Source organism: Lissotriton vulgaris, chromosome 1_1 (genome assembly GCF_964263255.1).
Source record: "Lissotriton vulgaris chromosome 1_1, aLisVul1.2, whole genome shotgun sequence".
Classification (NCBI taxonomy): Eukaryota; Metazoa; Chordata; class Amphibia; order Caudata; family Salamandridae; genus Lissotriton; species Lissotriton vulgaris.
The window spans coordinates 1795865274-1796009452 of NC_141685.1; the positions used below are offsets into that span (position 1 = coordinate 1795865274).

The following is a 144179-nucleotide window of genomic DNA, read 5'->3' on the forward strand; positions in this document are numbered from 1 at the left end:
GCGTTGACTTGTCTGGTCATCAAGAGGTAGGAGTCCAGGATGAAGCCCAAGTTGATGCCCAAGTTGCGTGCGTGGTCTGTTGGTATGGGTGAGGGGGATGAGCCTAAGATTAGGACTTCCGTTTTGTCCGAGTTCAGTTTTAAACGGCTGTTCTTCATCCACTCGGCTACATCTTTCATTCCTTCGTGTATGTTGGTTTTGGCGGTGTTTGGGTCTTTGGTGAGGGAGAGGATCAGCTGGGTGTCGTCTGCGTAGGAGATGATGTTGAGGTTGTGTTGGCGCGCGATGGATGCGAGGGGCTTCATGTATATGTTGAAGAGGGTGGGACTGAGTGAAGATCCTTGTGGTATGCTCCCATCCCATGAATGGAATGTCCATAATTGTTTGTGTTTGCCGGATTTTCATGGCTAGTGTTTTCATCACTAGGGTAATTAGAAAGGGGGAGATTAGACACTACTATCTCATATCCGAAGCTAATTTAATTGGAGCAGTACATTGTCCATTAATCCTTATCACCACAGTAGGAGTGGCATAAGTAGCGATAAGTTTGTCCAGCATTAGGGAGACGAGCTGTATGTTACTTATTACTTTCTCGAGGAAGCGCTGCTCAACCAGCTGAATGCTTTTTCAGCAACTAAAGAGAGAGCTGTATGTTACTTATTACTCCCTCGAGGAAGCGCTGCTCAACCAGCTGAATGCTTTGTCAGCAACTAAAGAGACAAGTAGCTCTAAAATATTGCTTTTTGTGCACTTTTCAACCAGGTGAGTGAGGCGTTTAATCTTGTCAGCTCCTGTCTATTGTGAATAAACTCTACCTGATCAGCATCTATCAACCCAGGGAGGGCAGTCTCCAGTTGCATCACTAATATTATGGTGTACAGGCTAACGTCTGTATTTAGGAGGGTGACCAGGCACGAGGAAACCCAATTCAAGGGGCTTTCTATCTTTCCCGAGTTTGGGAATGAGCGTAATCACTACTTCACATATCATGGGCATATGGCTATTATTCTTAGAAGAATAACTGAGTAGAGAGAGTATACAGATTTGCAAAGTATAGAGAAAAAGCTTATAGAATTTAGATGTGAGGCCATCGGGCCTGAAGATTTCCCAGTAGGCATTAGTTTGAGTGCTTGTCAGAGTTCTGAGATGTCAATAGCTGCAGCAAAGTGCCCCTTTTTGGCAGGGTCACCCCACTTTTTGCCTGGTATCTGCTGCAATTTTAGCAGAAGTGCACTGAGTTCCTGCTATCAAGGTCCCCAGTGGCAAATCTCTTTCCATCAAACTGTACAATTGTTATCCCAATTGGCAATACATTTATTACCCCTTGTAAGTCCCTAGTAAATTGTACCCCTGGAAACTAGGGCAAGGAGGCTAAAGAGGGTCTCTAAAGGGCTACATCATGTATTGTGCCATCCTAAGAGCCCTCTCAACCCCAACAGGCAGACTGCCATTGCAGACTGCATGCCACAGTGCAAGTGAAGACATGACATGGCACACATCCTGTGTGCCACGCCTACAGATACTCCATGCAGTATAGGTAAGCCAAACCTACAGCAGGCCTTACATCCCTAAGGCAAGGTGCACTATACTACATATGTAGCCATATCTTCAAGTGCAAGTAAGCCCCTGTGATGTCCATGTTGATTCTTAGATATAGCAACTGGACAGGCAAGCCATTTGGAATGCATATGCTGCACGCTGGTGTTCACCTGTCCCCAGCTACATGCTGACTTCCCTGAAACTAGAGATATTTGGTATCAAACATCTTGTATTAATAAACCCACACTGATTCCATTGATGGATTTATTAATACAAGTACCCAGAGGGCACCTTAGAAAACCTACTGACTACCTGTGTACTGGTTGACTGGTGCAGATCAGCCTGCAACCTTTCTGAACCCCTGCAGGTTAAAGCCTGCACTATCTGACGGAAGAAATAATATCACCTCCGACAAGCAAGATGGCTAAGTAATCAGCATATCAAGGCAGGAGGCTTCAAAGGCCTCTGTCACCTTTTATATGTGACCCAAGGCTTCCCAAGACAGGAGAAATGCCACCCCTTTGCCCCAACCCCATTTGGCACCAAAACAAGTTGGACAATGAGTTAGTCATAGAGCATGTACTCCTCTCAGGCTAGTACCACCCCTAAGCTGGGCTGCCTGAAGTGAACATGACTTTAACCCCTTCGATGCTGGTGACGGAACCATTCCGTCATCAGTCACAGTTGGGCTGTGCTGATGACGGAATGGTTCCGTCACGACCACACCCATTATCATAGGGGCCCAGCACAGGAGGAAAATATCATCCGCAGCGATCAGGTTAAGAATTCCAACATCTTACTTTGTGGCGGAATTAGGCTCTCTGGGTCAGGGTTATGCCCACTTCACACAGGAAGTGGTCATACAGAGGGTGTGGACACTCTAAAGGTAAGTAGCACATTGGCTCCTATCTGTCACTCCCCGTATTGCCCCTAAACTGAGTATTTATGTGACACCCCTGACACCAGGAACTTCGATTTGACGGATCAAGAAGAGAGGACAAAGAAGAGCCATGAGAAAAGTGAGAACTGAAGGCTGCTGTTGACCCTTGGTGCCAAACTTTGCCTGCCTGCACCAAGTCTCGACAGTGGTGATCAGTGACCAGCTTCCAAGAACTCCGGGAGACTGCCACCCTTTGCAAATTGCCAAGCAATCTCCCTAGGAGTAGAGGAGCTGCTACACTGCAGTCTGCAGGCACTAAAATGCAAAGTCCGGTCGACTGAGTTGTCACTCCTCAGCCAGCCCACCAGGAAGATGACCCTGTGCTCCTGGAGGTCAGATTTGTTCCCCACCAAGTGAGAGGACATCAGGACCAACCATAGCTGCACAGGACCAATACCCAGGGTTCTAGACCCCGCCGTATCCCCAATCATTCTCTTCTCAACTCTAACTTTTTCTTTTCCACCTTCCTCTCAAACCTTTATTTTTCTACTGGACTCAAATTTTCTTTTTCTCCCCCTTTATCATTGTCCCTTCTCTCTTCACCCTTCTCTATTGATCGTTTTTTTTCTCTCTTCCCTTGGGCAAGATTCCCCTTTCTTACATTTGCTGTAATTCTCTTATTCTCACTCTATGCTAACATACTCAGTGACAGTGGAGTCACAAGGAAACAGTATGTAGTGGGCCCCTTCTCCACTTGTAGAATAAATTAATTATTTTCACGTTTTTTAACTTTGTGATCGAGGTCGGTACGATTTTTTTAGCTTGCAACATAGCTGGCAGCCAAGCATGGGCTTCGGGAAATTCCTGAAGTGAAGTTTCTGAATTTTCTTTAAATTTATCATTATGCAGAGTTGAATGACTTTTTAAGCGAGTGCCCACACGGCTAATGTTTTGTGAGATACCAGAGAAATGGTGACTGATATTGGTTTTGCCAAAGCTTGTTAAAGGGGTCTCCTTGATCCTGAGAGCCACCGAGGTGCAGAATGTGCAGCCAATCAAAGAACATGGATTATTCTTACGGCCTCCGGGAGTAATATGAATAGCAAAATATGAGGTGCCTCATACATAATGGCAGTTCTGTTCATAATTGATGCACAGATTTTGACTGCACCACAGGATTGTGGGTTCAGCACTATTTCAACCTATTGGATTCATGCTGTAGGGAGCTAACATTGTCCTCGATATAGGTAGGCATGGGGAATATGACTGCGTTATGGACGGTTTTTGCTTGTAAACTCACTGGTGTAAGAAACACCCTCACATTCTTCAAAGGGATCCTTGTGTTCTTCTAACCCTCCCTTAGACTGCAAAAATAACACACTGCCTTTATCACGATGGACCGCGGGCCAGATACAGGGACCCACTTGGGCTCACTGAACCAAAGTAACTTGATCTGGGATGCGCCATCGTCGACACAGATGCGAGGTGCAGCTGAGGTGATGCATTGGTGTTGAGCCACACAGTGGAAAAGATGTGTTGATTTTCTCCCCGCAACTGTGGTGATGCGTCAGTTCTGAATGCGAGGCGCTCGTTCCGGATGAGATGCGCGGCTGCTGCTCCTGCAGTAGGCAATGTGTCAATTCCAAAAGCTATACACTGGTTCCGAGGATGATGCACCGGGTTGGCTCCAAGCAACAACAAGGATGTGCTGGTTCTAAGGGTGAAGTTCCGATCCGCTCCACACAACAATGATGATGCACTGGTTCTGACTCACGCAAAGGAGAAGATGCGCTGGTTCTCATGAGGATGCATGGGTTCTGGAAGATGAAGCACATTAGGCCTCACATCCAAAGGTCCAGGACAGGGGTGGCACCACTTGGCAGGGCACACTCACAGCTTGCAGAGTCCAGGTGCAGATGCAGATAGTTGAAGTCTTTGATACTCCTGGAACTTTGAACAGGAGGCAAGCTAGCAAGCCCTTGGAGTCACTCTGGGTTCAAATGATGCATGTCAAGTCCTTCCTGCCGATGTAGGAGAACACCAGGCAGAAGGGCAGCTCAGCAAGGCAGGAGCACAGTAAGGCAGAGTTATCCAGCAGAGCAGTAGCCCTGCACAGTGGCCGTCTTTTCAGCATCACACCAAGTGTACTCATTTGGTAGTGTCAGAGGTACAGTACTCTTACCTTTTGGTGATTTTGAAGTGGGGGAGAATTCAAAGAAAGCGTTGAAGTACACAGAGGTTCTCCCTTCCTGTCCTGGCTCTGGACTCACTACAGGGGGTAATCAACACTTTGTGTTGCAACAGAATACAGCCCTTTCAGTTGTGTCAGCCTCTCCTTCCCATCCTGCTCAGGGTGTCCCATCTGCATGCAGATGTTCACTCAGGCACACCTACCCTTCCTTTGTGTGTGACTGTCTAGAGGGAATGCAGGAAACCAGCTGTCCTTCAACCCAGATGTGTATTCAAGAGACAGGCAGAGGGAACCAACAGTGTAAACTAAGTAAATGCCAAGTTTCTAAAAGTGACATTTGCTAAACTGGAATTTAAAATCCAACTTCACTATAAGTTGTGATTTTAAATTGTGATTCCAGTGACACCAAATTTGAAAAGGCTATATCTTCACAATTGGAAATGACACTTAAAAGATGTAATAATGTGATTCTAATGTTATCATATGGGAGAGATTGGCCTTGCAGTAGTGACTACCAGGACATGAAAGGCTCTGTGGATAGACTGGCCCACTTCAGAAGTGTCTTACATGAAGAACAAGCATTTACAATGCAATGGTCTCGTCTTTGTTAAAGTTAGAGCTATTGGCATTGCTCATGACATTATTTTTGTTTTTAAAACATATAAATAAATGGCATTATCATTTACAATGCCAATAGCTTAATCTCTCACAAATGCGAGACCTATTGTATTTGCACCCACACACACACACAGAGCCACACACAGAGCCACACGCACCCACAAACACACAGAGCCACACACACCCACCCACACACAGAGCCACAGCCACACACACACAGAGTCACAGCCACACACACACACACAGAGCCCAACACACACACACAGAGACACACACACACAGAGCCACACACACGCACACAGAGAGCCACACACACATACACACAGACAGAGCCACACAGAGAGAGAGAGCAACACACACACACACAGAGCCACACACACAGAGCCACACACACACACAGAGCCACACGCACACACAGAGCCACACACACACACAGAGCCACACCCAGAGCCCAACACACACACACACAGAGCCCAACACACACACACAGAGCCCAACACACACACAGAGCGCAACACACACACACACAGCCCAACACACACACACACAGAGACACACACACAGAGCGCCACACACACACACACACAGAGCCACACACACACACACACACACACAGGCACACAGAGCCACATACACACACATGGAGCCACACACACACACACACACACACACAGAGCCACACACTCACACACAGAGCCACACACACACAGAGCCACACACACACACAGAGCCACACACACACACAGAGCCACACACACACACAGAGCCACACACACAGAGCCACACACACACACACAGAGTGAAGTGAAGTGAAAGTGAAAAGATACTTATATAGCGCGCTACCACTCCAGGGAGTATCTTGGCGCTTAGATTCCTGAAAAGACAGAAGAGGTGTTATAAGGTGGATGAAAGATACACCTGGCTACGTAGCATATCCTAAAAGCCTCATACATTCAGGGTTGGCCAATGAGTAAATCCAAGTCTTTAGCAGCTTTCTGAACTTGGGTTCAGTAGTGGCTTGACGTAGACAGGGAGGTGCCTTATTCCAGGCTTTCGCTCTAATGACCGCCATGGATTTGCCTCCTCTTGTTGCCATTTTGAACCTGGGAACATGCAGCAGATTCGCGTTGGAGGACCTAAGTGCTCGGAGAGGTTGATAATGTCTAAAGTATTTACGCAAATAAAGTGGGCCATGATGGTAAAAGGCTCTGTGAGTAATGGCGAGCACTTTAAACAGTATGCGCTTGTGTATAGGAAGCCAGTGTAGTGTGTTCAAAGCTGCGGAGGCTGAGGATTTCCTAGGTAGTCTGAGGACCAGTCTAGCAGCTGCGTGTTGGACCATTTGAAGCTTATGCAGGGCAGATTTATTGAGTCCTGCATAGAGGCTGTTGCAATAGTCCAACCTGGAATTTATGAGGGCTACAGCTACCGTGCGTCTGGCACTCAGGGGAAGGAAATCAAAGAACTTTCTCAGGCTTCTGATGATACCGAAACATGTACCTGCTACTTCCTTAGCCTGCTGATTGAAAGTAAGGGCACTGTTAAATTTTATTCCAAGATTTCGTGCAGCAATGATAGTATTGGGGGGGGTTCTGCATTTTGGGGCCACCAATCTTGGGGTGTAAAGAAGTTGTTTGGGCCGAAAGGGATGATCTCAGTCTTGGAAGAATTGCATTTTAAGTGGTTAAGAGACATCCACTTGAAGGTTGCTGACAGGCAGTCTTTAAGTACTTGCTCTGCGTTAGTGTGATTTTTATCGAGAGTCAGAACAAGTTGAGTGTCGTCAGCATAAGTGACAGTACTGATGTTAAAGGATGTTATTAGTTTAAGTAAGGGGACCATATACAGGTTAAACAGGGTAGGGCTTAGACTAGAGCCCTGAGGAACTCCTGTTTTTATCAGTTTTTCTTCTGAGGAGTGGTCGCCCAGCCTGACAATCTGACGCCTATTTGCAAGGTCGTTTTTAAACCATTCGAACACAGTTCCTGCTATGCCAGCATTGGTAAGGCGATGTAAAAGGAAAGCATGGGATACCACAGAGAGCCACACACACACACACACACCCACAGAGCCACACACACAGAGCCAGCCACACACACAGAGAGCCAGCCACACACACACAGAGCTAGCCACACACACACAGAGCCACACACACACAGAGGCACACAGAGCCACAGAGAGACACACACACAGAACCCAACACACACACACAGAGCCACACACACACACAGAGCCACACACACACACAGAGCCACACACACACACACAGACACACACACACAGAGCCACACAGAGCCACACACACAGAGCCACACACACAGAGCCACACACAAAGCCTTAGAGACACACACACACCCTCACCCAGGGGAGTCTGCCCAGTAACGCCCCAGGGAACAGAGGCAAGAAAAAAATCAAGTTCTAACTTTCAGTGGCTCGGCAACCTTCAAAGTGGATCACGTAATATCAGTGCTTTATATAGGGAAGTACTATCTAGTACACAGCACATGCACTACTTTAATTTGAAAGGAAGTATAGCTTATCAGCTCGAAGAAATACTTTTAATGGGGGAGTACCAGCACTTCTCAGAGGCAAGCAGGTACTCTTTAGTAATAAGTACCCGCACTTTTCAATCTCCATTTAAAGCACTGCTAATATGACAGCAGTGTGTACTTCTGAATAGTACATGGCACAGGGACCTCACTTGACTGGGGTTCTGCCACAAGGGTAGGTTTCTCCACCGAAGTAGGGACAGGTTCTAGTGTCTGAGCATTTTCTTGAGTGGGCTCTCTGGCGAGCAGCAATACCTCAGTGTGCCATTTTTGCTAAAGATGAACTCCTAATTCTCAACCTGTGCTGACTCTGTACCACTGAGATGTGTTGACGTGACGGTACCTGTCCAGGGCGCAGGAAGCGCGGTGTCAGCATCAGGGCAGCAGCTCTGAGGATCTTCATGTCGGTGTTGGTTCAAGTGCCGGTGGTGAGAGGCAGGTGGGATACACGGGGGCAGCAGGCTGTGAATGTCATGCTCTGGCTTCTATGACTTCCTGTAACAGAGGTACGGGCGAATGTTCCACACTACGTGATGACGACATAAATCTCACACATGCTTACAGTGTGTTGTATGCAGCTTGCTCTCAAAGAGAACTAAAGCTCTGACTCTGATACAACAACGTGCAACATTAGGCACCACGCTTTTCAGCAAAACACATGCAAAGTCCTTTGTAGTTTGGTTAATGCAATATTTTTTTCTCTTGTAAGGAAGCATATTGGGTTATTACTGAGAAAATATGTGCTGGTCAAAGTGGCTCAGCTGGGTTGACGCGAAAAATATTTGTTATGCTTTTACCAATTCACGATACGTATTTTAATTAGGTCTATAAAACAATTGAAACTCTGAAGTTCTTTTCAGCTTCTTTTACATAGTAAACACAAACAGACGGCAACAATCTTTCTAGGTTAACGAACCTGTCTGGCCAGACTACCAGGTCCTAGGAGAACAAGCATTGGGTAGGCTCAAGCAGGAGTCTGTAAGCCCCGTCCTTTTCAGACTGGGGGGCGTGTTTTTTGTTGAGTGACTGAAGACGTCACGGAGAGAAAGGACAGCAAAAAAGGCCCCTCAATCCGAAACGGACGGGGCTTAGAGTGACAGGCAAAGCTCTTCTCCAATGGCTGGCTGCCTTTTAGGAAGCCAGCCAATGGAGAAGAGCTGGCTCGTTTACCTCCGTACGGGAAGACATAAAATCTCGCCAGCGAGACTGCGCAAGTGCAGCCTACGCTAGCCGAGACATGAAAAGGGAAAGTGTGCGCCTGGCAAGGTGTTTACCATGCCAGCAGAAGTGGCAGTTTAGAAACGGCACATACAGGCTCTGCAATGGCAGGCCGAGCTATGGTTAGAGGGCTATTTAAGGGGGTGGAACAAGAAATGCTTCAGGTCCACTAGTCACATTTAATTTATCAGGCCCTAGGCACATGTAGTGCACTTCATTAAGGACTTATAATTAAATTAAATATGCCAATTGGGACTAAGCCAATGTTACCATGTTTAGGAGAGATAGTAAAATCACTGGTCAGCACTGGTAACATGTGCACAGGTCTAACACCAGCAAAAATAAGTTCAGAAAAATGGAGGGAGACAGGCAAAAAGTTGGGGGATGACCACTTTAAGGCTGTCAAGTCTGAGAGTTCCCTAAATTACACTTCCAGAAAGACTAAGTCCTTAAGGGTTTGGGGGACAGGATATTCAGTCAAAATGTGGCAAATGTCCAATCCATCGTAATGTGCAGTGCAGTGACTGTAATTTGCTAGTGATATGGCGGGCGGTACATCTGTCATGTTTTGGCTCGAGGATGAAAGTAACACGCAGGACAAAAATACAGCCTTTGTGAATAGCGATGGGTGAAGTTGCATGTGGGGCACTCCTGACTTAAGCACCTTCAATCTACATACATTACATCCTTATGAAAATGAGCCAAGGCAAAATGGGGACTACCTCTTCAAATCTAGGTCTCAAATGGTCTCCTGATTAAAACCGTGCAGTTGCCAAGTGAACCTTTACTAATTTCCTCCCCGTGACAGCCTGCGTAAATCCTGCAAGACTTGTCTTTTGTTTGCTGTTAGAGCACTCACTTTAAACTTCTGTGTAGCAATTCTTCCAATCATAGAGTAAGAAGAGCGAAGTGTTTTTTTTCCTTTTATTGAGCCAAGTATGTGCCTTATTTATCTGACTTTTGTGGTACACTCTCACTTTCAGCTTATATCACAAACACTGCATTAACATTTCTACAAGCACCTCTGCATTCTACTTAGCACATAGTATTTGAGAGACAAAGTTTTAGATAGCTAACAGATATAGCATCTCTTTGGACGAAGGCTGCCCATGCTGGAACTCAAATGTTGCCCAATAGCTCTGAGGCAGGTTTAAATACTGAGACAGATTCTAAGGGAGAGTTTCATGGATCAGAAACTGGAAGAGATATTTCAGTCTGTGGAGTTCTTTCTGAGATCTTGTAATCAAGTGATTCTGGGCAGCCATGATGTCCGTTTGGTAGCACACCTTATACCGCTCACATACAGTGGCAATAGAGCCCACACTGGAGTGCAGGCAGGTACCACATCGATACCGCATTGAGCACAGGGAGAGTGCTCACTTACCTGCCCCCAATACAATTTCCTCTTTTATGCAATTGCTGGATACAAAGTCAATTCTGCATCATTTTTGCCTATTAACTACTTACATCATTTTCTGGATGGCTTTATATACAATTCTAAGTCACTGCAAAAGATTGCCCCAGGAGCTTCTTTGGCCAAAAGGCTAGAGTAGTGTGTTGCATTGTAATGAACTGCTTGCTGGGAAATACTTAGAAACTTAGGAAGTACATGTGGTCACTACAATTATCGATGAGAGAACTTCTCTATTCACAGTTTGGGGTCAGTTTGCGTAAGACCAGAATCCCAACTATATACCTGATTGCAGGTAGCTGAGCACAGTGGTTAAAAATGACCAGTTATTTCAACCATACAATGTTAATTGTGAAACTTGTACAAGGAATAACAAGTTAGCTGCCCACCTGGTACAGTTGGCAAAATGCAATGCACATATCTTTTTCGGCTCTGACTGTCATGGGAAGACGTATGTCCTTCCATGACATTCAGTTGGCTGTTATTGAAAGTCTTTCTGCTGTAGAAGTAGTAACCTCTGCTACATCTGTGGTGGAGGACATTGCAATGCTGCAGAACTGGCGCTTCGCTGACCTCATTCCTTCAAGATAGAAAACAATGAATGAAAAATGTGTGCTTCACAACTTAAGATGCAAGAGAGTTCGTATTACTGTTCCAAGTGCCCATCTCAGTCAGTGTAAGGAACTGGCTCTATATATACTACACCAAAATGAGGTATAGTGTGTATATAGTCCAGGTGACTGCAGAGGTAGGTAGAGGTTAAAGTTAGATAGAATCTTACTCTCTATTTGTGGTAGATGGGTCGAGCAGTAAGGCAGAATCATAGAACTGTTAAGCATTTGATGTACACACTCAGTCAGCAACTTAATTCACACACTTAAGGACTGAATTCTACATCAATTGTGTTTGTATAAAAAATATACTGTTGTTTTATTTTTAGAACCAAGCAAGCCTGGCACAGGTAAGCATTAATATTTTACAGTAATAAGTTGCTGATTGTAGAAAAGTTTGACAATGCAATAGGAATTGTACTTTGTTTGATTTACAGGGGATGCAGTAGGTTGCAACACTTAGCAAATACAGTACATTAAAATGAATAGGCTTTTTCAGTAAATTACAGCTAAGTTACTTTTTACTTTACTTTTCTAACTCAGTGCTGGCTACCTAGATTTAGCACTGGGACATTTCCTGCAAACAGGTCAGTAAATATATTTTGGTTATTTGTGAGATATTTAAAGAATATTTTTAGATTTCAAAACTCCACACTTAGAAACTTTTGGGAAGAAAATTGTCAATGTTATCCTATGGAGGAAAAACAGGTTATTGGTTCACAGGTAAGTTATCGACTGTGGGAGTTAAGGTTCTGGGGTTAGAATCAGGGGTCCCCCAGGGTCAGTGATGCACTTTTGTTCCACCCTCAGCGGCACTAGAGTGGCCGGGTGCAGAGTGTTGAGGCCCAATGTTATCCAATGTGGGATAGGGGGCCTCCGGTTGGTGGTTGCTGGCAAGCAGGCCACTCGGTTGTGGGAGCAAAGCTCCTAGGGTTTAGGTCAGGGCAAATGGGGAAACAAAGTAGCAAAAAAGGTGCACCCCCAGCGGCACTGGGGCGGCTGGGTGCAGAGTGCTGTTTCGACGTTGGGCACCCTGTTGTTTTCAATTGAGAGCCTTCGGTTTGCAAAAGCACTGCAGGCAGGGAGACAAAGGACTTCTGGGTGCGAACACTACTTCGAGAGGTAAGTTGGGAAGTTAAGGCACTGTTGGTTTGGGCACTCAAGGCCTGGGGCGTTGAGTGCAGGGGTGCCTTTTGCGGTCGGATCTTCTTACCAGCTTCTGGTCGTGGTTAGCGGAGCCTTCTGAATTTAGACTGCAGGCGTCAGCTGGAGGCTTGAGGCAGGACAGGGGTCGCCGGATCTCTGGTCAGGTTCACCGGGATAACCTCCTCGTGGTGCTTTTCCATTCGAGCATGGGCCGGGTTCGGCGAGTGCAGAGTGGGATGGATTTGCGGTTTCGGCTGCTGCCAGAGGTTGCAGTTGAACAAATCCGATGTTCACGGGAGAAGAAGCCTTTGGAAGTGAAGGCAGGCAGGTCCTCCGTGGTTTTTGAGGTTGCTGGCTGCAGGACACGCCAGGATTTTGCAGGAGCAGGTTTGAGGGGAGACAGACCTGTAGGGCTGGGACCAAATTATTGGGCATCTTCCTCTTGTTAGCTGGCTGCATGGCTGTTCGGTCCTTCTTCTTCTTTTCTTCTTGTCGTTTCTGGATCTGAGAAAGCAAGGTTTAGGGTGTCCCCTAAATACTAGATTTAGGGGTGTTACAGGTAGGTAAAGAGCAGGGACCAATGGGTCACTTCCCTGGGGCGGGTACACCCCCTATCGTGCCACCCTCCAGTGGAAGGGGGGCAGGAGCCTGTCCCTGGTTGGTTGAGTCCCCCATCCTCAAGATGGTGGAGACTCAGAGCTGTGCTTCACCTCACCTCCCCCACCTGAGGGGTGGAGTTGGCAGAGTTGAGCACACCTCTTTCCCCCACTTGTTTTTCCCACTGGCTCTCCCACCCTAAGTGAGGGGTAGAACTAGTGGGGACCAGTTGCTTAAAGCAGCAAATGGTCTGGGAAGTCTCACAAATGCGGCATGTCTTTTGAGGCTTCCCCTTCGTGAACCCTGCCCATCCTGGGCGAGGAGGCTTAGCACCTCGTACCAGGATGTGCATTGTTTCAGGCCCCCGAGAGCAGCAAGCTCTTGACCCAGGGGTCCAGAAACATGTCTGTTGTTGGCAGCCTAAGTAGTCACTCAGTCAGGTCACTAGATGTTGGTCGAGTTTCAGGGGGCAACTCTAAAATGCTCTCTGTTGTGCATTTTACATTAAATCCCACACTGGCATCGGTGTGGGTTTAATGTGCTGAGAAGTTTGATACCAAACTTCCCAGTTTTCAGTGTAGCCATTACGGTGCTGTGGAGTTCGTAATGACAAACTCCCTGCACCTTATACTCTTAATGGCATCACTGCACTTACAGTGCCAAATAATGGACGTGGGCACTGTAGGGGTACAGGGCTCATGCACTTGTACCCTCACCAATGGCATAGGGCACCCGGTAGAGGAGTGACTGATCAATGTCAGGGCAGTGGTTCATGGGCATGGCACACAGGGATGTGTGCCATAGCGACTCTTCACTTTGTTCTGCACCAAGACACGCAGCCTTCAAAGGCAGTGTGGGAGTGTCATGGTACAGGAACTCTAAGGGTGGCACAAGAAGTGCTGCAGACCTTAGAGGCCTTCTCTGGTCACAGTGCCCTGTGTACCTGTGGTACCATTTACCAGGGGCTGACATGTGGTCAGAGATGCCAATTGGGTTTAGGCTGCAATGCAATTTTAGGGAAGGAACATAGGCCCTGGGTACCTTATTAGCAGGAGCCGAGGTCACACTCAGTCAAAGAACATCAGCAATTCAGCAAAACGTGGGGGCATACCATGCAGAAAGAGGGCACTTTCTCACAGTCAGGCCTGTGTTTTCCAATGTAGTTCACTTTGTACCACACAAAGGCAAAATTATGGGAAACTAAATGAAGTAGAGGAGTCACAATAATTGTTAATGTGTGACTTTAAATGGCTGTGCAAGGATACAAACCTTCCCTGACCCAATTCTGGACTAGCTAAGCAGTTTTCAAATGTGTCTAATTAAAAAAAAAATTCTATTAGTTAGTAGCTAAAGACGTACCATAATCCAAAATGCTATTTTTCTAAGTTAGATTTGACCCACTGTGTATTTAGTGACTCCACTAAATAGGTATACTGTAGGTACACCTGGGTTTGAGGAACCCAGAACTCCTCCCCTGGTGTGTACTCGCCTATCGTCCTGCTTTTTGGGATTACAGTTGGTGCCTTACCACTCTGCTAAGTCTTGCACTGTTTGGTATCTTTCTCTCTGTAAATCCTGGATATGAAGGTTCATTCTCCATGAGGACTTTTTATAGTCTTTGCTCCTCCTCTTGGCATTGTCATTTCTTATCTGATATGACAATACTCTGGGAAGATTATTGAAAATTATAAATGGGTTATTCCTCTGTGGTCGTTTAAACACTCTTGGGAACAATGCCACAGAAATGATAGTTGTGGTGAGTGATTAGGATAGAGGGCATAATAGGAAAAGTAGATGGGGTTATCCTGGAAATGTATGAAATGGACGTCAGATTTCTCTCATACGTATAAAAATTTGAGGATAGAAATATAAATTGTGATATTTTAGTTATACCAGTTAGGTAGTGATTCATGGAGTCCTATGTGGACATTCATTAAAGTATGTGTGGGTGAATGAATGAATAATTGAATGGATGCACAAAAAAAGATAGAAAGATAACTCATACACTATTGAATGATGGCTAAAAAGTGGTTAAGCAAATAATGCATCATTGACTCAATGAAGGGCTTTTAAAGCACAAAAGAGCAAATAACTCAAATTTTGGGATTTCCATTCACATGTGTGTTATTGCAACTGCCAACTTATACACCATATTAAAAGAAGCTGAGAGTTTGGTTTCAACCATTCTTCATGTGATAGCATGTACACTTTTTAACATGAGCATTGTTTACTTGTGGATTGGAAATAACACATTAATTAATTATTTATATAATGAAAAGTGTCTAGAATGTTTTTGTGGGGATGTTTGAAATGTATGTGTTCAATTGTATCAAAATAACACACATCTCCCTCCCGATAAGGGTTACGCCTTGTCGATAAAGAGTTTAGACGTGTGTCGAGGAAAATGTTTGGTCACTTTAGGAGTTTGCGAAGAATAAAGGTGTGGTATCCCCATTTGGCAACCCAATAATGTCCACATTGAGGAAGAATACTGGATTAGAAGAATGGTGGTTGATTCAAACATCCAATTAATGGTGTATAAAAGAAAAATAGGGTAAATTAAAATGTTTGCTGGATCACATAATGCAGCTACATTAACAACCCCGTTTTGAGTGCTACAATAGCTTTAAATTGGAACGCATCTGACTTAAAACCACGGGTTCCCCTTGCATTGCGATTTTGCACACGATTGTTGATGTGCAAATACTTCTAGGTATTATCTGAAGGAGTTTTATACACAAAGTGTGCACAATTGGGATAAAGCTGTGGTAATACCAGTCGCAAAGACCATTTACCTCACTTAGGGGAAAACTCTAAACCTTGCGTAAAAGGCACAATCCAATACTGTTTGCTAAGTATATTTCCCTCAGGTGGTTTTTGTGCCAAATTATTTTCTCGCCACATGTAATAAGGATGTCAAACAAAGCTGGGCAGAATATGGACATCAAATGTATACTTATACTTCTCTGCTGTTACTCAACTTCTACCCATATGTTTCCTGCACCCAGGCTGGAAGTTACAAAATGTAGGAATGGGTGGTGAAGCTGGTGATACTCCTTGTCAAGCTGGTCCTGTAGGGCTGTTTTGAGTCCGGTTGTTGGCGGGTGCATAAAGAATGGAACAAGACACTTTGTGGCTTTGCGCTTGCCTGCCTTCTGACCTACTGGCCTTTTATAGTCATTTTGCGATATTGCCCTCGCCCATACCATCTGACCCTGATTATTCAGGTTGGTTTTCCCTACCACAGAGTAGTCTTGGCTTCCTCTTACCCAATATTACAGTCCTCCTCAACTGTAAATAAAATAAATGGAACATAATGACATAACATGACATATCAATGGAACATGTGTTCCTGTGAGTCAGCAGTATTGACTGCAGGTTCTCCTACTCCAGTAAAAACGTTTGATATTGCTGGAAGGGTATGGGGTTGGATCTCAGATGGTACCTTGATGCACCTCCCTGTTGGGTAAGCAATGAGGGATTCGATTGACGGTCCAGGGACCTGGTTTGAACAGCAGCCAAAATATACCAACAGGATGGCTGGCTTTTACTAGCACTTGGTCATCCACTAGTAACCCCCTGTGTCTGACGTGTCTTTATCTGCTGGCAGGGGCATTTTAGCGAGTCCACCTGTCGAGAGAGTGATTAGTTGGAAATGGAACTTCGGCCCATTTTGGGTAATGTGAGATTGTTTTGCCCACTGCCCAGCCAACACAGAGTTGACTCTGGGCTAGCTCGGTGGTCACATGAGGCGTCAGACAGTATTCTCTCAGAAACAAATAGACGGCTCCCTCTGTGTTTTGTGGGGATGCTTAGGCTGTTAGGATTACCATTGATATGGTCCTCAGGAAATGTCCAGTCTCACCATAGGCTTGAGGCCATCAAGGAATCTGTGGTATCTGGTTCTTCCTCATTGGCCCAGTGCTGGTGGCTTAGTGGAATGTAGGCACTGGAACCCTACTATGTAAACAAGGGGTTTAGAATGTATGGGGATGAAATACTGACAGTTTGTACAGGACGTTGCTGGGCTGTGGATGGGATCTTCTCCAGAGAATAAACTACAACCTGCACCTCTAATTACTAGGAGTCCTGCTTGTTTCTTGCTGCGATTACTACAGAATCCTTTTATGATGTTTGGTGCAATGGTACCGGAATAAGTCTGAAAATTCCTTCCCATTAAAAATAGCCCCATTGACACTGTGTAGCTCTTGGATGAGGCCATGAGTTGCCATCGTCTTTTCGAACATCAGTGGTTGCTGTTGATGATACAGTTTCTACCTCCGGATATTTTGCGTAGTTAATTATGAGGATCTGCCCTCACTGGGGATATCTTCTGTGACGATGAGAGCTGGCAGTTCTGGGCTACCTGTCACTTGGCACAACTCATAGGTCCTTCTTCTAGTTACTTCAATATGTTCGTCTAGTCTTGGGAATCATACCCTGCAGCATGTTCTTTGTTTTTATCATCCCTTGATGTGAGCTGTGGGCCAATTGCACTGCTCACTAAGTCAAACTTCTTCTTGGGATTACTAGGAGTGCACCTCGCTTCAGGCATCCATCCTCTGTGACAGGGAGTTTGTGCCAAACACGATACAATGATTTTAGCACTTGTCGGGCTTATTCCATTCTCTGGGTCCCAAAGCCACGAGGACTTTCCAAGTCCCTGGATGTGACCACTGCCTGGGTGAGCTGAAGACAGTCATTGATTTTTAAGGCCTTGATAATGTCTGACAGGGACAATAATAGTGGTTGATATAGGTCCAGGACTGTTTGCACATATTCCTCAGTCTCCTGTGCAGCCTTCTCCTCTGCGCATGAGATTTTTGAAGCACATTTCGACAGGTAGTCCACAGGGTTTTTGTTACTTGCATATATTCTATTGTGAAATAGTACTCTTGGAGGTACAATAACCATTTTTTCTATCCATGGGTGTGGTTTGGAGACTGGCCATCGAAACAGTGGAATGAGGGCATGTGGTTGGTGGGTACAGTAAAATGGTGTCCAGACAAAAAGGTGGCAAAGCATGCACCCCCAGTAAATAGCTGTAGCCTCTTTTCCAATGTGTGAATAGCTCTGTACGGTAAGCATGCTTGCGTAATCTATGAGACTCATTACCCACAAGCGTGTCTTTGTTATAATAATCCAACGATTCCTCAGGGTGTGGCGTCTAGGGAGAGTTCTGAGACCTTCTTTAGGTGAAAGTACACCAGTGTGGTGTTCTCGGATAAAGCTTGCTTGGTTTGTTGAAGCGCTTTCTCCAGTTTGAGTCCCCAAGTCCATGGTGTGGACGTTTTTGTGAATTGTTGAAGTTGCGCTTGTTAGAAATGGCCTTTTTGCAGGGTTATTCCCATTTTTTTTGCTTCTCCTCTTATTTTTCCTTACCTTTATTTGTTGACTTTAGGACTCTAGGAACTTTACCACCTCTGATCAGTGCTAAAGTGCCTAAAGTGCTCTCTGTGGAAATTGTAATTATGATTTGTCAGCCATGATTGGCATTTTGATTTACTAGTAAGTCCCTTGTGAAGTGCACTGAGTGTGCCATGGCTTGTAACTCAAATTCTGCTAGTGGGATTGTGAGGACCTGGCTTGGCAGTTCGGGCTGGACTGTTCCCATGGGGCACAGGGTCAAGACTGATTTGCATATGGCTGGGTTTAAACTGGAATGGCATGATGAGCAAAACAACTAAGGATTTAGGCCCTGATCTCTGTACTGGGGTGAATGTATGACATTGTTCTGCATTCTGTCCATCACATGTTTTTGCATTTGTCATCCCGAGTGGGATGGGCATGCTCAGACGTGAGTCCCGTGCTCCCCATGCCACTGGAATCAAGCTATCCTGGCTAAAGAGGGCTGAAAGCCCAAAACTGGTCCTGGGACGCTTATTTCCAGTCCAGGGAGGACCTGGCTTGACTGTTCTCATGGGGCACAGGGTCAAGACTGATTTGCATATAGCTGAGTTCAAACTGGAATGGCATGGTGAGCAAAAAAACGATGGATTTAGCCCAGATCTCTGTACTGGGGTGAATGTATGACATTGTTCTGCATTCTGTCCATCACATGTTGTTTTTGCACAAGTGGGATTGCAGCAGTGTGTGTGTGTGTGTGATGGTGGGCGTACCGCAGGCTAGAAAAGCAGGCAAGGAGGCCGGATATAGTGGGCTATGCTGGTGTTTATTTAGACACAAGGTAGAAAGCAAGAGGGGTGGACATAACAACAAAATCCATATTAGAGGGTCCGGGTTCTGCTTCGGGGCTTGGGTCCAGTTCCTTTCTTCAGGGTCTTCTGGCGGTCCGACGTCAGGGAGGAACCTCGGAGGGCAATAAGAGATACAAGAGACCGGTTAGTCCTGCTGGAGTTTCCCAGTAGTATACTTCCACCGTCACCCGGATAGTGAGGGAGAGAAAGGAATGACCGTGAGGAAGGGAGGTATCGAGATGGGAGGGAGGGGACGAGAGCGTGTCAGGTAAGGACGTGAGGGGGAGGATTATCTACACAGTGAGGGTGCTTTACAACTATTATACAGTGTGACTACAGCTACGTTCGTGCCTAAGAGAGAAGGTATTTACACAGTTGCTACAACGAGCACCTAGCGAGCTCTGAGGTGGAATTACGGGTACTCACACAGTCCGCCGTGACTCTCCGGTGAGTCGCGGCTGCTCTTCAGCCACCTCCTCGGGTCTCCACCAGTCTTCCGTCCACAGGTCTTCTTCGGTCGCCTCTTCTCCTTCTTCCACTCCAGTCCGAGTGTCCTGCCACGATACTCCAACGGCGTTCTTGTCCCAAGTCTCGGCTTTTCCCTGTTCTGTCTCACATCCCCTTCCCCTAGCTGTCCTTCTTGTATGGGTTGGAGGGGTTGGAGAAAGGGGGTAGCGAGAAAGGTAATCGGCATTGCCTTGGTCCGACCCTTTCCGGTGCAATGTCTTGAAGTGGAAGGGCTGTAGGGATAGGAACCAGCGGAGGACCCGGTCGTTCTGACCTTTGTTCCGGGCCATCCACTCCAAGGGGGCGTGATCGGTGTAGAGGACAAAATCTCTGCCTTCCAGGTAGTATCGTAGACTTTCAACAGCCCACTTTATTGCCAAGGCTTCCTTTTCCACTACAGCATAGTTCTTTTCTCTTGGGAATAGTTTTCGGCTCAAATAGAGAACAGGTTTTTCGTTCCCTAGAACATCTTTCTGTGACAATACTGCCCCTAACCCTTGGTCGGATGCATCTGTTTGCAGAATGAAGGGAAGCGTGTAATCAGGGCACACCAGGACCGGACTGGAGGTCAGGGCATGTTTTAGGTCCGTGAAAGCCCGCCATATTACGGGAGTGGGGTTTTTTAGTATCTCATCGGATCTGACTGTTTTCTTTAGTATATCGGTGAGGGCTGCTGCTCTCTGTGAGAAATTGGGTACGAACCGCCTATAATATCCCAGAAGCCCTAAAAAGGCTCAAAGGTCTTTCTCGGTTCGTGGAAAGGGCAGGGATCGGATGGCCTCTGTCTTACTTCCTTGGGGTCTTATCAGGACATCCCCCAGGAGATAGCCCAGGTATTTGACTGTTTTTGCTGCCAGGGTGGTTTTGGCGGGGTTGATAGCAAAGCCAAAGGAGCCAAGGATAGAGACAACGTTGAAAAGATGGACCAAGTGTTGGGCCCAGCTATCACTAAAAATGATAATGTTGTCTAAATAGGCTCCGCCGTACTGAGAGTGGGGTCGTAGGACGTGGTTCATAGCACACTGAAAAGTGGCAGGCGCCCCATGAAGCCCAAAGGGCATGACTATAAACTAGTACAACCCCTCAGGAGTGGAAAAGGCGGTTTTCTTTTTGTCTTCTTCCCTGAGGGGTATTTGCCAATACCCTTTACAGAGATCAAGGGTGGAGATGTATTTCGCTTTTCCAATCCTATCGATCATTTCATCCACCCGGGGCAAGGGATAGGTGTCAAAGCTGGATACCTTATTGACTTCTCGAAAGTCAATGCAGAACCTGACAGACCTGTCAGGCTTCAGCACAAGGACGATAGGGGAGTTCCATTCACTTACTGAGGGCTCTATGATCCCCATCCTTTGCATCTCCTCTATCTCCTGTCTAATGACTATCCGGCGAGCCTCAGGGACCCTGTAGGGCCGTAAACGGACAACTTTCCCTGGTTCAGTTTGTATCACATGCTCAGTGATAGAAGTTCTACCAGGGGTGGAGGAGAAGACCCCTTTCACAGGTGCTAGGGCTTCACGGAGTTCGTATGCTTGTACTGTGGTTAGTTCGGGATCAAGACAGGGGTCAAAAGGGAAAGAAGGAGGGAGACAGGTCCCGGATAATACCGGACGGGGTCCTTCCCATTTTCTTAGGAGGTTCACATGATAAATCTGGGACGTACCCCGAGTGGGATCCAGCTCTACCTCGTAGGTAAACGGGGTCACCTGCTGTCGGATAGTGTAGGGGCCTTGCCATTGACCCAGGAGCTTCTGGTCTGAGGAGGGCATCATGAGGAGGACCAGATCGCCTATAGTGAAGACACGGTTTTTGGTGCCCTTGTCATACTGCCTCTTCTGGGAGGATTGGACGCTCTCTAGGTTCTGCCGGACTATGCCCAGAATCACCGACAGGTGGGTCTTCAGGTTTTCTAGGTATTCGGGGAGGGGACGAGTACGGTCTGGTTCCGCTTCCCAGGCTTCCTGAGCTATGTCCAGCAACGTACTAGGGGGACGACCATACAACAATTCGTATGGGGAATATCCCAGGCTACTCTGTGTCTTACACCGAATGGTGAATAGGGCCAGTGGTAGCATGTCTTCCCAACGTTTTGCTTCTAAACCCAATAGTTTTTTTAGTGTTTGCTTGATTGTGGCGTTATAACGTTCTACCAAACCGTCAGTTTGAGGATGATATGCTGACGTTCTGATTTGTTTGATCCCCAATTGGGAACAAACGTTTTTCATGAGCGCAGAGACAAAAGGCGTGCCCTGATCGGTCAGGATTTCCCGGGGGAACCCTACCTGGGAAAATATAGAAATAAGGGCTTTGGCTATGTTTTGGGCTGTGGGTTGGCGCAAGGGTATAGCTTCAGGGAAGCGAGTGGCATAATCGACTATGACCAACGCATAGCGACACCCGCTTCGTGAGGGCAAGAGGGGTCCTATAATGTCCATCCCTATTCTGCTAAACGGGACGTCAATGATGGGGAGGGGTTGCAAGGGTACCCTAGGGGGTCGGTAACGGCTATTTCTTTGACAGACGGTGCATTCGCTGCAGTAGGTTTTAACTCTCTGGTGCACTCCAGGCCAGTAAAACTTCTCGAGGACCGTCTGACTAGTCTTCTCATCACCGAAATGACCCCCTAATAGGTGACTGTGAGCTAAGAAGAGGACTTTATCTTGGAAAGGAGCGGGGACTAGTAGCTGTGGGTTCTGTTGTGCCCCCCCTTTTCGGTATAGCAACCCGTTCTTTTTGTAGAAGTAGGGACTTACTTGTAAGGGGTCCTCATTCTCTAAGGCCCTTCCCCATGCTTCTTGTAGGAGGGGATCCTCTTGTTGTGCTGCCCTGAATTCCCGGTCTGTCTGCCAGGGGTGGTCTTCCGTGAGAGCGGGATATGCACTGGTATAATCTTTTCTTTCTTTTCTCTTCTGGCTTTTGGGCTTGTGTGGTTTTGGTTCGATATCCGGGAATGTCTGACCCTGCGCATAAGAGGCTCCCTTCCACCACTGGGTCAGAGAGTCGGTGGTGTCCTGGAGGAGCGAAGGCAGTCCAGGGTAATCGCTCCCCAATATGGCTTGTTCCGGAAGAGCCAGCACAAGACCCACGGTGAGGCATGTTCCGGGATCCTTGTGATGTTGAGCTCGCACCTGGGTAGTGGGGTATCGTTTGGTGTCTCCGTGGACACATTGAATGGCCACGACACCCGTAGGGTTACCAAGCGGAAGGTCTAGATCTTGAGGTCGGAAAACACTCTGACGGCACCCAGTATCAGCAAGGGCCAAGACTCGTTGTCCATCAATAGACACAGGGCAGTGAAAGGGGGGAGGTGCGGTCCCTGGAGTGGTGCACACATAGCTCCTCACGAGGCCGATCTCCATCGGCTCTTCCTTCTGTGGACATACGCGGGCGATGTGTCCAAAACCCCCACATGAATAACATTGGGGTCCGGGGTTGGGGGGCTGGAACAGGACCGGTGCTGGCAAAAGAGGAGAAGGTTCTCGTCTTCGGGCCAACGGGGGTCGGGGAGAACGAGGAGCCGTCACATTGTGGGGCCTGTGCAGATGATCCTCCTTGCCCCGCTGGTGTTCTTGAGCTCGACTAAAGGCACAGGCAATTTCGATGGCTGTGTCCAGCATGAGGCGGGAGTGTTGTCTTACCCAGCGTTGGGTCACCGGGTGTAGGGAGTTCAAGAACTGTTCGAGATATATTTTTTCAAGGATGTCTTCTTTTGTGGAGGCCTCAGGTTTGAGCCATCTATTTGCGAGATCCTTAATATGAAAAGAGAGAGCCCTTGGATTCTCTTGGGGTCTCTCTTTCACTTGTCTCAATTTTACCCTATAGGTGTCGTCGTCTATACCAAGACGTTCTAGTATGCATTTTTTTTTATGTCGGCATACGGGGTATTTCCCTGCACGTTGACCTGTTGATAGGCGGCCTGCAGGTCGCCGGTTAAAAGTGGTCTTAGGTATTGGCCCCATCGGTCCACCGAATAGTTGGCGGCTTGGGCCAACCCTCGAAGTTTGTGAAGAAGTAGTCTGCGTCTTCTCCCGGCACGTACTTCTGTAGGACTACGGAAGGGAGTGAGGTCATAGGCCTTTGTTGTCCCAGGGCGTTGGTCACATTGTGGGGCCTGTGCAGATGATCCTCCTTGCCCCGCTGGTGTTCTTGAGCTCGACTAAAGGCACAGGCAATTTCGATGGCTGTGTCCAGCATGAGGCGGGAATGTTGTCTTACCCAGCGTTGGGTCACCGGGTGTAGGGAGTTCAAGAACTGTTCGAGATATATTTTTTCAAGGATGTCTTCTTTTGTGGAGGCCTCAGGTTTGAGCCATCTATTTGCGAGATCCTTAATATGAAAAGAGAGAGCCCTTGGATTCTCTTGGGGTCTCTCTTTCACTTGTCTCAATTTTACCCTATAGGTGTCGTCGTCTATACCAAGACGTTCTAGTATGCATTTTTTTTTATGTCGGCATACGGGGTATTTCCCTGCACGTTGACCTGTTGATAGGCGGCCTGCAGGTCGCCGGTTAAAAGTGGTCTTAGGTATTGGCCCCATCGGTCCACCAAACAGTTGGCGGCTTGGGCCAACCCTCGAAGTTTGTGAAGAAGTAGTCTGCGTCTTCTCCCGGCACGTACTTCTGTAGGACTACGGAAGGGAGTGAGGTCATAGGCCTTTGTTGTCCCAGGGCGTTGGTCAGTTTACCCATCGCTTGTTCGTGGACACGCCCTGACCTTTAAGGACGTCGTGCAGCTGTCCCCTGTCATCTTCCGCGGTCTTCAAAAATTGCTCCATCAGTTTACCGAACTGTTCCTGTGATTCTGCCATTTTTCTCACAACTCCGTTGTTTTTTTTTTTTTTAAATACAGGCAGAAACTATAATGGCATTTGGGTAACTTATTTTCACAGAAACACGTGAGAAGAGTGGTTCCGTGTAACCGTAACTAAGATAGAAGGAAAATAACAAACAATATTGACCCTTCAGGAAACATTCAGAAAGGTAAAAACACTCTGCCTTGGCTTCGCATAATGGCTGACTATCAGCATTGAATGATGTTGGATAGTTTTATCTAACATGAACCAATAACTTTTATATTTTTCTAGAAGCACGCACACAGCTTTAATCAAAGATTCAAGTGTGACCTTTACCTCTACAACTCAGAGGTAAGGCGCCTTGTTTTTTTAGCATCTCTAAAGAATTGAAAACCCAAGGAAGGGGTACTAATAAGCATACATATGTTTTTTATCATTAGGATAAGGATTGGAAAAAGATTCACTCAGCCCTGATGAGAGTGTGGGAACAGGATACCCACACTTAAAACGCGTCGGCATAAAGGACTAAACCCCATAAGTTTGACATAAAGGATTAAATCCTAAATTTCTGAAGAAGTCTGTTGTTGACAAAGGGGACTGAACCTTATCGATTTAAAATAGCTGTTGGCATTTCAGTATTTTTGAAATGATTGCATGTATGCATTGATGTCTATTGAATAATAAGTTTGACATCGTATTTGATTTCACTATTTTTTCCACCTGTTTGTTTTAAACTCACGTCATATCATGAAATGAAATGTATTGACTGTTTGTTGTTCTATGTTTGCACATATGTTTTTGTAAAAATCACTCACTAAAACGTGTGGCTATTTTTGTGGAGAACTCCTTTTTCTCTTTCTAAAAAATATCGCTTTTTTGTAAAAATAACGAATAAAAGGCGTAAATAATTGCCGAGATGAACATGATAAAGTTGGTTCATTTCTTGCTCTAAATAAGTTGAGACTAAACAATTGGAAGTGTGGGTACTTTCTTCTTTTTCTAAAGATATATTGGGCCCAACCCCCCCACTTCAGTCCACAGGGCCATACCCCCCAGTTCCCGAAATTTTTCTCACAACGGCATTCATGCTTCCAGCGGATCCCACTTCTGACACCAGATGTGATGGTGGGCGTACCGCACGCTGGAAAAGCAGGCAAGGAGGCCGGATATAGTGGGCTATGCCGGTGTTTATTTTGACTCAAGGTAGAAAGCAAGAGGGGTGGACATAAGAACAAAATCCATATGAGAGGGTCCGGGTTCTGCTTCGGGGCTTGGGTCCAGTTCCTTTCTTCAGGGTCTTCTTCTTGTCCCAGGTCTCGGCTTTTCCCTGTTCTGACGCTGCCACGGGGGTGGGACTTCCGGGGTTAGAGGGTTGTACTTCCTCTGATCGTAGGTCTCTGGTTGGCTCCTACAAGAGAGAGGAAGGCGGAGTTCCGTTGGTCATGGTTGTAGCGCCGACTCCCGTAACTGACATGGGGTAACGTTCGCGGGGATGCAGTCCGGCGGAAAGGAAGGTGGCACAGGTGGGTGAGGGTGTTCTCTGGGTAGGGGGGTCCGTGTCGTCGTCTCACAGTGTGCTAGTCACATGAGTAGTCCTGTAAATCTGTCTCAGGCCTACCACTTTAATGTCTGCGCACTCTGTTTGGAACTGCCATGTTGACCTGGCAAGTGCACCCACTTGCCTGGCCCAGGCCTTCCCTTTTCTTACATAAAAACACCACTTAGGCATGCCCATGGTGCCACCATAATCAGGGTGCAGTGCATGGAAAAGGTAGGACATATACTGGTGTGTTTTACATGTCCTAATAATGAAATGCTGCCCATTTCATGTTTCACCATTAAAAGGCTATCTGTCCCATAGGCTAACATGGGAATTGCTTTGTAACATCTTACAAGTATAACTTTCCATTGGGACAAGATAGAGAATTAAAGTGTAGGCTCTCTGAATTTAGAATTTACAAACACATCTTTTGGTAAAGATAGTTTTCACTCAGTGTGTTTAAAAGTGCGATTTTTAGAAAGGAGGCATTTTCTTGTTTAACCATTCTGTGTGCCTCTAATGGTTTGTGTATTGACTGTCGGATTTTCGACTGACAGGAGCTGGGGATGTGCATTCACTGTAGACAGCCACAAGGGAGTGTTGAGGTGTGTCCTGCCTTTCCTGTGTAACTTGTAGCTGGGCTGAATAGACCTTGACTGCATTTAGAGTAGTGGGAGGAGTTTTCACTAGCATGTGAATCTGCAGTGTCTCCTCCGCACAATGCTGTCTCCACCTTCTGTAGTGAAGCTGGGCAAGAGAGGGCAGAACTGGTTTGGACTGGGCCAGAGACTTTTTCCACAAAGAAAGCAGAGAGAGAATGGGGAATAAGTAATCGACCTTTAACCCCAGCGAATTAGATCAACGGGAGCCTCTGCCAAGGAGAAGTGCTGGTGAGATATAAGAGGAGTACTGCCCCTTTGCTCTGTTGGTTTTCTGGGTTGGCCTTCAGTTGATGCTTCTGCCAAAGAGAGAACAAAGACTGGAACTTTGCTGCAAACCTGCTTGAAGAAGAATCTCCAAGGGCTTTTGTGTACTGGCCTCCTACGATGAAGTCTCAGGGACACAAAGAGGTCACCTGCAACCCACTGACCAGCACCTGCACTCCTCTGTGGACTCCTGTGTTCAAAAGTGTACCAATTCCATTTCTTGGGCTCTGAGAAATATGTGGTTGGTGCTGCAAATCAAGAAAAACAACTCTGATGCTGTCAGCAATGCCACCAGTGACTCCAGGACCTGCACCGAGGCCAGGGCCACTGCTTGTGAAGTGCATACTGCACTGCCAGGGTGCACCGCAGCTCTGACGCCTGCAGTTATCAGCCTTTCCAACGCCAGCGCTTTTACCGACGCCTTCACAGCCAGCACCTTCATCCTGTTATCGCTCAGCTGATAACCAATGAGGGAGAATTCATGAACTCTTTGACATCACATTGCCACACCAGAACCAGCTCACAGAGGTGAGTGTAGATCATATCCACTGACTTGTCAGTGTTTTGGAGGGCCTGTCATATGTGGAAACTCTTGCCCTCAGGAGTGGCAAGCAGCTGAAATGGGCTATGAGGGCTGTTTTCAAGGTGAATGGAGGGTCTGCTGCTGTGATGTTCTTGGGCAGTTTGTACATCAAAATAAGTCTCCAGTCTCTGCACCCACGTTTTCCATCTGGCTGCTTGTCTGGGTGGTGGACCATTGAGATAAAAGGGGTCAATTGCAGATAAGGAGGCCATGACACAGAGGTGGCTTGCAGATGCACATCAAAATGTGATGCTATAGTTGCTGAAATGTAAGGATCAGCACTGTTCAGTATGAGCATTGTGAAACAAAACAGCACCCTTGCACAGGAACAGTGATGTGCCGCAGGAAGAGCAGCTGAACTTGCAGCTTGCTGATGGTCAGTATTAGAGCACAGTCATGGTCTGTGGTTGTTTATAGCAAGGACTGATTAGAGCACTGCAGTCCAGATAGGCAGATCCGGCCAGCAGGTGGAGAAGGCACCAGAGGAGGGTGTGTGTGCCATTCAGAACATGGCAGTTTGTGAGCAGGACTTGCTGCTGGTGGTTGGTCGTTCCGGACCGGGCTGCTCGCATGGCTCTGTTTGATGGAGGAGGATCACCTGCCTCAAGGGGGGCACTATGGGATGCGAGAGTAAAGTGGCCACTTTGCAGGCTGCTCTGTGATACGTCTTGTCAGGCAGGATGGTGGAGTACGCAAAGTGCAGGTGAATAGTAGCAAAGCGCAGCATATCTGCTGGGTGGCTCGACCGCACCTGGGGATCTGCCTCAGCGAAAGCATTATAACATGTGCAAGAAGCATAGTGAGGATTGGGGCAGGTGGCTAGTTCGGCTAGCAAGCCTATCATTGCAGTAGCGGCTGGCAGGGCATGTGGGTAGATGGGTGGGTGGGAGGAGGTTTGTGGGAGGACACATTTTTTTTTTAAATACCACTTACCTCGTCTGCGTCTCTACTCCGCTTCTCTGGAACCAGGAAACACCTAGGCTCCCCATAATCAGTCACAACGCTCCAATGCAGCATTGTGATTGGTCTGAGTGCCATGGATCGGCGCTTAGATAGGAATGTGGCCTAGGCCATGTTCCCCACCAGGCTGTGTAATGCATCCTGGTGGAGAACATGCAAATTGCGCATGACTGTTTAGCCGGACCAGGACTGCAGGCCAAGCAGTCATGCCCACATGGAATGTGCAAACCAGTCCTCACCCTGTGCCTCCAGCCCGAACCAACCCAGCCCTGAATCTGCAAAGATTACTTTTATTTTCCCTGCTCAAAGCGCAGTGAAGCCAATGCTCCTCCGCCTTAGCGGAGGAGTCCACCCCTCACAACATCATTGTGTTTACATGTAGGTGGACGGTGGTTGCATAAACAACAGAACAGGACATCTTTCTGGCTTTGTGCCGGCCTGATTTTTGGGTTGTGGGGCTATTTATTCATTTTGTGACATTACCCCGAGCCATACCCTCTGGCCCATATTACTCGGGGTGGCTATCTCGACTTCCCGGACCCGAGGATAACCTTGATTTTGTCTTTCCCCAATCCAAGGTGAAAGAAATGTCTGTGAGTGAGAGCTCAAACTTCAAGTCCTTCTTACCAGCTATTCCCATACGAGAGGCATATTTACTCACTACAATAGAAAGACTCTCCTCTTCATTTTTCTAGGTTTTTTATATAGCACTCCTTTCAAATCGCTATTTCCATGAGTTTCGAATTTCTCCTGCCCCTTATTAATATATCAAGCCAATATGCAACTATTATTCTCAGTCTGTGTTTGCTCCACCCTCCCCCAACCCCACTCCACTTCATTTATGGATGTTGCAACAACAACAAAAATCCCATATTTTTCTCAGAGAGTAAAAGCAAGGGCTGTGTGCCATCGGACACTAACCCAGAACTCTGAGCTTCCGCAGCACCCAAAGTCTCACTTCCTTGGGGAATAAATAGTACTGTTCAACGACATACACCAGGGTTGACTGAACTTTATATATTTGTGCATTTTTACTCAGTGCGGACATGACCCAAAGGTGTCAGATCGCTTAACAATAAAAACAGGTTTCATGTCGAGAGACACAAAGCTACAAACAGTTGTTCGTTACGATCTTTAGAACTATCGTTTTAGTAACTTCGGCTGGCGAATAGTTTTCAATAAACAACCGCACAAGAGGCTCTCATGACTCGTCTGATGTTGCCCTGAGACTCTGGACAGAGGGTGGGGAATCCATAGACGGAACTGGGGGCATAATCAAGGGGTGCTGAGAAGTGAGTGAAATCCTGTTAAGAAAGCAGTAGGGTGGCCAGCTCTGCGTGTGAGAAAGGGGCGGGCGCACTCCCCAGGCTGAGGCGACGAAGGTGGAAAGAGGATGGGCCACTGAATAGACTGCACAGGCTGGGAGCTGAGGAAATCACGGCAGAGAGAGCAGGGGGCGGGTAGAAGGCCGGGGCGGGCCACAAGGAAAGGGGCGGAGAGAGGGAAAAGTTGGAGGAGCGCGGAGGCCCCTGCACATTGTTCTTAGTCCGAAGTTTTCTGACTACAGAGTTTGGGCCGTATTCTCCAAGACTTGACTTCTTTTTTGCATTACGATTCGATTCAGGCTTAAAGCCCCCTGCGCCCCCTTATTGGAATCGGAGATCGGGGCTGCCTAGAAGGAGATCGGCGTGCTCCTCTCTCACTCGGGCTGAGGAGGGACTTGGAGTGGAGCCTGGTGCCTGCGCAGCTTGGATCGGAGCAGGGAGCTGGTCATCAGCCGGGCCGTGGTCGTCTTGGAGGGGGTCGGAGAGTTTTCTCCTTCGGGACCTCGCGGAGGGGCTGCGAGGGTCGTCCCCCCTCGGAGCGGGGCTCACTCTGCCGTGTCCTGTGGGAGGACCCGTACGTGCAGGAGGCTCGGGAGCACAGGAGCCCCGGGGATCTCACCCGCCGGCAGCGATGTGGTTCTGTCCCGGGGGGCAGCGGCGGCAGCTGGGAGTCCCGTGGCCCGGCCTGCACCTCTGGGTGTTGGCGGTGCTGCTGTGCGGGGCACGCGGTCGCGCCTGCCCGGCCTCATGCCGCTGCTTCGGGGACCTGGTGGACTGCAGTCGGAGGAGGTTAGCCCAAGTACCCGACGGACTGCCTGGATGGACCGTGCAGCTGTGAGTATCTTGGGGGCTGCCGGGACGGCTGTCATTGCGAAGTTGCACTGTCTTTCAGTATTTCGAGAATGACCCGGGACTGCTGTACCCGGTGGTGGGGGTAGCTGGGGGTACAGCAGGAACACCTGGTGGGCTAGCGGGCAGCTGTGAGTATGGCGAGGCCCATTGGCGTGAGGTGTTGTGTCTTATGGGGCGAGGGCTGCTGTCCTCCAGGTCCGGGGATGTTAGTTTTGAGTATTGAAGGTGTGTGGACTGGACAGGTACGTCTTATCGATGGCAGTTGCATGAAAGAGGCAGGGTTACAGCCTTGTGAGTATCCGAGGTGAGACGGGCTGTTGGAAGTATGTGAGAACCAGATGTGAGTTTCTTCTCGAGAGGGTACGTCTGGGAGTAGCCGAGGGAGCTGCGAGGCGGCATGGTTTGGGAAAGTCCAGGGGTTCGGACGCGCTCTAGGAAAGGCCTTGTTGGAGTCTTGAGTATGCCTGTAGGTTTATGTGTGGTGGTACATGGGCGGAAAAGTGAAGGGGTACCACCCACCTGTATCTTATGTATGGGTGGCATAACCCAAGTGTCAGACGTGTGTTGCATACTTCAACTGCCCTCTCGGGTCAGTTGACACACATCTCCCTGTGTTACGCCATAACCCCCTTGTCACTTTTGTGTGTGTAGAAGAGACATGGTACTGCGGCTCATACCATTCTTCAAGTAGCCATTCACGGGGTGGTGGAGGGGCGCATTAGAGTTGGGAGCTGAGAGTGACTGCACACAGTTTTTCTATATTATTAGATGGGTATAGCGGAGCTCAAATGGTGGTTTATTGCTGACCTTTTTTGACACGTGTTTATTTGCACCTTTTATTGCTTGCAGCTACATTTTATTCGGTGGCTTGGTTGGAAGGAACTCGTCAGCTTGCTATTATGGAGTATGTTTTTAAACACGAAATTATTGAAATTGTTTTTTACCAGAGAGGCGGTGGTTTGATATCGGGGAAATTGGCCCCCCATAAAAAAGTAAAACTTCTGTGATGGGACTGGCTGGCAGCTGCAGAGCCATCCATGATTGTGTTAGGACTGGGCTGCTACAACACCCCCAACGCGGTCATATAGTTACAAAGACGTGCGTGCAGACCCAAGAACTCAAACTTGGGCCCAGACCAGGCGCAGAGACGAATAGTAAAAGCAAAGTTAACGCTAAGAAGCCGTAGCAGACCCCTGCCAGGGGGGAGAGTGCGGGTGGGATGCTCATACCAAGGCAGTGAGCACATTCCGAAGGCAGAGCGCCAGGCCCACCTGTTCCACTCGCAGCCCATTGCCCAGATAGGATATGACGTGGCCCTTAAGTATGTCCACTGGGTGGGCTAAGTGGATCCTTCACTCCTGATGGGAATCCACCAAGGTGGCCACGGACTTGCTACATAACATTGAATTGAGTCCAGTGGGCATGCGTGGGGCAAGCTTTGCACTCAGTTGTGCAGCACAGAAGCCCTGAACCCAGGATAGACTCGGGAAAAGGCAGAGTTGCACAACAGGTGGGCCCTCGTTTGTGCGCCCACTTTGTAGCCATCAGAAGTAACCACAGGTATTCAATCTGCAGTGTACGGTGCACCCTGACACACGGTGTCATTGCTCCACCCAATAAATCCCCAAACCGTCCACGTTCGGCCTTATGCTTGCACAAGAAAGTTATACAGTTAGAATTCTGGCAACAAGCACACATGGAGAGCAATACACAAATTCTTGTTGTGTTTATTGGTGTAGATGCCCACACGGTGAAGTGGAGTGCTTACGGCCGTGACCCATCAAAGCCCCGCCCCCTGACTGCACCCCAGCCCGTGGTGTGCTTCATTGTTGTTTTGCGGTGCGACTTCCTGTAACTGTGAGTGATTCTGGGCAAGGGCCCTTCTACTCCCAGTGAGATAGGCCCTTCAAGGTGCCGGTGTCGGATTGTGTTGGGTGTCGGGGAGATAATCTCCTCTTTTCACAGTCTAAGGGTTCCTATTGTTCCACTAGAGATCCCAATCTGCAAAGCAACGACACCTTTCATGGTTGGCGCAGATATTAACACTTCCCAGGCCGGGAAGATCATGGCGGCGATAAAACTGCCTCGCCTGGCCCCATACGGCCAAGACTAAACTCCACTCTCAAGAGAGTTTTTTGCTGGCTTTAAAATTACATCTTTCAAGGCCCTTCTCTCGCTGGCTCCGCAACTGCACATTTGTGGTTTGCAGTGAACCAGCACCGCCAATCTTAAAACAAATTGCATTTAAACCGGCATTGTGCAATGTGATGGGATGTGTCTAGCACCAGCGCGGCCAAATGTGTGTGAGAAATAAATGTAATTAAAAGTGCAGGTCGAGAGAAACCACCCAGAGTGACCGGAAACTCTCAGAATGTTAGGATTTTGTTTTTACAAGTTGTTTTGATCTCGGGAGGGAGTGCAGCTGTTGGTGAGCCCAGCACAACTCCACTTTGCAACTTAATTACACGTTTCTACTCAAGTTTTATTTATGTTTTACGAGGGTTTTTTTAAGCTGTGTTCACCGAGAGCCGAATAAGGGGCTCGTATGCAATTGGCTTTGTGAAGAAAGTGGCGTGGGAATCGTGAAAGTGAAAATATAAGATTCCAACTCCGATTTTTTTTAGTAAAATAAAATCTATCACATAGCAGATTCTTCCCAGATAATCACTACTCTTAACGGTGTTTTCTGCCATTTTAATTCACAGCAGTGGTAGAAAGACTTGTAATAACTGGAGAACATAGGAAATGCGAATGATTAACTAACTTAAAAATGCAAACGCTTTTGAAAGAAACTGTCATTGTTTCCCCATGCTTTCTGTTGTACCTTTCCACCTGCGGCCCAGTCAGTACACATGTACTTCCCCGTTGTTCTCTTTGGTTTAGGAGTAGCAATACAAACAAACTTGTTAAAAACTCCAGTGCTTTATGCACGACGGGCATAGTTGCGATGATTTTGAACACGATGAAAAAAAAACAGCGGCTTGACACTTTTTCTCCGTAAAATCCGTTGCTTTCCAAACTCTTCGTTTTTGATATTGTCAATCACCGTCTCAATCACACCCACTTGGATTGCACGTTTATTTTCCAGTCGGGTGAGGAGTGTGCGTTTATTTTCCATTATGCCGAGGCAGGGGGGAAGTGCGTGAGCTTTCAGCATTTTTTTCGGCCTGGCACAGCCTTTCTTGCTCTGACACTGCTACACCGTTTAATTAAGCTAGACCATTATATAAAGTTTTAAAACAGACCTGAGGAGTCATCTGCTGCTTTTGCGGCGCATTGAGTGAAAAGCTTGCATGGGGCACGGGGTAGGTTTTCGATACGGTGTTATTGACTATTTCATTCACCTGTTGCTAATTGTTACTAGACTGCAAACGTCGTTGCATATTTTTTTCCATCAGAGGAGGGTCATGGTTTGCAAGTCGGCCTAGTCAGGAAGGTTTTCAGTTTTCAATTAGAGGTGGCTAATTGCCCCAGCGCCCCGCCGGGCCCCCACGCAGCCTTGTTCACGGAATGGAATGTGCCTCGCTGACTGAGCCGCCACATGTGGAGTGAGGGATCCCGAGTGCGTGGTGGGGGTAGCGGAAGGGCGCCTGCACCCAACCTGGCAAGTCGGGGCCGAATCTGCCCTTCTCTCTCAGCCTAATCCTGCCCAGCCCCGCCCCCACGTGTCCGGCAGCTGCTTTGTTATTCACTTCACACGTCTATTGTCCCCTCGAGCTCCTCCCGGCAGCCAAGGCCTCTCTTCCTTAAAGGCCTCCGTGAATGGTGTAAACAGGGCATTTGGGTCATTTAGATGATTTGATTAATCAGTGATGGACTTTGATGCATCACGTGACGTTGCCGTCCTGATGGGCTTTGTCAATAGTGCTCATCTGGCACTTGCAGTTGGTTGGCGATTAGGTGTATTTATTGTTGAAAGGAGTACGTATTCTTTAATTGCTGTTGTTGTTTTTTTTGCCCAATGAACACCTTTACTCGTTCTCTTTATATATTCATTGTTGTTTTGAGGTCATGCGGCCCAGTTTGCTAGGGCCCATGTTTATTGTAGAACTGAAGCTGCTGAAACGGAATGTTAAAGTGGCGATGTAAAATAGTTTGAGCTGGAAGTCTTTCTGCCCCTCTGTGTGCTGTGCCTTGACGACATGTGCAACCCGGGGTGCGTGGGGCGCCGAGTGCGTGTGTTGGGGGCGTGGATTGTTTCCAGTTGGGAATCGCCGCCCATTGCAGCCCTCCACTAAATGCCTGAACTCGTGTCCACCTGTGTCAATATGCTCGGCCCGTTGTCAACAAGCCCGGTGTGATGGCTGATTGTACAGCTGCGTCTCTCTTTATCCACGCTGGGTGGGGCGCTGGCCATTCAAACATTCATCTGTGTAGGTGTGAGAAGCGCATGTGGTGATCCGGGCTGAGTAAACATGGCCAGTTTGTTTGTTAAATATCCAAGGAATCCCGCCCAATCTTGACGAATGATTGAACTTCTAAATATTTCCAATTCCCATAGTTTAATAAATTACCAGAAAGTGTAACTGGTCCAACAAAGCACAGCTTCTTTGAAGAGCACTATTTTAACCTGACTGGTTCACAGGTCTAATCCCCCATACAGTAAATCCCATAAACATCGCAGATACAACACATAGTCTGTGAGTGTGTCTAGTCCTGAACACTCATCTCGATGAACCAGACTCAACCATGGAGCCCCATTCTTTTGGACTTGCAAAACACTTATGTATAATGCAGACATCAACATTTCACAAAACATAGCTACAAAGTGGCATCAGGTCAAATATCACACCCTCATCCAGTCCCAGCTTTTTAGCCCAAATCATTTTACATGCTGGATATTATCAGTCCATAAAATGTTAAAAGTGAAACTACAAGTACCAGAATGAAGTAAGCCAGAACAGACTGAATGTGTCCTACTTGAAGTGGCCCCACATGCAGCTATGAAAATAGAACAGTGATACACTTTTTGGCAACTTCCTACTGGCAACTTTACCGTTGGCTCACACAGGAGCAAATGATAAGTATGGCTCAAAAATTAACATTGAGATGAGCCATTCCTCAGACTATTTATTTGCATTGAGTGAAACTGCTCTTAAGGGAACTTGTTATGGGTCGATTTAAGGACAACAGCTACAAAAAAAATTCACTAGCCTACACCTCTTTAACCACAATGGTCAACCACAGTAGAGCAGAGGTAAGAAACTCTTGCCCCACTTTAAAGCAAAAAAAAAGAAACATGGCACAACTCCATACCTGGTGGAAAGTAATGTAAAATTAATTGCTAAATTCATGATTTTCAACAATCAAAATCAGAGAAAGAGAGCAATCGTACATTGACCCTTCCCTGCAGTGATTGACCAGAATGAAAACACTATTCCAGTACCTTACCTTTAGTTTCACACCTAATTGGAATGCCTTAGAAAGAGCAGTGCTACTTGTCATACATTATAGACTAATGTGCCAGAGAGCTGTCAAGAACACAGTTGGCCTATCACTGAGAGTGCAAGAGATACCCTTTGCTTCCGTTATTATCCTTTTTTATAGGTTGACATATGTTGCAGACTTTTTTCCATACGACTACCCCCTTTTTCCAATGTTGGTAATCAGAGGCAGGATCATTCTTACACTTTAACGTACCTTCTGAATGCCTGTACCAATTATTCTTCTGCTAGCGAGCTCTCGTCCCTTGTACCCTTGATTTGACTAGGAATCAAATTCCCCATCAACTGATTTACTGCTATATCCAGAGTAGTCTAAACTTGTACTACAGCTGTTAATATAAATCAGTTTGTTTCACCATCTCCTATCTACCTTTGCCCTTTTAAGCTGCACCACCAAAAATAGTATGTGCTTTTCAAAATTATAGGTGGGCGCACTGCTCACGGTGATATTGGGCAACAACACTGTTAGCAATTCTTGGATCCTCAACTTGAAGCGAGTCCTGGACATCTGGTGTCAGATTTGGCCTCACCAAGGAGACATTCAGTAGGCACAGATTCTGCTGGGGCCTACTTCTCCTTGGTTTGAGACTAGTTTTCTTGGTCCAGCTGTGATTGGTCAATCTTTGTCTGTACTTTCAAAACATGGACCTCAAGAACCCCTTTCTATTGGATTAATCGTTGGCACTCTCATCCTACCTCACATATGCTTCTCAGCATATTTATACCTCTTTTGTCCCCAGTGGCACTGAATTCTCTACAGAAGCTGATGTAGGTGCGTACATCATGTTAACTGGTTTATCCTATTCAAAGTCTTTGGGGTTGACCGTTCTTTTCCACTGGATTAATGTAGCCCCCACACTCAAAGCTTCTTCCTTGTTTTCCTTTTTTCATTGTTTTCCTTTTAAGTGGAGCAAACCAATGGAAAGTGCAGAAAGCACATGTAGCGCAGGATTTCTCTTGCAAATGCATTTGCGCACAACCACTTGAATGCTTCTTCAGGTTGTGAGTTGACTGGGGACTAAAGCATTCCCAGTAATCAAAGATTAACAAAATTATACAGTTCGAAATGAGGTTTTCTTTTTTGAGTCTTTGGTACAGGCTCAATATATTTCATGGAATACAGTCCTCTGGGAATCAGAAAAAATAATTCTACTTACTATTGTTTCCTGAAGAGGTTTCGGTTTGTCTACACATTGGTATAACAATAATTGTCTCTGAAAATCTGATGCGTTTTCAATTATTATGTCATTACTTGTAGGTGTAGTTTGTTAACAAGTTTTTCTGGCACAATTTCAGCCTTTCGCTTGAAAAGGTAAAGAAAGGGGACTGGGCCTAACTTTGACTGTGTCAATCGACAACTTAAATCAACTCACAATGACTGTCAAGTAGTCACTACTGGTCATGTAGCACCTACATGGACCAACAGGCACTAGCATAGTTATTGGCAGCTCCCTCTGAGGAAAACTATGACTGATGTAAACCATTTATCCGTAGGACCTGGATACACCCAGTTTGTCCTGCGCCCTAACACAACCCAAACAAGGCACCAACAGAACTCCCATAGATCGTGAACTTGGTGAAACAGTGTTTTACAACCATGTCAAAACATACTAATGTTTAAAAACACATTCTTGTAAGGAACATACTTGGGCCAAATAATTGCCAACACATCATTAGGAATTAGACACTCGTGATAAGAAAACACTTCACAATAAACAGTGCAGTATATGGACTCATGAACACCAACAACACCAGAGACCTTCCACAATCCCAGACGCCATTGCACTATACAGGTGTAACCACCTGCATCAGTGGGGGGCAGTCCTGCCTCACTGTAACCATGTTCTCATACCAGGGCACCGCCTAACAAACACCAAGCTATCTGGGGGGCTGCAATGAGGTGAGCAGGAGCTGCAGCCCCATGCCCACCTTGGTGATCTGTGCACCTTAGCCACCAAGCTTGTGTGTATATCCTTTGGTTGGCTCAGGACTGCTGGACCCTACCCGTGGTGCTGTTCATGTGAGTCAGCTTTGGAGAACCCCTCTGTTGACTCTGCATTTCCCGCCCCACCCCACACACTTTGTAAGGTGAGGCGATGGGAAGTAGTCATCGGCCGGATTGAGGCAGATCCCGAGCCATGTCGGTCCCTAGTTCTAAATGCTGTGTCACTCTACAGGGGGGGCGCTCTGTCCAAATTTGCTGAGATGAATGGAGTACACTGATAGCAACTTCTCCAAGCTAATAACCTAAAGTAGCGTATCATTGAAGTGACCATATTTTCCATGAGCAAAATAAGTTAAACCCCACTGCCTCCTCTTGTAACTTGAAGGTGCTAGTCGTGCCTTTTGCTTGATTGATTGGGTATCCCCATCACAAGCCTCTGCTCACTTCAGTAGGACTTAGCCCTCATGTATGAGGAGCCCTACAGCATAGCATTTATTTTATCGCAGTATTCTCTATAGTAACGCATTAAAGTACAGTGTTGTCATGGAAGGAGGAATAGCTGCGAAATTATGGTAAACATGAAAATGTATTGAGATTTCCAAACAGTGGCAACTGCTACTCCTGGCTTGCCCTCTGCTACTCCTGGCACTGCCTTTGCTACCCTGAGCAAAAAGATTCAGTGGGCCATTCAAGGACCTCGAACAGCCATGGTTACATCCATATTTTTGCACTTCTTCCCTGTCAGCTGGCCCTATGGGAGCTAATGGAAGCTTTTAGAGGCACTACATTTTATTGGGCGGGGCCATCCCAATTAATGTCCTCAATGGTCACTGGGTAGTGATATCAGTTCAGCTACCACCCAACATTTTGTTGAATCGATCCCCATGATTGTAAGATGTGACTAGTTCATTTTATTTCTTATTATGCAAGGGTTAGTGGTGTTAGGAGCTGTTAATTTTTGGCCCGGTTGAGGCAGCTGTAGGTACGCACTGGGTCCTTGGCAGCGAATGTAGAAGCAAGAATGCATCAGCTTGGTACAGTGGATTGTAATGTCAGTCGAAAAAAAAGACAACAATCCTGGATGGTGCTTTTATCACTCACCCTATTTACATCAAGAGTGTAAAGAACTGATCCTATCAAAATGTTTCATAACAAGAATGTGATTGGTTAAAGAGGTGTGTGTTGCCACAGGCTGCTGCACACCCGTTCTAAATAGTGCCAACTCATGCTGCTTGAGTCGTAACTTTTGTAGGTGTTGGTGTGGGGCGCCACCTTTATACCATAGACTCCAATACTGAAGCTTTAGCATTGTGTTGAAATGTCTTTAGTGTAACTAAAAGCGCTATTAAATGAAACAATGGCATCCAACTTTTCTTACACAAATACATTGGATTCCTGTGATAGCTACCCATATTATGTTGTGATAACACTTAGTATTGTTTAATTAGATACAGTACCCTCGTAGGAACTGTACTTCGATAAACTGTCTATTTGTCTAGCCACAAAGGAGGAATTATTAATTTGTATTTAAAAAAATATATATAAATAAGTGTATTGTTTATAGAATTGATCTCACTTGCACTGCCAAAAAGGCATGTATTTAAGAAATAAAATAATAAAAACTTTAAAAAAGAAACCCAACTTAAAATTAGTAAGAAAACTACAAAAGAGACTGGCATATCATTTGGTGTTCCCCGTAATAAAGCCACTCTGAATGCATTACAATGCTAGATGTGTTGCTTGTTGAATATATTCCTGACCCCACATGTGAAAAATGGATCTTCACTGATGAAATGTCATTTTTAGGGCGAGCAGACCTAAAAGCAGGCGGAGCCTGCTTTGTCTGCGAAGACAACTGTTGTCGGCGTGTTAGAAGGAATCTGAGACGGAGCTCAAGCACGAGCGTCGCGGTCTCAGATTCCTCCTCGGGGCCGCACACAGCACCCCACACGCATGTGCATACACAGAGACACACACCACACTCACGCATGCGCACATACACAGCCATACACAGGCACAAACTGCATACACACACGCAGACCCACACGCACACACACAGACACATTCGAACACACACAGACACACGCGCGTACACCCCCCTCCCCTCCCCTCCCACTCACCGGGCTCTTTCGGGCTGGTCGGGCACTCACCGGGCTGTTGCTGGGCATCGGGCTCCTCTCTGCGGCAGTCTCCTCACGGCACCAGGGGACAGGACTTCACTACCGGGGCTCCCACCAGCACCTGGGAGCCCTGCAACACTCTGGCTGTTGGCAGTCCCGGGACTCTCCTCAACTCATGGGAGCCCCGGGCTGCGGAGAGGCCATCTTCACTTCTTCCTCGGTGTCGGCGGGCGGGACTTCCTGCCGGATTGCAGGCCCCGCCCCCGTCTCGGCCAAAAGTGCCTGACTTCCGGTTTTCACGGAGCAGGGCTGCGGCGGTGATTTCTTTCGGGGGCAAGAGGGGTAAGCACCCTCGAATTAAAATATAATTATATTTCCTTCTTGTGTCGCTTGTTTTTAATGCAATCTAACATTGTTAGTAGACAGGGCTTGTTTTTTATATTGCCGCGTTTATCTTCAACAATGGCTGACAACGCACCTTCCATTTCTCTGGCTCGGCTTGTTTTTTAAAGCAGCCCCACACGCCTGATGTTTCACTGCTCGGAAGAGGCGGCATGCGATGCGAGGGGCAGTAGTATATGTCAACCTTTTTCTTTTTTCTTTTTCAATATGGCGGCCTGGTGCATTTCTGTTAACACAGTCAACAATGCCGCCGGTACTTAACGACCCCCATCCAGGACACCGCACTTTAACATGAGCGCCACACACTTAGCAGCATTCCAGCTCTTTTAGTACTCGGCACAGCAGGTGCCCTCATTTTCACACTTTATTTCTACATCCTTTTTTACCCCTCCCATATCTGGATTGTCAGTAGTGGGTCCACAAATAAGGCTGCCACTGTGCTTGTAACTCTCTTATTTATCTTCCGTTTCCCACCGATATCAGTGCCAGGGGGCTGCAAATGAGAGCATCGTTCATGCCTGATCAGAATGACTCGCAGACTGAGGTGAGACGAGTGAGCGGCTTCCAGCAGTACAGCCCTTAGGCTCTAACGTCAGTGCCTTCTACGTAGGCAGGTTATTACTGCGAGTGTGTTAAAGGCTGAGCATAGCGTGTAGCTTTGAAGCTACTGTGCGACTGTCATGACTTGGAGTTGTGCTTTGGGGGTTCCTTCCAGAAGAGCCCCTCCAATGCCATCCTGTCTGCACCTCAACTTGTACGCTAGGTCCTTTTTGGCCTCTTCTTTTCAGTCCAAGGTGTGAATGTTGTTGCCCCACCTCTGCTGTGGATTGGCAGTTCTGTATCATTGCCATCGGATGGGGCTTTCTTTTACACTTCATATGAAGTAGCAGGATTACGGAACCCGGAAAGCCTATGCAGAATGGCACCACTAAAGCCGACTCTAAAAAGAGCCTTCGTCCCCCCTGCCCCAGGGTCGTCCTCACACCGAGAGCGGAAGCGGACCAAAGTGGTGGTGAAAATTGCGCTTTGTGTAAAGTAAAAAAACCTTAGCGCCCGGGGAGCCCCCGGGTCTTTCAATGACCATATGCAGTGGTGTGTGTGCCATTCCATGCTGGGGAATCACTGAGGGGGGGAAGGGCTGGCTGTTGGTTTAAAATGGGTTTTTTTGTTATCTTTTTATGGGAGACAAATGCGCATTTGAAAAGCTGCTCACTGGTCACACAGTTGCTCCTTTTTAGACACAGTGGGACGTTTCTAGAACAAGCATTGAAAATGCAATAATTCTTGCATATGATTAAGTTAAAGCCATTTGCTTTGCTAATGGTATTGTATAGCAAAGCAAATGGCTTTTTTCTTTTCTTGGTCCATTTTTCTTTCTTTTTTTCCTTATTTGTAATATCAATACATCCAAGTCACGTAAATACAAAACATGTTGCATTACAAATGCTATAGGTGTCACATTTGCGAAAGTTATAACTATTGGCATTGTAAATGACAAAGCTATTAATTTAGCTATTTTAAAAAATAACCCATAAATAAAAAAAAAATCATTTATAAGACCAATAGCTCAAACTTTCCTAATGCGAGCCCTATTGCATTTCCAATGCTTGTTTTAATGGTTGTAGGACGTCTTGGCTCTTTACAGTGATGGGGACAATTTTAAATGAATATACAATTACTATTGTTGTTGTGGATGTACTCTTCAAAGTGTGACACGTATATATCATATTCCACAGTGGATCGAAAAGTTCTTATTACATCTTTTACCGTTCACCATCTGATAAATCTTTTAACTGCTAGAAATGCCAGGAAAAGAGTTGCTTTGGGTTTTAACAGCTGTTTTTCTATATTTTCCAGACAAAAGTTTGAGCAAAGTTGTCTGAATTATGAGTCACATTGGAACCAAATCCCAAAAGGGCTAGAGCTTATTTTCTTTAAAGAAAAAAAACCGTTTTCTGCTGAATGTGCAGCTGCAAAGGAACCCTCGGGGTTTATTGAGAATTTGTTGCTAGTTTTCCATTATACAAATAAAGGTTCTATACGTTCCAAGGACAGCATTCACAACTTTGAGTAGTTGTACTCTGAAAGTAAATAGTTTTTTGTCTTAGATTTGTGTTTAGTCTGTGCCTTTCAGTTTCCCTCCCAGACATAACTTTTTTTTCCAAAATATCGGCTGGACGTATTAATATTCCATGCCTTTTTCCCCACAAGGAAACTATTTTTCTTAGCCTCCCTGAGCATGAGTTTCCAGAAATGGCTGTAGTGTAGGAGAAACCTTGTTCATCCTCCATTGGAAATGTGCCCTGGATTTTTTTTAAAGTTCTGTTCAGTCATAATATTAAGGAGTAGTCTAATCAAAGACCACTAAATTGAGTAATTAGGTGGACAATGCAGGAACCACACACCGAATGGTTACTTTTTATGCACATTCACTTAACAAAACTTTACAGCATTTTTTTTTAGGTTGACCACAAAATATCGGTCAAACATGATCAGCCTTGATGGTAATGAGAACAGGCTGAAGAACACATAACTCACAAATATTGCTGATCATGGTTTAGTAAAGTTAGTGGAAAGCATGACTAATGGAAACACAGTATAACCAAATCTTTACTTTTTTGAGTTGCAGTAAAAGAAGTTTTGAAATAATTGCCCTGGACCTTGCCAGTATTAAAATATGCTCTTCCTACGAACATCATATCCTTCTATATATAATATTTAACTTTGTGTCAATTTTATACTATTGTTAATAGTGCACCTAGAGTCATGTAGTCTTTCCATTGTAAATTAAGTTTTGTGGGAGTAACAATCCATACAGAGTCAAATTGTGACACCTCTCCATCCCAGAAAGGATTTTTGCTGAATGGATAGGTGGAAGACTGTGTTTTTTAGGTACGTCATTTAGATGGCAGCAGAGTGGCTTCCATGTTCATTTGGAATGGCCGAGGTAGAACGGTGTGAAAGTAATTAAAATATTGAAAAACACGAAAATGGATGGTCCTGAGGCATTTACAAATAATTTGAAGATTTTTATTTTTACGACCTGGGAGATCATGAAAAAGTTTGGGGCCCAATACTAAGAAACAGCTGTCTTCTTGGTCATGAGTTTGAATATATGAACATTAGGCATTTCGTGATTACCTGACCCCAAAAATGAACCTTGATGTATTTTCTTCACTCTTCTTTGATATTCTCATGTTCACTTGAAAAGGTGTTGCATCTATCCTGCAAGCATGTCACATGCATTCACGACAAGGCTAGTACGATATTTCTTCCTATGCGCTGAAGTAAGTGCAAAGCATGTACTTGCAAGAGGCCACAGATTTATCAGTGCTAGTCCTATGTATTTTTTGTTTCGCTGGTCTTATCTACAACTTAGTCTGACATATGTTCGAAACCAAGAAAGGAATAATGTGGCCCAGCAGTATAAGGTTGCAAACACCTCTTAAGAGTGTGCCAACCGTTGATCCTTGGAAAGATTGCTGTCCTCCTGAGTAACACAGTTTCCATCCTTAAATGCAGAAGAAGAACTGGACCAAGGAAAATGGATGAACACCACAATTTCTCCAATGATGGGGATTGGTCACCAGTTAGTGACCCCTTTTTGGGGAAATTAACTTTTAACCAGTTGTAATTCATCCTCGTGTCTGTGGCCTGTAACTAGGTGACCCGTGTGGGGATGGCTGAATTTGCTTGTTAGTCTTCCCGTTGAATGATATAATGATTGGATATAAACCCATACCTGGGATTTATTGTGGCAAGAGGTTGAGTGTATTTACTAAACTGGACCCGAAACAGAGAGGTGCCATGAGCATCCCAACTAGAAATGACCTCTTCCTGATACTGAGACTAACTTTTTGTGTTTTTCTTATTTAGGATGAACCCTTTGCATTGTTGTCAGGAGATAGCATTTTTTTTTCACAATGAGCGCACTGTCTGTCACATTAAGAATGTTTGCTCATGTATATCCAAAAAGCCCATCAGATAGGCATTTATATTTTGGGGAACATTTTCAGACTTGGTCGATCACAGTCTGTGTCATTAGAGGCATGAACTCAGTCTATGCAATCTAGGATATATTATAGTGCCAGTGATTACAGCACGTGTTTCAAGAGCATATTTGCAGGGTCATCTATTTTATAATATGGCAACCTAAAATACACATCACATATGTATCTGGCAATTCAACCATGTATTGCTGGTCAATGAAGATGGTTGTCCTCTGGATGGTAAATGCCTCCTAAAAAAATCAAACTGAAGTGTTACTGGGAAACCGCCACTGTTCATGTTTTGTCAGTGTTTCATAGACGAAAAACAGTACTGATGTTCTGGCATAATATTGAAACATTTCAGTACTAGAGTTCTGGAGCATCTTTAACATAAAGCCTCACTATGTTACCCTTTTTTGATGCCACCAGGTTAAAATTCTTTTTCAGTCTCAAGATGTGGATTTGCTCACTGAAGCTGAACATCCATTTTCAGTATTAGTCGGTGTTCATTTGTTGAAGAGTTAACAAATTTAGCCATTTAGCCTATGCATTCCATGAAAGCAAAAACGAAGAACAATAACTTATGTTCTTGAAAGCATAGTTTGCTAATAAGCTCCTGAGAAGAATGTGACACATTCCAAAAACTAGTCTTCACATATCCAAGCAGTAGCCACACATCTTTTTTCCCCGGAAAGGCTTATTGTTTGTTAGAAATCAGCTATAATTTCTGGTTTCATTTATGCCTCCTCGCTATCATAAGAGCACCCTAATTAGTAACACATTTGCCTAACGACTTGTATAGAAAAAAATTATCTAGAAGTCAGTTTTTTTAGTTAAGGAGCTGTTTCTTACTTCAGACTCAAGTGTAAGTTGCTCCTGATTTTCCAGGAATAAGACACAAGGTTAGGAAAAAGTCTTTGGCGATTTGGCTTTAGGTGCTTTTATACAATACAGTCCGGTATATAGATATGCCCGTCTTCCCATATGCTTCTCTTAATCCAGTTCTATTGCTAAAGGAGGATTTTTTATCTGAAAAAAATGGTACCTCTGTGTTTGAACAGCTTGTGATCTGTTTCTTGCAGAGTGGTTATTTATTTCCATTATTGTGTTACCACACAGAGAACAATTCTTTATACCTGTATAATAATACAATTAGTACAAATTAAGTACTATGAAAAGAAACTTTTATTGACATACAAGGTGTAAAATTTTGAGTTCAGTATGGATTAAAATAGGCGCAGACAAATACTCCACCATACACAAACGTTCCAATGAAATACGACAAATGGGTAAAACTCAAATAGAAAGTTAGAATATAATGTTTGTGACAGGGCCATATAAGTGCAATGTAGATTTAAATATATACAATTGAAATAATCTGCTCTGATCTTTGATAATCTGTGATCACATCTAGTGCTTAGTAGATCATGCCTAGTAAATCCCTGCATTGGTTCAAGGTTCATGGGGTGGAAACCCAATTACTGCAGGTGGAGATACTCTTACAACTTACTGCCAGAGTAATTGACCTGGAGAAGATTGTTTTGGAATCTTAATCGGAAAGAAGTAATCTGAAAAAACAGCGACATTTCTTGACCTTTTAAACAGCTGGAGCATTCATAATTGGACATACCAGGCTTTTAGTTATGTTCTCTGCCCTGTCTGGTCGGTATTGGTTTTAGTTAAACTCTGGGACTGGTGTTTTAGTATTGTCTAGCTTTTGGACGGAGACTCAATACTTTCTGGCCCCAACAAAACATCTGTAAAGTCTCTAAGCATAGAAATTGTTTAGCCAGAGTCTTTCCTGTGCCAAACACAGATGCTAAAATGCCTTATTTATTAAAAAAAAAGCTGCTTGGAGGCAGACTATTGTGGCGCTAGTCTGTATATAAAAGGAGATGCACATGGAAAAGTCATAGATAGCTCCAGTGTTTAAAAGCAAATAATTTGTTTGAAGCCTAATGTAGGCTGTTCTGCTCACAGTTGCCTTGATGGACTCCAGATGGATGCAATACTTGAGCTGTGAGTGAAAGTGTCTGGCTCCACTGTGGCGATCAAGCACAGCAGTGGTTGTAATTGAAGGATTTTTATAGTTTAAAGCTCTGCCAGATTTTTGTACATGTTACAACTCCAGCGGTACACATCCACTCATGTCTCTTGCTGTCTGGTGGGCGTTCAGGCCAACGTGTTTCAAATAAAAGCAGTCCCGTTTATTTTAAAGCTGTAAAGGAAATAATTGAACCTCTTTCTTCAAAGATTGTCAAGGCCTCAAAGATTGTCAAGGCCTCTGGATTCATGTCTAAAGCTTGGCGAGCAATCACATATTAAAAGACCAGTGTTTAAGATGTTGTGCACGTTATTGTACTCTTCCTGACCTTGTCCCCATTATTTTCTTTTTTGATTATGGATCTACCAACTTGCTACTGTACATTTTCGTAAAGTTATTTTTTAGGGTGGGTGTGCTTGAACAATTTTTGAACATTCTTTACTTCACATTACAGTGACACAGTAATTATTTAGTTTAGGCAAAATACTTTCTTTAATAGTGCACTATGCAGCCATTTTCAAGACAGACAGTCTTTTGTCTAATGCCCTTATTACGAGTTTGGTGGGCCAATGGACCTCCGAAACCATGGTGGCGGTCCGCAGACCACCAGAGTGGTGGTCTGCCTGCCGTATTGGGACTGTGGTGGTTGGACCGCTGCTACAGCCACGGATCCATGACCCCTGGTGGTAGTGTTCTGAGGCCCATAATATGCTGGTGGTGCCGCTGCGGCACCGCCAAGCATATTAGGAGTTTCCTAACTGCACACATTTCATGGCGGTACAACCATCATGAAAAATGTTGAGGTGAGAAAAGAGGGCCCCTGTTGCCTCTGCGCCATGGGATGCCTGCAGGGGAGCACATGTTGTGCCCACCTGTGTGCATGCACCCCAGCTCCTGCAGGGCATGGTCGTGATAGTGCATGCCCTGCAGGAACTGCTTTTGACGCTCCCATTGCGGTGACTTTTTCAAAGGCACTGCAGTGGGACCTCCACAAAAACGCCTGCCAGAGTAAAACTAAGCCGTTCTCTGGCAGGCAGTCTTCAATGGCTTTGGGGGTCTCGGAGCGGGTGGCAGCCACTCTCCGAGACTGCCAAAGTGATAATAAGGCCCTTAGTCTTTTTGAGGTAATTGAATGCTAGTAGTAAGTATGTTTAGCGTGAGAAATGGTGCAACATAGGCTTGGTAGGTACTGCCTGGTGTGCCCAAGTTGCTGCCACAATCCACATAGGTGCTGACTACATTGTAAATTAAGAATTCAAAAGTCCAAACAAGAATGTGAGCAAAGAAAGGGGTTTCCATTATAAGTAGCTTTTAGACAAGAGCTGTCATAAATTCAGATCATAGCCTGGGTATGCTTTCTTCAGTACGCCTCTTTACAGTATAAGTTGAACTCAGTCACTCAAAAACAACACGTACGATCCTCCTCTGTAAACACCATTCTCTCATTCACCCCACTAGATGTTAGACTTAGCCATTAGGCAGTGACCAGCCCAAACTTGTGTAAGGACGTGGTCAATATATTGGCCATTATACAAGACCTATTGTCCTATCTCCTAATGGAGGTCTGCACATACCTGCAAAAATAGGACACTCTCTACTGGTTCTGTAGACTGCAGTGACTCCTAATGAAACACTGCACAACTGCCATGAATGCAAGGAGGAGGAAAGTAATCTAATCAGAGGAACATGCATGTCTCAGAGGTAGAAGTCCTTTATGACTTCTCTGCTCTTGGCAGTCCTTACCATTCATCAGTCCACCATTTATTATGCAGTTGCAACCCCACCATCTGAGCTTCAATACTTAAAACAATTTATCTTTGCCCTTCTGAGCCGGTACTTCTCATTTAGAAATTAGGGAAATTATTGGAGCTCTTCTCTTTTCATGTAATCCCTAAAGCCCTACTGCTACTCACTCTCTTCTTCAAGACAAAGACAAGGCTCACTGAAACATACAACTGCACATCCACAACAACTCAAGGAGACTGTTCACTTTGAAAAGTGTAATAGACGAGTGTTAACGAGCCCCCACTTATCCCCTTCACTGCAGCGGCTATTCCGCTGCAGTGCTAAGGGGGTGGGGCAGCCGCGCGGCGGGGCCATGCTGGTGACGGAACCGCTATGTCACCAGCCGCGGTTGAGCTGTGCTCATGACGGAGCGGTTCCGTCATGGCCCCGCCCGCTCAATAGAACGCTCCGCATAGGCGCGAAATCAGCACCGCGCAGGCGCGGCGGCAAGGCCATGACGGAACCGCTCCGTCATCAGCACAGCGCCACCGCAGCTGATGGCGGAGCGGTTCCGTCATCAGCACGGATAGGGTTAAAGATGCCAGTCAATGGATATGTTCATTCGTTAGTATGTATTGGGTTTTGGTCATGACGCCGTCAGCAGTCTCATATCATCGGAGCACCAAAGGAAGCCTTTTCTGCAACTGTATTTACCCTCGTCCATGAACTGCCTCCCTCTTAAGGAAAGGGGTGTTTAGATGCCAGCTCTTGGGAGTCAACATGGGCAATATTGGGCTGGTTAGACTTTTTTGTTGTAAGCATAATCTGTTACATATATTAATGTTGAGGCAGAACGAGGTGTAAAAGAATATTTCACAAAATGCTTTTATGCATTATTAATCACATCACTATGGCACATCCTGGTTTTCTTAATTCTCTAATCTTACTGCAGAAATAATAGTAACCCCGCTCCCTTTTAAAGAGAGTCTCTTAACTGTATACATTTGCATATTGTTGCGATTCAGCTCTATTTACACTTTGTTCAAAGAAAGAATTCTATGTAGGGATTGCAGTAAATGTTTTCACCACAACAGATGTATGGAGGTGGTGAACTCCACGAGCTTTACAAGATTCTTAGGCAGATTCTTCGGATGTAATGGACCATGAGAGGAAGGTGCATATGTGTTCTGGAATCCCATACTTAACACATTCCTTGTATTTCTTTTGTAAGCCTTGTAAAAGGTTCACCAGCCAGCTACACATTTGTGCACAGTACAACAACGGAAACCTATTATAATAGTCAACATTTTCTTTATGTAAGATGACCAAAACACAAGAAGAATTTTGGAAAATACAATCCTTTACATTATTATCTTAAACAATTTTATCATAGAAAAATACACATAATATCGATGTACTTCGGCTCCCTTGGGGATCATGGAAAGCATAGATAGTATGTTAGCTTATTGCTGTCAAAATGGTGGCTTTCAGAAATGATGAGATCTGTTCAAATTGAGTATTATGCGGACTCAGGGTCCCAGAAACGTCTGTGTGTACCTATGCCATATCCTAGAAAAGTGTGTTCAGGAAGGAAAGCAAGCATGTTAGTGTGTGCTTTCACCTTTCCTTTCCTCTCATATAAGTCACTAAGGGCACGATGTAGGTAAATCTAATTTATTAATTAATTAATTACCGATTCGGTATTTAAGAAGTGGTAAATTAGAGAGGGGGGAAATGTAGGTAATTCTGATTCGGTAAATACCGAATCTGTAAGATTCGGTATTTACCGATTCTGTAAATACCGAATCGGTATTCCACATTGATTCCTGTGGGCCTTGAAGCCCATAGGAATCAATGTGGAATACCGAATCGGTGTTTACCGATTCGGTAATTACCGAATGTTGCAAGGGTGCAGGGGGTGTCACTTTGACACCCTCTAACACCCCGAAATCAGGCACGTGTGACATACATTAGGGCATGTCTGTCTGTCACATGGCACAGGTGTGCATGCACAGATGTGCATGCACACCTGGATTCGGTATTTTACCACCCAATTGGATTGGGTGGTAAAATACAGATTCTGTAAGGCCTGTGGGACTCAGAAGAGTCCCACCTACATCTGCAAGTTACCGAATCGGTAAAAATACCGATTCGGTATTTTACCGATTCGGTAAATTTACAAAATCGGTAAAATAGGGCCCCTACATCACAAATGACCATTTACCGGTCGGTAACGGCCGAAATCGGCCGTTACCGGTCGGTAAATGGCCACCTACATCTGGCCCTAAGTGTTTTTTGTTCCCTTTATTTCCCTGAGACATTTAAAACTGAAGGGTGGTTGAAGTAATTTAATGCGCATTATGGAAGCAGAAGGTGGAGAAATTGCAAACCAAACGAAACCGAAGTGAACTTATAAGACTGCTAATAACTCATTTCCTTATACTTTCCTCTATGATCTCTTTATTTTTAAGGACTATTCACTGTTATGGCAATATTATCCTTTCCCTGTCTTTTTTATTAGTTTTTTACTAGCAATTTCATTTATATATTTTTTGAAGCATGTCTTTCCTTCACTGCTGCACCAAAGGTTCTTATGTGCACAGTGTGTTTCAATAAAACATAAACGGTTAAATATACCTGGTGGCTTTCTGCCCAGATGATAGTTAAAATACTTAAAGGAGAACCTGGTACAAGTGTGTGTTCAGATGGCGTTTACGGGTATCCTGGTCCACTGTACATTGCAAGAAGTAGACTGTAGAAACCAAGCAAGTGGTTTGGTATTGTAGGGAGGCAGATCTGTTTTCCTTGGAATGTTCTGACTTACTTTCATAATAAATTATTCATATTTTTGCCGCTGAAAAATGTACAACATAATCAAAGCATTGAACAAAAACTCAGCTTTGACAACATCATTTCACAAGCTGATAAAATATCTATTCTTTTAAGTGTATTTAAAAACATTTTTTTTAAATATTTTTGCTACAGTGGTAGCTAATTCCATACAACTATCTGCCCATCCTACTCAACCAGTCATAGTAAGCTTACATTTAATTTTACATCAGTAAGCAGTTTTGGACAGATACAGTATACCATGTTACATGTAGTTGGAATTTGTAATGTTTGAAAAATCATCGTTCATCCACTTAAATGGAAACCGGTTACTAACTGAACTGTGGGTGTTTATATATTTACTGTTTAGCATGGTATATAGCCATCCTTTTAATGTATTACTGCAGCTTAGTGTAGAGTAAGCCTGAACTAATGAATGTCCGGATATGGTAAAAGCACAGAGAGCATTGGCTGTCTTTGCGGAGACACTGTGACTTAAGAGTCAACAAAGAGTCCGCTAAAATTGTCCACCTTATCTGTTAACATGCAGCCCCTTCTCTTCCATTGCTCAGTTCTGCATTAATCTGATAGTGGGAAGGATGCGTATTTCAGCATCCTCATCAGACAGTTATCATGATATCCAATAGGATGAGCAGGTGAGGGAGCCCTCCGAGGCTCTGGGTTACATGGCGTTTTTGCTTATACATCCCCCTTTTAGTTTAATAGCAATTCTTTTTTTTTTTTTTTTTTGCTATGCTGTCTTAGATCATATAATAACTGACAAGAATACTAAGGTTTTCCAGATCTAAAACAATGGCAAAATCAAGTCAAGAACAACATTGTTAAAATGCAGTTATATGTAGGAGGAAGGGCACTTTCTGTTCACCATACATTTTCCTTTACATTTATTAATGCCTCTTCGCCTACTTTTTGTTTTCAGAGGCACATTGTTCTTCTCTTTATATCCTAGGTTTTTAATCCTGCAAAGGTAACATCACAAGATAAAGTTAATAAGGGCAGCCAAGATATTTAAGTTATATGAAGTATCAGAGGGTTACGGAATTCCTGAATGTTGGGTTACAAAGGCCTGAGGATTAATTATCTGGTGAATCATTATCATTTAGGCATAATTCCAAAGGGTGTTGAATGAAAGCTGTACTGGTTTAATACCTATGAATCATTCGTAGAAATGGTTTAATTATTGTTACGATACCATTCTTCTTAGAAATGGCCTCTATTAATAAAGTAATCTCCAAATTCATTCTTGAGTACATCAATTAATAGGTATTGCATTGAGTAATTGGGTTAGAGAAGAAATCTCAGTTAATTTGGGATGGCCTCAAAGTTCGTTCAGCTAGATTTTCTTGGCTTCTCCCACTGATATATGAAAGATTTTGGGAGCCATTTCGTGGATACAGATGTAGAGCATTCCTTTGGCTGCCAGGACGCAATACATGAGCAGCTGAGTATTTTTTATTAGTTTGGATGGAGTTTAAAGAATCCTGCATGTATATATGATGCAATCCTCTCTTGACTTTTTGCTAGCCTTATCAGGGAAGATCACATGCATTATCTTGCCTGTTTTTTAATTTGTGACTTAGCAGGTTTCTGTATTTTTAGAAAATGTAAATAATTTTGTGTCCTTATAATGTGTACATTCCAACCGCCCTGGCTATAGCTTACACTAAATGAGTGAACAAGCATTTGCAATGCAATAGAACTCTCATTTACGCGAGACCTATTGCATTGCAAATGGGAGGGCTGGCGTGGGTCAGGAGGGCGAGAAGGCATGGACAGCAGGAATGCGTGGGTGCGAGAAGGCATGGAAAGAAAATAGTGCTCACAATCTAAATAACACATACCATGCAACACTCAAAGTACAGGGGCCAGTAGCCATGGACGGATACAAATGACGTCATGGCCGTCATAAGGAGGGACTAACAGCCTATAAACCAATCGAAAGGCAGCATTTAGAAAGGACAAAGACACAAGCCAATGAAAAAGATGGGCGGATGAGTGGGCGGAGCTTCCACTCCATACTCTATTACTGCATGCCTCGCAGAGCGAGCAGCGCATCCGCTCTGCAGCTATAGGCTCGACCTAACGAGGATTATATGTAGCATGCTCAAATCAATGAACACAGATAATCTCAACTTTCTGAATTTCACTCAAACTCATATTCCTTAGCATCCATAAAAAAAATAGGGACTAACATACATATTTTGTAGGTGGTACTGCTCTTATCCCCTTAATTCATATCCCCCTGATTCAACTTTTGGAACAACTAGGTTTTGCAAAATTATATATTTGAAATGAGGGATCTTACTTACTTTCTCCAAGAGAGAACCTCTGGAAGATAATAACAATGTGGCCTGTTCACAGTGGCATTTTATACACCAAATTTAGTACTTCTGTAATTCTTTTTGGGTACTCTTGCATGTCTTTCTGAATTGGCTCTAAACATCTTGAAAGGAAATATAGTGGGCATATTAATATACAATTCGTACAAATAGATATGTGTGTGCCCTCTTAGCACTTTCCTTAATACAGAATTTGATGTTTTGGGCTGTTTCGTAAAGGTGAGTAAGATCACATGGAAGAGTATTCCTGTAGCACTACATTGTATACTCCTAAATGCGTTTGTATATTGGCCCCAATAATTTACATTTTTGCTGAGAGACATTTGACTAGTGCAGCCATCTTTACTGTGCTGTTGCCCTACGTGTTGAACGTAGAGAGAAAACCATGGTCTACGTCAGTTTCAGTGAAGTGTTTCTTGAAATATTATGTTTATAAGTGAGAAGTTAGATGGACCATTTAAAAAGGTGAGTTTGTGCTGGTAACATCAATATGGTGACATCACATTGCATGCTGCTCTTGAAGGAGTAGTGCAAAAACAATAAGATATTTAGGAACGCAGTCCAATTGGATAAGCTGCATTCCTCCTCTGAATGTGAGTTCATGTGGCAATAGTTTAGCAAACGGTTCGTTGCATTGCCCTTTTTCTCTGTGGATAAATCCCAACTTGGCAGATAAGACCATTTTCTTTTGCTATGTTGTTCTCTGTACAAGGCAATCTTTGGCTCCTTGTCTTTCTTTGTGTGAGCTGGAGTTTCACTACCCTTCCAGTTCACGGGGCAACAACTGCACTCCGAAACACCAGTGGTAATTCAGGTTGATTTTATGCATGCATTTATTTTATTTATAATTATTATTATCCACAGATCACACCTGTTCGAGCTGTTGGCCAAGGCAGAACTCACATTTAGGCATCTCAAAGTAGTTAATTGAGCCCTGCTCCATATCACCAGAATTAATGAGGGAATGAAGAGTATCGGCCATTGTGTATCATCCAAAGAATGCTATAGTGTGGCTCATACACATACTTAAACTGGGTATTAAACATCCTATGACTCATTAGCTGTGGGATAAATAATGGCTGATTGGGGTGTGCACCCACGCTCAACAAGAGCCATCTAGGTCATCTGCAGGTCAGGTGATATTAGGCTCATCGACCAGCTTTGGAGGACCATCTGTTGTCATGGGGTGGATTTAGGATTTGTGATACACCCGTCGACACCATGATTCTCTGCTCTTGAAAAAGCTGAGGCCAGAAGCAGGGTCACCTATATTTCTGTGGCCATCGTGGTGGGTGGAAGTGAAAGTGACGCGTATTTAGCATGACTTTGCACTTCCCATCGCCCCCCATCTCATGGGGGGAGGTGTCAGGAAGTCTTCACAGGCCGGCACATCATCTGATCGAGGCAGGGCCACAGTGAACCAGGGTCCCCTAAACGCTGCGCCCCCTTGATGTGGGAGGGGGCGCTTTGTCAAGATTCCTCTGCCTGAACTCATCCCATAATCATCATCTAAGCGTTATTTTAGTTTTGCAACACTATTAATGTTTGAAGAGTGGGATACTGTAAATGAAATTACATGATCATGTTGGTGTTGCATGCACGCACTAAAAGAAACACTGTTGTAATAATGAAACGGATCAGAGCACATGCTTTTGGGCAGTATATGTTTAATCATTTCCAACACATAAAAATGTCTTAATATTCTGAAGGCATGGGCTATTGTAATATGTCTGTTGTTAGTTTTTGGAGGGACTGATGACATGGTCTGGTAATTTTGCTTGGTGGGAGACAGATGGTAAAGTAATGAGCGTTGCCTGTATTATCTAATACTATAATTAAATAAACGGAAGCAACTTATGGAAATATTCTTATTTGTTCTCGTTTCCTAGGGACCTGAGCCACAATAGATTGTCTTCAATCAAAGCCAGTTCACTAAGCCACCTCCATAATCTACGAGAAGTGTAAGTATTTCTTCTCTTTTTAACTTTCAGAAAGAGGAGTGGTGGGACCACCCTAATGAGAGAGCCGACAGCAGCATAATGTGATGGATCCTTTAACACTCTACATTTGTGAACCCAAAGATCATGTGTTCATCTATTAACGCATTTGATCTGGCCATCAGCATTTTAGAGGAAAAAGCTGTCGCTGTACAACCAGTTTAATGTACAATAAGGGTTGCACTTAATGTTATTGTGACTGAAAGTTGCACTTAAGTGATCATTTTCGGTCTCTGATCCTTATGTCCTAAAACCCAATCTCCAGCTATCTCAGCTGGTGAGCCTCCAGCAAGACATCTGATTCCCTACACATCCGTTCCTTGATCTGATAAAAAGGAGAGCACCTGGAAATGGACTAATTACTAAAATTCACTTCTATACAGGCATATATGTAGTCCACTACTTGCTGAGAGCTGATAACAGTATTGGTTCTTTTGTGGTAGCCAACAGTCAAAGAAATTGGACTAGGATGGTAAACTTCACTTCTGACTGTAAATCTACAAAAGAGGTGAACTATGACTAATATAACTATCTGTCTTGCTGGTATCGGCAATAGATGAGCAAGGTAAGAATTGTGACCTCCTTACAGTATGCCTGAACATGAGTGATATATGACAGAAATACGGGTCACATGCACAGAAATTGAAGACCCATTTAAGCTCTGGTGCCGGGACCAACCCTCTAATCTCTGCAAAAGTGTCATCCGTCACACAGTTCTGATTGTTATCTGCCGTCAAATATGGAATCATTTTTCGAAGTAAGATAATAAAGACCCACTTTATAGCAGTGATAAACCTTGTATAACAGTGAGCCAGAAAAAAAACCAGACTCCCCTACTGATTACCTTAACTTGGTCTGTGCGAGACAGCCACCCCCTTCCCCCATGAATGACCTTCCGTAAGCCCTCTGGGCTAATTTATGAGCACTATGGGGCACTGTCTTCAAGTTTAGCATCTGTGTTTTGTGAGTCTGGCATTATTATTTTTTTATGATGTGGATCATTATGTTTTTGGCAGTGTGCTTGTGGACAGGTGGTGACATTTTTATGTATTGTCAATAATAGGAAATTGAACAACAATGAATTTGAAGTCATTCCAGATCTGGGATCTCTATCTGCAAACATCACCCTTCTGTCACTGTAAGTAGCTGACTGATTCCAATTTAACAAGTTGGGAGTATTTAATTTACATGTTCATTTAAACATCCTCCTATAAACATAATTATAGGATACAATAAAGATATTTGCTTTTGGGTGCATGCTTTAGTATGCTAATGCCTTATTTATATTATATTTGTTCTGTAATAGCCTAACCTTGCTGGGGCCAGAAAGAAAGTTTATTTATTTAACTAACATAGCCAGTTGAGCACGTTTTGCAGCACTGTGTTTTCAATGGGTTTGTCCATTACCTCTAGGTCATAATTTTCAAAATTGTATTAATTTATCTATGGACTAACTTTTGATAGGAGCCATTACCACGACGGAGTTGTGATCATTTTCACAATTATTTTCATCTGTGAACTGACGATGTTAAACATGGATTCGTTGTGACTTAAAAATCAATGGTGTCATTTATCAAAAAATCATGAAATCCTTCTTAACAACGAGTTGAGGTATTGAAAGCACATAACAAGGAAGCACTTGTGCCTAGGGACATTATAGTTGTGGTTCCTGGTAGCCAAAATTCCATTGTCATTACATGTATTAGCTGCTGTCACAGTAGGTGGTGGGTGGCATTTCTTTGAAGCAGCTTGGCAATCATTAACATATCAGTAACTTGGCATAATCCTTTGATGTTACTATGTTTATTTGCACCAGTGTGAGACTCTCACCCACGCCCTTTAAGAAAGCAGAGCAGTAGACCCGCCTGCACATATTAAAGTTCTATGCCTGTGCCCACGGATATTCAGGCCTGATATATCACTGTTACTGCGCTGGACTCATTCTCTGTGGCTAAGTATGTCGTAATCGTTGGCCAAGGCATATAAATACAGCCTTTCGGAGAAAAAAAATTCCACCTGGTCCATTTAAAGCTATTACAGCAACACCAGCAATATTTGTTTGAAATATATAGCCATACTGTGGTTCAACGTTCATTTATTTTTTCTTACAAATTTGCATGCAATATCCATAGTTCTCCAATATAATGAAGTTGATGTGCCGAATACGCTGCCTTGCATAGTTAGTGCTTAGTATGATAGTGGTTACATTAACACAACTCCATAGATTGTTCGCTTCATCCCACTTTATTGCAGAAAAGTGTGCAGGGAAGTATGAATGTGACAACAAAGGTGTCTTGCCTCATCGTAGCTCAAAGTTTGCAGTTCTGGGGTGCGGTCTACGGCCATCTCAAGGTAGTGAAAGGGGCAGTGGAAAGAGGAAAGGGCATTAGTCCAGGGAGACATCCCAAGGAAGTGACAGGGGCAGTGGAAAGAGGAAAGGGCTTAGTCCAGGGAGAAAGAAAACTGTTTTCCAAAGAAGAAGACATGGAATTGTTAAATCTTTTTTGTTAATAGAATACCATGTATGAAAGGAAAGCACTGCTCGTTAATTTTCTGATGTGACTTGTGCAAGGAGGTTTATTCCTTGTGCCATTTAAATGCTGTCAGCAGGGGAAGTCAATCATGTTTGCCTGTTACTGAGGACCAGTACTGTGTAAAAAGCCTGTAAAGTTAACTATGAAAAAGATGTAGAGGAAACAGTATAGATCTCTTTTCGGGCATCATAAAGACTGCATATTCGAATAAACAAGGTGACAGACCCTAGGGTTACAAACATTAACTGTAGGAAACTTCTGGCAAACACTCCACAAGTTATTTTGAAAACATGAGCAGAACGAAGTTCTCAGCCATTGCTGCTCAGCCGGTCGAACAACTGTATCATTATGATATTCATGTGTGTTGGCACTCGGCACTGCAGAGAAGTATGCCAGGCCGGTTTTAATACATTCTGGTTTGGCACAGATTTCCCAGACTTCATAATGCACTGGGAGATTTTGTGCCACCCTAGTACACAGGCCCTCTTTATTAAGCAGTTAGCAAGCTATTCATTTAGTGTGACATTTTCTACTGAAATATGTTTCTGTTTGGATTTTTTCTTGTATCCCATACATTCTAACCAGTCTTTGCATAGTGTTTACAAAAATGCATCCCATTACTACAAAATCTTATTATACAGAAACAAAAATATTTCTGGAAAGCTGTATGTTTGGAACGGATAGAAATGCATTTGTTACACCTTGGTGTTAGACATTTTTTCCGAAAAGGTACCTGTTTATTTGCCTCTGTACATCATAGATGTGAGCACCATACTAATAAATGTAATTTCTAAAGAGCTATTTGAAAGCTTCTTCGTGTTACATTTTCAGATGATAACTCCCTTAAAAGAAAGCAATACATTCCCTTACTGGCAGAGATGACCACTTCCTGGTTAAATATACTACCTGGTAATATTGTAACTTCCTGTGCAACTTAAGTGTGGAAAACAGTGGCTGGCAGCCTGACAAACTAGATTTTCTCCCTAGAAGAAGGAGTAAGGGGACATGGATAGTCGACCCAGTGTCCTGTTTTGTTATGATTTTGTTTAGAAATGGTGAGGCCAAATAAATAGTAAAGGTCTCGGCACTCTTCAAAGGAGTCATTTTAGACAGGACATTTCCTTTCTTGAAAGACACATTTGCTCCCTCGGGGTAATAGTTCTGTTCCTCTAAAGGAATTCATGGTGTGTAAACTGATTGAATGATTGTAGGCTCCCATCAAAACGGTGTTCTGACTTGAGGAATAAAAGGTGGTTCTATTCTATTCTAATCACACTTAAATAGTGCATGGTTACCTGTAGACCTCCTAGCTCTGTCAGTGCAGCACAAGACAAGGAATTTACAAGAATGCACTCTGAAACAGCAATGTTTTTATTGCCTTACGGAAGGGAAGTTCTTTTTCAACAACTCGAAGAGGAAGTGGAAGGGTGTTCCATAATTTGGATGCATTGAAGGAAAAAGATGGCCCTCCTGACTTTTGTTCTGTAAATGAGAGGGATCTTAGCTAAAAAGGCATTAGAGGAATGCAGCTACCTATCTCCCAGGTGTATAGAAAGAAAGCAGTGACCGAGAGATCGCTGTCAAACAGTGCCTTGTGTGCAGTGCAGAGGGATGCCAATGTAATCCTCTATGTTATCGGCAACCAATGAAGAAGGTGCAGGGCTTGACCCACAGATTGATGTCTTGGTATATCATACAGTAGATGTGCTGCGGAATTCTGTACCAACTGTACATTTTTGGTTGTGGCTTTGGGTGCACACAGTTACAGGGAATTGCCATAGTCCAGGCAAGAAAGGATGACGTCCTGGACCGCAATTCTCTTTGCCGTGGGGGAAGGAGGGGCAAAATTCTTGATTGCCTCTATATGGAAGCAGTTGTAAAAAGACCTAATCGCCTTGTCAAAATGATATAAAAAAAATTAAAGACTCAGAAGCCACTCTTCAGAAAGCACCTTATTCCATATGACCGCCCAGCCCACAAATAATTGGGTTTGTCCCACACCCCATGATAAAGATGGTCCCACCAATGAAGCTTAATGTAAGGACTAATACAAGTAGGGAATACACCAAGGATACTTTTTGGCAACTCCAGTCATAGTTTTACAACTGCTATTTTCTTTGCCATTTCCATTTTGGAATTTGTTTTTATAAGTTAATCTGATTCACCGAACGCTTTTTAGCAGACACCTGTTAACCAGGTCTAGGAAGTTGATTGCATGAATTACAATCATGATCCGATCTAGTTGTCGTCTATTTCAATACAGTTTGTCGGTGATTAATCTTGATGGGTATTTTTTTGTGTCAAAAGAACCAAGAAACATATGCATTTCGAAGGTGGGGCAAGGGTTGTCCTCTCAACAAATGCCACATTTTGTAGTGGAGATATAAAGTAGTTCATTTGTGAAGCTTACCGGGAAACGAATTTAAGGAGTTTTCAGCACCCTCGGATACATTTTCCAGTAAGGAGGAACTGTAGAAAAGCAAAGATAAAAAACTGCTTTATTGGGGCCAATGTGACCGCCATTGATCTAATTGACTGCCTCAGGTGGTCTTCAATTCTTTTGCTTCCCAGGCAGAGTGGGTGTTGCTAGGACAGCACAATTCATACATATCCTTAAAACCACATGATGGTTTGGCCAAATAATTTAGGGCCTGCAAAACTGATGGCAGTGTCTAGGTTGCAAGAGTGCAGTGCCAGAGTGAAAAGCTTTAGTGAAGCCAAGATGTTTGACAGTGGCAAGCTATTTTTTTTTTTACATTTTTGCAAAGTTTATTAGGCATACACACAATAGGCATACAAAATCTGAAAGTAATCAAAAGTAAAAATGCCACCTACCACAGGTGTGCAACTTACAAAACTTTTTTCCATATGAGTAAGGGGTGGGTCTTGTACGAGAGAGCGAGACACACACCTCACTGCCTAATAGGGCCCTTGAAAGGGTGAACCAGTGAAGAGGGAGCTTGCTTAAAATTGCAGTGGCCAAAGAAGCCACTCGCCAGCCACCCTTTCAAAATACAATAAAACAAAGGCTTCTATAGTCGTTTCAGGGGGATTGCAAAATGCAGAGTGGGTTTTAACACCTTCCTCAACCCCCCCGCCCCTCACCCGAGCCTCCAACACACGAGCTGAAAACCTCCTACTCGGTGTAGGGGTTTCCACCAGATGAACTTGTGATGAGAGAGGGGTCCCAACGCTTGTGGGTGGCGGAGGCCGGGATTTTATTAGTGGTTGGGTTTGAAGGGGACCAGTCTTCCAGGCTGATGGGGACTATTTTCAGGCGGATACGGGGTAGGCTTTGTGTGGAGCTCGAATGCCGGATGGGCTCTGAGAAGTTTGAAGTGGGGAGGGTTGGGGCAAGCAAGGGTGCACACTTTTAAAGCTCAGTGCTGAGGCTCCTTTCGGAGCCGGTGACCTCTGGGTGTCGGACGTGTGCTACAGTATCCTGGCATGGTTTTCGCTAACACCATCAGAGCTCTGCTCGATGACTGGGGTTTGATAGTAACCTATGCCACAATGCATTGTTGTTATTGGTTTCCTGATTGTTTATTAGTGTGTATACTCTTATTCGATTGCTATCCTACCTTGCAATTCACTCACTACCGAATATTATATTGTGTTCAAGAGTTTGTCCACCCTATCTCCTGTTTCTGTAAAGCGCTCTGACATCTGCAAAGATCTTGTCCGCGCTATATAAAACCTTAAAAATTAAAATAAATAAATACACTCTGGCACTATGTGAGTTGGCACTTCTGCTTCTAAAAGTAATGTTCATATGCTTGTCATGAATAAGCAAAATAATGGTCGACCACAAAAACCAATATAAGCACATGAAAGCAAAGACTGGCTCACCAGCTTTGCAGTGAAGTGGACTGTTTTTTAGGCGAAATCACTCATTTGAACAAGTGAAATGCTGCCACTAACAGCGAAAAGAGCCCGTGGCTGAAGTCGGAAGACCCTTTGCCCCATTCTGTATTCTGATTGGGTAGAAGGAAAAGGTGAATGACACATTATCAGACCAATAAATGAAGAGGACTGAAGTCCTGTATATCTGTATTTTAATCATGATTTGTTTTTTAAAACATGAGGCCGGACCATCCTAAATGGATTTGCGCTGCACTGCATATTTTTGAGTATATTGTCGACGTGTAACATATAACTGTTATGAATCTTCCTCATCTGGGGAGGAACCGTCAACACATCTGTACTTGCAGTGTATTTAGGTCAGGCCTTTTTTGTGTTCCTACATAGGAAGTATTTCAGCCTCAGAGCAGTTTAATCTCCAGTTGCTGTACTATTCTAGGAGTCTCACATCTGGGGTTTTATCTGAGCTGCACCTTATTTTTGTTATGTTTCTGCTCCCCTTGCCTCCCTCTTTGTATGACCCTAAAACAACCCTGATTCAAGCAATCCTTCAATAAAGAATGCAATTAGAATTGAATTAGCTGGGGCACAAAGAACTGGCGATTTATGCAACACCGAACTGTCATCAGCAGGAAAAGCAAGCTCAAAACCCCAAAAATACTGCACTAGTTCAGAGCTGTATCAGATTATGCGCTTTTTCATTTTTAACCTCAATTCTTTCTTATGATAGGTTTCAAGACAAGCATTTGTAGATCACAGGGGCACTTGCATCTCTCAACCTGCCTTTTTTTTTTAAACATACAACTCTTTTCCTATCCAAACTAGTAGAACTATGCTCAAACAAAAAAGTGACACAAAATGTCACAGAATGCAAGCGTCACTGTCAACAAAGCCAGGACTGTATGGCTCTGCCCCACAGGAAGCAGCCGACATTGGCAGCTCTGTATTTAGGCATGCGATTTTAAGAAATGGCCACAACCAGATGTGACCGAACGCACACACAAACGTGCACACATACATGCGCCTACAATCTCTTCCATAAGAGTCTGTAGCATAAACAAAATCTTGCATATTCGACATGCTCTGCACGACATTACATTCCCACCAACACCCATGCCTTCTGATGCATTATATCTCCTTCGCATGTTCTTATGTAGTCGTACAAAACGATCACACCCCGGAGCATTTGTGGTAGTGTGTAATATAGAATGGGCCCGATTGCAACAACCGTTTAATAGCAAAGATTTCCCTTCTAACTTTTCACTAGTGTCGCCTAGTTTTGTACCTTTGACGCTCCCCCGCTCCTCCGCCCTCCATCCCCAGTCTTTACCCCTACATATCCCATTACTCTCTCTGCCCCTCCCGGTAAAAGTTATTTTCCACGGGCCTCCATACTGAACAATTTAAATACAAATTGCATTCTACCTCTCAGGAAAGGTGCCAGCCTCCAGGGCTGAAACAATATGGCGCATTCTTGGGAAACTGCTCAATTAATTACAATGATCACCGCTCAATTGCTTGCAGCTGGTGATTTATTGGGGGTTTGTTTTTTCTCTGGGCCCCGGGTCAGCCGAGTCAGCTGGAGCAGCCGCTCTGTCTGCGCTGCTCCCTTTGAATAACAGCTCGGTGACATCTGATCCTGGCGCGGGCCTTCTGCGGAGGGGAGCGAGGAGAAAAAGCAAAGAAAAAACAGATGGGTACATTTGCAAGAGAAAAACGACTGGATGGTTAAAAAAGAGCTGTGCTCCAGTTACAAATGCAGTGGCAACATTTTCTAACCGGCTAAAGGAATTTATTTTGCATGTTTTGTTTGCCTCGTGAATATGACGGCTTGTGTTAACTTCATAGTTGAGATTAGGAAGGAGAGGAAAGTTAGCTTTGGGCCACGAGATGTCAATGTGCAGCCGTCATACACGAGGCCTGCACCAAGAAAGAACCCTCCTTGTTTGGACATGGATAAACATCTCCCTCCAGTGAACCCCACCTTCTCCTCACAGTTCGAGTAGAAACCAAAGCTTATTTCGTGCAGGGACCCACATTGCACTGTTTGCGTTCACTGTGTGCAGGATCTCCCGGCATACTCTGGGCCCCATGGAGAACGAACACATTTTTACCCAATTACTCTTAAGTAAACATGGACCTGGTGAGCTAGAGCGAATAGAGCATCTGTTTGAAGTGTGGATGGGTGGGTTCAGGCCATGTGGGAAGTTGTTAAATTGAAGCAAATTGGAGACTACCACCCACGTTCTTCTGTGATACCTCCCGCCGCCGTTTCAATGCGCTGTGTCACATACATACATGTAGGAAGCAGTGCCAGGCCCCATTTGATGTGCTCTGGCTTTCAGTGAATTTTCAGCATCATCCATAAAGATCTTGCATTTAGTACTGTAACGAAAAATGACAGCATATTGAAGCCACAGTTTATAGCTTATCTTTGCAACCTTTATGGTTCACTAAAACGTTCTGTTTCCCTAAATGTAGATCTCTTTTGCGTTTTTGCAGCTGCGTAATTTTTAAACTGGGCTTTTAGCACAGCAAGCCCCAAAGAACATCTTTTGGTTGCCTTGCCATGGGAAGGTTACTTTGTATTCATTTTATGTCCTGAGCACAATCGCTTTAAAGCTGTTTAAGAAAGATGTTTGATTTGGTCGGCTTGCAGAGTCATGAACTGATGCCTTACGTGAGTGAGTGCATGATGAATTTCCAAAGGTGGATTTTCTGAACAAAAAGTGTCGGAGCGCAGGTTAATTTTAGATTGTAAAGGGCACTTTCTGTTGATGGTATAATGCATCGCTGTTGTCTTGATGACTGCCTGCTGGTGATCTGCTTCAGAACAATGTGAAAGTGGACCAGACACCTCAACCCGGAGCAGATTGAACTAAGATACTGTGAATTTTTTGCAGTTAGCAGATCAGGGTCTTCAGAAGGCTGACGTCTAGTACATTTCATGTCGTTTAGATTTATTCTGGCCATTGCATGGACTAAAGTGTTAAAACCATGTTCATTCAAAGCATTAAGCACCCCCTTCTAATTTTTTGACAGTAGAAAAAGGCAGAGATTAGGAAGGATATTCATTTTCTTTACCTTTTTGGTAAGAAAATAGACTCGCGAACATTAAGTGCCAGTGTACATAAATTCATGTTTCACTTTGTTGTCAAAATATGTTTCTGGTGTTGAGGAGCAATGATTAAACCATAGCTGGTGGATTATTGATCGCCATTTAGGTGGTAGCAATTAAAAGTGCTCAGATTCCATATCCTGTGGTGGTTCTGTGCAGCTGCAGGGCCTGAGGCTGATTCATGAGGAGGAGTTATGAGTTGTGCAGTTTGTTGTAGCATTTTTCCTACCCTTTGAGAGGCCGGAGGCAAATGAGTGGTTGACTTTTGTGAGAGAACAGGATTTTCTGGTTTTAGCATTTCTGAAGCAATCTATTCCACTTTAACTTTACAGGTCTTGTAAAATCAGTGTTTTATCGAAGTAGAGTAGTTTGATAAAAATACTCAATTGTAAAGCTTGGCAGCATGTGTTTTAAGAGTTTCCTCTGATAGTTGGGTAATTGTTATCAACATGTTTTCAATAACCCCCCATATGTGGGTTGTGAACAATGAACTTTTCTGCACTGTATTGTTTATTGAGAAACAAAAAAATCACCCTTTAAAGTCTTCTGCTTTTTAGGTTACAAGGGGAATGATGCAGATATGTTTTGAAGCAATGACATCTTACATGTCATGCAATATCCTTGAAAAAGTCTATAGTAAATGCTGTTGGCCATCCAACTGACTAATCATGGTTTTGGTCACAAGGGATCCTAACTGGACACTAGCGGACAAACCACTTAAAAAAGAACATTATCAAATGTATGCTATGTGTATGGACATTTATTTCATAGCAGGGCCAATGGTTGGTAGGCATTGCATTTTGTGGGGCCCTAAAGCAAAGTGAATCTCTCAATTCCAATATTTTCTCAACCAAATAGGTCTTTTTTTCGAATGGCTGTTGTGCAGCTGTGTCTGGGTAGAAGTCTGGAATATTACTTTATTATTTAAATTATATTGTATCATATTTTCAGCATTTGTATCCTCACTTGTGCCACTGATGGGTCCTCATAACAGCCTGAGCTTTTGGGACAATGTGTTTATTGATCCGACTCGAGGCACTCTTACAGTGTATCTTTGTGTCTTTTGTTACTTTTAACCTTGCTGCTTTTATGGATTTAGTCCTATGGGCACGAGGATGAACTTTTGTGTGTCTAATGCGTCTTTATGAATCTGCAAGTATTATTTCTGTGAGTAGTGAGGTTCGGCAGTTAGGGGCATAGTGTTGCCACCTATGTGGCTTTAGTTCTGAGTTTGGGTGGAACAGCTATTGTGAGTTGAAAATGTGTTCCCTGTTATAGGCACTGGCAGGATGTTTTAAAGAATGTTGAAATGCATTTTCTTATTATGATTAATGAACCTGCCTGTATAATGCTCTGGAACAATTGGATGTATGAGAGGAAGGAGTTGCTGCTTCTAATGTTTTGTTGCTCTGCTTGAACTGGGTATCGATCTGTAACTTTAGTGTAGGTTTTAAAACTGTGGTTTGAGGATTTCCAGACTTATGGAGTGTTGTTGTGCCACTCTTGACCTTCTAAACGGTGTTAGGTGCTGTGTTGATTTAGATATTGAAATTGATGAAACAAGTGTTTTACTACTTAAGATGGGTTCTGAGGTGCATGGTGGTTGTTGTATGTCATGTGGTTTCTGGCGAGATAACGAATTATGTTAAGGTACTCTGGAAAGCAAGTAATTGCCAGCTGACTGGTGTTGGGTCGTTTCTTAACTGTATGAGACTATGTTGGCAATTTAGGATGTTTCTTGTGGTGATAATCTTTAGACTTGTTTAACTATGGCACTGTCATGTATTTGGCATTATTTGTTTGTATGGTCAAGTGGTGGTCTAAAGCAAAGACACTTCATCTATATTGCCATGGTCGCCGTGTAGACCCTACAGTGCTTTTGTAGTGCACTGATGTATAAGAATTGGTGAACATGATATGTTGAATTGTAGGGTTTGGGCATTTAGGGACAGCTATGGTTTTACAGGTTAGTGCGGTATAATAAATACCTTGCTGTAAGGTTGCGCGTTAAATTGTATTCTAATTTAACTATTAAACCATTATACTTAAGTTCTTAACACCTTACTGATCAAGTCGAGGAAAGGTGGGTGCAGTCTTGAATACTGGTGCTTAAGCTGATTTTGCTGCTCTAGAGTGAATTGTGGCCTGTGTATGTCTCGCATCTTAAATGTAGCCAAGAGTTGTGGGTTTTTTGGTTGGGTTGATGGAAGGAGGACAAAAGTGACTTGTGGACGGCTCCAAGCGACCACTTTGCATGCAGCACTCTATCAGATGTTGTGTATGTGTGTGTATATGTGTATATGTGTATATATATATGTATATATATATATGTATATATATATATATATATATATATAATATATATATATATATATATATCTCTGGTAGCATTGGGTCATGGTGTAAAATCTTTCAAAATGCATCATTTTGCTACGTATGAATACTCAATGGTACATGAGGTTCCACTCTTCATTGAAAATAAATGAATGTGTTTGTACGTATTCAGAATTATTTGGCCTCCAGCAACATTGGAAGGTTTAGCAGTGCTGCAAGATGTGGCATTTCTTGACGTTCCTCTTCATATAATGTAGTGTCTCCCTAAAATGTGTCGCATTGTACAAAGTTTCCACTTTTGAAAGTAATATATGGACTCCATTCTTTTTTCATTAGGAGAAAGTGGGATTTTGAACGGCAGCTTGCTAGTAGTAAGAGGCTTTTTTTCTTTTCTGAGGAGCACCCATACAAAGCCGCCCTGTGCATGTGCTGGCTTTAATGGAGCACTTTCACACTGTAATTTAGGAGGTGTGCAAGGCAGGAAATTGCTGCTCTCTACCGCAGCACACTTTTACTGCAAGGGAAATTTTATTCGTCACTCCCGTAATTGGCAGTTTAAAACCTTGTTTGTAATGACTTCATAGACAAACCAATGCAGGCAGTGATACACACTGGCTGACTTATCTATTGCCTGTGCAAGAGTTTCCAGGCATGTTTTACAGCTACAAATAGTGAATTTCTCCCATTTGGCGAAATTATTTCCACCTATAAGTATTCAAAGTATAGTCCTCAAGAATTAAACTTTAGTGGCATCTATTGAACACAATAATAATTATTTTCTTGATTTGAAACATTCTTAATACTTCAGTTACACACTTTTAAAGAGCATTTGACTCGACTGCAAAGACTAAATTCGACTACATTTGCCCTTCTCTAGCCCACCTTCATTGTTTTGCCATCAAAACAGTGCCTTCGAAGTCACTCTGCATAGTGAGTGCAGACTCCAGAGGGCGCTCCGTTCTCTACACCGAAATGTAAGCACTTTGATCCCTTCCAGACCAGCAGCTTCCCATCTGCCAATCTTCTGCATCGGCTCACCCCAAGAAGGCATGGGCTGAGTGTGAGCTTTGGCATTTTGGTATATGGGTCTCTGAGTGCTCTGACCAAGGCCATCTGGGGCATCTGAGGCAATTGCCTCACCTTGCATTTCATGTTAAGATTTGACACTACAGTTACAGCTAAGCCTATCTCTGCATAGCTCTCCCATGCAAACCAGAAACCACCTTATTGATCTACTGTGTGCTTAATAAGCGTACTAAAGCGTAAATTGCTATACTAATTTCAGCCTAAATCAGTTTTAATGTTTTTTTTCCCCAGGAATCTAATGGCAGGTGATGGTAAGGGTAGATATTTAAGTCTGAAAATTAGTTTCCCGAAGAAAAGAAATTCAGAGTAATACTGTGGAGCTCTGGCTTCTTCATTGTGTAGAAGTGAATGAGGGCGCGTTAAAACTCTCTAGTGCATTCATTTCTTGTAGTGTTGTCTCCCAGTAAACTGCTGCTTGGGAGAGTGGTAAGGCATGAGAGGCAGCAGGACGTGTGATCTGTTTTTCATAAAGATTCCTTTTTTTGTACAGGATAGATGGCGGCTTCCTTTTACATACCATGTTTTTGTGGTATATGCTATAAAAGCTGCAGAAAGCCATAGGTGACATTTGGAGTTGAATACTTGATGAAGGGGGTACCTCTCTGTTACCTACACTGCCCCAATTTGCTGATTTGAATATTTAAGCATCGTGGTTGGATCCCCTATCAGCTCATGAAGCAGTGATGTTGTCTAGTGCATAGACATTTTTCAAAGTATCACTGTGACTGCACAATCCAGCCTGGAATAGGCCTTATTTTGATCCAGATATCATTAATGTGCATAATGTCTCTTCTTCTTGTCTTTTTTTTTTTAATACTCTGCAAGCTTATTAACGAAATCTCAGCGATGAGCCCCAACATAAAGCCATGTCTGCGACGCTTACACATCTTTGAAAGTCCGCTGGCTTTAGGTTTCAAACTCCTTTTTAACTTGCTGCTTGCTGCCCATACATTAAATAGTTTTTCACTTTTAATGACCAACACTAACCTCAAGGGGATACCATTACATACCAGTTTCAGTTCCACTGGCTGTATATTATGACTCAGTTAAAGGCATCAATAATTTTCATGCCACCAGCTTCTGTACAGGCTGCAATCCCTTTTTAGTTCTCGCCTGTCGATGCGCATGCGCATCGAGCAAGCGAGACTATAGGGGCTCATCGACTCTTTATCTAACTTGCAAGGAATCGTGGCGATTCCTTGCAGGGCCCGTGACTTTTAAGGTCAATGCGCATGCGCATTAAGCTTATGCGCATGCGCATTGACCTTAAAAGTCACGGGCGCGTGCACGTCCGTGTTTGTTTACCCGCTCCGCCCCCTCCCGCCGTGTCGCATTTCTCCTCCCCCTCCCCTCCGTCTTGTACTCACCCTCTCTCCCATCTTGGCCCCTTGCTACCACATCACACCCCTCGTGACACACCACTTCCTGGTATTCAACTTTGTCGACCGGCTCCCCGCTCCGCCCCCTCCCGCCGTGTCGCATTTCTCCTCCCCCTCCCCTCTCTTCCTTCCGTCGGCTCCCCTTTTTCCACTCCCCTCCCCGGCCCCCCCCTTCACCACATCCAGATTGGCCCCTTGCTACCACATCACACCCCTCGTGACACACCACTTCCTGGTATTCAACTTTGTCGACCGGCTCCCCGCTCCGCCCCCTCCCGCCGTGTCGCATTTCTCCTCCCCCTCCCCTCTCTTCCTTCCGTCGGCTCCCCTTTTTCCACTCCCCTCCCCTTATGGAGCTGCGCTGCTCTCTTGTGACGCTTTGGATGCATTGTGGATCTATGGCTGCGTTTACTGCGGCAGCTCCCCCACCTGCAATACTGCGTGAAACTGCTCTGGGGACCTTTATTTTTACTAGGGGTGCATGACAGCCATTTTGTTTATTTAACGTCTTGGATGTCCCCGGACTGAACATGGGAGTTGGCCGATCAGCCTTGTAGCAGTGCTCTTTGAAGATCCTGGTTGACGAGACGGGAGCAGTGTCCTCCATCTGGGTTTTGTTTCTCAGGAGTGTGGAAATCTCTTACGTCATCGTTCAACTGCAGGTGCTGGGGCTCCCTGCTGGGACGCTTTCCTAGCTGTGCGTGGTTGAAATTGCTGAACCTCAGCTGGGGTGCAGCCTGAATCCCTCTTCTACAGCCCCTGGGGCTCTTCTTGCTGCCGGGGGCCTTGCGTTTGCCTTACACTCCCCGTGTCTGTGGAGTTTCCATACTTTGATTGACTGCAGTTGGAGCTGCTTCTAAGCACGCTATTTAGTGCTGAAGAGCTTTATAAGAACATACAGCTTGACCCGTGGTCCTGGGGCCTTACGCTGAAGGCCTGAACCTCCCCCCGATGTGTGCTCTCTCTATGTGCTTCATTGGCACGCAGGCTGACCATAACATGCTGTCGCCTCCCCTATAGGGCCGAACCCCTAGTGCGGTGTTGTTGGGTCTGCCTTGCGACCCGCTGGAGGCTAGGATGGGCCGAGTGGACAGGGCACAACCGAAGATTTTATTTGAGCAGAAAAGGTCTATATCTCGAGACACATTCGCAGAAGACGCCTCCAGAATGCAGGAGCAGCCTATAGAAGATTTGCATCAGGATATCCGCGGCCTACTGGTGACCATGAAAAAACTTTCAGAGCTGTATCTCAGCTCTTGGCACTAAGATGGATGCATTATCCTACAGAATCGCCCGCGCTGTGCCTCCCGCTTTATTCAGGTATTTACACGCTCCCCCCAGCTCACCCGCCCGGCTTCACCAATGTTCCCTCGTCCCTCATTCCACTCCTTTATTCCCCCACTACAGATGTTGCCCATCCGACTGGAAGCACCTTAATTACTGATCTTCCGATCTACATTGTTTTTCCAGGTAACTCTGCCGCCTAAGCGCTTCATCTGGCCACTTCTCTTTCGCACTGCTCCGGTATGTCACCCCACCCGGTCCGACAACTTGGCCATGGTTTGAGCGCTTACTTCCAGATGCCGCCACACTGATACTATGCCTTACGCGAGTGAATCAGCCCCAGGATTTCGACATCCCTCCTCCTGCACTTTGACCGTACTAACCCACGGCTTTTGTACTTCCCATTCCTGGCCCCCACCTTGAAACTGTTCGTTGTCACCCTTTGTCTGACTTAATTGCACATCGCGAGTTCGGGTCCTTTGCCTCTCGCTATTCCGCCTCGGTATGTTCTTCTAGACTCACCTACCTGCCGGCTTCCTAGCCCATTACCATGACGTGATTGCAGACGTTGAGGCTACTCTCTTCATTCTGTTCTTCCCGCTTACTGCACAGCCACCGTGAGCTTCTTCGCCACTCTGTGTTTCACCCCTTCCCCCCACCTGGCCGCCCTTGCTCCCCTACCAATTGCCTACTCACCCAGATGCCCCAGAATTGACACACAACCTTATGTCCAGGCTCTTACTTCACCACCCTGGTAGTGTTCATGCCCCCTGCTCTCCCTCAACCCCTCACCCCCTCACCCTCAACCCCTCACCCTCAACCCCTCACCCTCAACCCCTCACCCTCAACCCCTCACCCTCAACCCCTCACCCTCAACCCCTCACCCTCAATCCCTCACCCACACTCACCCTCACTCACCCTCACTCACCCTCACTCACCCTCACCCTCAACCCCTCACTCACCCTCACCCTCACTCACCCTCAACCCCTCACCCTCACTCACCCTCAACCCCTCAGCCTCACCCTCAACCCCTCAGCCTCACCCTCACTCACCCTCAACCCCTCACCCTCACTCACCCTCACTCACCCTCACTCACCCTCAACCTCATGCTAAAGATTTACAAAAAAACCCATAAACAATTCTAAAAGCACTAACTCTAATGCTGCGAGACCTATTGCATTTCTAATGCTTGTTACTGTTTGTAGTGGGGAGTATATATTGAACTGAGTGACTGACGCAAGCAATGTGTCTGTACAACTGCACTAGTTTCTTACTGTTCTGTCAGCTGGTATTGCTTCTAGCACAGTATACTTAGATACAATAATGCTTTATGGAAACCCAAGTGGATGATCAGGGTTGTTGTCCACATCATAAGCGGTTGGGATGTTGAGTGTAGTTATTTGTGCATGTTTAACACATTGGGCATCATTTAACGAGCGGTTCAACTGAGGCTATGTGAACACTGTGGAAAGGAGTTTGAATAACATGTTATTTAAGTAATTAGCGCTGCATGGTGAAACAGCAGTCTTTTTGATTGGAATTTTCTTCCCACAGGAGCAGTAATGCGATTAAGGAGATTTTGTCTGAACAGCTGAAGCCATTTTCTGCCTTGGAAACTTTGGACCTTAGTGGCAATAACATTACAGAGCTAAAAACGGTCTCATTTCCTCCTCTGCAGCTCAAGTACCTGTAAGTTGAATATTTGGTCTTATTCAAGCATAAGCATGCATATTCCATATGGTACGCAAAAGCTTTGTCTTTCCTGTTGGCCCACTAAGGCCTGTCGTACAGAGCTCTCAAATTGTGGTGCCCTGGAAAATTCCACAAAGTACACATCTGTTTAAATAATCCATCATTTTAAATCGGATCCACTGCAATTATCATAGGCAAGCCATACGCGATCCTCATAAAGTGAATTTAATGGGTAATTCAAATGAATGAAAACCAAAATGAGAACAATCACTATCGTGCAAATGTATTTTGAAAGGGCATAATTATCACAAGTCCTGCGTCATAAGTTCGAAAATACATCGGTGCTACCTGGTCTTGAAATATTGCAATGAGAAGCCTTAATAGAAAAGGTGTAAGAAAAGAACGGGACTTAAGTCTTAGATTTCATTCACCTTGCCCGTTCACTTAAAAGTAATAAGACGACCTAACAAATCAGATGTACATCCCATTGTCAACCACAATGTTTACTAACTTTCCTGAACTTGTCGTATGATACATATACTAATTGCACTGTGTTGTGGTGAACAATTTTTGTTTTTTAACAGGTACATAAATAGCAATCGAATAACATCCATGGAGGCTGGTTCCTTTGACAACTTGTCCAGTACTCTGCAGGTCCTGAAGCTGAACAGGAATAGGATTTCATCCATCCCTCCAAAGATGTTTAAACTCTCCCACCTGCAGCACCTGTAAGTGCATTTAGCATCAGGTTTCTTGTAGATCTTTTGACTGAAACAAAGACATTTTATTTCCCAGCTTTCCATTCTGCTTGTATGTGGAGCAGTATGAACCAGGTTACTCTCTTTCTCTCTCTCGATCTATTTTATAGGACCTCTGTTATATAATCTGTCTGTCACATTTATCGATCTCGATCTATTCACTTGATTGGCTGCCGTTTCATGATAAAGTTGAGGCATTTTGGGGCCTTGGTTTTGACAGCACACTTATCACACAGACCTATTGCTAATAATATACATAGTGGTCTTTCGGTCTGCCCCTTTGAACCATTAGCATTGTTGAACCAGCTATTGGCTTGTGACTTTGTCAATCATATCTTGATTCCCCACTGTTTCGGTTTATCCTGTCACCTCCACTCAAGTGCCTGGCACTTCTCTGCATGACGGTCTCCTTTAAAAGTACAGCTCTGTGTTTCTGCTCCTGCAGATTTCTACTGTGTGTCTCTCTGTAACATGCTAATTTCTATTGGCATGGCACATTAAGGCCCGACCTAATTTTCTGTGCCAGTACTTGTTAACAAAGTGTTGCACTCTAGGTGTTTGCTTCCTACCTTGTTGGCCCATTTTTGATAAAGATATTTTAACAATAACATAACTATGCTTTTTAGATTATTTATATCCTATTGATGGCAACTTATTTTCTAAACAAGTGCTCTTTACTAAAATCCCAGATTCGGAAAATGAAACCTTGTTTCAGTTGGGAAACTATTTTATTGGCGGCGTGCATTACCGCAGACTGATTGATGGCCGCATATCTGCATAGCAGCATGCTGGCTGGTATTCAGGTCACTCATTAATGGATGTTTTTGTTGTGTTTGAGGGAGGAGGGCCACCCGATGCTTTTCCACTGTGTTTTTGGCCTCCCAGGGCTGTCCTTCGACCTTTTGTCAGCAGACTTCAACTTGTTTAAACCCTTTGCTTTGCTACACATTTGTTTCTGGTTTTTGCATGTCAGTGCAGATGGCAGGGTGTTTTTTTTGTTTTCTTGTTCTTGCTCGCATAAAACGTTTCTGTAAACATACTCCTAACCTAATTTAAAAAAATTTCACCCAGGGAGCTGAATCGGAACAAGTTGAAAAAAATAGACGGACTCACCTTTCAAGGACTCTGTGCTTTAAAATCTCTGAAGATGCAGCGGAATGGGATAGCAAAACTCATGGATGGAGCCTTTTGGGGGCTGAGCAACATGGAAATTCTGTAAGTTGAACATCGTGTGTTAAATAGTTGCTTCCTCATTTAACTCTTTCCGCTTCCACAGCTTAATTTGCTTTGCTTATTTCGTCTCAAGAAATTGTTCGAAGTCATCCTTATTGGTATGTTTCTAAATTGATCATGTCCTGCACAATCTTTCTGTCCTGTGTGCACACTGCATCATGTCCAATAAACACTGTGATGGTTTACCAAACTCCACAAAAGCTCCTTCATTCCCCCCAAAGTGATGTGCGGCACTGCTGTGCCTTATTAATATTGGAGATTGGACAAAATTAACTTGTTTTCTTAAAATGTATGTGATAAAAAGGATAGATTTTATCCATATGATAATTTTAGTTGATGTTGAATAGGAGGATTTCACAAACTTTGCAGCGGAATGCTTAGAAATTGAAGCAGAATCCCTACCCATGTTAGCTTTGTGCGTTTCGCAGATGTGTTTCTGCATTTTTCTGACTGAATTTTATACACATACATGTGTGTATATGGGGGTGCCCATCACAGGTCTAAAAGGGCAGCATCTTTTGCATATTTTCTTTTAAGCCCTATAAAACACATTTACTCACACTCAATAAAAATGAAGCTCAATTACACAGTAAGTGGTTTACCTGAAACTCTGGCATTGATCCACTGATCCATGACCTACTTTGGACGCCCCTGGATGTATATTGCTGGTATGACTGCATAATGTAAAAATAATTATGATTCCATACAGAATGGACATGTCTGCTAAGTGTATGAATTTGGTGTTTCTCTTCATCTCTATCAATCTTGTCAATTCATAAAAGGCGGCAGAAGGGCAAGATTTGCTCTCCTGAAGCTAGCACACGTCTTCATGAGTTGCAGGTTCATCTTGAGCCACAAACAAAGTGGCTTAGTAGAGCTGCAATTACAACTTCTTAACGTAGAAGGAAAGGCAGGTCTGAGAGAGAGGCTGCCTTGTGGGGTCTTAAATTCCATGCATTTTTACCCTCAAGACACTGTTTAACTCTAGCATGTGTCGCATGTCGGTGCACATCATTTATCGTGTATAAGTTCAGTTAATTCTCGTTATCAGATGTCAGTCTCTCAATCAGTATGGCCAGAAGAGCTAGCCATAGCTAATACATTGTTATTTCTCTGAAGAGTACATTGTGAAGAGTGAAAATAGAGTTTTTTTTCATTGGCATACTGTGTGATATAATCCTTGGGAAGGGTGCACTAACGGAGTGACAATTGGTGTGTTTGTTACACTCTGTGTTAACTAAAATGTGGCTGTATTTGCTAAATGGAACAATGTGGAAGTTGTGTAATGAGATTTACTTCCTCTTTCCTCGTTACGGTCTTTTCTCTGTCCTCTGCTAGGCCCTCCTTTGATGGTCGGCAGCATTTAGGCAGAACTATTTCAACTAATAGATCATTCAGTGGATTGATTGGCAGAAAGAAGAGATCTTTCATCCCAGTCCTACACACAATGACAGTTGAACCCAATCATATGTAGTATACAACCGCTAGCAGTACTGATGCTCTCAGCTGTTTGCTGTCCGGCATTGTGTACAATGCACAGTTAGTGTATTCGAGTAGTATGTGATCCTGTGTTTTCTTTTCATCCTCACCTGCAGGCAGCTGGACTACAACAACCTGACGGAGGTTACCAAGGGCTGGCTTTATGGGCTGCTTATGCTGCAGCAGCTCCATCTCAGCCAAAACGCCATCAGCAAGATCAGCCCGGACGCCTGGGAGTTTTGCCAGAAACTCAGTGATCTGTAAGTTGCCTTTATTCTGCCCCTCCTCTGTTAACATGGGTCTTGCCAAAACATGATTTTCATACTGGTGGATCTGTTAATGCTTTACCCAAAAGTTTCCAGGGTGACAACTTGGCAGCACCAGTGTAAATTTCAAGATAGGGCACGTTGAGCTGTGAAAATCCACCATTGCTGTTTTAATTTAGAGCAGTGTCTTCAATAAAAATCTTAGGTACACCCGAGTCCATCAGATCAAATGCAACATATCGTGTTTTATGCATAAGTAATATTTGTATTTCAAGTTGTGTTTGCTGTCAGTGTAAGGAATGGAATTTACACTGCTGCTTTTAACTCTAAGTGAAACGCATATTTTTCCTTTATTTTACAATTTGTAGGGATTTAACCTTTAACCAGTTAACAAGGTTGGACGAGTCAAGCTTCGTGGGCCTCAGTTTACTGAGCGAACTATATATAGGGAATAACAAAGTGAGCTACATTGCCGATTGTGCCTTTCGAGGACTCTCCAGCTTGAACACGCTGTAAGTTAATATTTTAGTTTGACTGTTTCATGTATAATGGATTCTGCGCACCTTCTTTTGTTGTACTGTCTTTTAGGGCATATATTCTCTCTCTCTCTCTCTCTCTCTCTCTCTCTCTCTATCTATCTATCTCTCTCTATCTCTCTCTATCTCTCTCTCTATCTCTCCATCTCTCCATCCTCCCCACCCCCCTTCCACCCGCACACACACACCAATACACCCATGACCGTAAGGTATATACAACACCTATCTCTTCACCTGTTTTTGGCGCACAAACAACTGAGACAACCCCCTGACCATAAGGGAGTTAAGACAACGTTTTCATGATCTATGACTTCAACAGACCCCGTCAGTCAAGGGTTAATTTGCAAAGGAATGAGTGCTGGTGCCCAAAACTCTGCTCAGATGCCTGCGGCTGGCGCTATCAAATATTGGCGCACTAAATACCAAAGGCTGCATAGTCTTAGACCCATATCATGTCTCCTAAATCCACTGGCAGTCCCTCTTTGCCTATATATGCCACTCATGCTTATCTCTCCTTTCTCCCCTTGAGACGATTTTTCGTCTTTCTCTACCTCGATCTGTCTTCTTTGTTTATTTTTCCCACTGATACTCTCAGTAAATGTGAGGCAAAAAAATAATTGACGGTCCCTAAAAATAACCATCAGCTCAAATTAAGCACTGCCTTCGGTACTGTAAAAATACACGTCCTGGAGACCGTCTGCAACTATGGACACAAACTGCAACACATGAAAAACTTCATTTCGAGAAATATATGTCTCTTTGTGTTTTATTTAATGGAATGTTCAGTACCTTTCTTAATTAGTAAATTGCTCCTATTCTCTAAGAGTTTGCACTATGGTAGAAGTTTAAAAGCCATTTTTATTTTTTATAAATCGTATGGTTTTGTTGTGCATTTTTATGTTTGCCTTTCACAGAATTTTCACCTTTAATTTTTTCCATATATACAGCCTGTGTTGTGAAACAGTTATCACATGCTATACAATGTTTTCCTTAGATTGCTCTGTTTTGGGTGTTAGGGGGTTTGTTTAGAACCTTGATGAGTCTGCTTAAAGGCCAAAAAAAAACGCATTTCCATTTCTGGGTAACATTCTAAAATAGAAAGCACAAGTCTACTTTGTCCTCCAAGAACAAAAAAGCTTCAAGCCACATTGTTCTTCACATCAGTGAGATCTTTCATGGGTGTAAAATCAAAGCAAAGCTATTGATGCACAGCAAGCTTCATTGAAAGGCAGGTGTATTGAAGTTGCCTGTTGATTATCTGTGCCTCGGGCCAGTGGCCTTTAAATCTGGTCACCACTTCTTTAGCCCACTGACAGATTGAAACACAAGACCTTCATTTGTATGTCTACTTCCCGTGCATAATTACTATCTGCATTATGGCTCCTGATTGAGGCATGAGTGGTATGCCAGTGACAGCCCAAATAGTTGTCAATGTCATCAACTTTTATGAGCTCCTCGGGTTCGATAAAGGAGTACCTACCTTTGCAAAATAACTGATTGGCTACATGAAACTTTATAGGAAATAGTCTTCAAGATTTAAGCGCATCTTTGCATTTAACAGATAGGAACATATATGTTTGAATTGTGGTTTTCAGTTCGCCTTCCACTAAAAATAATAACATTAGTTTGATTTAGTGTTGTATTTCTTAGTTTTTTCAGTTTGCTTCATTTGCAGTGCTAACCATTTTCTTAACAAATAGGGACCTCAAAAGCAATGAAATTTCATGGACTATCGAAGATATGAATGGGGCTTTTTGTGGGCTTGAACGACTGAAGCGGCTGTAAGTACATGCATATATTATGTTTTAGTACGTTCCTACTTAATTGCTTGTGTACAGGATAAATAATAATTGTCATGACCAGCTGACATTTCCAATTGCTAAATTTCGATTTTTTTGCTTTTTTTAGATAATGGAGACTTTGAGTAGTGTTTAATAGTGTTTGTAGGACTACCTGTCTTTGCTTTTACATGTGTTAAATATTTCAATGGTCAAAATTATGTGAACTCTTTAAAATATATGCAGTTCATAAAAATGTATTCTGATTGGATTTTCAGCCTCCTGCCCCCAATCCATCAGTGTCATTCTGACCCTAAATGCAGCAGTAAATTGATTGACAGTTTATGAGGGCCACACAAGTTTTAAAGGGGTCACACTTTTTTAAAATAAATGGTTAACGTCTATCAATTTATGTTTTAGATTAGCAATAGGTGTTCAGCCCATGGTTGAGATCTACTAAATGTATGGTCAGTTTTGAAATTATGGAGCCTAGATTCACTGCCCTACTTTCAGTCACCAAATTTACGTTTTCAGTTTTTAACTTGATTGGCATTACTGTCTATATAAAGCACCAGCACTAATTATTTGACATATTTGTGTATTTTCTGGAAAGAAGTAGGAAGGATGCAGTACTGGCAAAGGCAATATCATTTTGAGAACTTATAATCTAACTTTTAATTGAACCCTTTGATTCTTTACATGATTATAGTAATCGATGGTCCAAAGGAGATGTGCAATGGTACAAAATGTTGTTGCTAAAGTAACCGAACATACAAGGGAAGCCTTTTTAAACACAGGGTATAGTTTGTTTCTGTTAGAAATATAGCCTTTTAACTAATTGATATTCGTGAAATGTAATTTTTAAAAAGTCTATATTTACGTTTATATTGATTTACCTCGTTGTGGATTCCATTAGAAATATGGTTTGAAGATAAAGTGCATATGCTTGGCTAACTTTTTTTAAAGGTATTTTACTAGTGACATTAAAAAAACATAGTGTAAGTGCTTATATTATGTGTTTTTTTATATTCTTAGATTACTTCAAGGAAACAGAATCCGCTCTATCACAAAGAAGGCATTTTCGGGGTTGGATGCTTTGGAGCACCTGTAAGTAAATGACTGTGATTGAGCTATTTAGAAAGGGAGAGGCACCTTGATGTTTTTGTGTTTGATGTGTTATAAATGAATGTTCTTGCTAAAATATGGTTCCGGTGTAAAAGTCATTTAGCCTTTTTCTTACTACTACTAACCGTGCAAAAACTAGCTCAGCAAAATAGCCTGCTCGTTCACAATAAGAAAAGCAACGTTGCCCAACAGTCTGAAGTGAGGGCTTAATAGAAATTCGACTGCTTAGTCTCTGGCAACAGAACTGTTACAACATTTAAACTACTTGCTGAAATTCCAATCTTTGGTAAATCGTGTCATCAGCTTTCAAAATCATTAATATAAATAATCCTCATAGTTTTCAATTGCTCTTTCATTAAATGTGAGCAAGCATTAAGTTAAGACTGTATTGCTATCACAGACATGTCCAGTGAGAACTAGTGACGAGCTAAAGTAACAGATTTTACCGTCCCAAACCATAATGGTATCTAGCATAACATGGCAGTAATAAGCAGTGGGCAATATTGCGCATAAAAACCATCAACAACAAATACAGCAGGCAGGCTAATCGAGGGCCAGAGGGAAAATTATTGGGATTGGATTTAGCTGATATACATTCCCGAGGGGCACTATTTACTGAAGAGTAAACGACTTTCTAAACTCCTTAATCTCTATTCAAGGCTTGAGGGCACAAACAATGAAACCAACAAAGATGGGCAACAACGCCCCTTAGCGAATCCCGTTTAGAGTAAACTTTTGGCTGACTATGACAACTGCAAAAAGAGAAAGTAATCAGTGGGGTTCATTAAAATTGAGTTACTCTTGGTGTCTCCAAAAATCTTAAATATCTTTCCCTCCTTTAGAGTTATACGTGGATTGCCGAAGAAGCAAAGCCTGTTATGCCCTTGCCTTGTAATGGGTGATTCATCATCAGATGAGGGCTCTTTCTGACTAAAACTCTTGTTCCTTTCTCAGGGATCTGAATAACAATGCAATCATGTCCGTGCAAGGAAATGCGTTTTCACAGTTGAAGAAACTTCAAGAATTGTAAGTTTTGGGGATTTTTTTCTTGTTCTAAACTGTTTAATTGAAATAGAGATGAATATGGCATTTTCTGACCTTATTAGTCTTAAATTAATGCAAATGTCACATTTGATTTTTCTTTTAAATTGAGTTGGGTGTGCACGCATCAGTTAGCTTAAATTAGATGTGTTTGTAGGATGTGTAGTGCAGCCTTTGGCATTTATACAATGACTAGCTGGAAAAGTACATTAAGAGAATATCCAGAAATGCAAGTTCCATTGTACCAATGCCTGTTGTCACTAGCTGTATTTGGTCTCAAGTCACCTAGATGTTTAATGTCCACTTCTAAAACGGTTGATCCTCATTCATTGGTGATCCCTTCATTTTGCAGGACTATGAATGCTGAAATATAAAAAAACGAATTTGCATCAGAAATAGCTCTGTAGTAATTACAATGTTAACTTATTTAAAAGTTCAAGAAAGCTTTCCTAGAATTATTATTCTATGAGGACAGTTCATTTTGTGGGGAAAAGCAGAGGAGGGCTGCACAAGAGTTTGCACGAGTTATAGGCACTTGTTGCATTGTGCTGTATGTTAATATGCTGTTCACAGTACACAGTTTAAATCTCTTCTTTTTGCCAGGCACTTGAATACGTCTAGCCTGTTATGTGATTGCCAGCTGAAATGGCTACCGCAATGGGTGACAGAGAACAACTTTCAGACATTTGTGAACACCAGCTGTGCCCACCCCCAGTTGTTAAAAGGGAGAAGTATCTTTGCTGTTAGCCCAGATGATTTTGTATGTGGTAAGTACTGCACCCTTCCTTCCATACTAGGTATAATTGCATGCTGAAAACATTCTGTGCACTGTTGTTTCAATTAAATTATGTACATTTTAAACCTAATTCTGTTACCAGTTTGAAACATTTACTCAAAATTAATGCCAACATTTGCGAGTTTCCTAATAATAGTGTAACTTGAACGGATTGAAGTAGTCCAGATATGAACTCTTGGTAACAGTTCTTACTTTAAAAGTGTATTCGTTTAACTTGACAATTTTTAAAACCAATGCACCCCATGGCTTTCTATATAGAAAACAAATACTTTCCATAGAAATCAAATTGTTCAGATTTTGACGTTGGGCCGTAGTACATCATTTTAACCCCACATTGCAATTGCACACTTTTCTTAAGAAGAATGTTTTGACCTGTTTTGGGGTAACCATACAAGCTCAGGAGTGTTAAAATGAATACCACCATGTAGCTAACCTTTTTAGTGGCTTTTATCTTCAGAAGATTTCGTTTGTGGGTTTGTACTAGCTAGAGTTTTGGTGTAATTAAGCCCTTTGATGTCTGATTTTAATCTCTATGGGTAGTTAAGTCGACACACTTGTTAAGTCACTTTTTCAGTTGCCTAAACAAACTTGGCTAATTTGAAGACCTGCATTTTTAGGTACATTATTAGAAAGCATCTGATAAACTGTAGTCCAGAGATTGGTGAATGCAGCCAGATTTTCCTAATTTTTATATAATGCTACACATTTCGGAATTTAATGCAGAGATAAATATAAATAAATCCTCATATCTAGTTTTTGCACTATACTAAACTACTCCTTTTACTACAGTAACTAGAAAGCATTTTGCATTTTGCATTTTGCTTATAAGACAGTGCTTAAGATGCCATAGAATAAAACACACAGGCTTGATGTCATTGAAAATGGAGTGGGTGTGAAAGACTCCAGTCGCATCCACAGGCTTAATTGAAATATCCAGATGGCATGCCAGACATGCACAATAAAAATAATTGTAACTAATTATGTTGTACCTTTTTAAAAGTTGTTTGAGTGCGTGTGTAAAAGAGAGAGTGAGTAAATGAGAGAGCAGGTAGGGGAGAGAACTCTTGAAGAACATAAAAAATAAATTGAATGATGTAGACTGTGCCCTACCTTATGAGTACTGCTCGAAGTCCTTATTTCATTGAGCTTGTTGGAAACAGTATTAACATTTGACTTAATAGGACAGACTCGATAAATGTTGCAATTGTCCAAGAGCCAGAGTTTGGAAGATTTCTAAATACTTCTGTGAGACCAAGTTTTAAAGAGCTCCGTGTTTTCAGAGACTCGTTGTATACATCATTCCCAGTACTGTTTCACTCTTTCGAGTGAGCTGAACATTCGTAGAACTGAGGTACAGATACAACTGTGAAAAATACCTAACCATATAAGCTATTGGCTACGCAGCTCAGTGACCTTTTTAAAACGTTTGTATGGTGACTGAGAATTGCAGTGGACTGGCTTAACTAAGAAAATCATCCTACTGCACCGCCAGACTACAAAGAAAATCACCAATATCTTTGTAACTGTATCAGACTTCTGACCTGAGACCGCTCAACAAATGTTGAATTGATCTGTTATAACATCTGGTAATTTCTGAAGTAAAGAGACTTCAAAAAATAATAGGATAGTCACACTTAACTTAGTAACTGGTGCCATGAGAACAACAGAAGCATTTTTCTGTAGTGAGTTAAAACGAATTGGGAATTCTTCAGAGCGCCACTATTCGCCCTAAATCTTCATTGTTGTGGAAATAACCTGTAAGTGTAGTTCATGTGAAGAAAAATCAGGACTTGTTGATTGGTTTGTTTCCTTTAAGGTGGTGGGTGCCCTCAGTGGTTGCTTCATGCATTATTATTAGTTAATGGTGCACCATCTGTTTAATACAAAATAATTAAAAACCTAGTAGCCAATTCACCGAGCTCTTTTGAATTTAGTCGGAAATCTACCAATATAGGCCGTCCGGTGTTTGGAGCATCTTTCTTATTATTTTATTTTTAACGAAACTCATAAAACTCTATAGCATGCTTCTGTATGTTCACTAGATTTGTAGATTTCCTACACTGGCCTCCGCCTCCTTTTATTTAGTGGATTGTCCACTGTGAAGACAGGCTGCTAAACTAAGCATGGGGGAAATGCATTTCACACATTTGTTGTTTTTCTTTTTCGGAGGAGAAATATAGTTCCCAATGGAGAAGCCCTCTTACACATAGGCAAGACATCTAGTGGTCTCCCTGGACCAATCCCACCTTAGGAAGAATTATTGCGGTGTTTTGGGTGGCTACTCTACAAGTATTTATTAGGCATTTAAAATGTTTGTGAATACTAGGTCCAACAAGATTTCCCAATTTCCACCACAGTCTTATTTACAGTGGTGGAAATTATCCTCCCTGTCCAACAGCTGTCCATTGTAAGTACTTATAAAATTTCTACAGTTCACTTTAGGATTTTAGAAAGTAGGAGCTGGAATTAAAATTATGCCTTTTTTTTGCACATCCAATTTACTAAGTGTGATTAAAAAATGGTGGTAATTTGCCCATAGACGTTTTGTTAATAGAGCATTAGAAGTACTGGTTTGGAGATATTTAAGGAAGATTTTTCTTCAGGTTCATTCGGTGGTTCTTCTCTTCTTTCAGTTTTGACAATACATTTGGTCCTATTGTATAAAAGATGCTAGAGAAATCCAGACAAATTGATAGCCTATCATTGATAATGCTTTTGAGCTTATCGCTAATAGCACCACTTTTTGGTGGTCTATTGCCTGGATAGCAGAGAAAGCCTCATACATGTTTATTCCCATTCCAGCTAGCCACACCTTACATTCATTCAGCACTGCATCCTCTAAAACGTTACAGACCTGGCAGAGTTTGTTCTCCACCTGCTTGTTTGTGCTGGACTGAATTACCTTTCACCAACAAATGGCTATTTTCATCTTTTTCAGATGATTTCCCTAAACCTCAGATCACTGTCCAACCGGAAACCCAATCAGCAATCAGAGGGTCCAATGTAAGTTTCATCTGCTCAGCAGCCAGTAGCAGCGACTCCCCGATGACATTTGCATGGAAGAAGGACAACGAGCTACTGCAGGATGCAGAAATGGAGAACTATGCCCACCTTCGCGCACAAGGTGGAGAAGTGATGGAATACACCACCATACTGCGTCTGCGCAATGTTGAGTTCAGCAGCGAAGGAAGATACCAGTGTGTCATTTCAAATCACTTTGGCTCGTCATACTCAATCAAATCCAAGCTCACAGTAAACAGTATGTATTATAGAAGAAAACAAATGTTTTTGATTTTAATGTCTTTCTTTGTTTAGATAGCACAGACATGTTCCTTTCGTTTCTTTAATGCAGAGTGAAGATTGTAGACTTATCTTATGTTATTCTGTTGCTTGCTTTCACTTAACACAGAGTAATACTGTCTTCATTCCAATGGCCATATGTATGAAGCTCAAATGGGTTCAATTTCGGCGTTTGCGAACTCATTTTCACTAAATGATATGTCTGAAAGAATTTGGGTGCAAAATAAGGAATCACAAAATTTGTGATTCCTTATTTTGCGATTGCATTTAAGGAATCACAAATTTTGCGATTCCTTAAATGCAATGTATGAAGCAAAAAAAATTTGCAAATTGACCTTAAGGAATCGCAAATTACCACCAACATCTAGTTGGTGGTAAGTTGCGAATTCCTTGAAAAATTTTTTTTTTTGCATTTTTCAAAGTGCACTGTGAAGCACATACACGCCCTTAGGGCATGTATGTGCACCACATGTGCACCCATGCTAATTTCAGGGGTGCAACAGGGTGTCCTTTGGACACCCCTGCACCCTTGAAATTATTCTCAATTTGCGATTCTCAAATTGCGAATCACAAATTGAGAATAACTTCCCATTCATTCTTATGGGCCACCTGGCCCATAAAAATGAATAGGAAAGTATTCCATAATTGCGATTTGCAATTTGCTAATCGCAATTATGGAATTTTAAGAAATCGCAAAAAAAATGCGATTTTGTACATACATACCAATTTGCGAATCTCAAATAGCGATTTCTTAAAAATCGCAATTTGAGATTCGCAAATGGGTATCTTCATACATATGGCCCCTAATCTCCGTACGCAAAGTATTTCTTCAAAACTAAGCATATTGCCATTGTTGCATCTGCTTTCGTAGACCCAGGTGGAAAGGTCTTTCAATTGAAAGCAACAATGCAACCCAACCATAAAATAATAATACGCCTGAATAGCTTGGTCTTAGTTTAAGACACACTTTGAAGTCTACATGTACCTATTTGCTAAGCTTTATGTAGCATTCCTGGTGGAAGATCATTTTGAGTGTGTCGAGTGTCCTCTTGACAAGCACTGTGTGTCACATAACACTTTACCACCATCTTGTTCGAGAGCACACATCTGACTGTAGAAGAATATGCAGTGTAAGTGACACTGACTTGATAATCAGATTCAAAGACGAGCTATTTAGGCCCACCTAAGAATAAATGCTTGCTATGTATGTGGCAGAAAAAATAACAGATTTTGGTTATCATTTTTATTAAAAGGATTTTTTCCTGCTAGTATTTGCTTGCGGGCTGATTCTGGGGTGAAGTCTCTTGACAACAGACTGCAAGCAGATAAAGACTGGTACTTAAATGATCATTGTGGAACAGTTTACTTTTTGTCACATTTTTCAACAGAGAATAGATTAATGGAATGAAAGATGTTGTGGCATAAAACGTTATATAAAGAATTACAAAACAACTGTATGTAGTTGGGCTGCTGCAATACTAATAATTATTATTATTATTATTAATCTATTCTTTTCATTTTTGTAGTGCTTCCATCATTCACAAAGATGCCAATGGATCTGACCATTCGAGCGGGAGCAATGGCTCGACTGGAATGTGCTGCAGTTGGACATCCGCCACCCCAGATAGCCTGGCAGAAAAATGGAGGCACAGACTTCCCTGCTGCTCGTGAGCGGCGCATGCATGTGATGCCGGAAGATGATGTATTCTTCATTGTGGATGTAAAAATAGAGGACATCGGCATCTATAGCTGCACTGCCCAAAATAGTGCCGGAACAATTTCAGCAAATGCAACGCTTACTGTCCTAGGTAAGAAAAGCATGGATAGGGGGATAGTGGGGTATTATTTTGAGAAATAAGTTGTTTGGGTGACATAGAACTAGGTATGAAGGTGATAGTATTATTATGCTAAGCTCAACACTTCTCTTGCCAATTTGAAAGGCTCTCTTAACTAAAAAGAAATAAGTAGGCTGGATGATGCCGGTTATTGATCTTGTGTACTTGGCAAGGGCATATTTCCAATTGTTGTTATTCCTGTTCTTGCCAACTCTGAACACCTGGAATGAATCTCTTTAAGTGACACAAGCCATATGTTAAGAGGTGGCTGATCTAGGGCCTTACATTTGTTCAATGTGTGCACTGATTAATCAGACGCGTAACATTGCGAATAAAAGTAATTTATAGCTTCTTTATAGTAAGCAATGTTAAGAATTCCATTTTGTTTGTTTCTTCCCCAGAAACACCATCCTTTCTGCGACCCCTTGTGGACCGTACTGTGACAAAAGGAGAAACTGCAGTTTTGCAGTGCATTGCGGGTGGGAGCCCTACACCGAAGCTGAACTGGACGAAGGATGACAGCCCATTGGTTGTGACTGAAAGGCACTTCTTTGCAGCTGCCAACCAACTACTTATAATTGTAGACACAGATATTGAGGATGCTGGGAAATATACTTGCGAAATGTCGAATACCCTAGGAACAGAGAGAGGCAACATTCGTGTGAATGTAATACCTAGTCCAACTTGTGACTCTCCTCCCAATGCTTCTCCATCACTGGAAGACGACGGCTGGGCCACAGTTGGCATTGTGATTATAGCAGTGGTTTGCTGTGTGGTGGGCACTTCGCTTGTGTGGGTGGTCATCATATACCACACAAGAAGGAGAAATGAAGACTGCAGCGTCACAAACACAGGTGTGTAAACTAAAACATGGTCTTAACTATACCCGCTAAAAAGATTATAATGACTTGTGTTCATTTTAGGATTGCGTGTAACATTTTGAGTCTGCTCCAGTTACTGTACTAAAAATATTCTTCTCAAAACCAGCCTAGCCCAGAAGACCCCCCACTTTGTTGCTTAGGCTGAAGTTTTTTTTAATGCTACTTCAGCATTTTAAAGGCACAGCAGAGCCCAAGAAATACCGCCAGTGCAAACACAATTTCATTCTGGCCAGTATGTAAATGATTTATTTATGAATGGAGCAACACCATGGTAATACATATGTTTAGCACTGCTACTACTGACCCGCCACATAGCACTTTAAATGTTCAGTTATTTTTCATATGATTTATTATTGTAAAAAAATAGCCAACTTTCCTATTTGGTTTGCTTGCATTGTGGTTCCAGATAATATAATAAATATACACTAAAAATGCTGACTTAAAAATAAAACCATGTTTAACGGACCCTCCTGTTTATAGGATTTCTGATTAGAATTAAGAAACAACCAACTTTGTAAGCCCTGTGCAAACGTTCAAAGACAATTAATAGCATTTCTTTGGGTCTGTGTGTCATTGCAGATGAGACCAATCTTCCTGCAGATATTCCCAGCTACTTGTCTTCTCAAGGGACCTTGGCAGACCGCCAGGATGGGTACAGCTCCTCTGAAAATGAAAGCCATCATCAGTTCATCACTTCAGCCATTGGTGGATATGTCTTACAACCTAGAGACAGTAATGGTAGGTTGATAAGCGATCTGTAGGTTGTAGTTCTTTTATTCTATAAATTAGTTAAAAAAAACAGCTTTTCTGAATGGTTAGAGCTTTTGCTATAGTCAATTTGTGCCTTCAGTTTGAAGCTCTCAGCTGTACACCCGGAGAAGTAGTGGTAGGTGCCTTGAACGGTCGTAGTTAAATCATGTTGTATGTATATATGTAATATGTCCATGCCGATGGGCCAATACGGCCTCTAACCGATGAGCCAGCTTGGTATATGAGGAAGGAAACTGATCTGTTCAACTATAGCTATAGTTGTCAAGTGTTAGAGGTGAAAATCAAGAGATTTCAAATAAACAAACAAGGGTTGAACGTGGGCGCATTTCCCTATTCAAGCGGAGAGCGGATTCACTCAGGTTATTTGTGAAACAAGTTGATCACAGCTAGGGAAAGCTGCTCAGTCGTTGCTGCACTGAAGGTAAGTCATAGTCTGATTAACAGTCATAAAATCAGCGAGGGCTTTAACCAGAACAAAAGGCTTATTACCTTTTAATCCAAATTTGCCTTCACGTCCCGTTGCAAAACCCTGGCAATCTAAATAAGGTGTGTGTTTATGGGAAACTCCATATACTAGGCTGTCTTTAAAGAAGGAAAGCCTGCCATGGATGGATGTCCATGGAACTTAAAGGTACTGCAACAGAAAGGATTGAGGTTGCCTCAATTACTTAGCAAGGGTCTTTAAAAAGCAGGGGGTATATTAGCAAGGAACCTCGTTAAAATTATCGACGTTTTATCGGCAGGAAACTGTCGATAAAACGGCGATAATGGGCTTGCTAATATGCGTTATAGAATTTCTATAGAATCCCAGGTTACATGTCGTGCACATCTAACCTGGGATTCTATAGGAATTCTATAACGCATATTAGCAAGCCCATTATCGCCGTTTTATTGGCAGTTTCCTGCCGATAAAACGGCGATAATTTTAACGAGGTTCCTTGCTAATATGCCCCCCGGTTCCTTTTGGCTATCCCATTGCAAAATGAGCTTTCAGAAGGCACTCTTGTGTGTAGGGCCAATCTACAAAGCATTTTCAATCAGCCGCTGCCACTGCAGGTAAGAGCGGTGGCCGGCTGGGGGGATTTCGAGAGACGACCACAAAGGAAAATTTATTATTTCTCTCCAAGTCCACCCTCAGCCGGTCCGACTGTTCTTACCTGCAGCGGCCGCAGCTGTTTTCTATTCACCTCCTGGACTTGCATCTGGACGTTTTGCCAGTAGTGGGTATGCCTGATTCATAAACACGTAGAGAGAGGCCGAAGTGTGTGAAGTACATTTGCATAAGTTACTTCTCATCTGTTCATTTTTTATACACATATGGGAGGGAAATTCGAAAGGCATTTAGAGTACATAAAGCTGTAAAATGTACCCAACATATCTAAACTGGCAATACAATTGGAATACTCATGATATATTCATATACAGTCAGTACAAATTTAAAAAACTGTGCCCCCATTGCACTTTGACTAATAGGAAAGTGCGCATTTTGGGGCAATTCATAAAGGCATGTAAGAGTAAATGAAAGGCTACTAATGTAATACTACTTTCCTTACTCATAAATACTTTTGTGAATTGGCCCATGTCATTTAGTTTAACCTTTTTAACAATCATAGGAGCTCTCAGGGAAATTCTATTCAAATGTAGTAAGCTTAGGATCACTTGCACCTTAGTGGGTATTCGTGAATACGTCCAAATGCATTTTCCAGACTTTTCAGCATTTCCCCAACTTTTCAGCACGCTTATCCCTGAAAGATCCAAGTTAAGATTGAAGTGCTCAAAGTGTGACAAAGAGCACCAATTGTTATGATTTTTTACAAAGCTGGATGTTGGAAGACAAGAAATATTTAGAAAATATTTTTTTTAAAAAGCAGCCTAAAAATCTCACTTTGTACAGACCATTCATTGTATATGCGAATATCTGTCATTGAATCTTTAAAGGCTGAATGAGCAAATTGCAGTAAGGGTGAACAAGAACAAATGTTGCAGAACACGAGCCATGGAGCATGATTCTGTATTTAGTGACGATTGTTAACAGTACAAAGGAAATTCTGCAACTATTGTCTGTCCTCTCCCGCAGAGGATACCATCAAAGCTCATCTCATATGTTTGTATAACATTTTTTGGAAGATATTCCAAGCTCGTGTGTGAAATTCTAGGTCATGTGCAAATAATGTTTTGCATTTCATATTTTTATTTATTTTACATCATTAGGGGAGATTGAGCCTTCATTTTTGTCTTTATATTGTCATTATTTCTTGTAGGATAGTCACAAAAATATTTCCGCCCAAAGGCTGTGTTCACTAACAGTAGTTTTTTAAATTTTGTGATTTGCTTGTAATAAAATATGAAAGTTCTATTTTAAAATTATACAAGAAAGCACACTTGTGATCAATTTTATAATAATTGAAATTTGTGACACCTGATGATACTAGGTGTTTGTTGTTTTCCAGGTATTTGCCATTTAGACAATGGCAGTGATACAGATTTAGATGCTGTGACGGACCCGCTCATTTGCCATTACCTGGGACCAGCCGGGAACGTGTATGCAAGAGGAAACATGTACAGCACGGAAGCATATCATACTGGTGAGTTGACAAAATTGTTGTGGCCCAAGGCATTTACCCCTAGCAGTAGCATAGGCATGTCTGGAAACATGCAACTGGCATAGCTTTCCAGCGATTTCCCTGTAAAGGTTTGTGAATTTCATTGTAAGGTTAAAGTACCATCTAGCTGGATTGCACATCTCTTGTGCCACACTTTTTAAATTAGTAGTTCCATTGTGTTTCTTGTTGCTCCTCTTGTGAACTGGTTTACACAATCACTTAATTTTGTTTTCTTTCATTTGCATTAAAGGCTACAACCCCGACCAGAGAGCAGTATGCTTTGATACCTATGAATCTGAATATTTAAAGAACCTTGAATGCTGTCCTTATACACTGCCGGTAGAAGATCCCTTTGACCATAATGTTGGCAATGCTGGAATGCAGTCTTCAAGCAGCAAATTGTTGAACTCCGTGTACATACAGCAAGATGGCACCGGGGTCAAAATCGTGAGCCTAAACACAGACCTTCTTGATCTCAACAAAAGCCAGGAACAGCCTGTTGCTGCAGTGTCAGGCAGCACGTTTTTAGGTACGTGTACATTTCCTACCCTCATTTTCTCACAACCATTGAAGGTCCTATGTACGTTTAATCTATAAATTAGAATATTGTTTGACCATGAAATGACCTCTGTGTAAGAAATTTCAATGATTTACTTACTTGTTCTCAATTTCTTGTGCTTTTATCTGTGAATAAGTATATTTTATTTATGGAAATTAAAAAGTAAGTAAAGAAATACTGCTAGGAAAATCTTGGTGAATATTGCAGCCTTTTATAGTCACTGTTCAGTGGACACTTCTGGAAGCAAGGCTAATGCTGTTCGCATCACTGATCATTACATAGTTGAATTGGAGGTATTTAACAAATGTAGAGGAAATATGGACAACACCTGAGGATTTTACGCTATTCCATACTAACTTTCTGTAGACCTATACATCACCCCCTGCAAAAAGGAATAATACAAATGGCTTAAAGAGAGTAAACGATATTATGGTAGGTGTAACTTCTTCACTGACAGATATCCTTTATGCATTCATTGAAAAGTTGTATATAAGAATCTCTGTGAAACACCCACTTCATCCACAGAACATATGGTATTAAGAATTGATTCTAAGTAGACTCCAAGTATAAACTGCTAATCTTCCTGTGAGATGTAAAACAATGATCACTTGTTAAATTCACATGATTTACACAGCCCCTTAGACTCCAATTTAATATTGTAACCATATGAAATTGATTGTAGGGTTTGTCTCCATGAATGTACAATGAGGGGGTAGGGAAGACCTTAAATCCCATAGGCTCTGCCATTAGACATAGGTAGGTTTTTTAAAGAAGAACCTTGTTATTAGTTGCTCTCATTTATGGTAGTCTTAAGCAAAGCACATCTGTAAACAGAACAACAATGCTGCAGGAACACTGAAGCAACACAGGTTCAATAGCTGTACTCCCAAAAATGTAGATATTCGGAAAGCCTTTTCCTGTCTTCCGCCTCTCTCTTACTTGTGCTTATCTTTATGCCAACTTAAGGCTCATGCAATATGTGACTAATATAGAAATGCAGTCAGAAAATCAGGAGAGACCGGACTTATGAGTCTTCACTCTAATGTTCATTTGATGGGGGCTCAGAGCTAGGAATAAATGTGTTATATATTATTATATATTCTTATGACAACCTCTCATTTATAGGGCTCCTCATAAATGCACCCTTCTTCCTGAAGGCTATTGTAGAACACCTATTTCCCTATCCCACATGCAGCCCAATTTATCTCTATAAACTCCTACCCTCTTCAGCTTCTATGTCTGGCCTCCAAATCTCTAAAACTGTGCCATTGCACAGGGCTCTGTTAAGCTTTGTAGCATGGTTCTTGCCAGATAATGCACTTGTAGATGCATACAATTTTGGTATTGGTGTGTAGTGTCTGGCTCTTAGTTTTAAACGAAGGCATGACAATGATTGGGTGGTAGTATTGTATTTTGTAATGCTTAAGTGGTCTTAGTAATACTAGTGACTTCGCATTCCATGGTATGTCAGAGAATTCAGAGTTGTTGTGGGAATGACAGATTCCAAGAGGGACAGTTTATGCTAATCTGACTGGGGTCAGTTCTGTACTTCATTGCTAAGCAATAAACTTCTCTTAAACCCCATTTGTTTTGTCTCAAAACTAGTGACAAAGATGGAATGGTCACAAGAGGAGCCCAGAGGTACCGACCCCATAGAGTTACCCAAGTGGTGAATAAAGGTGCAACTAGCATGGGTAGATAATTAGTTGAACAGTGAAGGAGGGCATATTTCATGTGGAAAAGCAACCGCTTGATATGCTGATGCAGCAGTATGGAGGTGAAGGCTTTTGAACTTTTGGGATATTTGTCCTTGATTTAAATCTGTGAACTGAGGCGATCGCACTTGTACGCGCAGTGACCTCCGCAATTAAGTTGCATGGCATTCAAACAGCGAAGTTCGCTCGCCCACAGGTTATAGAAGCTGCAGTATCGCGCTGTGTTTGGAATTCCCAGGAGGACGCTGACGCTTGGTGCTGCTGTGTGCACGGTGTGCTAAGGGGAACACTGCTGCTGGGTGCATCCTCGCTGTAAGGCGCCGCTGAAGAAAAAAATAAGAAACACTGCCACCAGGTGCATAATTTTGAGCTGATCTGATTTTAGATGTATTCATCCTGCATTTAAACAATCGGGGTTCAGCTTTGAGCATGTTGCAAAGGCGTTGGGTGAGCGTGGAAGACCGTTTTTCCCTGGGGACTCGGTGAGCTGCCTTTGCTTGTAGTCGTACATAGGAGAGCCTGCTGCTGTGTGAGATGATCTGAAAGTTGGAGGACACATTTTAGATAGGGAAGTCTCTAAAGGATTATGTCACAGTATAAGCGGTTAAAAAGTGTGGCACGGCAGCGATAAAGCTATTCATTTCAGTAATAAAGAACAGAATAACTTAGCTGGGTAAGTGTGCTGAGGGTATCCCTGTTCCTGCTTTATGAGATTCTGAAGAAGGGTTGCCCGAGGGATCAGGGACAGTGAGGAGGGACTAGTATAGTTGCAAACAAATATTAAGGGCCAAGGAACTGGAACCAGAGGAGTAGTCCAGTTTCGTAGAAAGAGGACACTGTGGCAGCAATTTTTTCAACCCAATTTTTTTATTTTCTTGAGAACACGTGCTAATGAAAGGGTATAACCTTTTTTCTTGTAGAAAGCATGGTAGAAGGGGACCATTGACAAGGGTGCCAACTATATTTGTGTTAATTTGTTTTTTTATAAGGAAACGTATTCTTAGAATTGTAGCATTGCTTATTCTTGAAGTTTTAATTTCTTGTTCTCCAACATGGCAGTCCATTTGGTAACTGCCCCTCCCATGTTATTGTAGGATACAGGGTCCCCTATATTGGCGTGGGAGTATTGGAAGGAGGCATTTGAAACATATTTAGAGGAAATAGTTGGGGATGTTTTTGTAGAAAGAGAAAGTTGGCTATGTTAAAACACAGTCCTGGGGTTGAGGGAAAAAAGTTCTTAAAACTTTACCTATACGGCAAAATGAAGAGAATTAGATTGGTGATGGATCAGATGCAGAGAAAGGTCCCAAAGATGTTTATACAATGGCCATGAGGGTATTAAAGGGACACTTTTGAAAGAAGTTGAGCATAGTAGTGGAATGACACCAGTTTTTTGTATGTGCTCAGCAACCAGGTGAAACTATTGAGCAATATGTGGCGGTTTTAATGATGGTGTCTGTTTCTTGTAAGTCCATGGGCTTCCAAGAAGAAATAATTAGGGACCAGATGATAAACAGGACAAGTAATCTCAAAATTCAATTGAAACTATTGCAGAAGAAGAAACCCACATTGGAGAAAGCCATAGCCATTGTGTGCCACATTAAAAATATGTCCTGCTATGTAAAGCAGTTAAATGAGAATAATGACAAGAACAAGTTAGAGGACGGTAGTGTGAATGCAGTGCAGAAGGGTGGGTTAAGCAAGGACAGGCAAAAAGGGGGGAAAATAAACAAGGAACTCCAAAGGGAATATCAAGGGAGCAATGTTACAGATGTCGAAGCATATGCCATTAGACTGAGTCGAGTGCATGTCTGGCTATGCATACGTGATTTTACCCATGCAGGAAAATGAGCCATTTCTCCCAAGTATGTAACATGGGAAGTAAGGATCTTGACAAAAGCAATGTGAATTTAGTAAGGAAACGTCTGGTGTAAAAAGATGATGACTCTAACAGCAAGGACGTCAAAGTTTTAGTATAGAGTCGAGGGATGTGAATCCGTAAAGGAAGATGGGTTCTATCCTCCTAAGTGTGTGATAGGAGTAAATAGTATGGGGGTATCCATATGAGCTGATTCTTGTTCTTCTTATACTTTGGTGGACAAATCCATTTGGAAGAGTATGGACATAACTACTAAGTTGATTCTCGGCAATATGGAAAAACATGGATATTGTGGGGTCAAGAATTGGACCTTTTTTCATCACAGTGAGGGGTGAGAAATCAGTGTGTCAAACTGTTGGCCACCCAGTGAGGACCAATAATTGGTAGCCAATTCACAAGTTAGAGAACAGGTTCAAGTTCACTACTCTCAGAACACAGCTATAGAAATAGATTATTGCAATTGGAAGACCCAACCTTCTGAAGAAGTTCAATCTAACCAGAATTATACAATCCAGAAGCTCTGCTGTGGCTATGTAGAATAAGAAAAAAAAACTGATGTTCTGAAAATGATATCTGACTCTCCCTATCATGCATTCAAAAATCAATATCTTGTAAGAACAGTTTTTGCAGAAAGAATGTTAAGACATAATAAAAGACTGTCATTTTTACATAATCAGGTTATTGTATTAAAGATCCAAAATTAGTGCATATAAGTAACATTCTAAGCAGCTCAGTTATGAGTCTTACTGCACATAGTATAAAACCACACATTTGATCAAAGCAAATCTATTTCTACATTAAAGAATCAATAAAGAGGATGGTTAGGATTTCCAGCCACCAATAGGTGGTTCAAGAATTCTCTTAACATGAGCAAAGGGATCAAGTTAAATTCCACTAAGGAAAAGTGCATAAGCAAAGGGAAAGAGGCAATAGTTCAGTAAGTTGAGTATTTGTCTCACACCAAACAGCTCCAGATTGTCCAGTAGGTAAGTTATTCAGCTAAGGGAGAAAGGCAAGGGCATGGAAAAATAATCGGGCAGGCAGGATTCAAATCAATCTGCTAAGAAGAAGCAAGTCCCTTCCTTGGATAGTCACTTTTTATACTCCAGATCGTCCATTTGTGGCATCAGTTGTCATAATAAAATGGTCTGACTGCCATGTGACAGTACTAGAAATAGTGTCTTATTGATTAAAGAATGTTGCATAAGCAGAACAGATAAAGCAACATTTGAGGAAACGTAACAAAGGTCCATTACACCATGCTATGCATTTTAAAGTTAGCAATTCTTATTCAGTAAAATAAACTCATAATTAAGTGCAAACATAACTAAATAAATTAAACATATTGTTCAACTCTGATAATGACCAACTAGGAACATTTTTAAGTACCTGTGTGCAAACTATTCCTAAATACCATTAAAATAAAATCTTTTAAAGAAATCTAAGATCCTAATATTGTCAAGCACGTATACTAAAAGTTTCATTCCTATAGCACATTTCTTAAAGATTTTTCATTTTGTTATGGTGCAATACAGTGATGGCGCTAGAGATGCTAAGTTTCATCATACATTTTTCATAATGACCTTATTACAATAATAGATAGCCAGTTAATAGACATGTTAAATTCATTATTTTATTAATCCTGCTATTTATACATATCCAAGCAGACTTTTACAGTGCTGGTACTTCAACTTTTCTCATTTTCAGTGTTGTTTTTCTACACATGTTCAAAGTTCACAATATAGTTTTGTTGTCATTATCAGGTTGTTTGTAATGTAAAGAATAATCTGCTTTTACGCATGTACCGCTATCCAAACAACCTGTTGTATAAAAAATGGAAGATTAAACATCCTGAACCATTACCATTTTCCCAGCGGTTGAGGTGTTCAAAGAAATTTGAACATCGTGGGGTCATAAACGAAAATTCTGTGTTAACGGTGCATGAAGTGAGGTATGTGCAAAATTGTGAACTGTGTGTAGGCAGCGACCAAACTCGCAAGGCATTGGGAATCTCCATTGCTGTGGTGAAGTTTCCTGAGAGGCCTTGGAAAAGGGTAATAAGAAGTGTTTGTGGAACTTTTGGAGTGCTTGGGACCTGAGAGCAGGTTTGCTTTAGTCCTAGAAGATTATTTTTCAAAATGGCTAGGGGTGGCATTCGCCAAGGAACGTCAATTCTCACTATCACAGCAGTTTGTGAGAAAAAGTCCAGAAGAGAGGGAAGTCGAGAAGTAGTGGTATCAAACATCGGACCATATTTTAACAGTAATGAATTTGAAGCATTTCTCGAATGTGGAGGAATTGAACTTCACAAAAACAAGGTATATAGGGCCAGATGTATTAATGTTTTTTGTGGGCACAAATGGGTTTTAGACCCCGTTGCGACCGCAAAAAACGTGTGGCCCATGTACTACTCCTATTTTGCGAGCAAAATAGGACTCCTGAAGCTATGTATGACTGTTTTGAGACTGTAATTGCAGTCACAGTTTACCACTCTTCACAGAATGGTGGTAAACCATTTGTAAACGGGAAGAGGTCCCCAGGGAACCCCTTCCTCTTTGTGAGTGGCTCTCGAAATATTCTTTAAGGGCAGGCAATGGTCCCAGTGGCCATTGCCTGCCCTTAAAAAATGAAACTAAAAAGTTTCATTTTTATTTTTTAAATGCATCCTGTTTTCCTTTAAGGAAAATGGGTTGCATAAAAAAACCTCGCTTTATTTAAAAGCAGTCCCAGACATGGTGGTCTGCTGACCCCAGCAGGCCACCATCCCTGGGAGAGCCAGCCATTCCTGATGAGGCGAATCACTGTGTCTCAGACACTGTTGTGCATCCCAATGTGCAAGTCGCTAATGCGATGCAATTTGCGACTTTCAAATTGGTGGGTCAATCATCTGGCCCATAATCCTTGTGAAAAAGGTTTAGACAGGAGGTTTGATCTGGTTTTGGGTGAGTGCATTTAAGTAGTTTTGAAAGAGGGGTTAAGGTAGAAAAAAGAAGTAAGAAGCATGTAATGGAGTTACAGAACAACTCGTCACGAAAGAGACTCCTTGTTATTTGTTGAAAGGAAGAGTGGCGTTCACAGTGGGCGTGCCAGTGGGGATTAATAGAGCGGTGGGACAATGTCAAGAGGAATATTTTCATAAACATAACACAAGTTTGAAAGGTAAAGAGTTTAAAAATGGAGAATGGGTTAAAGTTCAAATTGGTACTGGAGTCAGGAAGGGTGACTCGAAATGGTCTGGTCCAAAAAGAGTGCTGGGTGTGCATCAAAATGATGTGCGTACTTCTAAATATTGTGCGTGTGGAAAAGGGCAAGTGGTGGAACGTGCAAAAAATAACTAGGTGCCCAAGATCGAAACTGAAATGTGGAACAAGGGCTAAGAATCTTTACTAGACAGGGAGAGACTCTTCATTTGCTTCAGGGTTACACTGAAGAGATGTGATGAAAATGCCTGTTAGTAACATTTGATGCATTTGTTGCAGAGGAAGTATGCAGGCCACACTATTTTTATCTTTCTTTATGTAAAGAGCAATTCGTAATGGTTAAGTGGTTTTAGGAATACTAGTTGCTGTGCATCCCATTTTATGTAACAAAATTCAGAGTTGTCTTGGGATCGATAGATTCCAAGAATGACAGTTTATGCTGGTCTGCCTCTGGTCAGTCATAAACTTCTCTTAAACCCCATTTTGTGGACTCAAAAACTGGATAAGGTGTTTGCCTTCCTCGGTGTTTGAATGTTGTATGTGTCACAGAGCGTGTAAGTCAATATTAAAGGGTGCAACAAGGAAAAGATACACTTCACATCTCCCTTTTACACAAATAGACAGTGACGCTACAGAATGCTATATTGTCCTATAACTTTTCAGAGACGAAATGCGAGCAGGAATATGCAGTGCTAAAGTCCAGACATTTTTCCCCTTTCTCCACTAGCACAATTTATTCTTGTGACTGTTTTTCAGTTAGACATGGTGGGTACATTGTATCTGAACCTACTGTGCCTCAAAGCTCTGTATTAGCTGTTTGTTTATATGAGCAGGTGCTGATGGGCCGTTGCGCTGTTAGGGGTTCCTTTTAGTAATGTATCCTGTGCCAAACAAAGAGAAGGAAAAACACGGCTGAGATTAGTGGAATTTGTGCACCGCAGGAAATTATGGGTTTTCTGAGGATCCTGTTTTATCTTTTGGCTTTCTGAAGGCATTCTGTTTTATCTGCTAGACCTCTTACTTTGTCTAGCAGGAAGTAATGCAGTCAGAAAAGTGTGAAAATCTCAACTGTCAAGTTTAGACAATTACATTTTGCTTTGAATATATCCGTGTTATGTCCCATTTTTATTCTTTTAATTAAACCGTTTTTCTGGCAGTCACTGGAAAATCATGAAAATAGAGGAGTCACTGCTTCATTAATAGGTCGAAGCGAAAAAGTAAAATAAGTGAAATCACTCACCTTGTAGAATCTAGAGGTCCCATTACATACACTGCCTGGATGTTTTTAATCTGCATTGCTGTTCTGTTTAGTTTCATGGTACATATTGTAACAGTGCATCATTCACTTTGGTGACAGACATTTTGCTGCACATGTCACCGATATTCCTCCCAGATTACATAAGGCCTCTTCAAAGCTTTACCTATGAGCGCATGTACAAATACTTATTTCGAGTATTCTTCTTTCCAGAATGAAACATACCTTCCTTTTACATAATCAGCACATCAAGGTGGCTTCCAATGAAGATAAAAGCACAGTTCTCTCTACCTAGTTATATATCTCTAGCAATCACGAACAGCTCTTGCTGTGTTTGTTGCGAGAGATCCATTGTGACTTCATTCACTGGATAACCCATTTGCATTGTTCACACAGTATAGCAGCTTTTTATATAAATCATCCCTTGTTCTGTTGACTGAGGTTTTAAGCTCTTCCTTCCATATCCAAACCTCAAGTCTCGTAGAGTTTCATGATCAATATGATCTAAGGGATGTATACCAGAGAGTAATTTATACATTATAATGCATATTTAAAAGATCATCCTTCCCACTAACTGCTTAAATCCTTGGTGTCTTGCTCTTTCATATGTAAGAAATTATATGGTTGCAGTCACGAAGAATAAAAGTGGAATCTGTAGAACAAAATTAAACGCCCCATAAAGCAGATTATAGTATTTTGTTGCAAAAGATATTACAATCAGTTTATTGTATGTCAAATGTATAATTACTATAGCTCAGAAATTGTAAAAACAGGAAGAGAGCTTATATTTTCATGTAATGACCTACAGCACGAAAAAATATAGATGTTGACGGAAATAGCTTTACACTGATCACTGTTCATTTTAGAAAAACAGATCAAACTAATGAAAGTCAGCTTTCATTATATAAACTGCAGTTGAAATTATGCTCTGTGATATACCTTTCACCTTGACTGCCAGCTCTGGCAGCAGGCATTATGATGTCTCAACGTAACTGTTGTTATTACACTTGAGCGACTTGCATTATTTTCCTATTACAGATTATTAGAGACCTCATATTTCTACGGGAATAATGGCATTAGAAACAGGATTTTATACAGGGATTGCAGGCTTTCATGTGTTATATGAAGAACAGTGTACTCAAAGCTGTATAATTCATGGGCAGATTCTGTGCTACAGTCCTTCAAACAAAGCCTGAACTACCAAGTGAACTATCCTCGAAGTGTTTGCTTGGTTACTTATGTCTGTGAAATACAAACATAACAGAATGAGATTATTTGGACACCATTGCTGGGATCCTGAAGTTAAAACAAATAATGTAATGTGTCTTGTTTTCGCAAAGTGTTGCTGTTTGCTTATGTATGTTTTCCTTGGTTATCCTTTAAGTAATTGGAAGATTGTTCGACTTTAATTATTTTAGATTGTTTTCAGCCTTTTTGGATGGCATTATATTACCAAGGATTTCCTGAGGCGAGTGGGGGTAGAATTTTAGGAGCAACACATTTGGTGTCTTCTCCGTAGCCCATGGTCAGCTCATTGGACATAATAGGTGTATGAATAAATCATAATAGTAACATTGTGACATAACAAATGCAGAACTGTATTATATCATCATAAAATTGCAATGTGGTCAGGAAAATCTTAACTCATTAATGGTAATTAGATTATTTATGTATAATTTAACAATTAATATTGTAATAGTATTTTTTGTTGTTGCTTGGGAGCATGTGTTCTTCAAAGAATGATAATTCCACAAAGCATTCAATCTAGCACAATCCTAGGAGCTTAAGCACCAGTTTTGTGTAAAATGTTAAAAAAAAAAAAATCTGTTAAAGTCTAGGAAGACGGTGATTAATTTGTAAATAAATAAGTGCCGGTGCCCAAAGCTCTGGTCTGTAGCCAGAGGCTGTGCAATTAAATTCAAACCCACCTCTTTAATTCTCTACCAGACAGTCCCTCCCCCTTTATCTCACTTTTGCCGGTTCCTGTTTACTTCCTTTGTGAAGGTTTTTCCATCTTAATCTTATCTTTTATTCTTCTTTGTTTTTTCCCTTTCAATATTGGCAAATATCTGATGAAGAAAGATAAGTTGACTGGCAACCACCGGCTCAAATTAAGCACTGCAGGAAGATAATGATTATTGCTGTCCTGGATAATTTCTCAGTCACAAAACGGGTTATCAAAAATAATAAATCACTGCGCTTTCCTTTTTAAAAAATATATTTAATTTTGGGCTTCACCTAGATGGGCTTGTGGCCTGCTAATGTCACTTTTGAACAATAATTCCGTTTTGAGGAACTGTTAATCACCAAAAACATATAGTATATACATTATAAGATACGGGACCAGCACACCATGTGTACTGTACTCCCTTTGTCACTCAAACTTTGTGACTCTTTCCTACTCCTCATGTAGGCAAACATTTACTGAGCCGGTCTAGATATTCCCTACATTTGGAAGACTTTTTCAGCTGTTAGATAATACATCCTGCATTACCACTGCTGTTTCATTTTTGTCCATTGTATGAAAACCTAGTTGATGTCCAGTAAGAATATTTCTACATTGTAAACGGCGGCAATGCACATTGCTGTTTTTGAAACAACGCTATGTATGAACAATCACTGAATTTAACAGTCCTCCAAGTGTAATTCATATTTCTATATTTTATTTTCTTCAGGCACTTTTGGCAAGCCACTGTGGAGACCTCAAGTGGATTCCTTTTCTGCCGTAAACCACCCATCGATACCTAAATCCATTGTTGCCTGTGAACTCCCTCATGCCCCTTCGGATTTGCATTGTGAAGAGCAGGAACTTAACAGGACACTTTCAAACGAAGAGAACAGTGCCTGCTCTCCTGCACAAACATTTGAAAGTTATAGGACTCCTGCATTTCAAACCTATGTTTTTGACACATAGCATCGTCCGGACTTGCAAGATATTTATGGAGCCAAAGGAATATTTTGACATTCTACCTCAAAACGTGACATTCACGTAAAACGAAGAAGAAACCATATGTTTCCAGTACAGCTTTGAAATGGGAAAGAATGTATTGTACACAGACTTGTGCAGGGAGACCCTGAAAAGGAAAGATTGACAGATTTTTTTCTGTAGGTACTTTTCAAAATAGAAATATATAATTTCTAAATATTTTACGCCCTGGTTTTATACAGATGGTATCTCTTGTAATTTAAAGATGTAAATAATACTTTTTTATTTTGTGTATTTTTATAATGTCAGATTTTTTATTAAAAATGGATTACAACATTTTAAGTTCTGTAAAGAGTCTTGGCTGTTTTGAATCACAGCACGGTGCTGCTATGTTGTAAGTCCCCTGTAGCCGCATTTTCCACACCCTGAACTGTGAACACTTGATGAATGTCAAATGGAAACCAACAAAGTTATTATGTAGGAATCACTTTAGTGCTTCTATAATATTCTGGCCAGGAGCTAATGCGTATGTACTGATCACAAAGACATTTGGAAATAAAAAAAAAAGTATAGGATCGAGGACACTTAACAATCTCGCTCTGTAGTCTAAATAGGTAGAGCCACAGGAGTTGTGTGGCATGGGATAACCAAATTATCCTGCAAGGTGGATTAACTTATGTGGCTAGAAAAGATAAATGATTTGGTATAATTCGGCACAATTACTCATTATTTTCTTATTTGTACGTGTTAATACTGTATGGGCAAAGGGTTCACCATACTAATATCAGTGGAACAACTAATAAAAATAGCAATCAGCAAATGTAAGATGACCTTCTTCTGAGCAAAACAAGGCCTGCCACTGCTCAGCAACACAAACGTAACTCGTATACTCGTAACTTTTGATACGTTTGAGCGAGAAACACAATTTTTTGTTAAAATGTGCAAATCATGGTGAGGCTGGTTTATTATGTGGCAATTGCGGCTAATCCATACGCAAAATGCAGCGGCTACAGAATCTCACAATTCCCATGGCAGATGGGATACAGTGTTGATGTATTGGGTATTTCCGATCAGTAACGCATAAAATTGGTTAAATATCTATTCTCTGTCCCTATGCACATGAACAGGCTTAATCCTCTATTACAACCTTATCTGATGTTGAAAAACGGTGATCAGTTGAAGTTTCTTAACGAGTTTGGCCCAATAGCCTCTTGGACTCCCAAGATTAATTTACCATCACTATCATACTCATGTCATTCCTTAATGATTTCGTAAGCCTCCTAATACATAGCATTTACACAAAATCATGCCACAGGCAGAGGTGGGACTCCAGTCTTTTCAACTCTGTATCTAATTGATAATGACTTTGCAGGTGACAGCAAACAGAAAGACACCTCTGTTTTATTTAGAAAGAGGTTGAGCCCAAATACTATAAAAATATTATCTTGGTACTAATCAAACTCCGTGTGATTCCCATCTAACACTCCATTTTAGTCAGTCTGTGAGAAATATTTATTATTTATTATTATGCGTCTTAAATTTGATGCCATCAAATGTGAAACGTTTTATCTTGACGCTGGGCAGCCAGTGATTACAGGGCATGCTAGTGGAGATGCTTTTTACCTTTATGTCAAGGCACCGTTTGATTTCAATTAGATAAATAAGTTAATACCTATGTACAACTGACTTTCCAAAGGTAGCAAGTTTGAGCAGCCAAGACTTACTCCAAAATCTGATAGTATGTTTGGGCCTCAAAATAGCTTGACATAGTAATTACCAATGAATTCAATGCACAGTCAAAACAATAACTTTGAAAAATAATACATTTTTATTTGCATTTATAAAGGTCACTTAAAATGATGTATAACAAAAAAAGAGAAAAAAGGTCCTAATAGATTGTGGGACTTGGTTGTTAACCCAAAGAGTGTATTGTATGTACTTTTCTAGGCCTATCATTTGAAATACACCTGTGTCTATGGGATAGTTTTATTCTATGGGCTGGTGAATTGCAAGTCCCCTGCTATCTCAAGAAATCCTTGGGATCCAGTTCTTTCTTACTTGCTGTATTTCTAAGTGATTTAAGATGGCCGACAAAATATACAGTGCAACATAAGTGTAGGCATAGTTCAAATGACACTATTTTACTAGAAACCATCTTTAAAACAACAGTGCCTTCTGTTGCCCATTCTGATCTCCATAGCTGGTCCTTGTCATCACTGCCTGCCCACAAGAGCACCCCTTAATCTTCCTCCACCCCACTCTCACAGTCCTTTCTGCTTTATATGGTTTATTGGTGACTTTGATCTCATGACCTTCGGGCACCTCCACACTCAGAAGTGGAGCTGGACACCTCTCTTGTTCACTTTCTTCCTCACCAATCTGCCTCCAAAAATCTTGAAAGACCTTTGTAGACATGTTTGTTTTTCTGTGCATGCATGCTTATTGTTCGAGCAAGTCACATTGCCCCCACAGTGGACTTCCCTTACTTTCCCCACACCTTACGCAATCCTTTACTGCTGCCTGCAGCGCTAAGTTGCCACTGGGATATGTGATGCTAGCCTCAATGGCTTGGAACCACTCCACCCTCAAAAGAGTTTAACCTCACAAAAATGAATTTTTGTGCCCTTTTAACACCAATTCTGATCCCAGACCTGATTTGTGCCCTCATTCTTGACCGAAGCCAATACCATTCTCCTCCTTGCTCTTTCTTCTTTCACAATTATTTACTGCTACCTGTGGCCCTAATTAGCAACTCAGATAATGTGGCCCTAGGAAACCTCTCCGGACCATCCTCCATTCACAGAAATGTTCGAATGTTTTTTCACTGTAGCTCTGTTGTCTTTTGACTGCTACCAAAGCCCAGAGCTGGACTCCATTCTGCTTGTAACTACTCAGTTGTCCCTTCTTCACCCTTCTGGTATTCAGAATCTACTTTATTTGACCAACCAGGTCGTATACTCTAAAAACCAGAGCTCAGCTTGGTTTGTCAGGGCATCCTCACCTGGGTATGAGACAAAAGGGAAAATGAGTAACAGGTAAACAACCCTTGGCTGGCTCTTTTATGCATTGGCCGGGATCCAGCGTCGTCCCAGCTTACCTAGCGATAATGCATGTAAGAGCCTTCCAGAATGTCCACACATTTCTCATTCAGAGATCATTAGGCAAGGTGCAGCAGAGCAGATTCTTTTTCTAAGGACATGGGTCTTGGACATCCCTGCCTGGCTGCTTGGTCACACTTGGGGGTGTGCATACCTTGAAGGCACCCTCGTCACAAATGTGGCAACCAAAGACGTACAGCAAGGAACATGGCAACCTAATGCAAGGACACCAACACAACAAATTTGAATGCAACCTTACACACTGTACACAATGTACAGCATCTCCCCTTAGCCTATATAGCAGTGATAACCCTTTTCACCTCTCCATACAAAATATTACTTGAAATTGCTTTACATTATCGTACCAAAATCTAATAATCTGAGGATGAGTAATTCAAGGTATGCCCAGCATTATTAGATGTTAAGAGCTTAGAGAGTACATCTAAAAAAAATCAGAAAAAACTGCAAACTAACACCACAAATCACACCTCAACCCCACAGCATCATATATCAGCACCACCTCCTGTACCTGAAGTCCTATGAGTAGCTAGCTAAGTCTATAACTACACAAGTTAGCACAACATACCATATCTTCCAATAGTCATACACACCACATCAATCACAGAATGTTGTGTACTTCAACACACTTGAAATTACCATATCTTAAAGATGGTACATCACAGTATTCTACTGTTTTCACAACCCTACGCACAATTATTCCAAATGTCCAGGTCACTCCCAAAATATCACAATACATAACACCACCCGCTATAGTACTTTGATAAAGTACATCACTCCACACCACAACATAATTACACCATGCTACAGATTAGCCATCATCACATTGCATAACATAACGCATTACTTCAAGCTTCAGTAAAACAGCAGATAACACCACCATACATCACATCACACCACTAATACTGCACTGTATCACACCACCTCAAACCATAGAGAATCTTCTAACACTCAACTAGGCCTCTCCATACTAGCCTACACATTGCCATAATACTGTCCAGCACACTACTAGAATTCATACAACAGCAGTACTACTTCATTGCATTAGGCCACACAATATCAAAACTCAGCACAGCATACACTAGCATAGTGTCCTTTAGACTATGCCACAGTAAAATTCAGCATGCTATGTAACACCATTCTAGACTACTAAACAAAATAGCATATCAAGACCCATCCTATCATACCTCCTTAAGTTACATCATTCTTTAAAAAAAATGTTTTTTATTGGATTTATAAGCAACAAAAATATTCACATACAGAAAAAGAAAAGAAAACAGATCACATTACCAATCATCATATTTGTTTGGTTACATAGGGGGCCGTGAAATTGCATACCTATTAGAATTGAACCTACTATATACATCCGTACAGCAACTAAGGCAGCATTAAAAATGCACAACCAAAAAGGTCAAAATACCCAACCAGGATGTCACATCGTCATTACACCATTGTTTGGTACAATATCCCTTATCAGCCAAATGGGTAGCATAAACAGTATGTCAACAGGTAGATCACTCTACCCAGTTCTCCCAATCATGTCCCAGATAGATAGCTGCTAATCTTGATCTGCAGTTTTGTCTTGTTGCATTGCTCGGTATTCTACATACATATCCAAGAAACCTTTTGGTCAATTACAGGGGGGAGAAACAGTTCATTGTCGACTTCTGATTGAGTATTACAATATATCATATCTTTTTCCCGCTCAGCCACGGTCGGAACGGGGGCCCGAAACCAGCGCATTGCTAGCCTACATTTCGCCAAAAGCAGACCCATAGCCACCAATTTACGAATACTCTTACGAAGTGGTTTTTTATAGCCCAAAAGCGCCATTAGGGGGTCAGGGGAGAGCGTTAACCCCACAACCTCAGTTAGCACCTGGAAAATGCTCCTCCAATAGCCCTCCACCAAGGGGCATTGCCAAGCAAGATGATGTAACCCAGCTCCCGGCATACCACCTCTTTTGCAGCAATCAGTGTCTCGCAAGATGGCCGACAAAATATGTATGTAATGCTCCCTGTACAAAAAATTTAAATGAGCCAACTGATTGCCATTCAGTGAGACTCTATGAGTAGTCTCGCAGCAGTAGGACCATATAACATCCGTGATTGGGATCCCAAGATCCGCCTGCCTTGTCAGCCAGGCCTTAGTATATGAAGTTATCCTTGTAAGTTGTGCAGAGGCGTACAGGCGGGAGAATAATTTCACAGGTGACTGAGTGCACCAGGATCCATGTCAGTTAGCTGTTAACAGCGGCTCAAAAAGCTCGTCACCGAGAACCGAGCGCAGCACATGACGAGCCCTGGAAAAGTAAAAACATGTTAGTGCAGAGGGATCTACCCTGCCAGCGGTCACCTCCTCCCATGAGCGCATTCTGCCGTCCTTAAATAAATCACCCATTTCATTAAGTCTTCAGCGAGCGAAGAGCCCCACGCTCTGAGCTAAGGGTAAACCACTGACACCACTCCACTCTCAAATGCAGTGAGTAGAGCTGAGCCCCATCATGCATGGGAAGCAGTACTTCCCAGGCATGCACTACGGAGTTGATCGAGGCTAATACTCTGCATCCCCGGATGGGCGGGTTAGTCAACAACCACGGCAAAGGGTCCGGGGCAGCAGCCACCTTTTCAATCTGGAGGTGTGGTATATCATACGGACCATGTATCCAGCTGTAGGCATGCAAAGCTTGCGCCACCCTGTAATTGAGTTCCAAATCTGGCACCCCCAGGCTCCCGCAGTGCAAGGCAAAGTGAGTATGTCGAACGCAATTCGCAGGATCTTGCCCGCTCAATCCAGCCAGTTCAGCAAAATTTTTAATTCTCTGAACAGATGGCGAGGCTCCACCATGGGTATGTTGGCAAAGAGAAAGCGAGGGAACACTACCATCTTCATCAGAGAGACCCTCCCCACCAGAGAAAGAGGAAGCCTAATCCATCTGCTTATATCCCCACCCAACTTAGCAATAGCTCTGCCGCAATTTGCTTTGATCATCGGGTCTGCGTCATAATGAACTTGGATACCCAGATAACAGACTGGGTCAGAGGACCACTGGAGGGGCAAATCAAGAGTAATAAGCACAGCAGATGGAGTTAACGGAAAAAGTATGGATTTATCCCAATTGATCTTTAGGCCGTAATAGCCCACCAAAACACAGCACCTCACGGATTACCGGGGGAAAGGTAGACCTCTGGATCGCGGACATACAGAAGGAAAGGTGGACCTCTGGATCACGGACATACAAAAGCATGTTGTCAGCGTAAGCTGAAACAATTAAGTTGTATTTGGGAAAGCGGAAGCCTCTGTGTCCATGATATTCACGCAGTGCCATCAGTAAGGGTTCAACTGCCACCGCATGCAACAGGGTGGACAAGGGGCACCCCTGTTGAGTGCCCCGCAGTATATATGAACTGGGCAGTCCTGACTTTAGTCAGTAGTGTCTGGGAGATGAACTAGTAGTCGATGCGAGTTGTGGATATCATGGGGCGCTGAGTAATGCGTGAACCCACCCCTCACATTGGACCTAGCCTCTCAAACATCCACCATGTGCAATTGTAAGACTATTTCTACATTGGCCTTATTGGAAGCAGACTGGGGCCGGGGAGGACCCCTTGGGCGATCGAGCGCTGGATCTAAGACACAATTAAAATCACCCCCAAACCATTGGCAATGAATCACGGTCCCTGAGAAGTGCAAACATGGCCATGTAGAACTGTGGGTCGTCATAATTTGGGTCATAGGAATTAACAATGTAAACATTTTGCCCTTTGCCATAACATCTGGATATAACTTATCCGCTGGCCTGGTCTAGGATTGATCCATGTCAGCACCCCCTAGAGTTCGATTTGAATCCTGCTGCATGAAAAATACCTGCTAACTGTTGTAATCATTCAAAGGTATGTGCAGATGTGTCCTGTTCTATATCCTGAGAGAGTTGTAAACTTGAGAATCTACAGGCTGGCAGAAGGAGTTGGTGGCTCCATTTTGTAAGCAATAAAAAGACTTACAAACTTACCAGTGTGTCTCCTTTTTACACTGGCAACGAGCGGAACATGTTGGGGACAAGTCTGCCACCAACTCTCCCCAATCTTTGTGGACAACGAATGTTGTCTTCTCCTCATCGAGTTGCATCGTGAGACTAGTGAAGACGCGACTCCCTATGACCTCCAATGGATTTCCTCCGTTTCTCCTGATTTCCTGCGAGGTTTCAAGTCCGAGTTAGGCAATTTTGACCACTTTGCCTCTTTTCCTCGGCAGTTGCACCTCCTCGTGACACCTCTGCTGACGTGCTTGCCAATGCGCACGATTACTTTCAATCACATTCGTCATCACGTGACACGCATGCTCATCACGCTACGTTGCATGCCGCCATATTTGTTTACTGGACAACCTGTCATGGAGCCTGTTCCAGATTTCCTTCACGAGCGATCAGCAATCTCTCTCGCCTTCAGGTACTGTTGTTATATTTGGAGGTCCCCGAATTCCTACAAAAAGCTACCTTGCCTGCGCTTACCAGATTTCGAGGTTGTATTTCTAATCCCATGTTTTTGCCGTTTTACCTTTAATCCTTATTGGTGAGGAACTACTTTTACACGCTTACTATCTTCTTGTACTAGTGTATTTTAGTGACATTTTTACTTATTTTTTTTACTGTGCCTCTTTTATTTATCATTCAACTTGCACTAAAGCCTTACTATGTCTACCACTACTTTGAGCTTGCCTCCTCCATTTCTTTGTGAGAAGGGTGAACCTCTTCTACCATGGAAAAGATTGAAATTGTTATTTGACTCTTTTTTTTGTTGTTGCAATTGGTGGACAGAAAGGTTCTGCTCATAGAAAGCAAGCAATTTTACTTCACAATATGGGAATAGAGGGCCGTAATATTTACGAGAGCATTGACAGAATTCCAGTTGGAGAAGGTGATGGTGAACCGTCTGATGTATTTGACATGTCCATGAAAATGTTAGACAAATATTTTGGACCTCGCATCAATGTAGTTTCAGAGAGACGTAAGTTTTTCATGAGAGCTCAAGAACATAATATAGCGTTGCTATAAACACTTGCAAGCCACTGTGAATTCGGTGATCTCACTGACTCATTGATACAAGACCAACTAGTCAGGTGCACAAACAGTTCTAGGGTGCAAAAAAAACTTTTATCCAAAAATCTGTCACTCAAGGAAGCTGTAGCCATTGTAGAAGGGATGGAAAACTCTGGTTGGGTCAAAGAAATGAAGGCCCACACAACTAAAGCAGAAAAAGTTCCTACACCCAGTAGTATTCCTGAAGTAACCCAGAAGGACGCACTTTCGGGTCATGTGCAAGAGTTTGTTGATAACGTTTCTAAAGTTGTTCGTGGACCAAAGCCCAAAATCTCCACAGACTTTTCTAAGATGAAATATTACAGATGTGGTAGTAACAACCATGCTTCCAACTACCCTTAATGCTAAGCAACAGATACCACGTGTCACAAATGTGGGAACAAAGGCCACTAAGCTAGAGTATGCAAGTCTGGGGGCAGAGTATGCACAGTGGACAGTGGACATGAGAACATTGAAACAAATGTTTCACCCAGGACAACCATGTTGAGTGTGAGAGGATGGCATGGTGGACGCAGACCATCAGTATTGAAGATGTTTGTCGTTCTAGCTGACTCTGGTTCTCCTTTTACAATGATAGGAAATGAACTTTGGGACAAGACTTTTCCTGAATTAAAGCTTTTTGCTCTAGACATCAACCCAGTCAGTTATGGTTGCTCAAACATTGATGTGATAGGTTATGCCATCATGAAGATTCACTTTAAAGTAAGGTACACCATTGAAAATATCTATATCGCCAAACGAGGTGATACCCTCCTTGGTTGGAGACATCAGAGAGACTTGGGGATAATTCTTAATCCTAATGCTCGATGTCCTTCAGAACAGGTCATGTTAGTTGATCATAATATGTCTTCCTAATATTTTGAAGAATTTCCTCAAGTCTTTTCTGATAATTTGTGTCTCCACAAAGACTTTGAACACTGTATCGTACTTAAGCAAAATGCTATACCAGTGGTGCACAAAGTTAGAAAAGTCCCTAACATGATGTTGGAACCACTAAGAGGTGAACTTAAAAGGCTATTCATTCAAGGTATTATTGAGGAAATCAAATCCTCTGAATGGTTGGCCCCAGTGGGTTTGGCTCCCAAGGATGGAGGGAAGGGTATTAGGATGTGTGTTGACTTGAGAAGCCTAAATAGATTTATATGGGTGGAACATCAACCACTTCCTAATATCTCTGAGTCGATCAATATGCTTGGTGGTGCGAAGGTCTATAGTGTGTTAGATTTACCCTCGGTGTACCACCAAGTTCTCCTCCATTCGGACTCCAGACACCTTAAGTCTTTTCTGACACCACTGGGGGCTTTCCGGTTCATCAGGATGCCATTCGGATTAGCCTCGGCAGCTGCCTGTTTTCAGCGCATTATGAAGGTGATTTAAAGGATGTTCCCAACAGTGTTCTTCCAGGACGATATTTTAGTATATGGGAAAGATGATTCTGAACATGACACAATTTTAAGACGCACACTACAAAGACTGGCTGACAAAGGTTTAACAGTAAATGGTTTAAAATGTAGAATTTGTGTATCTTCTGTCACATATTTGGGACATGGTATATCTGGGGTGGGCATCCAAAGCTGGATCTGGCAAAGAGCATTGTTGATGCTCCTGCTCCAACTGACAAAGAGCAGGTGAAGTCCTTTCTCGGACTGGCTGAGTTTTACTCAAAATTCATCCAGAGCTTCACCTCCACTGTTGAACCCATCAGAGTCCTTCTTCGGAAAGGAGCACACTTTGCTTGGTCGCCTGAGTGTGCCACATGTTTAGTATCATTACACAAGCAATTGGAAAAATGCCAAACTCGGGTCATTTTGACTCCAAGTAGAAAACTTTCCTAACTACAGATGCCAGTTTGTGTGGTCTTGGGGCTGTGCTCTCTCAAGTTGATTGTGGTGAGGAGAAAGTTGTTGCGTTTGCCTCCAGGGCATTGAAGAAGCCGGAACAACATTATTCATGTATTGAGAGGGAGGCTTTGGCCATAGTGTGGGCGGTAAAACATTTTAAGTTTTATTTATTGGGCATTTCCTTTCTAGTAAGATCTGACCATTGCCCTTTGGTACAGGTGTTCTCCTACATGGAGAGAGAGAGACTTACTCCAAGACTTAAGTGTTGGAACAAAGGTTTAGAAGAGTACAATTTCCGCGTGAATATCTCCCTGGTGCTGCCAACAAAGTGGCAGATTGTCTATCAAGGCTAAGAAAAAAAAACATTAAAAATTAATTTTGAATCGTATGTAAAATAACTTCAATAAGTCTTTCACACACCCAATCAGCCGCTGGTGGAATCAAAAGCACTTTTTTTTGGGAAAATACCTTGAATATAGTTGAAAGAGTGAACTCTGTCCTGTAAATCTCCCGCTAGTCGTCAAAATGTGATGTAAATATTACATTACAAATGAAGTGGGTAATAGAGAGGATTTATTCATTAGATAGGAAACAGCTTCAACAACCACTCATCACGGAGTCCTGACTTACAGTGGTTCCTAACTGCCCTTCTCCGAACCCCATACAAAGAATACACAAGAAAGAATGCAAAGTGCATTCCAGGTTAACTAATAATGAATACAACAGCTACCGATTGAAATTTCTGAGAATGCAATGGACTTTGATACTGTTAATGTTAATTGGGTCAAGGAGTCTGCCATTCAACAGGATGAGTGGGAAAGTTCTATGTTAGCAGATCCTTCACTTCCTGTGGTGAGACTTTTTGTTATTGAAGGTTGGCCTGACAACAAGAGAATGGACTCTGATTTACTTCCTTTTTGGTCAATCAGGAATGAGCATACCCTTTGCAAGGGCCAACCTATGCATGGAGAAATAGTTTGCCTGGGACTGTTTAGCAGTATTTGAGACATTATGTTTAACTTAGCCCTATTTTGAATGCTGTGTTTTGCATTTACAAACTTCCATTTTTCCTTCCTGTCTCTTCTTTTCTTCTTTCTTTTCTTCTTTCCTTTCTTTTTTGATTCCTCTGTAAAGGGGATGTGTTGTAATCATTCAAAGTTATGTTCAGATGCGTGTCCTGTTCTATGTCCATGGTAGCATCTCACTGAGACAGTTGTAAACTGGAGAATCCACAGGCTGGCAGCAGGAGTTTGTGGCTCCACTTTGTAAGCAATAAAAAGACAATCTTACCTGTGTCTCCCTTTAACACTAACCTATTACCCGCAAGCAGTGTGCTACCAGGGGGCAGATGAGTCTCCTGGAGCAATGCTATATCAACTTTTTTCCGCTTCAAGTACGCCCGAATCCTACACACCTTCCTATGGTCTTTGAGGCCCCTGACATTCCATGTCAGGGGGCTCAACCGCTTACTATGTCCCTGTCCCAAGTGGTGCAGGGACATCTACAGAATGTGTTCAATTGTGGTTGCTACCCTGTGAAATCCTGTGTGGAGCCCCACGCAGCAGACAAGCAAAAAGCCATGTGATCAACAAAGGAAAACAAAACGGAACCCCACCAATCCATCCCCGCACCCACTCCTCACCCTCCCCAACTCGGCTAAGGCGAACATCAACCCTCCCTGTCAAGAAACAAAGAAGGGTACAAAAAAAATACCCACACAGATACAACCAAAGACTACTAGAAATTCAGGGAAGAACAGCGTGTAACGCATTGAGGCGGATGTTGCCCAGCAACACCAAAATGTTCCAACACCCCACTAAGCCACCTGATAGCAGTGGTACCATTACATTTGCATAAGTGTAGCAGCTAGTCAAAAACATAAACAATACCTGAGTCAAATAGATATCCCATACCAGAGCACCAAGCAGGCAGCTCCGCAGACCGACCAATAGACGAAGGACTCCCATCAAAGAACACATTAGAAGGAAACTTCACCTATAAAACAGCACAGTATAACATCAAGCCATTAAGACCTCCCCTCAGAGACAACATCACAACTCCTTGAAAAAAAAGAAACTCAGCCCAAATGGAACAATTCAGGCAGGAGAAACCCAGCCAGGATCAGCCTCAACCCCTTCTCATCAATCATTGTCATCAAGACTGCCAGTCGCAACTTCCGCACTAGAGCTCGCCTTCTGACCCTTCCCACTCACCAACCTTGTCCCAATGTTTGAGAGCAGCCTGGAGCGATTGTGTGTCCGAAAATATCTTGGCCTTCACATCAAGCTGTACCCAGAGCCGTGCCGAATAAAGCATAGCATATTCAATGCTCTGATCTTGAAGTTTATATTTCAGGGGTGAAAATTACCAACTGGCCTAATGGACCTTTACAGTAAAGTCTGGGAACAAGGAAATCGATGAGCCCTCATACTGCAAGTTCCCCAGCTCGCTAGCCTTCCGCAACACTGCATCTCCGTCACGATAGTTTAAGAGTTTAGCAATGATGGGCCACGTGGGAGCACCAGGCTGAGGCCTAGGACCCAGTGAGTGGTGCGCTTTCTCCAAAATGAACATAGGGGTAAAAGTTCCACCCCCAGCAAAGTGGTTAGCAGTTTTTCAACAAAGGTCTCCATGTTGCCTGTCGCTGTAGATTCCGCCAGGCCCGTGATTCGCAAATTACTGCGCCGCGACCTGACTTCTAAGTCTTCAGCTTTGTCTTGAAATACAACCAGGGCCTTCTCCATACGTTTCTGGGCACAGTAGGAGTCAGTCTGGGCCTCCTCAGTTTCCGTGATGCGCCGCTCAGCCATATCCAAGTGCTCCAAGTGCTTGTCAACTTGCTCAGACATCCTGTCCATCCTGTAGACCAGTGTATCAATTTTTGCGTCGATCTCCGACAGACCCTGCTGCATGGACACTATTATCCTCCTAATGTCACCAATAGGATTTTCCACAGGGTTTTCCGACTGACATCGTGGACTCTGCTGCGTCCAGACAGCGCCTGTATTTTCGCTTTTCAAAGTTTTATCTTGGGCTGTGACTTGTTTTGTTTGCTCATTTTCCATGCTCACCGCCCCTTGGCTGTGGTCAATTGTGCGCAGAGGACTGTCGACGATCCCACCTGCCCCAGCATTCAGACACATCGCCCTGTCCAACCAAAGGCTCCCCCAGTGAAGGAGCGATGAAGCCGCCGGCAAAGCCACAGCACCAATAGCCACCCACAGCGCTCGTCGTGTTCAGCACTACACACCTCAACTACTGAAAAGGAGTAAGTAAATAAGTAAGAGTTTTATTTGCATAATTTATTAAAATCATTGCAATTTATACGGACACTGATTAAAAGTTTAACACCTTAGCTGCGTGTAAACATTTCTCCCCAGTGCTGCGCTGTCCATTAGAACTAGTGCTGAATGGACGTTCAATGGTCGTGCGCAGCACTGGGGAGGTAGCGCTGCTGACGACCATTGGCCGTCAGCAGCACTTAAGGGGTTAAGAAAGGAAAAAAAACAAAAAAACACAAACACTAGTCAGATACCAATAAAAACAGTAAGCACATAGGAAAGAGAAAATTGTTTTTGGGAATTAAAGTTCATTCTTGGTCATCTAATGGCAGCAAAGATTTAATTTCAGACATAAATTTTACAAAACGAGTCACCATCTGGGGTGAATCGCCCCTCATGCATACTTCCAGTGCTTCTTGGCATGTCCTGGGGTTAAGAGAAAGCCAAATCGGACGAAGCCAAAAAGTTAATTGGACTAGTAAACGACTGCAAATGCACAAGATGTGAACACAATTTTCCTCCTCTTGTTTGACTTTTTTAAGTGGACATACATGTAACTATTGTGCATTATTGTGTATAGTCTACGCTGGAGAACACTACCTACACTGATTTAAAAAGTGTCTAGGTTGCTCTGTTTCTTTGCCTGTAAACTCTTACTTTTGAATTCTCTCTACTACTCTGTCTTCTTCACACGTACGGTACAGGACTGTCCCCTACTTTCAGTTACTGTTGCCTTTGTATTCAATTTTATTCTTCTATCTAAATAAATCCCTGGTCCGGCTGGACAGGAGAACTATACAGTTACCATTGTGTTCAATATTATATTTGTTTACATTTCTCAATGTGCTCAGACCTTTGTCTCTTGAAATAACATACACCCTTGGTCCTTAGCTACCGATTGGGTCCCCCTTGTTTTCTTATAAACTTGTTTGCAGAAGCGGCATTGTGTGGGGGCAGCTTTCTTGTATCCTTGACCAAACTTATATGCCATCAGTGGGATTAAGCCAAAACCTAGTCTCATTAGTTGGTGTTTTGCGTAAGCGATGAAAGGTAGAGCGGTAATGTTTTTGGAGCGTAGAGTTTAGAGGCCCAGCTGCTGTGAGAGAGCTTTAACACTGATTGTGCGTCATGTTCACAGGAAAGAATTTTTGCTTGTTTAGTCAGATGTTTGGATTTCGCCTCTATGGGTGCGTTATTGACCATATATCCTGAGCCTTTAGAGTTTCCAAGCAAAAAGTCAAGTATTTATTCCAGGATGTGTCGGGATTGCTGAACAATGACCATATGCAGCTCTTTAAAGTGTGAGAACTGGCTAGTTTTGTTTTTAGACGATAAGCAATAAATCTTGCACTCATAATCCAGTGTTGGGAAAACAGGGAGAATTCCTTTCGGATTTGGGCATGAGAAGTCGAGTTTGGCAGTTGGAATACTCTGCGAAAACATGCTGACTGAGCTCCATCTAGCCAGTTGGTCATTTTGTCTTTATAGGGTATAGCACCGAAGGCTATTGTCGGGAAGAGTTTTGCGCCTATCAGCCTTATTAACAAGCAAAATCCGGGGAGTGGAGGGCTCTCTTTGTTCTTGTAAAAGCCCTCCAGGCTCCGAGCAACGCCCTGCATTGCAGTTATGTGCTAGGTCGGTGTCCCTTTGTGGTCTATCCAGACACCCAGATATTTATATGCAGTGACTGATTCCAATGCCTTCCCCTCAATGAACCAAGTGCTCTTTTTTGTTTTCGAAGAAGAGACAGCCATTACTTTGGTTTTGATAGCGTTGATCTCTAGTATGTTGGTGTTGCAATACAGGACGAGGGAATCGAAAAGTCTTTGAAGACCCACCTGGGTTTGATGGAGCAAAATAGTGTCGTCAGTGTATTGCAAGGTTTGGATTTTTGTTAGGTCGATTCTCGGAGAGAAGGCTTGACAGCAGGCCAGCCATTCAGGGAGGTCTGGTCGATTCTCTGAGAGAAGGCTTGACAGCAGGCCAGCCATTCAGGAAGGTCTGCATGATACAAATTGAAGATAACGGTGCAAGGATACATCCTTGCTTTAGGCCTCTGTTGGTGTAGATTTTATCAGTTGAGGACCATCTCGAGGTGACTCTTATTTTAACCCAGGTATCTGTGTGTAGAGCTATTAATGCTTTCAGTAAAGGCTGGGGGATGCCCCATTTTGTTAATTTTCCCCAGAGTTTGGGCCGAATCATGCTATCGAAGGCTTTCCGAAAGTCAATGAAGCCCAAGTATAGTGATTTGCCTTTCATAGCTAGTGCGGTCTCCATCATGTGGGCTAAGCAGATCAAATTATCTTCAATGTGACAACCCCTTTGGAAGCCGGTTTGTGTGAAGGGAATTAAGTTGCAGTTTTCCACCCAAGTTGTTAGTTCTGATAAAAGGACACATGCATATGCCTTCCCGTCTACATCAAGGAGAGCTATCATACGATAGTTGTCGGGGCTGGAGCGTGAGCCTTTTTTATGGATGGGAACAAGTAACGATCCTCACCAAGAAACCGGTATGGGGCCACCCAGTATTGCTGTCTCAAAAAGGGGAGCCAACATCAAAGCCCATTTCTGGGCAGAGGCTTTATATACTTGAGTGGGGATGCCGTTTGGTCCTGGGGCACCCCAGAACGCATTTTCTTTATTATTAGCGCTACTTGTTTGGGGTTATCTTAGCAGTTGGCCTCGTATCATCGTGGAAATTAGTGTGCTTAAGGATGGGAAGGCTATTACAGTTAGTGCCATTCGGTTCTGTATAAGGTACTTTGACATAAGCCTCCCAGTCGGCGGGTGAGATGTTAGTTGCACTGGGAGGTTTAGCAGTTTTAGTAGCCTTGTTTACCCAGCTCCAGAATTTTCTTTGGTCCTTTGATTTTATGATCTTGTGGGCCGCTGCCCAGTGGTGTTCTTCCTCCATTCTCTTAGCCTTCCTGTGTTCTTTTCGGGTAGCTGATATTTCACCCCGCAGAGATTTATATGCACTTTCATTATTAGCATGATTTAGCTGTAGCCTATTTAGTTTATTTTTGGTGGTAATTATAAGTTGCTTTTGCTCTAAGATGGTAGATGAGGCCGCAAGGCCTTTTTCTAGACTTTTTGTTTGCTTTGGGGCTAGTTGTTCTCTGAAATCAGTCACAATGATTTCCCATGAGGATGCTGTCAAATGATTACTGCCATCTGGATTCCATTTGGTCAATAGATCGTCCACCTTCGCTTCTATTATTTCCTGATTGTCCTCGGACCATCTCAATTTTCTTATAATCTGTAAGTTAGATTTGTTTTCAATTAAAGGAATAATCGGGCGATGGAAATGCTAAAGATCAATTTTGCACGTTAAAATTGCATGATCACTTTCTAAAGATGGAGTTACCAAAAATTGTCCTACCAACTGGAAGTGAGTGACTGATATTCATATGTAGTCCAGAGTGGCCATTCGAGAGGAAGATACATGAGTATATGCCGCTGGTTGATCTGAGGCGATTCTTCCATTTAGGATGCGAAGGGCTAGTTGGTTTAAGTGTGTTGCCAATTTTATCCCTTTGGCTTTCATCCGTTGGAACTGAGATTTTATCTCCGGGATAGCCCACATTTCGTTGGTTGAAGATGGTTAATAAATTAGGGTGGGGCTGGTCTCCATTCGATTGGTGTTGAAGTCGCCCATTATCAGCCATATATCATTTGGGAAATGAGCATCGAGGTTGTTTATGTCAGGGAGCATTTTTCTCAGTGTAGCCTCTTGTCGTATTTTAGAGGGGTGCAGGTAGACACAAGTGAGGATAATTTATTTTTGTCTTAATTTTTCCTTTTCGTGACACTGATTCTCGATGCTGATGAAAATATAATCACCCTGGCCTTTATAAAGCAATCAGAGTATTCTTCACGGCGATCAGCACACCTCCAGAGGCATGGCCACCTGCAGCAGATGGAATAGCATGAGATTCAATAACGGTGAAATCCTCCCAGATGGTGTTTTCCAGGGCCCATGTTTTCTTGGAGAGCAAATATATCCTGGGTCTTCTGGATGCCCGTAGTTAGCCATTCCGTTTTCTCTTTTGTTAACCCTCGAATATTCCAAGAGCAAATATTAAGATGGTGTGCTGCATCGTAGTTATTTTTTTCTGAAAAGGAGGGATCGCCGCGTTGAACAGGTAGGGCAGAGCAGGCCGATTGAATGGCTGTACACCAAGGCAGCAGCAAGGAGGAGACCCCCAGGCGCTGATGTCACACGATTATAGGGAGCCCCAGGCGGGTAGGAGAAGGGCCCCTTGGAGAACGATGCACTAGGGTGAGCTGTCAGTGTGTCTAATGCACCGTTAGTGTCCCCCGAGTTCGTGTAGAACCGCTGATAGATAAGCCAGCCCACCTCATTCAGATGTATGGAGCTGAAAGCCCACCTCGTGTGTGCTGGCTCCCAGTATGCACTGCCGCTGTAATCCTCGGCTCACGATGACCTCTGGATGTGTGGCACTTAAGTCAGGCCTTTAGCTCCCCGCAGCCGTTGCTCGATGTGCGCGCTGAATCGAGGCCGCCGGGGATGCTATTCACGCCGTCAACGCCACCAGGCCTTAATCAAAAGACAGGATTCTGTGGGCCAAACAGTGAGCAGCACTCGCTCAGCATTCCGGTCAGGAAACTTTATTGAGTTCACTGCTGAATCTTGCCGGATAGATTTGGTGGCCGGCAGAGCTCAATCATGGAGCAACCATCTTCAGGCCAGGCAAGGTCCGCCCCCCTTAAGTTACATAACTGACCAATTCACATGAAATGAAATTGAATATGCTTATGTACACATACAAACAACAAACACTACCACAAAACATCATCCTATAATCTCCTCACTATAGCCTGCATTACAAAGTACCACCCCACATGTCCTCAACTCACAATACTTTACCAACTGCATCATTCACATTACAATATCACTCAGATTCACAATAAGCCTGGTTCCTGAAAAGACATAGTTGCAATCAATGTCACCATCTTTATCTACTCTTCAACCACCGGTGTCTTTCAAACTCATCTGTTCTCTACACTGGACGTACCACAGCTGTGTTCACTTCAGCTACAAAACCACCCTGACCCACAACCGCCCACAGCCTATTCCTCGGAGAAACTGGAACAAAATCACCCCCGAACAACTCCTCACAACACTCAACCAAAACCCTCCCACCCTCTCATTGGACCCAAACCAAGCAGCCATCAACCTCAAGAAATGGATCTCCCACAATGCTGACGAATTAGCACCCCTGAAAAAACACCAGATCAATTCAGCCAGCAAAAAGGCTCCCTAGTTCAATGATGACCTTAAAAAATCCAAGAAGCTTTGCCGCACACTGGAGAAAACTTGGCGAAAAAACCCAACCACCGACAACATGTCCTCACTCAAGGCAGCCACCCGCAAACACCACCAACTGATTCGATCCGCCAAGAAATCCGCATTCAAGGATCGTCTCGACAACAACACTCACAACAGCAAAGGAACTTTTCAACATCGTCAAAGAATTCACCAACCCCACCGCTTCATCTAACGACATCACTCCCTCCCAAGACCTCTGCGATGCGTTATCCTCCTTCTTCTACAACAAAATTGCCGACATCCACAACCGCTTCGAGAATACTCCCAGCGTTCAACCCTCCCCACCCCCCTCAGATCCTACTCCGCCAACTAACATCATTACCGTCTGGAACCCAATCACCACTAAAGACACCATCCGCCTAATGAACTCCATCCGAGTGATAGTTCTGAGTCCAAAGGCAAATGAGTAAGGGTCTGAGGAGGTTCACTCAGGGTGCTTTGAGGCAAGGATTCTGAAACAGTCAGGGGTTCGGATATCGGAGATAGTTCGACAGAGTTAGTCGAAGGTGGTCAATCTTGCATGTCCAGATCCGAAAGAGGTGCAAATCTATTATACGTTTGAAATGGGAAATAATATCACTTGTTAGCTGGAATATAGCAGGCTTAAAATCTAAACTGAAAATCATAGAGTGGCTCAATTGGGTCGATAATAACTGTGATATATTGTTGCTACAAGAAACGTGGAGTACAATGTCACCAACAATTGAGGGTTTCTGCTGTTATAATCTCAAGGCTTCCCCGTCTCCCATGGGTCGACCTAGTGGGGGATTATCTATTTGGTCCAAAATAAAATGCGGGGTGCAAACTAAGTTGATCCCTACACCGGGTAATTGTTGTTTTATGGCTATGAAGTACATTAACAGATTGAAATTATGTATTATTAATTTTTATAATAATGATTTTGTTAGCCGTCCAAATGGTAATTTTATATTATTGTTTAATTTTATAGATGAAATCATAGGGGGGCAAAAGTACGGACCCTTTGATGGTATTTGCATCGGAGGGGATTTTAATGCACATATGTATCGCCATAGCCCAATATGTAAAAATGGGGAAGAATTGAAAAATTATATAGCTTCCTGTGACCTAGTTAATGCTATGGAAATCGTAGGTACAAGTGCAAACAATATAACAACCCCCACTTTCATAGGTCAGGGCTGTGCTTCCACGATAGACTATATTTTCACATGCCCTAAATTAGGTGAAATAATTTTAAAAGCAGAAGTCGTCTGTTCCGCTTATAGCGACCACTATCCGCTTAGAATTGAATTACACAATCCCCATACCTCAAGGGTTGCAGTGAAGCAAGAGGTAGGGCCTCAAAATCTAGCATTATCAACGGATAGATTGAGACTAGTATGGAAGGGAGCTGACAATAAAGGAATTCTCTCCAGAGTAATTAAAAAACATCCAGAGACAGTCGAGATTTGCCTGTCTTATATAAGTCCTAGTAATGAGGTGGTTGGCGCTTTTGGTGACTTATGCAGGGCAATTAAAACTGAATCTTCCAAACCTGCCAGGCAGAACATCTCCCAGGGACCCCGCTGGTTTGACTCCTCTTGCTCCAGGGCCAATAGGGATTTGAGGGCAGCACTTAATACCAACCCAAAGGACCCTCAACTCGTGAGAGTATTAAGATCACAATATAAAAGTGTCTTACGAATTAGATCTGAAGCCCTAGTAATTAACCAACGGGAATCTCTAGCGCGCACCGCCAAACTGAAGGACACAATGGGTTTCTGGAAAGAAGTTAAGTCCTTAAGATCTTTTGGTTCTAACATCAACCCAATTAATAGTAATATAACAGGCGAGGCGTGGGTAGAGCATTTTTCCCAAATCTACGCCATATCAGCTACCCCTCTAGATACTGTCTCTCTACCCTATAGCGCTGAACCCTTGACTTTTTCACTACTTGAGGTCGAGGATGCTATCATTGATAGTGCTAGTAATAAAGCCCCAGGCCCTGATGGTCTTTCTATTGACCAGATAAAATCAGAAATTAATTTCTGGGCCCCTCTTTTATGCAACCTATTTAATAACCTGAACGACAGCTCAATTCCCGAATCCTGGTCGAACAGTGTCATTGTCCCTATATTTAAGAAAGGTGACAGGTCTGATCCCGCCTGTTACCGTCCGATCTCACTGATCGATAACACGTTAAAAGTCTTGGGAAGAGTAATCTTTAGACGGATAAGGCATTGGGCTGAAGATAACAACGTTCTCCACTGTAGCCAACTGGGATTCAGAAGTAAGGTGGGCACTATTGAACAATGCTTAAATTTAAATTTGATTATGGCTAAATATATCATTGTCAAAAAATCCCCTCTTTATTTAGGTTTTATGGATTTGAGTTCTGCGTTTGATTTTGTTAACCGTTCTAGGTTGTGGTCACTTTTGCTCGATTATGGTTTAGACGACTCACTGGTGTATTTTCTTTCTTATTTACATAGGGATTTAAAAGCGCGAGTACGAATTAATAATGATGGCGATTTATCTGACGATATCCCTATTAGCAGAGGAGTTAGACAGGGCTGCGTACTCGCCCCACTGCTTTTTATTTTATATATTAATAGGTTAAGTAGTACTCTGAGTGAGATCATTAAGGATGTTCCAATAATAAACGGTTCCCCCATTACTACCCTACTTTATGCGGATGACGCTGTACTAATGGGGCGCACACCGAATGCTTTACGCATTTTAATTTCTGGGTTTGTTACCTTCATGTCCGACCTTGGTTTAAATACTAATTTTAAAAAATCTTTTATAATGAATTGCGGACCTAAGAAGTATAACATCACATCCATTAAATCCGGTAATAACATTTTAAAATGCACTAGCACTTTCCCTTACCTAGGGTTGTTATTTTCTAATTCAGGCTCATGGCAGCAACATGCTGCCCTTGCGAGTAACAAAATTGGCAAGTCAATTAATTCGATCTTATCCCTTCGTCAACCTAAATTGGCTGACGTTGTTACCCCCCTTCTTACCATCTATCGTACCCAATGCCGACCAACTGGGACTTATGGAGCTGAAGTATGGGGCTATTGTAACAGCTCGGCCATCCAGGTGGAGGAAAATAGATTTTGTAGGAGGGTGCTAGGGGGAGTTCCTTGTGCTCCCACTCTGATTTGTCACAATGAACTAAGGCTGCCATATATTGTTGATTTTATTAAGTCGAGGCCTGCCCTTTTTTGGATTAAAATATGGCTAAATCCAGCAGCAACATTAACGCGCAGTATTATATCTGACTGCTTGTCTAGTGATAGATCTCATCATATACCTTGGCTAAATGCAGTCAAAAACAGTTTGCAGCATGTGGGACAAGGATCTTTATTTAGCTCCCCTGATTCTATTGTACCCGCTCACAAGAATAGTATTAAACGGGCATTTATGGACCTATATACTGAGGAAAGGATGAGATCAGAATCTATTAAACCAGTGGTCAGTAGATACCTGCGCACTATTGATTTAGGTGTTGATAATTCAAATAACTCTATAAGATACTTGACAATGCCTATAGGTAGATGGAATCGGAGTCTCTTATTCAGGTTCCGGGAGGGAAGCATAGTCTATTTGCTTAGCTTTCCTATTGGCTACAATAAAAAATTAGAAGAGCTGGATTGCCCCTGTTCTCATGGTGGAAAACAAAATTTATTACACTATTTCTTCTTTTGTGGCCATTATAAATTGTATACCTGTCAATATTTAAGACCAATCCTATGTAAATATAATTTACGAGACTCCATTCTCGCTCTGCAATTCTTACAAATGTTGCATACTGATGATGTCGTTTACTCTGTTAGTTGTTTCATAAAGGCCTGTGTGAAATCGAGGGCAAGTATGGAACACGGCTAATGGACAGTAGTACTATGCTATCCTATGTATTTGTGTACTTTACCATTGTACCGGTTACTAAATAGTGATTCCATTGTACATGCGTTTTGTTTGAACCAATCCTTGTAGGAGAATACAACTATATTTGGTAACTATGGACATCAACGGACTTATACTCCTCTAGTATTATGTATTATGCATTTTGCACTTTATATATTATGCACTTTAAGCCATATATGCTGCTTAACCTAATTGGACTATTTGTTTTTAACTTTTCAAATGCGTGTTTTTAAAATGTTTTTAAATGTATTTTCATTCTGTATGTACTTTTATGGATGTACTAAATCCGAATAAAGATCATTTGAATTGAATTGAATTGAACTCCATCCATTCTGGCTCGCCAACTGACCCCTGCCCCCACCACATATTCAACAAAGCGGACTCCATCATCGCACCCCATCTCCGTGATGTCGTCAACTGCTTGTTCAACTCTGCCACATTTCCAGAAAGCTGGAAACACGCCGAACTCAGCGCCCTTCTGAAGAAACCCACAGCAGACCCATCTGAACTTAAAAACTACCGACCCATATCCCTCCTCCCATTCCCGGCCAAAGTCATCGAGAAAGCCATCAACATCCAGCTCGCCGCCTTCCTTGAAACCAACAACTCCCTCGATCCCTCTCAATCCGGGTTTCGAGCCAAACACAGCACCGAAACAGTCCTCATTGCAGCGACTGACGACATCCGAACACTACTGGACAACGGTGAAACAGTGGCCCTCATTTTACTCGACCTCTCCGCCGCTTTCGACACAGTCTGCCACAGCACCCTTGTACAACGCCTCAGCAACATCAGTATAAAAGGAAAAGCCTTGGACTGGATCACCTCATTCCTCGCTGGGAGAACTCAAAGAGTCCGACTTCCCCCATTCAACTCTGAAGCAACTGAAGTCATCTGCGGCGTACCACAAGGATCTTCACTCAGTCCCACCCTCTTCAACGTTTACATGAGCCCACTCGCCTCCATCGCGCGTCAACACATCCATAACATCATCTCCTACGCTGACGACACCCAGCTAATCCTTTCCCTCACCAAAGACCCCAACACCGCCAAAACCAACCTTCACGAAGGCATGAAAGAAGTAGCCGAATGGATGAAACATAGCCGCCTAAAACTCAACTCAGACAAAACGGAGGTGCTCATCCTAGGATCTTCCCCCTCTACTTGAAACGATTATTGGTGGCCTTCCGCTCTGGGCACAGCACCCACACCCACAGACCACGCACGTAACCTTGGCTTCATCCTAGACTCCTCTCTCTCGATGTCCAGACAAGTCAACGCAGTCTCATCCTCCTGCTTCAACTTACTTCGCATCCTCAAAAAGATCTTCCGTTGGATCCCCCTCGAGACAAGAAAGACTGTCACCCACGCACTGGTCACGAGCCGTCTGGATTATGGTAACACACTATACGCGGGAATCACAGCAAAATTACAGAAAAAACTACAACGCATCCAAAACGCATCAGCGAGACTCATATTAGACATCCCCCACCGTGATCACATCACCGGACACCTAAAAGACCTCCACTGGCTTCCCGTCAACAAAAGAATTACATTCCGCCTTCTCACCCATGCACACAAGGCCCTCTACAACCTAGGACCCGAATGCCTCAACTCTCGACTGTCCTTCCACAATCCCAACCGCCAACTAAGATCGTCCAATCAAGCCCTCGCCGCTGTCCCACGCATCCGAAGATCCACCATGGGTGGAAGATTCTTCTCCTTCCTTGCTGCCAAGACCTGGAACTCACTCCCCAATCACCTCCGCCTCACTCAAAACCACATCTCCTTCAGAAAAGAACTTAAAATTTGGCTATTCGACAAATAATGAACCCCTTACCCAAGCGCCTTGAGACCCTCTGGGTGAGCAGTGCGCTATACAAATACCGAACTTGAACTTCTCCTCTCCTGTTTTCATTATCCCTCTCAACAGTCATGTCCCTGTCTCCCAGCACATCCTCCTGTGCTTCTCTCTTTCTTTATTCTTTCCTTTATTACCACTCAGCATAAGGACACTTTAACATTGAAACACAGGATCAGTAAAGGTAAAGTAAAAGGGATAGAAGGTACGTTTTTCTTCCATTACATTATGTTGCTTGCCTTTTCTAAACTGCCCCTCATCCCTGGAGGGATATCCTGGTGCTTGACATAACAGATCAAACAAAAACAAAAACTTTGCTGAAAAAAATAACCAGAACTAGTAAATGAATCTCACCCGGGAATGTTTTCAGTGGTTTCTAAAACTTTATGAGATGCGACAAAAGTTGCAGATGTAATTGAAGAACATTCCAGTAGAATTGTATAAAGGCAATTGTTGCAGCTAATGGGTGCCTGTCTTTTAAACTGCCTGATATCATGGAAGAGCAATGTATGGTTGGCTTGCTTGTGAACAGATATCCAGTGGAGGGATCCAAGTCTAGCAGACACAGAGGATCTAATTGTGAATTACAGATCATGCAAGCAGTATTATTTTGAATGCTTTGCAGACATGTGAAATGATAGTTGGCCATGCAAACATATTGGGCATTCCCATAATTAAGATTGCTTGTGATTAGCCTGGATGAAAGTCTTGCAATGTTAAATGGGTAGCGAGTTAAAGATCTTCTGCAATAAGCACAAGATTCCCAGGCAAATTCCACACACCGCATTCACATACATTCCTGATTTTTTTTCATAGGAATAGGATAAAGACCAAGAGTACTGTGCCATCAGGTGTTACTCCAAATTGAACCAGCCTTCCCAAACAGGATTACCACTGTCCAGACCATACTCCTGCACTCATACAGCAACTATTGTGAGGCACTACATTTAGTTGTGTGTCACTAGTGTATGATGTAAATTAGAAGCACCAAGCTATTATAATGATACCTAAAAGAGTCATATAAACATGAAAGAGTGTTGGACTCTGAATAGAGCCCTGTGTGAATGCTGCAGGTGACAGACTCTACTTCGGACCGGATTGGACTGGTGGATAGATTGTGATTGAAAACATCTGAAGACTGCACGGTGTCAGTCTTAACTGTTAAAGCGTAGACTATCAACTCTGTATAGAAGGAAATCAGTCACCTGAGTATACGCTGTTTATTCTGAACAAACTAATGTGAAGGCTGCTGCAACTGTGATAAACTCGAACGTTCGAGTTCATCACAGTTGCAGTCAGAACTACACCCGTCACTCCAGGAAACTCTGTATCTCCACGTTGACTGCAGCTGGCGCTCTTCATTTTCGAGGCAGGGACAGGAGGTCCCGAAATGCATCGGGCCAAAGGTCATCAATCATCACTGCGTTTGTTTTGATGTGGACACTGTGACTATGTTTCGCTCATGTTGTCTTGACAGTCATGATGTTATAACAAATTGAGTCATGAAGTAATGTTTAAGCTGAGCTGCATATGAGCAAAAGGCAACATTTAATTATAAAACCACAAGATTATTAAGGAGAGTGTTCCAGCAGGTAGGTGCCTCACCAGTGAAAGATCTGTTTTGGGCTTGATATGTTTTGATTTTTGAATCTTAGACTTCTTAATCCCCAAAATATTTTTAGATAATTTAACAAACAATGAAGTTTACTTTGTAGAATATCTTTGTAGATAAAACCGTATTTCTTGAAGTTGATATGAGCTCGCTCTTACAATTTGTGTGGTATGGTCTAATTCCCTTTTGGAGAGATGAGTATGGCCACTGAATATATTACTACTGAAAAAGGTCCAACTGTTTGCTCTAGCAAGCCAAAGAGTAGGGTATTGCCAAAGTATTTTGTGCAAAGAGATGTGATTTCTCCAATTTTCTTAGGTTGTCTAAGTGAGATGAGATGCTTCATTTCTTGTGAGTGTTTAAGTATATGTTTGCTGATTGTACTGTAGAATCGATAGGGGGATGGAGAGTGACATTCACATAATTGATGAATCACAGAGATGTACCTTGAGATGTGAGGTAGAGGGAAGTCATCTATTCTAGTTCATTCAGCAATGGATGGGTCAAGAAGTTTCTGTTTTTATAGTTGATGAGTAGAATTTCAAACTTATGTTGGTTCAACATAAGACAGTGTATAGACCTACAGGATTGTCGTTTTCTGAGTTAAAGGTGAAGAATGAGAAAGCCATAGAGGGCAAATTGTTTTAGGTACATTGGTGGATGCAACTCCAGTCACATCTACAGATATGATCATTGGCATTAAACCTTGATGCAAGCACAGGGGTGATGGGGAAGAAAGTCCAGAGCAATCATGAATGCCACTATTGTATGCTCAGAGATGAAGTCCCCTATGTACATACACTGGTGGCTGTTTGACAGGAATTTGGACAAATCCCAGAACGGAACTACAAAAGCCCATAAAATGTTTCAGGATCTTGTGATGAACTGTACTCAATGCTACAGAAAGATCATACAAGAAGACACATCTCTCACCATCCAACCCTCAGTAAAGATCATCCAAGACCTTCAATATGCCAGCCTTTATGCTGCAACCATGATGAAATCCAAGTTGGTAAATTGCCAATTGCAGGTTCTCTTCTAACATAGTAATTAATGTCTGTAGATACACATGACTGAATGGCTTTCTTTAGCCAGGAATGTTGCATATGAGATGGAAGATGATAAGAAGATAGAGTAAAAGTTGGACTTTTTTCACAAAGATATCATCAAACAACACAGTACAGAATGATAAATTATGTATTAAACTGTATCCTAAAGAGATGACCCTCATACCTTGGTGGAGACTGCATCTGCTATGATCAGTGCAGACTATCGTGTACCACAGAGTGTATGTTTTTGTGAAACTGTAAGACTTCCAAACAGTTGCAAACTCCAAGGTACATTAAACCTTTACACATTAAGGTACTCGCATGCTCTACATACAAACATTATACCATCACTGAAATCGGCTCATCTAGCAGTGGGAACAGGCACTTTACTTGTACTCCAGAGAAATGAGTTTTGCAAAATATTAACTTAACACTTTCAATTACTAATTTAATGTCTTAGTAAACTATTTGGGTTATGCTTTTTTGTTAAATGGTATCAAGTAAATGTGCCAAACTGAAAATATTATGTGTGCTTGCCATAGATATTGGAGACAAGAACCAAAGATACAAAATATTCATGCTTTTGTTTGCTTTCCTTTGACATGTAAGGACATTTCAACTTGGCCGTCATAGTGCAGAGTCCCAGACTAACTTGTTGGACAAAACTGCAATTGAGGAACTGACTTTAAAGTTTCTTTCAAAATCAGTATGTTAGCATTGTGTGGCAGTGTAAGACATCTGTAGAATTATTTTTACTACACCCACACCACAGTGCCCCTTAGTAGCCTTAGAAATGTACACTTATGCTATATACATCAATTACAATATAATATTCAAGTTTGGCACATAAGGATATTTGGCCCTGCAGCTAGAGCTAATAACCTTGGAATATGGGGAAACTAGCAGATTCAAATTCCTACCTCTGCTTAACGTCCTGTAAAAATGGGCAAATCACTTTATCCACTGTCCTAAAAAGAGGAAAGTGTGCAACATAATCTTGTTCTGTTGTGAGGAGCTATAGTTCCTATGGGACCGTTTTGCGCTATAAAAACCGAGAAAAAGTCTATTATAACCCACATGCTAGACATACTTCAGCCCTCTAGTGGTTGCCTCAGAATTGCATTCTCTTGTCAGACATAGAAAAAAAAACAATTTCTTGCACCTTGTGGTCATCTTCTTGTGGTTTCTTTTACCATCTACCATACTTAGTATTTGACCAAGATGGAAGATTCTGATACTGAGACATCAATGCAATTAATGTTCTAAAACAACTGTTTTAGAGAGTTTTCATCCTTGTGAATTGATGTGCAAAGTATGTTCAATGTGTGTCTTCAACAGGGAAACCAGGACCGAAGTGTAAAGCTCGTGAGAATTTCCCACTAAGAGTTGTAAAATCACAAAGACAAATGTTGGGCTGCTTCTGCCATTGCATTCAAGCAGAGTAAACTTGGGAACTTAGGTGCAGAAAATACCCAGACTGAACTATGTGTTTGTGTCTGTGTCTGACTCCGGGGCAAGGACATTGATGATGAATGGGCTGAGTCCACAGAGCTTCAAAATACATTTGAATCTCTTCAAGAGGACGTCATATGTTAGCATGCAGAACATTCCAGCAGTATGTGTAGGTATGAAGAAGTCATGGAAACCAATAAAGTGAGCCACAAGCCATCTTTAGAGCCAGAAAAATACACAATTCCCATAAATGTGGTTAAAGGTCAAGATTGAACAGATCTACAAGCCACAGTGAGGCATCAGCCTTGAGGCATAATTTATATTTGGGTCCTGTCAGAAATAAAATAGATGCCTACGAGGGCATAAAAACACTCCAACGCTACTGACTTCATGGGACAGTCAAAACCTTCAACTTCATAGGAAAGCCCCTGACAAATGCTTGCCACCAACTTGTGAAGTGTATGTACATTAACTGAGTAAGGAAGAGGTATAGCTTAGAGTCACAAGAGAGAAAGTGCAGGGTATCTTTGTTGTGTTCATGTGTTGCTTGGCAACAGAAGGGATTCTGTTGTGGAACCTGGGGCACGGTATGGGGCACTAGGATGTAAAAGTGGAGGAGAAGGACATTGTACAGGAGGCTCCAGACATTAAAGGGTGTACACATACACTGTTTACTGTTGTGTGTACACAACAATTTGGTGACGATTGACTGGAGCAGGACCCGCATATACTGCAAGAAATTACCTGTGGAGGTTTTCTGCAGCTTCGCGAATTTCTAATAATTTTTGTCACTTCTAAAAATAGGAAAACTGTTAGACTTAGCATCTTTTGGTGTGTTTTCCCTGAGTTTTTGCTTTCTGCCCTCCAGGTTTTGACTGTATTTGCTGGCGTAGTGTTTATGCCCAATTTGCACACTCTTTATCAGTGGTAAAGTGCAATTGCTCCTGTGGTAAAGTATGTTATGGATTGGTGTTTCCATGATTGGCTGTTTGGTTTTCTTGTCAGTCCCTAGTGAAGTGCACTGAGTGTGCCAGGGCCTGGGAACCAAATGCTACGCGTGGGCCGGCAGCACGGATTGTACCACTCATGTGAGTAGCCCGGAAAAGGTACCTCAGACCTGCCATTGCAGAGTCTGCACGAAGTTTGTAACTGTTGATCCAGCACTCCTGTAGAAAAACTGTCTCACAAACGCTACCTATCACCTCAATACTCACCATTAATCATGAATCACTTAAACAGGCCCATAACACCAATGAGACAATTTTTGAGCAACTGAATCATGTGGTCTGTTTAATAAATTCACTCACTTATAATTTACACTATAATATACAACTGCAGTTTATCATCTTTTACCATGGATTTAAACATTTGTCATTTGTTAAATCAAACCACAGGTGATTGGATCAACTGATAGTAACTAGACCATGAAAAAACAAGACCAGCTTGTCTTTTTGAATCTAATTTTTATTAGCTTTATTCTTCATAAAGAAAGAGCATTTATTTAATAAGCAAATAGAAAGCAGCATTTTATTAGGAACTGATTTAATAAACTGACATTATTTAAGCAAGTTCAGAATCATGAAATATTAGCAAATAACAGTTTCCATACCCTAATTCTATTTCCCTGTCTATTTCTCACTTCACCTGAAAAGGAAAATATCATTTAAAGTCTTCTGTCCTTATGTGAGCCAACAGTCCATCAGCACGTCATTCAGGAATCGGGAAGCAAGCGTTTTTCCTTGACCCAAGTGTCAGGTTTTATACCTTTTTCTCTAGCTAAACTTTCTACATTTCACATTCTTTCGATGGAATCCAGGCTTCTCATTGGCTGACCCATGTCAGTCCACTGTTAGGTCATCTCTGAATTTTGACCAAGTCCGGGCTTCACATAAGCCCTATTGTCTTTTTCGTCCACGACATTTGACTTCCTCAAAAGTGTAACTTTTTCTTCGAGTTCTGTACTTTTTACTTCCTAACCTTGGCAGACTTTCATAAATCCTGTCCTTGAAGCTTATTCTTCTTGTGCACGTTTAACTTGACCAAGAAACTGTTTTTCAATTAATAATGTCAGAGCAGCAAAAATCCTCACAGCTGCGTACGTGCCAATACTTCACTCTGGACAAGATTTCACGTCTGCCATGCTGTCAGCCATATTTCTAGGCAACCTTTTTGGCCTCACTTCGGAAACTATCATTAAACAAACACAAGACATCAATTAATTAAAGAATTGAGACCCATTCTGTTACCCGCCCCCTTCTAATAATTAACCGGGTTAAATATGTTACCTAGCAGAAGCACATATATGCAGCAATATATTTACTTTTCCTTCAGGAACTGCGCGAACTCCATGAGCTTTTGTCACAAAAAGACATAACATAAGCACACATAATAAGCACATGCCATTAGTTAAACAGCCGCATTTAATACTGATAAAGACAATAGACCAGGTTAGTTTATTATTTTCTTCATTGCGCTTGCAACATAAAGCACATTAGTTTATCACGCGTGTACTGATAACTGCATTTTTAAACTAAGTTGATTAATAATTTCACCACATGCTTATTAGTTAAGTTATTCATTATGGGAGATTAACTTCACAGGTTAGAACAAAATTTTGCTCTTCACCCAGCTCCATCACTGTCATGTCGACTTGGCTCATGCACACACTGGCCAGTCGCTAACCTTCCCTTTTCTTACATGACAGGTGATGGAGCAAGGTTTCATACGTACAGAAACTTGCTTGTACTCAACCCTCTCGAAATAACTTGTAACATATTAACCAACATGCTTCGTTAATTAATATTTGCATTTCATGACATTCTAGTATCTAGGGGAAGCTTGCCTATGTGCTTTTTGCTAACATTAACTTGAATGTCCTAAAATGGCCGCAGAAAACGCAGGAACTGTATTACCCATGAGTCTGCCACACTCACGTGGTGTGACCTACTTCTGCTTTGGTGGGATTTTCTCGCTTCTGCGCACTAGTGCCAGAAATGGCCGCTTCAAACTTCACATGCGCACGCTTATGCTGCAGCTTGAACTGAGCTTGTTCGCCTTGCTTAACCATTAATGCAAAAGATAAAATAAAGTAATGGGGCTAGAGTAGATATAATTGGTATACAGTGCATTCATTTATTTTTGTATTCTAATATGTTTCTCTTTGACTTTGCTGATAGCTCGTACTTTGGGCAAGAATACTGTCACATCCTCCGTCTTTGGCGATGCAGCGCAAGCGCACTCAGACTCCGAAATTGCTGAAGCATTGGCATTGAATAGCTGCCAACACCGTTCTTACCCACGATGTTCCTGGTAACGTGCTTTACTGACCTCTAAAGTTGAAGTGAGAAGACTCAAACAAATACAATATATATAATTTGTATGTCAATATTGGTGGGCGGAATAAAAATGTGAGATAGTAAATTGTGGATGTAAACTTGATCAATTCAAGTCAATTTAGATGATCTCATCTGGGTATGGTGTGATGACCTCTCCTCGTCTTTCCAACCAATCACTGTAGGGGAACACATAGATTTGCAACATTTAGGGTTGGTACATTGCCCTCGAAATGGTATAACTAAAGTAGGTTTAGATAGAGAAATTGTCCGACTTGTCCGAATAGCTGACCTGTCACTGACCCAACGCACTTAATAGGCGATCGAGAGCAGTGGTGCTGGTGGAGCGCTCTGTCGGAAGAATCGATTACCAAATCGGGGTACTAATTGGCTTATCCTAGAGAGAGGGGTGTGACACTGGCATTGCACTTAGAGGAGGTTACCTTTCCTGATCTGCACCTGTCTTGTCCCGTGGGCACCTGATTTGTCAGGAGCCTGGCACTGGTCTTTTGCCCCAGCCCGTGACCAGGATTGGTCATTGCACCATTCTAGGTAAATATAGTCCATGTGGTATGTCCTTGTGCTATGTCCCTTTCCCACTCTTCCCAGGTACCAATGTCTAAAGGTGTTACTGTGATTTCTTACAAACTTTATGTCCTACTGGTTATATTCTTGCTTGTAAAATTCATAGTCAAAAGATTGCGGCTTTTCTCATTTTGAGTCAGAAATTATTTTCATAGATAAATCTTTTAAAACTTCTTCCTGAGTCTGTGGTTTATTACAGGAAAAGTAAATGTGTTTTAAATACTGCCTATTTAAACTCAACTCCCTAGGACTTATAGCAAAAGTGACAAGGATTGGTAAGTCATGGTTTACAGGTATAAGTCCTAAATGGACTCAAGGTACTGATAGGGTGATTAAAATTAGTAATCAACTAGGGAGGAGTACTAGTTCAAAGTGTGAATGTTTTATGAGCCCAGGTGAGTATGGTAAAACTGAGCTAGTTGGTCCCTGTGCGCTCTATTACAGGCACCCCTATGGTAGGGCCAAAGTACCCCTGTGGGCAGGGTGCAGTGTATGTGAAACGTAGGACATGCCCTGGTGTATGTGGCATGCCCTGATAGTAAATTACTGCCCATTTTGTTTTTCACTTGCTCAGTCATCCTGTGTGCCTCTGCTGGAATGTGGATTATCTGTCTAGGTTTTGGACGACAGATGGCTAGGAAGCAAGGGTGGCTCCCGATAGTCTAGGAAGGTCAGGAAAGGGCTGAATAGACCTGGGCTGTGATGGGGGAAGAGGAAGGAGATTTCCTTGCACCTCAAATGGCCTGGTCTGTCTCTGACAGTGCCGTCTCCACCCCCTGCCGGGAAATCACACCAGAGAAGGCAGAACTGGTTTTGGCTGGGCACAGACACCCTCTGCCTAGAGGATCAAAGGATTTATGGATACAAATACTGAGGCCCAGACCCCTGAACTTTAGAACTCATCTGGATCAAGAAGACTTTCAAGAAGAAGAGCCGTTGAAGATTTAAGGGGGAACAACCACTTTGCTGAGTGCTTGCTGGGCTGAACTGCAATGGCTGCTTCTGTCTTGGGCAGTGAAAGGCCTAGACTGGACTTGCTGCAACCTAATTTGTGAGTCTCTCAAATGGCTTGGGTAGAGCTTGCCCCTTGTTCACAAAGTCGCAGGAACCGCAAATACTTGTAGCTCTTCTGCCAGCAGCACTAGGGACTGTGTGTTTTGTGCTGCCACAGAGGAAAAGTAACAAGACGACGTCTACAACACCGCTGCCAACTCTGTGTCCTGACGGCACTGCAGAGGGCACCCCGTAAGACCGCACCGTGACTCTGGTCTCACTGACGATGCCTGCTGACGGTGCTACAGACCCGCTGCTCGCACCATGACCTGTGGGCACAGCACTCCACACCGCCTCGCTTCAAGCTGAAGCTTGGGCACCGCACAGAGCAGCACCGCAATGCCGCACCATGACCCTGGTCTCACCGATGACTCCTGCTGATGCCGCCACAGAACCGTTGCTGGCACCGCGACTTGTGGGCACCGCGCTCCACACCACCCCACTTCACAACAACGCCTTGGCCTCCCAGACGATGCTACTCCATGCCACAATCGACTCCTCTGCTTGTACCATTGCTCGAGGGCACCGCTTGTGAAGTTACACAACGCACTGCCCTCATCCCGCACCGCTTGTAAAGTTACACAACTCACCGCCCCCATCCCGCACCACAGCCTACTGACCCCAGCACTATCGACTCCCGTTCATCAGCCGATGACAGTGCTTCAGCAACGATGACGCCGCTGCTTGCACCGTGACCTGCCAGCACCGTGATGAGCACTGCCTTCACCTCGCACCCCGACCCTGGTCTCACCGGTGACGCCATCTGATGCCGCCACCGAGCCGCTGCTCACACTGCGATCTGAGGGCACCACACGCCACACTGCTGCACTTCGCACCGCAGCACCCGACACCTTCCGACGCCAGCGCTCCTGATCCCAACAGAAAAGATCTCGACCTGCAACGCAAGTGGCTTCAAGGGCCTCGGCGCCCTGCATCTCTAACAGGTAATGTTTGCGGGTCTTCCCGACACCATAGCTGGTCCGGGACACCGCAACCAGCCTGAACCATTTGGATTTGTTTGCTCACCATGCCGTGATAGCCACTGATGGAGCTATTGACATCAAGGAACTGCTTTTAAAGCGTATTTCTGATAACTGTTGATTTTTAGGTACTGTATTGTGAATTCTTATCGTTTTTGGTCTTGTATATAAAAATATTGGCTATTTTTCGAAATTGGTGTGGTGTCCTTTTGTAGTGCTTACACAGTATTACTGTCGGTTAGGTGCAAATGCTTTACACACTGCCTCTAAGATTAGCCTGACTGCTCGTGCCAAGCTACCAAAGGGGTGAGCAGGGGTTAGTTTAGGAGTTTAACTCCCTTATCCTGACTAGGAAGAAGGGTCCCTACTTGGACAAAGGTGTAAGCCCCTGCCAACTAGAGACCCCCATTTCTAACAGGCACAATACAATGTCAATAATAATAATAATAATCTACATTTGTAAAGCGCACAATCACCCGTTAGGGTCTCTAGGCGCTGGGGGCGGTCGGGAAGATTAAGCAAGCTATTGTCCAGAGTCAATGGTGCTGGGCTAATCTGCCGCCGGTGCCGGGGATCGAACCGTGATCCCCAGATTCCGGAGTCAGTCGCCCTAGCCACGGCGCCACACCTCAAACTCTACTGTTGTTGTTACAACGTGGAGTGGACCTCCAACGAGGAGAGGATAAGGAACCTGCCTTTTACAAGGAACAAGGGTGCACCGACAGACTTATCAAAAGCCTCTTGAGGGTTTATTTTTGTTACTTTTCTCTATGTTTAATCTGCTCGTTATTTTGCCGATCAGTATGGATTGTAAGGAAGGACTTGTTTACCTTTGAAGTTTGGCAGTTACTCCAACCGCCACTCGAGTGTTTATCTGTGGAGCCCCTCGAGATTTCACGATACCACGACATGGGTTGGAACGAGGAATCAGCATTGTTCCAAGAAACAAAACCGGAGTTTTGAAGCGCGAGCCATTGTAGCCAAGGGCCTTTGTCTACTGGTGTCAGCACGTAAGCGCGTCAGGTCAATTGACGTGACCCTATTTGACACTTATGTGACGCCATTTCGTTTTTTTTGTCAATAGCAACGCAACTTTACCGGAACTTCTGCAGAACAACAACGCGTCCACCTAGCAAGCGTCTATCCAAGCCAGGCACCAGTGAGCTGCATGTTACAAGCAACAAACAGTTGCGTATTTCACAACAATGATAAGGTACATTTTGTGTTAACCTCATAACAAGAAACTGCGTGTTTCGCATCACACAAGTGCATAACTATTTTAAGGTACACTGGGCATTAAGCTTGGACCCTATATATATATATATTGGGCTCATCTGCAACCTGCAATTCAGAAAAGGGGGTGGTGATGAACAGAGTGTCTGAATTAAGCAGACCACTCTTACCCAGTCCAAAGATCAGGGCTTGATCCATCACCGTTATTTAGCTCACTGCGCCATCCCAGCTCAGAACCTGGCTTTATGCAAATCAGTCTGTCCCTGGCCCAGTGCATCATGGGAACAGGGCAGACTAAACTACCAAGCCAATTCTTCATCAGAAAGGAGACAAGCTACCGGGGACCGGTTTCTGGCATTTCAGCCGTCGACGGCCCGGCTTGCTTGAATCCTGATGGTGCAGTGAGCAAGGGACCTGCAACCTATGTATTGACTGTCATTATTATCTTAGTCCTACTGCATTTTTTTAATGTTTTTTTTAGAGCAAAATGGCAATATCGACGCCACATGCATTTTGGCTGCCTGGAGTGAATCGAAGGCAGTTGACAAATCAGAAAAAATGTTTGCGGTTTAGAGGAAAATAATTTTATTGCATTCTTTAGACCCATATGACTTATGTGTAAGGCACCTGTTGAGGGTGAAGCTAATGTTTTTCCTACAGCCTTGAACGACCTTGGTGGCTATTTTGCCCCTACAGTATGTATTGCAATATTTAGGTACAAATGTTTTCAGCGTAAACAGCTGGAAGGAGAATCTGTTGATCAGTATATGGTAAAATTGAGGAAGCTAGCTTTGGATTGTAAATTTGGAAATCTGTTGGAGGATTTTATCAGGGATCAGCTTGTAATTCATACAAATCACCAAGCTGTGCAAGAACGATTATGGGTGAAGGGGGTCTCCACTTTGGTCAATATATTCAGTATTATGCGTAAAGGGGAAATGTGTGGCAGGTGTGTTGTATAGCATTTTAGGACCCTAGTGTAATTTTCCCGATCCATGCCCTTATATAGGTAAAAATCAGCTCGTCCTTATATAGGCATAGAAATCATAACCATATTTAGACATAGCCCATGCAGTCCAAATACAGGAATGGATACTTCCACTAGTTCCGAAAATCCACAACCATTTCTTGGAAAACTCGGCTTCAGCAGTCAGGGACTAACCCTTGCTTGAATATTGATTTGTCCAGGAACTCATGGAGTTTTCAAAGAACTGCAATTCTTTGATGACGTTATTATGTCCAACTTTACATCAAACTCGGCACCTTCAATGTATCAATATGCCCACACTTGCCCTAGCAAACACACGGTGGTTTGGAGCAGTTCGACTATCTACTTGTCCGACACAGCTCACTACAGCAAGTGCTGAAGGAAGACGAACCTCCAGCTGAGGCACTGAGAGAGACGCTGTCTTTTCTCTTGCTGAGAAATCCAGCTCCAGTGTTTCCAAGCTCCCCTTGTGGGGTGTTGGGAAATCGAGTCCTGAGACAGAGAGATACCAAACCTCCTTCATTTTAAACCAAGGTATGGAGCTGATAAGACCCTAAGAGAAATCTTGGATAGATTCTTGGGAAAGAATACTAAACTTATATTACACCTCACTTACTTCTTCCCTCGTACTAGACCTAGGTTAAGTACATCGGGGTAGGCGTATTTTAGAAGCACCAGTTGAGTACGTTTTAGTATTTATTTATGTATGTATTTTATGGCTTAGAAACCATACCCTGCTTTTACAGTATTATTTTATAATACTCATCTTGCTGTAGGCATTATACTTTACAGCCAGTATTACGATTGTAGCACAGGCTACCCTCCAGCGATGCCAGCAATTCAGGACTGTGACCAAAAAACTAAAAGCGGAATACATTAGGTATAGATGGACATACCCTTTTGTCCTGACGTTTGAGTTCACTAACGAAGCTCGACACGGCATGGACCAGAAGGAAGTAATTGAACTTCTGAACTGCCACTGCCTGACCCAGCGACCAGCTGCAATCAGGTGGCGGGATCTGGCATAGACATAAGACGGAAGAATCAATGGCAAACCCAATGGAGGGAGCAAAACCTGAAGAACTAGCAGAGATAAGGAAGATCCCCCTCTTTCGTGCTCTGTCTCTCCCCCTCCCCCACAGATTTCCATATTTCATTATTTGTCTACTTCCTCTGCTCTTATATTCTCTCCCCTGAATCTCTACCCTTGCCTGCTATGCCACCTAGCCCCCTGTGCCCTTTAACTAAGCTGAGCTCGTCATGGCCCCCATGGAACGCCCACGTGGGGATAATTACCCCGCTGTGCTGGACGTTCCATTGAGCGGGCGTTCATCAGCCCATGCCCACCGTGCTGCATGACGAGCCAAGCTCGTCATCAGCACCGTGGCGACCCGCGCCTTCTCCCTACCCCCCGTGCCGCAGGGGAATTAGCCCTCCGGCGATGGGGTTAGTTACATTGCTAACGGCCAAAGGAACTGTGGGAGCATCAGCAAGGATTGCGAGACTGTCTATGCGCATGCAAGATTTTATTCATGAAATTGTATATTCACCCGGTAAGGACAATGTGCTTGAAGATTGTCTGTCTAGATTGCCTGTTAAACTACTAGACTGTGAAGATGACACATACAACAATTTTCAAGTGACTTTTTTGCATGGCAATGGTGATTGTGTGGTAAGTATTGAGGAGTGGTTACTTGAGTGTGGGAAGGATGATGTGCTCAGACAAGTTGCAGAATGCATTCAGAACAATTGGGTGAATAAGACTAAGTGTAATGAGAAATTAAGACTTTTTTGAGAGGTCAGGTCAAAATTAAGTTTAGAAAATGACACAATCTTAACTGGAGAAATGATCTTACCACCATCTGGGTTACACAAGTTAATCATTCAGCTATGTCATGATGGTCACTTTGGGATCGCGAGAACTAAGACTGTGGTTGGAGATCTATTTTGGTGGCCGGGGGTGGATGCTGACGTGGAAATGTACGTGAGAAATTGTAAGAATTGTGGTACGACTGATAAAACGTTACAAACCTTGCGTCCTCCAATTTCGGAAATTTATCCCCAAGTGTCCTTGGGACTCCGTGGCAATTGATTTGTTTGGACCGGTGGGTATTGATCAAAAATATGTTATTGTTTTACTCGATCTGATTTCCAGATGGCCTGTTGTGGACGTGGTGGAAGAAGTCAATACTTCTGCTGTTTTGGAGTTTTAGCACAAAACCTTTGTGTCCGAAGGTTTACCTAGAACTATTTTAAGTGACAATGCAGCTAAGGAGTATTTTAAGAAAGTTGGCATCATCCACAAAACCACAGCATTGTACAATCCTACTGGTAACGGTACTGAGGAGATGTTCAATTGAGTGATTAAAGGGGTCATAAAAACAGCTTGTAACAGGAAACTTGATTGGGTTGTACAATCGCATAAAGCGGTCTGGGCATACAGTTACAAAAAGCGATTGCACAGTGCTTTCTACATTTGTAATGATGAAAGGACGTATACCCAGGCCCAAGTACAATCCTGTGTCGTTGCATAACTCAGGAGTTTGTCATTGATCGTTATCCTCAGTCCGCAACAGGTTAATGGAATGCTGTGCTAAAATAAAGAATTACTATGATGAAAAAGGAGTTAAACCTACTAGAATCTATATTGAGATTGGGTACGTATAAAGAAACCTGGTAAATTGAGGAAAGGTGAAAGTCCGTTTTTTGAGCCGAAAGAAGTTGTGGAAGTCCTGAAGAATGCAGTCAGTCAGAAGTGGGAAGGTGTGGAATATGCATCGAATTGCATTAACATCTAGGTTGCTGGAAAATGAAGGTCAGCGGTGAAGATGGTATTGATGGGGACAGTGAATGAGCGGTGGTTGAGGAGGTTGCAGAAAGATGTGTGGATGGGAGTTTTGCTGGGTGTAGTGTGGACACCCAACCTGGTAATGTAAGTGAGGAATGTAACAAGAGTTGTGAGGTGACAATGGCGGAGCAGGATAATGCTACTTTACCATTTTATCCAACGTGTGTGTGATAGTGAATTAAAGTATTTGCATGTTCTGCCAGGTGCGTGTGCACATGCGTGTTGGAGGGTTAAGGTGGAATTAAAGTCCTCGCATGTTTTGATATCTGTTTGCATAGGAGGGCAATTGTGTATTATTGACCTTGCATGTTCTGCCGCGTTTAAAACCCTTCTGCTGAACTTATTTGGGTACCAGGGTGGAGTTCTGGACTTTTTGGTTCCGTCCAGAGGTGTCAGGGAACAACACCCAAAGACCCCGGAGTTCCACCTGCCTTGGTGCGCAAATGAACAGAAACACGGGCTTCTCGATGGTGGCGTCAAAGACCAAAGGTTTATTACTGCAGGGACACAGAAGTCACAGATACTACGCATGGGCAGTAACTAGGAGCCTGTTCAAATTGTACAAAGAGGGTTGCTCCTTATATACTGATTTTTGGCCTTCAGGCGAATTCTTCACATGTTGGTACATTCCCAAAACCTTTGTGTCACAAACAATAAATATTTGGCGTACACAGGAACCGTTGATAAAATCTGATACTAAACATCTACGAAGAGGGGTTCCCACTAGTTCATCACAATCCCTTGTCAATATTGCATTCAAGAGCCGGACCGCCTCATCGTAAATTTCGTTACCGCCCCCTAATAAAGATTCAGAAAGAAAGAAACGGAGCCAGGTGTGGAAGATAGAAAAGCGGGATAAGAGATGTTTGTGGGTCGTAAATGGGCAAGGCTACCGGCTTCGGCCACCTAATCATGATCAGGACAATGGACACGAGAACCAGTTCAGTTGGGCTGGCCTCGGGCAGAGGAGGCAGCCTTTGTCGAGTCATGTAGCTACAGCGTGATCTGGTTTAAGGTGCACGTGTCATGAGAGAGGTGAATCTCCGGCTAAGGCTACGTGTCCTTAATCGAAATGAAGTGATCAGAGGTTATTGCGTATGTGAGGGCAAGAAACACAAAATGGCGGCCATGATCTAAGATGGATGCCGTGGGTAGATCAGAAATGTGTTCATAACAGGAGTACTCTTGCTCGTAGCATAGCGAAAACACTAGGATATGCTAAATGGATCATTTGCGGTTCGCTGATACCAATATTATGTATTTCCGACAATATTGAAAACACGGGTTCAAATCGTCACGGAACCTCAGACCCTCCTTTTGCCCTTACATAGGCAATTACTCAGTCTATGTCAGAGTCTAGTTCTATGCTCATCAGGTCAGTGACATGCTGTTGTATCATCATCTTTTCTCGTGCCTTTTCTCCAAACGCAGGTGGTTTCTTGAGACAAGTTGCAGCACAAAGACTACACAGAGCAGGACCACACTGGATAATCAAGCAACATGAGAATAGGAATACTAAGATGACACCAATGACCATTAGAACCTTCCATCCCCACGCTGAGATCAGAGTCCAAAACCACTCCATAAAGGACCAGTTTCCCTCGTCTACGTGTATAGAGTCGGAAATCTTGTGTAGCTTAGAGATCGCCTCATAGACTGTTGGAGCATTATTAGGAATAAAGACACAGCAGCTCGATTGGATCATTCTGCATACCCCACCTCGGTCTGCAAGGATAACGTCTAGAACCATACGGTTCTGTAACGTCATGAGTCTATCCGCCTGAAGCTCAGCGGTCAAATTGCTAAGGGCACCAGCAGTTTCAGTAATAGTAGATTCAACTACCCGTGTTAGCTGACGTATGTTTCTACTATTGGCCATAGGCCCCCAGAACGGAAGGAAGCCTTTGAAGAAGTCTCCAGCTTCCTGACCAGCGGTATCTTCCTTGCTGAAGACACCTCTCGCTACTCTAGTTCTATGGTAATCAGATGAAGCAGTGTATGTTGGAGGCAACAATCGAGCAATATAACATGAACCTGAAAAGTCGGCAGGCAACCATGTATACGCTCTGTCTCGACAGAT

At 43.0% G+C, this 144179-nt stretch overlaps 1 protein-coding gene and 1 non-coding gene across 2 annotated transcripts; both read left to right on the forward strand.

Moving 5' to 3' along the window:
- Positions 1-29814: 29814 nt before the first annotated feature.
- On the forward strand, positions 29815-102859 carry LRIG3 (leucine rich repeats and immunoglobulin like domains 3). Its single transcript, XM_086919109.1, has 19 exons — positions 29815-30423; positions 55189-55260; positions 56360-56434; positions 72447-72581; positions 73169-73312; positions 74414-74557; positions 76171-76314; positions 76689-76832; positions 78557-78637; positions 79670-79741; positions 80714-80785; positions 81404-81567; positions 84535-84855; positions 86423-86704; positions 87133-87585; positions 88192-88350; positions 90834-90968; positions 91237-91515; positions 102270-102859. Exons 1-19 carry the CDS (start codon positions 30221-30223, stop codon positions 102506-102508), a joined length of 3318 nt encoding a protein of 1105 aa, XP_086775235.1. The 5' UTR covers positions 29815-30220; the 3' UTR covers positions 102509-102859.
- On the forward strand, positions 61193-61346 carry LOC147751221 (small nucleolar RNA SNORA62/SNORA6 family). The gene has a single exon (XR_015300476.1). It is a non-coding gene; the product is annotated as a small nucleolar RNA SNORA62/SNORA6 family (small nucleolar RNA).
- Positions 102860-144179: the final 41320 nt, after the last annotated feature.

Coding starts and splice junctions, on each gene's coding strand:
- LRIG3 (XM_086919109.1), top strand. CDS start 30,221: ATGTGGTTCTGTCCCGGGGGGCAGCGGCGGCAGCTGGGAGTCCCGTGG. Junction 30,424..55,188: donor CCTGGATGGACCGTGCAGCT/GTGAGTATCTTG, acceptor CTCGTTTCCTAG/GGACCTGAGCCACAATAGAT. Junction 74,558..76,170: donor CTGAGCAACATGGAAATTCT/GTAAGTTGAACA, acceptor CCTCACCTGCAG/GCAGCTGGACTACAACAACC.